This window comes from Parasteatoda tepidariorum, chromosome 3 (genome assembly GCF_982258835.1).
Source record: "Parasteatoda tepidariorum strain Cologne lab strain chromosome 3, Ptep-v5.0, whole genome shotgun sequence".
Classification (NCBI taxonomy): Eukaryota; Metazoa; Arthropoda; class Arachnida; order Araneae; family Theridiidae; genus Parasteatoda; species Parasteatoda tepidariorum.
The window spans coordinates 105945009-106089187 of record NC_141757.1 but is presented as its reverse complement, the minus strand read 5'-3'; the positions used below and the strand labels follow the sequence as shown (position 1 = coordinate 106089187).

Genomic DNA, 144179 nt, shown 5'->3' with positions numbered 1-144179 from the left:
TACAAGATTATGTCCTCGAACAAAAAAAAATTGAGACTCAAGACGTAAACTATTTACGTATTAGATTGAAAGTTATTTAAGACGAGTAATTTTGTTTCGCACTATATATAAATATGAAGTCGAATCAATAGATAAACTACATTCAAGTTCCGAAAATTTTGTGGTAGAAGCAATCCATCAATTAGCACAATCGATCACGTTATCTTCCATGTTGAACCCGAACTATCGCCTAATACAAACTGAACCAGGGTGTCCTAGTACCGGTCACAAAAATTTTAATGGCAATTATTCGAAACTTGACAGTATTCGACGATTTTTGATCAATTATAGAAATCAAATTTCTCAAATGAATTCCAATTCCAAAATGAATCACAATTATTCCTATAAGCAATCAATTCTACTTATGGTGATTAGAAAACGAATAAAACGTGTGTTAGAGATTGTAATATGTTTTTATAGTTGGTGTCACGTGACTCTGACTGCTGCTGCTGCTGCTGCTTTCATTTAATTTTTATTCTTTAACTTTGGTTTTTATGTTGGCAACCTTCTTGAAGTGTTTTGTGTTGATTATTTAGTGTTCGAATAAGTTAGGTTTTGAAAATATCACTAAATGGAGATTGCTTTAGAATTAATAAATGTTTGTTAAGTTTTAATTTGTATCTGTTTATTCATCTGTAGAACTAGTAGTTCATTTGAATAACATTAAAAAGGCGTCCGTGAAATTTATTTGTTTGCTGCAATTTACATTTTCTGGCGTCCGCGACAGGACATTTTTTCCGATTCGAAACAATGTTTCAAGCAGCAAAAGGATTTAAAAAAGAAGATTTGTTGTTCGTCGCTGAAGAAATTGGCGCAACATTACCTCAAAAGGTCACGATAGCGGAACTAAAAGAAGCAATTTTGAAAAGTAAGCAGTATTCCGAAGATCCACAGTTTGTTGAAGATATTTTGGTAACAACTGTTAGTGACCGGAAGCATAAAGAATTGGCGGAGGCGGATCAAAAACAATTAGAATATGAAGAACGGGAAAGAATAAGATTACATGAACTGGAGTTGGCGCGAATTCAAGTAAACCCGCCAGTGGCAATAGCAGGTGAGTCCGAAAATTCTATGATTACTAGTGCTAGGAGGAAATTTAATTTACCCAAATTAGAGTTTCGACAATTCAGTGGAGATATCAAGGAATGGTTACCTTTTTGGAGCCAATTCCAACAGATTCATCAAGATGTAGATATTGCTCCCGAAAATAAATTTCAGTACCTTATTCAAGCTACTGTAAGCGGATCTAGAGCGCGAGAAGTTGTAGAGAGCTTTCCGCCAACCGGAGCTAACTACGCCAAGGTAATTGATAGTCTAAAAGCTCGGTTTGGAAGAGATGAACTTTTGGTAGAAGTTTATGTTCGCGAACTATTAAGATTAATAATTTCGGTTCAGAAAAATGAGAAAATTTTAATGACTTCTCTCTATGATAAACTTGAATCGTACCTTAGAGCATTAGAGACACTAGGAGTAACAACTGATAAATGTGCTTCAATACTTTATCCAATGGTTGAATCTTGTTTTCAAGAAGAGTTCCTGAAAGCATGGAACAGAAGTCCTTCTTACGCAGCTTCAACTGATGCTAAAGAACGACTGAACAATTTGATGAATTTCCTGAAAACCGAAACTGAAGGAGAGGAAAGAATAAATTTAGCCATGGCTGGGTTTGGTTTGGGTTCAAGTGAAAATCGCCAAACTTTTAGGAAAAAAAGAAAGCCTTTGATTTCAGGTAGAGTGCCTACAGCTGCTAATTTACTTACTGCGGCTTCAAAAGAGGTAAAGAAATTATGTGTTTTTTGTTCTGGAAAGCACTCCAGCTCAGACTGTTTCACCGCTCAAAGGATGAGTTTAGCCGAGAGACAAAATATTGTAAGAAAAAACCAGTGTTGTTTTGCGTGCTTGAATCCTGGTCATCCAGTACGTAAGTGCAAAATGTTTATCAAATGTATTGTATGCGGTAAAAGACATGTGCCACTTATGTGTGAGAAGCTAGATACCCGAGGTAAAGAATCAGGAGAAAGTGGTGAGAAATGTGAAAGTTCTGAGATTAACATGTCTAACATTACTTATGGTCCCAAAGTGTTTCTTCAGACATTAAAAATCAAACTGGTTTCAGATAACAAGGAAATTCTAGTGAGAGCTGTATTGGATTCCGGATCCCAAAAAACGTATATTTTGAAAAGTCTCGTGGAACAAATGGGATATACTCCGGTAAGAAAAGAAACACTTATACATTCTTTATTTGGTGGTATTAACTCTGATAAGTATGAACATATATGTTATAGAATCCGATTAAGAAATCCTAAAAACAGCATAACTTGTAACATGGAAGCTTTGGATCAGTCTTCTATATGTGATAACATTACACCTGTAACTGCAGGTCCATGGATCAAGGAGCTTCAGGAAATGAAGATAACTTTATCAGATATTGGTAATGAATTGCAACCTGTACAAGTACTTCTTGGAGCTGACGTGATAGGGAAGCTTATGACAGGTCAGCGTAAAGTATTAACTTGTGGACTTGTCGCCATAGAAACTTTACTTGGTTGGACTTTGTCGGGAAAAGTGCCTGAAAGCGATACATCTTTATGCAATTCTATGTTGGTAACTTCTCTTTTAGTGAAAGAAATGGATATATCAGATATGTGGACATTGGATACCATAGGGATACAGGATCCATCAGAACAGGAGACTAAAGAAGAACTTTATAACGCTTCGGTAGATCATTTCTTAAAGACTGTTAAAGTTGAAGATCAACGTTTCCTTGTTAGTCTACCTTGGCTTGACGTACATTTGCCTTTGCCCGACAATTTTAATTTAGCACTAAAAGGATTGCAAGTAACGACTCGGAAGCTTAAAGCAGAAAATTTGTTTGAGGAATACGGAAATGTTCTCAAAGAATGGGAACGAGAAGGCATCATCGAAGAGGTTCCTGTAGAAGAATTGAAATTGACTTGTCACTATATGCCACATCGTCACGTAGTGAAGGAGAACAGTACAACAAAGATTAGGCCGGTGTTTAATGCTTCGTCTAAACAAAAGGGACATCCCAGTCTTAATGACTGTGTTGAAAAGGGCCTAAATTTGATCGAATTAATTCCTTCCATAATGACAAGGTTTCGCCTCCATAAGTTTGGCATAACAGCAGATATACGCAAAGCTTTTTTGCAAATAGGTCTCCATAAGCCAGATAGAGATTTTCTACGTTTTCTATGGCACGACGAACAAGGTGAGCTCAAACATTACCGTCATCGAAGAGTTGTCTTCGGTGTTTCTTGTAGTCCATTTTTGCTAGCGTCAACCATACGATACCACTTAGAAAACAAACTAGATGAAGCCACACAAGGAAATGGAAGATATCCTGAAGGCATTATCCGCCAACTACTACTCAGTTTTTATGTGGATAATTGTTTAGTTAGTGTTGAAACTGAGCAAGAGTTAAAGGAGTTTATTGAAGTTGCCACAGAAATTATGGCTGAAAGAAAATTTGATTTAAGAGGGTGGGAGTTCACTAATCCCGCTGAATCCACTGTAAGGTCAACAAACATTCTAGGAATGATATGGGACAGACAAAGTGATACTCTTTCCATAAATATTCCTGATGTTAATGAAACAAAGAATGAAGTGATCACAAAGCGAAATATTTTATCAGCTTCACACAAAGTTTTTGATCCCATAGGGATAACCAGTCCAGTGATGATGCGTCCAAAACTTTTGTTACAAAATTTGTGGAAGTCTAAAATTGGTTGGGACGCTGAAGTGGATATAAAAACGAGCGAAGAATTTCTAAAATGGTTAAATGAGCTTGAATATTTGAAGAATGTGAGGGTGGCAAGATTAGAACTTCTTGGTGCCACAATATCTGCTCGTCTATCCACTGAGGTCCGAAAAGAGTTTAAAACCCACAATGTGTATTTTTGGACAGACTCCACCACAGTGTTAGCTTGGTTGAAAAGAGAAGAAACGTGGGGTGTATTCGTACAGAACCGTGTTCAAGAAATTAGAAAACTGACACCAGTTCATGCATGGAGACATGTACCTGAATCCTTGAATCCCGCGGATCGGCCAAGTAGAGGTTGTTCAGCTAAGCAATTGTGCCAGTCAAAATGGTGGGAGGGTCCCTGTTGGTTGTACCTTCCATCCCGTGAATGACCAACTAACGACTCAGAGGAAGATGTTAATGAAGAAGAAGTGATTAGAGAAAAAAGAAGAACGATCGTATCTTCAATTGTAAATATTGAAGTTACAGAAATGTGGAGCGATCATTTTTCCTCTTACAGTAGAAACATCAGAGTGGTGTCATGGATTCTTCGTTTCATACATAACACATCACATGAAAATAAATTAAAAGGTAACTTGAGCTATGAAGAATTCAAAGAAGCAGAAACTCAAGTGCTTAAATCCATGCAATTAAAAGTGTTTCACGATGAGAAGTTTCTTAACAAAATGCAAGCATTTAGAGATGAAAAGGGATTACTGCGAATAAGAACCAAACTTGTAAATAGTGATGAAACTGAAGATTTTAAATTTCCCATTCTTTTACCTGGTAATACTTTCGCTATGAAGTTAATACGAGAAGAGCATGAGAAATCAATGCATGCTGGTTCTTCTATCGTACTTGCCAGACTTAGGGAGAAGTTTTGGATTCTTAAGGCTAAAAAGTTAGTAAAAGAAGTCATTTCTAAATGCGTGACATGCAAGCGTTTCAAATCTAAACCAGTTGAAGTTCCCTTCGCTCCGCTGCCTAGAGAAAGAGTTACCTTGACAAAAGTCTTCGAGGTAAGTGGTGTAGATTATGCTGGTCCTCTCTACTTGAAGTCAAAAGGAAAAGCTTGGATCGTTTTATTTACGTGCGCCGTTTACCGAGCGGTCCATTTTGAACTGGTACAATCACTCACCACAGATGCTTATATCCAAGCCCTCAGACGATTCATTGCCAGACGAGGCCGGATTTCAATCCTTTATTCCGACAACGGCGCAAATTTTGTGGGAGCCAACAGAGCATTGAAAACATTAGATTGGAACAAGATAGCCGCATACTCAACCGCTCAGAGAATCACTTGGAAATTTATTCCACCTACCGCAGCATGGTGGGGTGGGTGGTGGGAGCGAATGGTCAGAATGCTCAAAGAACTGCTACGTCGAGTTCTAGGGAAATCTACCATCGATTACGAGGAACTCTACACGATATTGTGTGACTGTGAGTCAGTAATAAATTCAAGGCCACTCACTTACATACAAGATAATCCAAATGAATTAGTACCGTTGACACCCGAAATGTTTATTCACGGTGGCGGTAACAGCGAAACACCAGATCTAGATAATGTAGACCGATCTTGCCTCATTAAACGAATAAAGTATTTACAGAAGCTACGTGAAAATCTCAGACAAAGATTTCGAAATGAATACCTTGCTTTTTTAGTCCACAAAGGGGTAAGAAGAAATAACGTTTTGGACGTTGGTGATGTTGTGTTAATAGGACATGACAATGTCCGTCGTATCGATTGGCCACTTGGAGTTATTTCAGAAATTTTTCCTGGTAAAGATGGTATTCCTAGAGTTGCAAGACTGAGGACCAGTAAGGGTGAAAGGATCCGTCCATTTCAAAGGCTTTACCCATTAGAAGTGTCTTCCAAAACAGATATTGAGGTTTTAAAAGCTGCTAGAAGGACTGACGATTTTGTAGAAAACAATGAAGCTTTAGAGGTGAATTATTTTCCTAAAACTAAGTCGGGAAGAATCATCAAAGTTCCTGTTCGGTTGGGCTTGTGAGCATTCTTTTTATTTTTAGCTCCAGTTAGTTTAAAGTTCCAACTTTCGGTTGCAAAGTTCAATAAGCCTAACTTTGCAAGGTGGGAGTATGTTAGAGATTGTAATATGTTTTTATAGTTGGTGTCACGTGACTCTGACTGCTGCTGCTGCTGCTTTCATTTAATTTTTATTCTTTAACTTTGGTTTTTATGTTGGCAACCTACTTGAAGTGTTTTGTGTTGATTATTTAGTGTTCGAATAAGTTAGGTTTTGAAAATATCACTAAATGGAGATTGCTTTAGAATTAATAAATGTTTGTTAAGTTTTAATTTGTATCTGTTTATTCATCTGTAGAACTAGTAGTTCATTTGAATAACATTAAAAAGGCGTCCGTGAAATTTATTTGTTTGCTGCAATTTACAACATGTATTATCCTGTCTTGAAATTAAAAGTGCTTAAGCTAATCGGAAAGTTACCGAAATTACAAATACAATCTTCTAGCTATGGATACACTCGAAAGTGGGTTAAGAAAATATTATAAATGCTACGTTTGGAAAATATCAGATTCAAATTATAGTAATACTCAGCTTCTATTTTAAAATCCTGATAAGTAGTCTGGAACCTCATAAAACTTTTTAATGTGGATAAATCTTCAATTTCTGAAATATTATTTTTATTTGTTGGGCTATATTTTGGTATTAATGTAAATCTAACTAACGTTAGTGCTAAGTTCCATTTTTTATAATAACTATAAATGTATTGTAAATGCTATTTACTTGAATCTATCGGCAACTCATAAATAAAAAATAAAAAAATTAAGGTAAAATAGCAATAACAGTAATAAATGAAAGTATTGATAATTAAATTTAAATTATAGTTTCAGTGTTTACTTGAAACTTACTGAAATTAAGAAGGGAGCATAATAACCATTTAATATCCTTTGGATAAGGCCGTTCCAAGCATAAATTTAAGTTTTAAATTCTTAAGTTAATATTAATTATTGATAATCTTAAAAAAACAAATAGCAATGTGTAGATTAAATACTTAATAAGGCAAATGAAATGCAATTAAACAGTGTACCTACTTTTTATATCAACTAAAGGGAAACATCTTAAACTTGGAAGAATGAAACAGAATATCATTAAGAAACTTCAATTTTAAACTTAAATCAAGCAAGTAAACTCCAAGATTGTAAATGATCAGTAGCCGTAATATTAGTGCAAATTTGCGCATGACGTAAGCAGCAGTTTTTAAGACAGCATTTTGAGAGTGAGAAGAATCAGGGGTTTGCAATAATTCTCAAGAGTTAAATTTAGTGAGATTATTTTTTTTCATTTTCTTTTATTTTTCTTTTATTTCATTTTCTTTTATTTACTATTTTTAATTGAATAAGGATATTGAAGTTTGAACATTAAGCATTGCCTCAAAGTTTCGGTACAATAAGGCTAATGGAAGTTTTTCTAGTTTTTAAAAGAGCTTCGCTTAAAATTTTATTTATTGCTTTTCCATTTTAATTTTATGTATTTTAGACGTATATTTGTTTGATAATTCAAGTAAGACGTTAAAAGAAAGAGAATAGATTTAAAATAATATCTTCCGATTTTTTGAACGACTTAATTAAAATGTAATTAAACAGATTTTTAGCCCCCCCCCCTTTAGAAAGACTTATTTTTCTTTATATTAGTCCCTTTTACATTTTTTTTTATTTTAAGTTTTTATTTTCAACAGTGTTTTGCCGATAATGTATAGAAAAAATTCTTGACACGAAAAAACTGCTGCAAAATTTCAGGAATGGTTGAATATTTACATACCTGCTTACTTATAAACTTTTTCGAGAAAATCTTTTACAGCAGTGTCAAAATTTAAGTTAAGAGGCATAAAAATTTCTACATCCTTTTAAAATATGTAATTTCACCTGACACAATGCAAAATTTGAGCATAATCGGTTGAATAGTTTCTGAGAAACCGAATTTTAAATATATACAGGAACAATTCGATAGATTTAGCTCGATTTTGTATTTTGCCATGTCAAATTACATACATTAAAATTGTATAAAAAGTTGTATGCCTTATAATTCAAAAATTTCCAGCATTTATTTAATAACGTAATAAAAAGTAATAAATATCTACCAAAGTTTATTTTCTGCATGCAATTATCTTTGGATAAACGAATTTTAAAATTATGTTCAAAATTTTTTTAACTCGCTTAGAAAGGCCTCTATATAAGGCGAAATATGCAAAATATAAAATTAAGATAGAGGCATCCAAACTTTGGATCACCCTCATGATCAAACTATAGGGACAATATTCCCCAGATTGTGGCTACCCCCTATATTTTGGGGGTTCAAAATCTGAATCCGTCTGAAAAAAGGTATGTTTCAGGTATGAAAGGTATTCAGAGAAAACACATTTTTGTGTTTAATTTCGTAACTTAAATAATCGCTTGCGCTAATTAATGAGATTACCCCTTCGAAAAATTAAGATTGAGTTATAAAACGTGAAAATTCAATCATTAGATCAAAATCTATTCAGTGTGGTCTGTCTTTTAATTTGCACACTATACATCGAGTTCTGTGAACAAAATGTTCTTAAATTCACTCCAAAGATATGATGAAAAAAACTGTGGGTCTAGGTTTTGAATCCACCCAGTTTTAGAGCGGGTACCAGCTTGTCAGGGAAATAAAGGCGGTAGGTGCACAATGCTGATTTTATTTTCACCATCACTCCTCGTTAGTCATAAATCGTAGAGTCTTAATATCGATGACCCTCTAGCTCACAATAGACAGTTGGGCGAATTTTTTCTGTATATAAATATTTTAAATAAAATTTCTCTTCGCGGATATGTTATTGCTATACCATAACTAGGTTTGAAATAAGGTCAAATGAACGAGAGAAGGCCAGACATTTTAAAGGAACCGTAAAACATGGGACCCATAATGCCAAATTCGAGAAAAAAGTAAAATTTGTAAAAAAATATTGAAGAGTTAATTTTAAACTCCAGATTAAATTTTTTTTTAAATTTTATTTATTTTTCAATGAGATTGTTTGAATGAAAAGTTTCTAAAAAAGAACTATTACTTATACTTGTGTCGAGAAACCTTTAAAAGAAAGTTCTCGTATTGTATTTTCGCAGACCTTAAAAAACAATCCAAAAACATGGTCTTATGCTCGGTTATTTGCTTTCCCTTAAATGAGGTCCTTTGCAAAATATTTTCTAATTATTTATTAATATTTTCGCTGAAAAGGTTAATATTTGCTTTATTTCGTTTCCTTTGAAAAAGGTTTTCGCTTAATATTTCTGCTAATCTAATCATGACAGCAAGCAAAAATGCGAAAAATAGGGTTTACAATTTGCTTGTTTTTTAACCCAAATAACAATATTTTTTAAGAAAGATTTAAAAATCGTTTACTTTTCCTTTAAGGAGGAAAGGTAGGAAATTGCAATATTTTTACGTCATTGAAAAAAGGTTTTTACTGCAAACCTTTTCGTGACAATGAACATAAAGTTAAAACACAAGGTTGTCGTAAGGTTACATGCTTTCTGGGACTGTCTGGCTCCGGTTTTGCTTCACCAAGCGAAACAATCTCCGGCGACCTCTTTCTTTGATAGCGTGTGAAAGTCCAACACCATGTCGTCTACTGCTGGTTTCACCGTCATTCATCCACTTTGCATAAGCACTAACAACTGTAGATCGCGAACAACCCACGAGTCATGCAGTTTCGGAAATACTTGTTCCGAGCCTTCGAGCCCTTACAATCTGCTCTCTATCAAAGTCGCTTAGATCCGCAGCCTTTCCTATCACACACAGAAGTAAGTGAAGTAAGAAGACCAACACCATGTCGTCTACTGCTGGTTTCACCGTCATTCATCCACTTACCACTCTCTATCAAAGTCGCTTAGATCCACAGCCTTTCCTATCACACACAGAAGTAAGTGAAAGAATGATTCTTCAAACTCTCCAGCAACAGTTAAATACCACTTCCACCTGATCACGTACCTTCCACGTCATCCAGGAGAATTCGTTGCAAAATGTAGGGGTGGTCATAATGTTTTGGCTCTTGAGTGTATAAAAAATAAACTTCTCCAGAAATCTTGATAATTTTAAATAATTTTTTTATTATTTTATGTATTTCTTTAATAAATTATATATTAATGTCTTGTCTACAACCAATCATTTCTTGTTTACATAGCCTCTAAGATGATTTAAGGAGAAATTTAAGACAAAACAATAATAAAAGGATGGATACGAACAAAATTGATAAATTGGTTGCATATAAAACTATCCTCATTTGTCCTGATATTTAGTTTTCAGTCATCTCTTCAGAAGATCTTTATTGATAGAAAATATCAATTCAAAGATTTTGTAAAAATCGATTTGAAGAATCGAAAGATTTAGAATTTTGATCTAACATCTTTTTATTCGCGTAATAGTGCTAGTAAAAATAGCAAAATCTAATAAATCAAACTTGAGGACCGCGCGCTGTGTATATACAAAGTTAATTTAAGCTCTGTGATTTTAACCAGTTTATAACATCTCAAATTTAAAATCCGCTATTAATATTTAATAGAATAAATGTATCCTAAATTTAAACATTATACTATAACTTAATAGTAAAGTAGAAAATTTCTTAATTCAAAATTTTTTTTCTTTCTCCCTTTAAGTAGCACTAAAACTTAATTAACTTTATTTCAGATTCATTGCGTATAAAAAAAGTATTATTCATGCCGTGTAAGATGCATATACAAATCTTACTTAACACTAGATTGCCTAAGAAAGTCATTTTGACTGCTTTTTCATTTTCAAAAATTGTAAGAATAATAATGCATAAATTTTTTTCCCAAGTGAAGTAATTTTTATTCCCTTAATATTTATTATTAGCTTGTTATATAACTGTAGATAATATAAAAAATTATAAAAATTACATAAATTAATTTTTTACACATTAGCCATTCTTTCAGAATGCAATCATTTTGACTGCTTTTGGGCAATATAGGTATATAGGTAAAAATAATATAGGTAAAAGGGCAGTATGGGTAAAAATTACATAAATTAATTTTTTTACGCATTAGTTACTCCTTCAGAATGCATACTAATACTTTTTCAGAATGCAATATAGGTAATACTAAGTTTCAGTCTTTCTAGTATTAATTAAAAATGTAGTAAAATTTTTGTGATATAACTTTACAAAAAGGTTTTCATGTCTCCTTTTCAGCAGTGTTACTGAAGACCGTAAACTCTTAAATTACCGGTATAGGAATATTTAGAGTATGTATTTTTTATTGTTCCTTGTACTGCGCTAAAAATTTTAGGAGTTACTCGGGGTTTTTTTTTTTTTAAATCCTGAAATGTACCTCAAGAACGATTGCAAAATTCACTTTTTATTTATACCATATGAGCAGAATACCTGTTCTTCGTATGGACTGAAAAAAGCAAACAATGAATTAATCAGTGCTTAACCACATTGTGGAATATGCACAAGACAGAAAGACATAACATGTTAATTTATATCAATTTATTTTAGAAGTTAAAACCCAATTTTTAAGCTGAAATAGTTTATCTACGTAAATATCTAATTTTAGAAAGAAATTTTCTATCCTTATAAGTTTTTTTTTTAATATCCAAATTTAATTTGTTAAAATCAATTATATATTGTTTATCTAATCTCTTCTGCCTTGATCTTATTTTCTTAAAAAAAATAGTTTTATTTTTAAAATTCAGTGATTTTTTTACGAAAAAAAAAGAGGCAGTTATTGTTTAGAGAATATAACTATGATGAAGTTAAATTTATTCCTGTTCTGTTTTCTGCTCTAAATGAACTATTAATTATCAAATCGTATACTGTTTATTAACTTTACTAAATGAATATAACAACAGTTATTAATTAGTTATTTGTAGAAAAAAATATTAAAGGAGTAAATATTAAAGGAGTTATCAAATACCTGAGCAAAATTAATATAAAATTTTTAAAAAGCTTGTTTTATACATCTGAGAATGCATCCAAAGATTTTTTTATCGCTAAATAGTGTCAATTTGAATAAAAAAAATTTCAAAATTTCAGGAAATTGACTTGGATAACGAATAAAAGAAATTGAATAAATTTGCAATACATCGTAGTAAACATGACATTTAGTGATAATCGATATATGTACTTATATTTATTTCATTTAATGCCCAGACCAATCATATAAAAAATCATTATTATTGATAAAGGTTCAATTCTAAAAAAAGGACGCATAAGTCATCTCTGCTAGAGTTAGCTAATTAGAAAAAAAAATTCAAGTAAAGAAGAGTTAATCACTATATAGAATATATCATACAGTTATATTCTATATGAGTTTTACAATATTTCATTCATGTCAACAGGGTGCTCTACAAATGGGGATCTGAAATTTGCAAGTAAAACAAACACTATATTCTTAGAAGAATAAATAACTGGTGTTCATTTAGCATATGATACGAACATACATGAGTAGTGCCTCTTAATGTAGTTTCTAGAGAGTTACGGGTGCGTGTGGAACACTTGAAAAAAATGCTAGTTATTGAATTGACTGCTAAACGTCAGTCCTGAGATACAGTTGCAGATACATAAATTATAGTTTTGAAACAAATATTTATCACTCAAAGCACAAACCAGCAGGAAAACTTCATGAAATATTACATTCTCACGTGCTTATGTAAAAACTGAGATATGATTTTATCCTGACATTATATGTAATTAAATTAAATAAGTGGCAATGAATGATTTAAAAAAACAAACGTAACACATTATTAAAAAAAGAAGGAAAAAAAACCAAAGCATTTACGCATGATATTGATTACTTTTTTTTTCAAACCTCTTCTTAACGTACTTTATGAATATTCAACTAATCATCTAAATAACAATTTTCTAAGAAAAATTACGATCGCAACAGAATTACATAATTGGGTATAAAATATTATACAGCTAAATTTCCGAAAGCAAATATAGAAGGAAAAAAAATCTATGCACAGAAATCAATACAAGTATATGTACCTTTGTACTATGTTAGCACTTTGTTGTAAAATACCTTGATAAGTATGAATATTCTTTAATTCGTTAGAATCCGGAAGAAAAAGAGAGTACATATAGTATATTTATTTGATTTGAATTAACTCGCATGAGTCTGGAAAAAAAATACGCTTGCAAACCTTTCTTGCAACGATTTTTAAAAATAATTATTAGACGATTTCACCACTAATTTAAAAAACATATCATCAAAGAAAGCTCTTATTTTATTAAGCATTCAGTTAATCCCTTCTCCTCAGTTAAGTTCCTTGACAGTTAGATTTTTATTGGATGTCATTGATACGTGACACCGATATAGTTGACACTGAGATATGATCACACACAAAAGTATCAAATTTAAATTAAATAACTGCCATTTTTGAAGAAGATAATTCAGTTGTTCTCTAATCCGGGCAGTTAATATATATTTTACGAATCCTTATAAGTAGTGGAATAAAAAACGTGTGTAGGGATCAAATTAATATTTAGGAGAGAAAGAACGCACACGCTGCTGAACTTTGATCAAAAGTATGATTTAAAGAGGTTAATAAGAGATGAAGGATTAAAATCATCTGAAATTATTTTTTTCGAGAACAAAGTTTTAAGGCGTTTGTGATAGAAAGTATATTTCAAAAAAATCAACAGGTATTTTTTCTCTCTTCCTGACTCATTTGGTTAGAAATTTTTTTTTCTCCAGATATATCAGATATTTCAATATACGTATATCAGATATTTCAAAATACATATATCAGATATTTCAATATAACATATATCAGATATTTCAATATAACATACTAGAATAAGTTATTAGTAAAATAATAAAATCATAAGAACCCGAGTACTTAAGTTTTTTAATTTTAACACTGTAAAAAAAGTTCATGTTTATTTTATCATTTGGATATTTTCGCCATTACAAATACAATACTATTTGCTCGAATTTTATTCAGATGTTGACAAAAGACAACCAGATGAACCGTCAAATTTTCTAACAGTTATGTAGAAGAATCATTTTTCACTTAAAAAAAAAATAATGGTAAGAAGGGAAGCAGAAAATAAATCAGTTTATTGAATCAAAATATACAGGCAAGTTCATCATAATTCCAAATTCTGGACGTATCAGTTTTATAATAAAGCATTTACTCTGGTTTTTGGAGTGGTTAATAATGGTATAAATATTTTTCTTCCTTGCTTGAATAAAAATTTGAGAAAACAATCATATTTTGCATTATACGTGAAGGGAAACCACGAAAATATCTTTCAGATGGCTTGATTCCATTTCGAAGTTCAGTAATCGCAATGAATTTTTTTTTATAATGAATCATTTTTCAGCATCTTTGAGAGACTTCTTTGTGACTATAACAAGATGTTCTTCAAATTTTTGTAGTTTTTAACCGAAAATCAAAGTAACTCGCTATTTTAGTATCGGAATAAAACCATATTTACGTTATAAAAATAATTATGTTTATAAAAATAATTAAATTATAAATAAATTAAAGTTAAGTAAAAATAATTAAGTTAATTAATTATTTTAATTAATTAATTATAAATTAAGTTAAAATAATTAAGTTAATAAATAATTAAGTTATAAAAATAATTAATTATAATCAAGATTAAATTGAAATTAAAATTATCAAATTTCGCGTTACACGCTATGAAAAACAGACAAAAATGTTTCTCAGATTGCTGTTATTGGTATATAAAATAAAATAATTTGCAATTTAAGTATCGGAGTAAAATTATAAATAAACATTTTTTCATTATTATTATCCTTAATAGATAGGGTACCATCTTTCTGAACAGAACGAAAAGCTCTTCTTATTAACTCTACCCAGAAATCAAAGTGTGAGCTTTTTTATTTTGTGAATGTAATGAAACACCCTTATTATGCTTAATTCAATTCAGAGATCAAAGTAATTAACAATTTAAGTATCAGAATACAATCATATTCATGAAAGTTATAAGAATAATTTATTTTAATGAAGATTAAATTAAAGTAATCAAATTTGTGTTACATGCGAAGGAAAACCACGAAAAAGTCTTTTAAATTGCTTAATAGTAATAGGTTTCCAGCTTAATGTTGATTATCGCAATAAAATTATTTTTTAATAATCAATAATTTTTTTTTATCATCTTTGATAAATAGTAAATGCTGTGAAATGCTCTAAATTTTTTTTGCACTTTTTTGAATTTTTGTAGGCAACCCAGATATCAAAGTTGCTTGTAATTTAAATACAGGAATGAAATTATATTTTGAAAGACTTTTTGAATGAAAATAATTAGAATTTAGATTACGCACAAATGAAAACCATGAAAAAGTTTTAATAACTAACTAACTGAACGCTAACAGGCAATTATGAGAACAAAAATGCTAAAAACGCCATTCTAGTAAACCTGACAAAACGATTAAGCGATAACGATGAAAACGATGAAGTAATCGACTAATCAAATGCCTTTATTTATTGAAAAGGCGGTCAGCCAAGCAACAGCCTTCTCTATTCTTAATTCTCTAAATTTCCTCGTTGGATCAGTCTGCGTAGGGACCGAGGGTGTGCGGTATTGGTCCTTGTTAAACTGTGCTACCGTAAAGTGCTCGACTTCGCACGCAGGTCGTCGGGCTACCGAAGCGGGGGTGCCGTCCCTTCCGCAGAGGATCAAAATTGGGATGGCATGTCTTCGGATCATCCTCCGGGATGTTTCCCAGACCGTCGCCAATAGCCCATTGTGCAGCTCTAGTGCGACGTAAAGTAACAACAACAACTAAATTTCCTCGGCATACAAACTGAAATATTTTAACAAATTTATTTAATAAAAGTTTTTTCAATTATGTTTACACTTTTTTCTTATGCTTTGGTTGAACAATTAGGATGGTTTACTTAAGCATGACTAATTTAAGGAATTGAGTTTAGATCTAGATATAGTTAAAATAGACAGCTGGAAACGTTTTCATAAATTTTCTGCTAAAAAAAGTCAGGCAGTGAAACCGGCGCAACAAGTTTATGAGCATTTATAATTAGTATTTGTTTACGTGTAGTGAAATGTATGTAGGGTAGCACAAATAAGCTTGCAAATTAAAAAAAAAAGACAGACTGTCTTAATTTATAAGTTTTTAGCTGAGTTTGATGATCCAGGGTCAGTATCTTTGCATAACATGCTTCTAAATTGTTGATTTATCAGAATTGAAATCTCGATCATCTACTGAGGTCAGACGTAAACATGTAATCATCAAATCTTCATAAAATAATTATACGCTGGTCGTTAGATTTGTGCAAGATAATTACTAAAAAGATGGATTAAGAGAAAAAATAATTAATCTATTTACAATTAATGTTTTTTATATATTTCTTATTTACTTTAAAAGTTTTTATAATTTAACTTAAGAATGGAGATTCCTCCATCTGAATCGGCATACAAAAAACTCAAAACTGAGAATGGATCATTAAAGGTATATTTCATTTTATACATAATTTTCAAGCATTCAGTTCACCTTAAAATAACCTCTAAATTATTCAATTATAGATAAAGTTACAAGATCAAGAAAATGGAAATAGCATTGAAAAAATCCGTGTTGGGTCGAGAAAAAGCCAAGTATGCCTATTAATTATATATTAATTTTTTTCCTTTGATCTGTTAACATTAAGAAAGAAAATTGGGGAGATTTCCGTATCATGATCTGTGGCAGAATAATCGCCAAATCTCGGCAACTTCTAGGCAGCAGCCTGCGAGAAACTAAGAAAAAACTGGATAGAAAAGGACTAAGTATCACTTGTAGCTACTTCCGGGCAAGCATCTACTTGTTTTTGTTTTTTTTTTTTTCAAAAAATTTGCAAGCTTAAAATCTATTTCGCGATTGTAGTTGTTGCAACGGATCACAATATGGAAATATTGCCTTGGCAATGGCCCACAAGAAATTAAGAAAACATTACAGAAAGAAACCAACTCAAAATGTATAACTCGTTGCCAATTAAGGGCAAACATTTACATGTTTTGTTTGTTTTTTTTTTAAGAAAAAAATCTGTGAGCTTAAAATCTATTTGTCACTATGGCGATTGTAGTTTGTGCAGCAGATCGCAATACAGTAATATCCTCCAAAATTTTAATATGTATCAATAAGTAAGATTTCCTTTTTAGAAAGACCTGTATATTGTTTAGCTTAGAGAGTAGTAAAAAGTGATACTTTTCGGTTAGCCAGGCACAATCAACTACTTTTTTTTTAATTTATTTTATTTTTATATGTTTATAAGGTCATATTTTTTGTCTTCTTTTTGCTTATGTCCCGTTAATTGAAAAGCAATTAAAAAGTTTGTTAGTTTAGTACAAAACTCGTTTAACTGCTTGAAGGATTAAATATTTTGAAATAAAATTCTTTTACAATACATTTCTGATATAAGCAATAAATATTGCACTATTCATGCAATTCAATTTCATAGTTGTCAACAAAAAGAATGAAGAAATTTTTTTTTTTTTTTTGTCAGATCCTGCCTCAAAATGGTAAATTTGACCCTCTTAATTACATGGAAATAGTTTTAAATTAAGTGGATAGGTTTTGACTGGCCTAGAAAGCAAGTAAAAAAAAAACACTTTTCATTACCTTTTTTTTAATTGAAATTATATTATGTTACCTTATATCCATATTCAACATCATAGCAATTGTTAAAGTGAAGGGAATTTTAACATCTAACCTTTGAGAGCCTGGACTGGCCCAGCTGAATTTAATAAAATTGTAACTGAACTTTTCTGTTCCTATATTTGTTTATAACAGCAGGCTAGATTTCACAGTTATTGTGATGATTCTTTTAAAGCATTGTAAAAGCTATCCAAATATCGTTAGTCGTGCAGAATTTCTTTGAAAAATTATCAATAAAAGTGGGAACATAAATTAGTATTATTAATAACACTTTAAATATCACTCATAATTTTTGATGTTCTATTTAATTCTATACGGTAACTAACAAAAGTTCTAAGATGCCTGTAAGCCAGGCTCGGCAATTTTTTGACAGGTTTATACATGGATCAAATCAAACATCTAAAAGAAGTTTTTATGTTGTGAAAATACTATTTTTCTTAGTTTAAAGAGCAAACTGCAGGTAATATTTAAGACCATAAATTAAATACTAGTTTTCTTATATATTTTTTTATGTGTTATGCATTATTAAAAATATTTTTGAAAAAAAAGAAAACCTTCAAATATTAAAAAAATAACTTTAAACATTTTCCCTATACCAGGGATGGGCAAACTACTCCCCGCGGCCAACTGTGGTCCGCCGGAAGGTTTTATCCGGCCCGCGGATAGAATTTTAATTTGCCGATCAGTGGCAAATATAAACAATATACATCCATTTTCTTGTCAACTATTTAAAATTATTTCTGTTTTTTCTTTTTTAACAAAGTACTGATGACCTTTTTACTTTCTCTATTTTTGTTCTACAAAATATAAATTGATGGAAATAGTTAGCACAGGAAGCTTCAATTGCTAAGATGTAGAAAGGAGAAGTTCTTTATAGAATTGCCTTAGATTGGCTCTAACTAGCGTTTGTGTTTCTCTAGGAACCTAATATACCATATATTCCGGCGTATAACGCGCACTTTTAATACAAAAAATAACATTGGAATTTACGGGTGCGCGGTATACACCGAATATAAAAAATTATAGATTGAAAAAATTTACATATAGAAAAATACTATTATTTTAAAGAAATAACATACCTTTACCTATATACTTTATTGATTTTCGTTATTACATAAATAGTTCATTATATTCGTCTTCTGTTATTTCTTCAGGCACATCATCACAATCTGTTTCGTCTTCATCATTTGTGTTATCCTCATCCATAAATAAACAGTAATCTTCTGATCCGTCCAGATTATTTGAAATGCTGCATTTTTTGAATGATTTTCTAACCATCTCAGGCTTAATTTCATCCCATACTTTTAATATCCATTCGCACACTGTTTCCAAACTTGCATGACGCATATGTCCTCCTTTCTTAAAGGTTTTCTCGCCCTCCAACATCCAAGTGTTCCACTGTTTTTTTAAATTGGCTTTAAATGGTTTGTTTAAGCAGACGTCCAATGGCTGAACTAATGGTGTCAATCCGCCCGAAATAACTGCCATATCGGTGTTACATTCTTTCAACAATTTTTTTGTATTATCTGTAAGGCGGGACTTAAGCATGTCCCACACTAAAAGGCTTTCTGGTTTTCTATTGATACTAGACGAGATATTGCACATGTGCAATCCAAATTTTCGTGCGCGTTATACGAAGAGTATATCTTAAAATTGAAAAAAAGTTATTAGAAATTACGGGTGCGTGTTATACGGCGGGGCGCGTTATGCGCCGGAATATACGGTAAGTAAATTGTACTTCACATTTGGCAGACTGCGCATTTTAAGTTCCAACGAGTGGACAATCTAACAATCATCTGAAGCAGTTGTTTCTAAATATGCCGAAGTTTTACAAATCATTACCAAAAGCTAGTTTCGAAAATTTAATATTTCATGCCCAGAAAATCAGCTCTATGTTTGCATAATCTTATATATTTGAACAAGAGTTTTCAGCTATGAACCTTAGAAAAAATTCATTTCAGAAGTAGACTAACAGAAATGCATTTAGCCTTGTTCCTTAAAATAAGCACATCTTACTTCGAACCTTAATATAAGGAACTTTTAAAAATAAAATCGCAATTTCATTCATCTGACTAAATATTTAAATTAACATTTGTATATTGCTTTTTTTTTTTTTAAATTTTGAAAGTTTTACTTGGCCCACCAAACATTTTTTTTCTCGATTTTTGGCCCTCGACCAAAAAAGTTTGCCCATCCCTGCCCTATACCCTCAGTGATTTTCACTTACATAAATATACCAAGTAGTGTGAAACTTTGAAATGTATAAGTTAAACTACTACTAGATGTGCAGATTCCTCAGAATTGTTTCTTATTTTATTATACAATGAAACTTCAATTGCTCAAAACATCATCAGATTGCAAAAATATTTTTTGTTATCAAAAACTGAATACGTTTTAGTTTTAATCTTGTAAGTTTTTTCTTTTTTTTTGTTACCTCTTGGTCTGTAGACTAAAGTTTTGATAGAATGAAGACCAGCTTGATGAGTTGCAAATTTGAGTCAGTTTAGTATGAGCTGGATTGATAATGAATAATGTCATGAATTATTCATTATCAATCCAGCTCATACTGAAATGACTCAATATTTCTTTATTCATGATGAAATTTGTGCTCAAGTTTTGATAGCCATTCTTTCAAATTGAACTCATCATCCTCATTGTTAAGCTTTAGTTAAGTTTTAAATCAGTACCAAATTTACACTGTTGCTCGAAACCTATATGGAACTGAAACAGAAACCAAAATTAAAATGATGCAACAGCATGTGGTCAAAAATTACTTATAACAATCTTTTAATGTCCAGAACTCTGTGCACTCTTTCTCATATTTCAAATAAAAAAGTGAGAATGAACGTGAAATGCTACAACTTATCAGCCTGAAGTAAAAATTGGAATTGCATGTTACCACCCAGGGAGGAGAAAGCAGAATGAAATCAGTCACTACAAGCTATTGCAATAGTATTACAAATCCTTTTGCATTTTTATCTTTAGAATTTGTAAAGTGTAGCAATAGGAAAACCATGATTTAACCCATTTATTTGATTGATTTGTTAAACTTAAGAGTAATGAAAAAACAATTCTATGTTAAAACTATAATTTTCACCAGGATTTTGAAAATATTTTGAACCATTTAAACTTCGAGCTATGGAAGTTTAACTGCGTTAGTATTATTTTTAATTATTTTTTACTATGTTTTCTTTTTTCTGACAATTTTATTTATAAAATTCAATCCACTTGTATAATTGAGATTTTATGCTATTGTAAAACTTTTTTAAAAAAAACTTGCAAATTATGTCTATGAAGCAAAAAAATTCAATTTTAATAATTTGAAAACTATAAGTAATTGTTATGTTATATTTTTAATTTAATTAAGTTCTCTATTTATAAGAAGATAAGAACTGTTATTTAAAATAAAGCAATGAAAGAAAATATGAATATAAAGAAATAATTTTTTTTTTCTCGAAATTATAATTTTTGTTTTAATATAATTGTTAATTCTGTTTTTATATAACTGCATATAATCATGTGTGAATATAAATACTTGTGTACTGTTTAAATTACGCTATAAAAAATGCAAAAGACAGGCATTTACATTTATTTTGAAATTTAATTGGTAAAATTAAATTTTAAAATTTGTTCAATACTTTTTGATTTATAGCACAATTTTTACTGCCCAAGTTTTTTTCATTTTGTGCCATAATTTTTAATTATTTTTTGTGTTGTAATTTGATTTACTCATTAAAACTTATTTTGATCTATGTCAAATTTTTCTTAGCATTTTTAATGTTGGATTTATTTGAGGTAAAAATATCCGACCTAGATTTTTGAGAAAAAATCAAAATGATGATACAAAGTATACAATTCAATAAATATATTTGTCGTCTTATTTCAGCTTGCTCTTTTCCAGTCAAATTTTGTAGTAGACTTATTAAGAAAGCATTATAAAAATATAGCTTATGATATAGTTCCTATGAGTACAACTGGTGACAAAATATTGAATGTAGCCCTCTCCAAAGTAAGTAATAATTAGTTTTTCAATTTTTTCTAACTTGACTTATTATAGAAAAAAAAGTTATTTTTAATATCATAACATAAATTACATTTTAATTGGTTATGGTTGGCCCGAGAGTTCAGAAATAATATTGCTCGTCATATCCAGCAAAAATTCCATGTAAAAATTGGCACTTGTACTTACTCTGTTTATATGCCCAATTGAGTGTGTAAATATTTGATCAGAAATGCCTTAAAATGCTGTTTAAGTGTTCTGTCAAACTTTGATTATAAATGAAAATTTATTAAGCGAAGTTAGCTTATCCCATTTTTTTATTTTCCCAATCATGCTTATTTTTATTTAAAAAAAGTTATATTTTGATAACTCTAGCTTAACATGTTTCGAATCTTTAAAGAAATTTGACACTCTAAGGTGCTTTTTGTGTGTGTAAAATTTATTTAAAATTATTTCATCTTACTTAATATTCATGTTTTCTTTTACTATGTAACATTAAATTTCATAATTCTTAAATTTCATATATGAACCTAAATTTTATGAAATTGAAATTTAACTAAGGGTAGAGTGATATTATTTTAATAACTTTAGCTTAATATCTTCAACCTTTTAAAGAAATTTGACTATAAGAGGTATTTTCTTAATATGTAAATATTCTTTAAAATTAAAGTTTAATTAAAATTGGTTCTTACTTAATATTCATGCTTTTTTTTTTACTATTTTGTCTTTCTAATCAGTGAGGAGGATTATGTAGTCATTAAATTCTTCAAACTAATACTTTAGGTGTATTTATATGTTTGCAGTAATTTATATTTGAAAAAGATGTTGGAGCATGTTAAAATTTAAAAATTTTTGAAGAGTTATTTGGTGCCATATTTTGGCATTTAAATGCACTGGAAAAACTCTTCCATTAGGAGTTATATTTGCTGCTTCTGAAAAGTTATTGTAAAAAGTGCCAATTTTAATTTTAAAAGCACAGGCACACTCATTGGAAGGAAAAATATAAATCCATATTTTAAGCTTCTTTTTATGTAGTATAAATATAATTATTCTAAGATAAAAAAAATTTTATTTTCAAGAAAATGAATTTTAATTTTTTTCTCAAATGATTACTGATCTAACGCTTCATTAATATTATAACATCTAAGAGTCATATTTTGTTTTTCATAAAATATTTTAATAACGAACATTATCTAGTGCTGGCTTTAGTTTGTGGAGTTAAAAAGTGTTGCCCTTGAGAGTCTGCAATTATGAAAGAAATATTATAAAACTCGCAAAGTAAAGAATTTAATGAATTTGACAAATTCTTTACTCATTTAATTTAAATTTAGCTCATATAATTATTATCATGAGAAAAATAATTCTATTGAGACTGCTGATAAAGTCATTTATGTTAAGAAGTGTTAATTAGTTAAGTTAATTAGTTAATTATGTTAAGAAGATAATATTATATATATATATATATATATATATATATTTATTTAAAAGGGTTTTTTTATCACTTAACCAATGCCAAAAAAAAAAAAAAAATCTCCATATTTCTATTATACTACAATAATTTAAACTTAATGATATATTTTATTGTATAATTCTGTAATTCTAAGAAAAACCTTTATTTAATAATGAAAATCTATTTTGTTTGCTATATAATGCTGAGTATTCTTTCTTGATTTACCTTATATATGAATTTTTACTAATAAATCTTAACATTTAAATACCAAATTCAAAATAAATGACATTGAAAAACATTGTTTGCATTTTTGAGTTTTTACTGCATTCAGGAATTTTAAGATTTTATTTTTAGTATTCTATATTATATATTTTTATTTTTAAAATTTCTTGGAGATCGAGACCTAAATATTCCACATTTGTGTTGAACATTTTCTGTTTTTTTTCTTCTTAATAGTAAATAAAGGATACCAGTAAGCTATTATATAATTTGTCTGATAAGAAGACAGTTTCAAATTATCTTTTGGTTAAACTACATGTTTTACATAAGTAACTCAAATATAATACTAATCCATTCCTCAATGTTATGATGTTCCGAATACAATTCTTAATAAATGATGTTGAACTCAACTGAAGAAAGAAGTGCATTCCTTTATGCATGCTTATACTTAAAAATGCATAGCTTATTTCTTTTAGTTTTTAAGTAATTATTTCACAGGCATTAATATTGATAAAAATTAAAAATGCAATAAGTATTTAATTTAAATTTGAACTCTCTTTCCTAGATTGGAGAGAAAAGTTTGTTTACTAAAGAATTAGAGATTGCTTTGGAAAAACGAGAAGTAGATGTTGTTGTGCATTCCCTCAAAGATCTTCCTACTACTTTACCACCAGGAATGGTAATTGGAGCAATATGTCAGTATGTATTTCAATTGCTTAAATTTCTCTTGTAGTATCAAATATTTTATGTAATTTCATATACCTATATATTTTATTCTGTTCTCTGGAAAAGATTATCACAAAAAATTTAAAATTTAAGAAGCATGCTGTTTGTATAGTCTCTATATTTTCAAGTGTGTTTTCCCTTTTAACAAAGAGAGATTCAACTTCCTTCACGTGACCTTCTGTGAATTATATGAAAGTGGTTTTTTTATGCATTTAGCAACTAATTAATATTTTTGATTGTTCTGTTGTACCTCTGTATTAAACTTTATTGTTCAAAGTTTTTAATAAAACTTGAACTTTGAAAATTTTTTAAAAATGTGCACTATCTTAAAATTAGAGAAAATACATGAAAACAGTTAAGTCCTTTTTATATGGGATGGTAACATTTAATAGCTTTTAAACTACCGCATCTTCCTACCAGAATACATAAGAATGTGTAGGTTATAAATGTATGAATAATAGGATGATGCCCTTTGAGATCTACTAGGTGCCACAGTGTTGCTCATGTACTCAGATAGGATGTAAAAAAATTGTTGACGACAATCATGTAAAAAGTAATGCTCAAAAAAGGACTTTTTTTTCTATACTAATACCCATTTATGCTCTAAAGATGTATTGCAGTTAATTGTTTGAATAATGTCTGAGCATTTTTTTTTCTTTCTGAATATTTATGAAGAAAAAAAAATTTTTTTTTTCCTTCACCTCTCTGCTGTTCAAATGTATTTTTCACAAGCAAAAAGTCAACCAAAAAAAGTCTTTTAAGCATGATTTTCATTTTTCTCTCACTGTGACCTCTGCTAACATCTATTTTTATACTTAGTATTGATTTAGTCTATTGAATTAAGTAAAAATAATCTTAGTTCTACTCATTTCTCTTATAGTTTCGAATTAAAAAAAATTAAAAAAAATGTATACATTGCAATTTTGTAGGAGAGAAAATCCATTCGATGTAGTTGTGTTTAGTCCTGATTGCAAATGTTCTCACTTAAAAGACTTGCCTAAAGGAAGGTAATGTTTGATTAATTATCTATTAAAAATTATTTTCATTTGAAAAATTTGCCTTTTAATGTTCTATTATGTATTTTTTATTTTTTCCATATAAAAATTATTTGCATTTAAATCATTTATTAGACATTTTTTACCTTTTAATGCTCTGTTATGTATTTTTTTTTCTCCCAAATTCTATTACTTCATGCAAATTCATTTATTTATAACAATTTTTTTTCCTATGCTCACCCGATTGACACTCGTCATTCAGGCATCATTTGTGGAGCAGATTTGTTGACCACTCTTTCAGAGGCACCATAGTAAATAGGCCAATATTACACCACAATAAAGACACATAGTACAGAGAATGAAGGAACATCCATGCCTTGTCCGGGATTTGAATCCAGGACCTCTCTGATGTGAGGTCAGCCCCCTGACCACTACACCGTCCCGTCGGTCTTTTTATAGCAATAAAAACTTGGAAAATAATCATCTTGCAATTTATTATTTTGATAATTTTATTGAAATTATTTCGATAAAAAAATCTTAACAAACATTGTTTTTATCCCCCCCCCCCCTATTTTTTTTTCTCCTGCAAGCTCAGTTTTTAAATTTAAAATAATAATTATCTGTGAAAGTTTTCTTTTGGTAATTCCTAATAATTTATTATAGCATTTTCCATTTCATACTTATTCTTTTACCATTCTCTGTGAGTTTTTCTATCCATAAAATTTTATTGCATTTAACATTTTTAAAAATTTTAAAGGTATTTTCTTAAGAAAATAATAAGCTTTGAAGACATACATTTTATAATTTAAGATGTATTTTTCATCTTGAATTTAATAGAATACTTAATAATAAAAAAAGCATTTGTTTTAAAAAATGTCTATGTCAAAAACTTAGAAGGGAAAAAAAAACTAAAATTGAAAATTTCATGAAAGAAAAATAGTTAATGTTTTATTCACAAATAAAATTTAAATCTTATTTTATTACTTCTTATCTTATTATCGTATTATAAATATATTGTAGTATTAATTTGTGTTTTTATAGTTATAACAATTTATGAGAAAATCCACGTATCAAAAATAAATAAAGAAAAATATTTATTTTTGATATGTGAACTTATCGATTAAGTGATAACAAAAACTGTTATCAGAAATAAAAAAAATTCAGTAAAACTCAAATTTGTAACTTATTTACCCAGTGCTTGAATGGCTTTTATTCAATACTCTTTATTATTTAAAAAAAAAAAAACTTGATTTTTTGTGCCCTGTTTTGATTATTTTTTTAGTTAAATTTTATTTATCTGTCGACACAACACAAAACAATTACAGAAATTTATCTCCGTCGATTTAATAAATTGTGCAAGCAAAATCATTGTTTAATATTGCATTTTTTAAAGATAATTTTTGAAGAAAAAAATATTGCTTTTTATTTTAATTTTTTCTAACAAAGTCTATAATTTTTTTTTTTTTAAAAAAAAAGCTCTTCTGAAAGGTAAGAAAATGGTCAAATGTCTCAAGAATTATTAATTGGATCAAAAATCAAAAAATACGCACTTTAAATATGTTCAATCGATGCATTTGGTGGTACCAAACTTTACTGCTTAACTCACTTATGGGCAAAGGCAGAGAACAGCTTTAAAATTTTAATTTGGAACTCCCTTTTATTATTTGAATTCATCAGAAATAAGTACCACAGTTTTTCCTAGATGTTTCTACATTTTGGTTTACAGACAATGCTGTAATCTCAATATGAAATTGGGTACAAATTGTTTAAGCGCTTAAAGCTCTTTCTTGGCTTGGTAAGTTCAGGTTGTAAGTCAAATTTGATGTCATTAGATAGGTTTTTCACAATATAATCTAATTGGGTTTTTTTATTTACTTATTTATTTATTTACTTGTTAATTTTCTTATTTATTTTTTGATGTTGCATCTATTTTTTGAGTTATTTTATTCAAAAATTTGTACCTGTGAACCAAAATACAAAAACTTAAGTCAAATTTGAGTACTTTTTTCTGGAAAATCAAAATCTGCTATTAAAAAGAGGGTTCCTATATAATATTTTAAAGCTGCTCCCATCACATCCCCAGGGGTAGCATTGGTAGGCCGAGTTTGGTATCATTGATTGCATCTAGAAAATATTTCACATGTGTATTTTAAGAGTATTGATCCAATTCATACTTTTCAAGATATTTAACAGTATTCATACTTTTCAGACACCCTGTATTAAAATTTGTTCTTTGTACAAATTGTTTATTTTGAAAAAATTTTATAGACTCTTGTTTGTTTTGTTAATTTTTGCTCTAAAATTTTTTTAGCATAGTTGGAACCAGTTCTTTGAGAAGAATTGCTCAGTTAGGAAGAGTATTCCCACAACTGACTTTTGAAAGCATTGTATCCTTTTATAAGTTTCTAAATAGATAAATATTCTTAAAATACTTTTTACTTAACATTCTTCACAAAATATACCATCTGTGCATTGTATTTGTTTAAATCAAATTTGGTGTCAGATGTTATCAAATACAAATAATTACACCCATTTGCTTGAAATATTAAAAAAAAAAAAAGTTCTTAAAAATTTAGCTATTTTTTTTTACCCATTATCTTTAATTATAAAAAATAAGTAAAAAAATATGTAGACTAGAACTAAGAGAGATAGTGGAAATTTACGTAAACAAAATCCACTATATAAATTGAAAACATTATTTATTTTAATTTATTACTTTTTTGAGTTAAGTACAAATACTTTCTTTTAAAATTAGTGTGGCATTGCCTAATAACTATTTGAATGCTTACAGAAATCATCTCTACTAATTAATAAGGAGCTGTAAAAAATTATTGTTAATGTGTAAAAGAATTAACAAATTGCAAATTGTTGATTGCATACTGAAATTGTTTATCCATTTCTTTTTTTTTTTTTAACCATATGTATTGTTTATCTATTTCATTGAAAAAAAGTTAAAATGTAAATAAAATGTAATTTGAATATTAGACTCAGAAAACTTGATGAAGACAAAAATTACTCTGTTTTAATTATAACTGCTGCACGCCTCATTAGATTAGATTTGGGGCACAGAATAGGATTACATTTTTCTGAATGCTAAAATAAACATGAGGGGAAAAAATTCAAAATGAAAAAGGTTGCATTTTTTAATTTTTATTTTTCTGAAACCATCCAATTTAGTGTTAAGATTCAAATTTTATCATTTAATAAAGTGGTACATTGTTAAAAAGAAAGCAACAATTTTTATACCTTGCAAATATGCAATGATGCTACCTCTTGGATTGTTTATGAACATTTTTGTTTGTTATTGTCTTAACTTTAATTCAGCGTGGAAATCTGAATACTAGACTCAGAAAACTTGATGAAGACAAAAATTACTCTGCTTTAATTATAGCTGCTGCAGGCCTTATTAGATTAGATTTGGAGCACAGAATAGGAATGGTTTATATATTTTATTTAATATATATCTTAAAAGGAATTATAAAAAAGGAGATAAAATTTAGATAAAAAAATAGCATAATTGAAGATTTAATGTCTATTTTGACTGTGCAACTGGATTTAGATCCAAACACCTGTCCACATGCAGTCAAACCTGGTAACAGCTGCATTTCTGTGTTAATTGTGTATTTTTTCTTTTACAAATTTTCAAGCTTTATACCACATTGTTTTTCAAAAACCTCTAATCTTCTTTTCATCTTGAATTATTTCATTGTTGAGTATTGTTATTCTTTAATAGCATACCTGTTACATACATTTTAATTGTGAATGTTTCTTGACAAAAATTTCTTATTAATCGAGAAAAATAAATTATTTATCCTTAGAGATGGTTATAAACCTGCTATTATTTAATATTTTAGAATACAAAGTGTGCTAAATTAAAATGTTTTTCAAATAAAATGTATTAGGCCTTTATTTTTTATAATTATTATCTATAATTTGCAGAACTTAATCTTTCAATGTTAAAGACTAATCGATATTCTAATTACTCTAATAATAATAATTTATTATTAGATTATTGTTAGATCATTTATTATTATAACTCTAATTTTATTTAGTTTTAATTATTGATAATAATGTTGTTATCTATTGATATAAAAACTAAATCTATTGCACCCTTCAGAGGCTAAAAATAGGCTTTCCTTCCAATCTCCTTAAAAAAAAGTGTGTACCTCTACTAAAGATAAAAATCAACTCCTTTCCAATAATTCACACTTTCGTCAGTTTGCCAAAAAGTAGTTAAGTTATTTATGAGTTGTTATCTTTGTTTGTGTCATAAAGCTTTCTTTTTATTTGTTTGCATTTGATAAGTCTGAAGTATTTATATAAGTATTTTTTTTATCTCTTTTTGTTCTACAGATTCTTAAACCTGAAGAATGCATGTATGCTGTGGGTCAAGGGGCACTGGCAATTGAATGTCGAGAATCTGATGTGCAAACAATTGAGCTTTTATCGCAAATAAGTGATAAAAATACTACCTTGCGTTGCATAGCTGAAAGATCCTTTATGAAGTCTTTAGAAGGGGGCTGCAGTGTACCAATTGCAGTCAACTCATCCATTGATAAAAATGAAAAAGTAAATCTCTTATATACCTTTTTTTTTTAAAGGAACAAAGAAAAATTATTTTAAATGTGTTTTCAAATAGTGGAGGTATTTTATGAAATAATTTTTTTTAATGTGTGGAAAAAAATATTTTTTACTTTTTTATTAATTTTTTCTAATATTTCTCTTCCATTGATTACTCATACATTAATAATAATGAAAAAAAAGTACTTTTGTTTTAAAAAAATAAATATTAATTTTATTTGATTGTAAAAAAAATTTAAAAAATAGTTGAGGTATTTTATGAATTAAATTTTCCTATTTTGAGAAAAACTTGATTAATTTTTTACACATAATATTTTTTGAAATGTAAAATTTATCAGAAATAATTTATAATTAGTGATCCATATGTAGCTCCATAATAAAATTTAAAATATATTTATTTTCATCTCTGTTTTCAGAATAATTTAAAAATAAAATCCAGCAACTAAAAAAAAAATTACTCACTTTTTAAACAGTTATAGACAGGGTGTAAATGATTTTAATCAAATGATTAAAATCATGATTTAAATCAAATGATTTTTTTAAAAAAATCACTGATTTTAATCAAAAAAAAAAACAATTTTGTGTATAGTCTTGAACATTTTTTGTATATTTTTCTAAGTTTCAAACATAAACAAGTAAGTAGACTGTTCTATATATTTCTCAGATCTCACTCATATAATTCAACATTTCTACTTTCAATGTGACTCATTTGCTTTTAAAAACAGTTTGAAAACAGTTGGAATGGTGGAAATCAATTGCGCTTCTAAAGAACTGTGTAGGTCAAAAAGAGTTTGATGCAATACAGTTGTTATGTACTGCAAAAGGAACAACTGCAGGGATAGAGAGGATGTTTTCCACTTTTGGACTTGTACATACTAAACTACGGAATCAATTGGGTGTAGAAAAGGCAGCTAAATTAGTCCTTATGTTTAAATCTTTAAATAAAACTAATTAAATGATTGTTTAAATAATTTGATATTGTAGATGTAGAATTAATAATTATCACATATTGTTTGATAAACAATTTCTTTCTTGATTTGTAGTTTGAAATCACTTTGTTATTGTTTATTTCTTATTTCACCTTTTGCTTTTAAATTATTAAGAAATATTTTGTTGATAATGGTTAGTAATGTTTATTTCCAATGTATACCATAAGTAACAATAGTAATACAATACAACTTTAAATCTATGGTACACAAAATTGATTATATTCCATAGAATTGAAATTATAAAAAAATCATGATTAAAATCAAAAAAATCTGATTTTTTTGATTTTTTAAAAAAAATCATGATTTTTATACACCCTGGTTATAGATAAATTACACAATATTTTCTTTTTTTGTAAAATAAATTTTAAAACTATTTTAATAGTTTATGAGCTTTAGAACTAACTATTTTAATAGTTTATGTAGTTAATAAACTATGAACTGACTAGTTATAATTCTCATTTGTTTATTCTTAAATATAAATTAATGTGTGCATACTTCCAATGCAATATATAAATGTTTCATACATTTTTATTTTAACAACAGTAAGATATTATAATTAGGAATCGGAGTTGAATGAAAATGGGAGCTATTTGAATTTGACATTTAATGAAATTATATTGTCTAGTTTATAATAACAAAAACATTAATTTTAATGATCTTGGGTAATATTTGCTATACACTTTCTCATATGTGTGCTAAAAAGACGATGCTGTCTTATTTTTCCTAATAGTGCAGAGCAAAAATGGATTTTTGGTTCAAATATATGAAGTAATGGTTAAACAGTCTTTGATAGGGTCTTTTTTTTAAATATAGTTGACAGACTAAAGTCTTTTAAGGTGTAATTTCTTTTTTTTTGGGGGGGGGATGGGGGAAAAAGATAAACAGGAGTAAAATTACTTCTTTTAATCCATTGTAAGTTTTAGGTTGAAAAGGTGGCTAGTAGCGAATAGTGGTAACTTATCACCTTTGGTTAACTATAAAATGCCATATACCGCATAGGTAGCAGCAACTGTTCAAAGCACAGCAGTGAGAGAGACTTGATGCAAAAAGTAGAGTTTCTCATTGCTTTGTATCTTATTGTATGGATTTGCTATTAATTAGCTATATTATCAGGGTGGCCACCCACCTGGAAAACCTGGAATTATCAGGGAATTTTTTTATACTGGAAAAAACCTGGAAATATCAGGGAAATTTAAATAAAAACCTGGAAAAATCAAGGAATTTTAAAGAAGACTTGGAAATTTTTTCTTTGATAATTTTTTTAATTTCACTAATTTAAATTATTTCATCCCTTTTTTTAAACGGAAATGTATTGCCAAACAGTTGAAATATCATCAACTTAGTAATACTTTGCTTGCATCAAAATTTGCTCCATTACAGCTCTGTTAAATTAGAATGCCACATAAAATTCTCCCAATGTTGCTAAACGAATATAGAAACCTTTGACCGCTATGGGACTGTGCAATTTAGGAAAGATTCTGGTGGAGGTGGAAAAAGGGATTAGGATATTAGCTTCTGTTTTTAAATTCTGTCCTTGGGCTTCAGCCCAATTATGGCTCCATTTATTTCTCAAGTTTGTTCTGATGCTTTAGTGGTAATTTTGATAAAATGTTTTTGTATTTTCAACTTTATAAATTCTCCAAAAGTTATTTGGTTATAATTTAATAATAATATATTTTATATTGCACTCTTTTTCTGAAAGCTTTTCTACTCCCATTCAAAGAAATCTGTGAATTATTTTTTCTCAGCAAACCAACCCATCGCACATTTTTTTACAATCGCTAACAACAGCAATGTTTGTCGACAAATCGTTACAATTGTTGCAGTAATGCTAATTTTTTTTTCTTCATTTTAACCTTTTATAACATATTTTAATTTAAGAACCAATTATATATTAATATTTAATTTTACTCTTTTGTTGGTCAATATATGATATTTGATTCAAAATTTTGTGCCAAAACATTAAAAAATCTTGTCAAAAATTATTTTTTTCAAAATGATATGCTAAAAAAAATAACATTGTGAATAAAATATTTTATAATATAGACACTTTTCTTGTACACATCCTAGACTTTATAAGAAAAAAGAAACAAAAACCTGGAAAAATCAGGGAAATTTGAAACCTGATTTGAGTGGTCACCCTGATTATCTCATTTAAAATGTCAGAAAATCTGGGTCACACTTCTCTGAAATAGTTTGATCTCCCATCAAGTAAACATTAACATTAAAAAAAAGGTAGAAAAGTGTGTGTTCTTAAATTTATTTAAATTTCAATATTTTTTCTAGCCTGATGTTATTTGTTATTTATTTAGCTGACGTTGTGTGGCGGAGTTTTTAGTCTTGATGGTTCCAAAAGCATCATTGAAGAGCTTAGTGTTGATCTTAAACCAACAAAACCATTTCAGTTTCAAGTAAAAAAGGTATAGTTCCCTTTGTTAAATTGCTCAAGTTTCTTGGCCTTGTGAAATTAGCTGCAATTTTACCAATTATTATATTTGTTTTATAGCATTATGCTGCCATTGTAGCACCTCATCTATCACACAATATTTTAAGTAAGGCTGAATCTTTAGGAAAGGATCTTGCTGATTTATTCCTGGAAAAAGGAGCTGAAGCTATCCTAAAAGAAGCTAGAGGAACAACTGCTTAAGTTTTTTTTCTTCCAATTGATTATATTTGAGAGATTCCATGAAAGGCAATATTTTTTTTAATATATTGTTGTAATTTTAAGAAATAATTGTTGAATCATATGTTTATATATTTTAATAAAATAAATTATGAAAATATTGTTCATATTTTTTTAATTAAACAATAAGCAAAATTTATAACATACTATTGATGCAAACCAAACATACTTTTATAAATGTACAGCATCAAAACACCAAGGAAAATAATCTGGTTTTTCCTAAATGAATATATAAAACTTTAGTCCATTTGAAATGTTAAACAATTTCATATTTCTCTGCAACAAATGAGGATTCTGAGAAATATTTAACTGGTTCATTATCCAGAGTAACAACATCAGCAACCTGTATAATAGAAATTAAAAATTAATTTACTGAATAAAACACAACAGAAGGAATGCACTGAAACTGGGCAGCTTCTATTATGACAAACAATAAAAACACTAAAGCCATGCAATAGAACATACAAAGACTAAAAACAATGAAGCAACTCAACATGAATACTTCATTCATATAAAAAAAAATTTAAAATATCCTTTTATTACTTCATTGGAGATTAGAGAAAATATAAGTGCAATAATACCAGAGAGAGCATAAGCTAGGCAGAAGAGAGTAGTCTTTGTCGATAGATCTCTATTTTAGTATTTTGTCGAAAGCGCTTTTTTTTTACGAATTTAAATATTACGAAAATATTTGACGATTTTTTATTTATATAACGAATTTATTTGTTTTACTAGAATTCATTTGTTTATGCAGGTTTTTCCATTGCAATTCACTCATTTCAATTTTTAATAGACTTAATTATAGCCAAAATTTTAACCCTTTTAAAGAGATATCAGTTTTAGAAATTTTATCTTAAGATTTGATTTTATACTATAGCGCATTTCTAATAGGTTTAACAAATTACATGTCATTTATTTGAATTCAAATTTATTTTAATGATTTAGTATTTACTAAAAAGATGTAATTTTTTTTTTTAAAAAAAGTTGTTATATGGATTTGAATGATTGTTTTGAATTCTTAGAATTTTGTGCATTTGCAATGTACCTAAGTTAGTAGCGAACAAAGCGAGCTTGGTTTGCGAAGCAAACCATATAAGATTGCATAGCAATTTTTGGGGGTTAGCGAGCAGGGGGCGCAGCCCACTAGCACCTATTATAATTAATAATTTATTTTTGATTCTTTCATAGAACATGGTCATAATAATACTTTTAACGGTTTTGTTATTTCTTAAATAATTCATGGCAATCCCTTTTAGAATGTGTTCTTTGCCTCTGCAAAGTACAATGCACCAAAAATGAAACTGGTCCTTCAGAGTTCCCACTCTTTTGACAAAGCAAAAATTAAACACTTTTAAGGACTTTTTATTGAAAAAATTGAGCACTTTTTTGATAAATTAAGGACTTATGCAACCAGTGACAGTACCAATTATTTACCTTACTACAGGGATGAGATTTTTCCGCTTTTTAGCTGATTTCCGCTTTTTTCACTTTTATCTCTTGAATTTCAGCTTCTTTATCAAAAATTCAGATTTTTCTAAAAATTTCACTTTTTTTATAAGTATTCCGCTTTTTCAGAAAATTCACCCATTTTCAAAGAGAAACAGAAAACTCAAACTACATAGCTACCAATCCTTTCTCATTTTTACTTATTTTAACTATTTTCTCCCCTTTTACTCGTAGCAGGTAATATTTTCCAAATTTTTTTTCCCGCCCTCCAGATAGATCCGATTTTTGTAGTTCAAACGACGCTGTTTCTGACAAGCCTTTTAGAGGTCCCAAGCCTGGAATCTGCTAATATCTTGATTCTTATTCACACGATTTTAATATCAAGCATAGCTTTTCATATTTGCGTGTTGAGATTCTTATTCACGCAATTTGAATATTGTACGTTGTGATTCGTATTTACGCCTTTTTAAAAAACTATGAAGCGATTCATATTCACACAAGCTTAAAATTCAATGTCTTGATTTGCTCATGCTGTTTATAATATCAAACGTTGATTTTCGTATTTATACATGATTTTAAAATAAGGCATTGTGATTCACATTCTAAAAATTATGCATCATAATTCTTATTTATGCAATCTAAAAATTACGCATCATGATTCATATTTACGCGATCTAAAAATTATGAATCGTGATTTGTATTTACGTGTTTTAAAAATTCTATATCCCAGTTTGTATTTTCTAATTTTCAAAATCGTATATCTAGTTTCATATTCATGAGATTTCAAAATCCATAATTGTTATTCATATTTATGCAATTTTAAGATCAACTATCGCGATTCTTGTAAGAAGTAAATTTTTTTAAAAAATTAGTTACTATAAAAGTGACTGTTTTTCTAACGACGATTATTAGTATATGTAAGTGTTACAACATCAGAGAAACTGGAAGGGAATATATTCAAAACTTACATTCTGTGCTTGCAAGGAAGAAAAAATAGGATTTGTCACAAGATGTTTGAAAATGGACTAACGACTAAATATAGCAAACATAAAAGATATAGGAAATAAAAGCAATAACTTAAAAAGGGATTCAATTTATTTATTTTTTTGTTGGAAAAAGAGTTAATTAATTCATCATCAAAATTTTATTTATAATTGCTGTTATTTATGCTATAAAATGCAAAATTCTTATCAAATAAAAAACAATTATCTAAACAGTTGCTGATTGTCATGTAATTTTTCAAACTAAAATACCAATTTTTGTATGTTAAGGAGTTACTATATATTTCTACTTCTCTGTTATTGATGTGTTTCAAAGGGCTCTAGTTAGATTAGACTATAACATGAACATAATGATTTGGTCCATTGTTAAAGTTTTTTTCCCCAATATAATTTAAAAAGTAATATTACTGATATATTTGCTATAAATCACATAACAGTATTTATTAAAAGAAATGAAATATTAATGTATATTCTCAGTAGTTTTAATTTGCTAAACCAGGTAGTTTTTCAAGTAATAATTGTCTCTTATGTGAACTGAGGAAAAATATAATTTCCAGCTTTATTTTTTCAATTGATAATTTTTATTTTCACTAAATGTTAAGTATCAATGTAATCGTTTTTATAATAATAGATTTAGTATGCAATTGTATGTCAACACATTATTTATTACCTTAAACTGTCTGGAATTTATTATTAAAGGGCTGCGCTTGCGTAAAATTTATTATTGTGGAAATTCAGCTTTTTTGCCTTTTGGCTAATCTCATCCCTGTTTCTAAAAACATCAATAAAAAAACAATAATAATTAATTTTATTATAATGTACGCACTGATATAATTGCAATAATTAACAGGGCTTGGCAAAGAAGTACCAGGCTTTTTTTGCAAACACGGGTAGGGTTTTTTTAAAGAGAAATGCATTAGAATGTGTTTAGTTTATAATGCGCTCTGAAAATAAAATGCACCACGAATGAAGTAGAACCTGTCCCTATATAGATTTGGTCTCCCAATCATTGGCAAATGTTAAAACTGTTAGGGAACTTAGAAGTAAATCATTTTTGCAAATTTTTTTTTTTTTTCCCAATGGCAGGCGCTGAATTTGAATCTTTGCCTATACTATGCCAGAATTGTTGCTCATTTCGCGCAACCCAGTGGGCACCTGTGAACCAAAGTCACGGAGGAGAGCAACATTGCCCACGCCACACTGCCACAAACCCGTTTTTGGCAATAGATACTGATATCTTTGCAAATAGATACTGATATCTTTGTGTGCCATCAATGTTTTTTAAAAATTATTATAATAAGAATATTACCTTAATGTACAAAAAAAAATTTTAAAAATCTATTTTTGTTACAATAAAATTATTCTAAAAAGTGATAATCTAACTAAGGATTCAGAGGTAGAATACAATTATTCTTATGTGACTTAATTTATTTTAGAGTTGACTTCAGTAAGAACCTAACTTTATTATTGCAAAAGTGATGAAAAAGATAAATATGAAAATTTATATTGTAATAAAATCATCAAGAATTTTACTAAACCATATTTGTAAGAAGAATGAATATTATTGTTTTAAAGAGTAGTTATTTAACCTTTCGGGTAGATTATATTAATAAAAATATTACCTTGATATTACAAAAGGATGAAAAAGAGTCAAACTCTACTGTTACAGGGAAAAAATCTGAAGGTTTTCCGCTACATGTGAATTCCATAGAACCTGATTTGTTGTTAGAATCAATAACTGGGAGTTTCCAAACAAGCCTATTTTTTCGACTCTCATGCTCATACATTCCTTCACATTCAGTCACAACTGGCGTGCTCCTAAAAAATTGGAAAAATTTTTGAGAGAGGAAAAAAAACTATTTTTGCAAGTTAAGTTTTAGTAGTCTTACACCAAACAAAAGTCCAAAATAACATGTATAAGCATCTTAAATTATAATAATAACTGACACTGGATTACTCAATTTTGAATAAAAATAATTTTGAAAATTATTGAATTTTTCTTTTTAACTTGACAATAAAAAAAAATGTATCTCTAAAAAAACAATTTAGGCTGATTTCAAGTTAAAATAAATAATCAAATAAAAATAAATGTTTGGAAAACATCAAATGAAAGAAGAAGTTTTCCATTGCATGGTGGGAGATAATAAAAAAATTACAGAAAATATATTGTGTCATTTTAGGACAAAATCTTTAATTTAAAATAATAATAAATCATATAATGTTTTGAAATTGAACTCTTATTTAATATGAATTCTAAATAGATTGAAGAGTTTTAAAATATTGTATTGTCCTTAGAGTATGATGTAAATTGTCCTTACGGCACAGGAATTTGAATTTCAACATCATTTAACTCTAATGCTTCATTCTGCAATTCATACTCAATATTTACATCACATCCACCATTGCCATTCTCAGAAGGCCAGCAATTAACTAAAATGGAAAAATGAAATTAGTTTTCTTTCAGTTTTATATAAAAGTATAACTTCAATAATAACAATCAAAAATACCAATTTTGAGTAGTTTTGGTTTTCAATTAAAACAAATAAAATAATATTTATAATAAAATTAAATTATCAACTCAATAACTTATCAAAATCAACTTATTTTTCAGTACATTCCCAAGAAAAAACTTTGCCATACAACTTAGTAAAACTGGCTTCAAAAAAAGAACTTGGAGCTTTTCTTAAATAAATCTAGACATAAATATAAGTTATATTTAATATTGTTTAGTTATATTTCCACATAATTTATAAAACAAGCTGTGCAAAGAGTTAAAACCAGTTTTTCAAAATAAATTGTTTAACCATTTACTGGTTAAATTTAAAAACCATTATATATCTGGAATTATTCTAAAAAAAAAAAATTCTTTCGGTAATTATAAACCTTTTTGGTTTTAAAAAAAAGTTAAACTGATTTTGATTGTCAATTTAGAAAAATGGGAAGATATTTTTTATTGTAATCACTTAAAATATAACATCTAAAAAAAGATAAACCGGTTTTGAAACAATATGCTTATTTCAGATATGAAAAAAAACTATGTAATTTTATAATTAATTTATTTCAAGCAAAGAACAATTCAAAAAAAATATATATATATTTCAAGTGAACTAATCAATATCATTAGATAAGTTGATAAATATGTAGCAATGCAGATTTTATAATTTATTTTCGTAGGTCCCATCAACTTGATCAAATATTAAAAACTACTTTAAAACATATTAATAATTATAAAGACTGTGATTTCCCCCACTTAAATGTTATGCTTTCTTTACAAGCATTTCTAGGGAAAGGAATGAAGAAATCCAACTGTTTTTTTTTAAACTTTAAATGTAGCGGATAATTAACTGTATGCTTTCCTTAAATAAATAGATGCATACTAAAATGTGTATTTGATAAACACTGTTTTCACCAAATAATATTGTGTATAAAAAAAATTCAGCTCTTTTGGGTGATCACAGGGGTTCAAGTGTTATTCTTCTATGATTATTTTTTCAGGAACATTTTATCAAGCAACTTATATACAAAACAAATCCAATGAGATACAGCACAAAAAATTAATAAAAAATCACTTGATTTCCTTATTCTTTTAATTATGTAATTTAAACATACATAAAATAGGCTCCTAACTTTTACAGTTTTGTGAAGGACGTTATTACAACACTCTTAACGTTTTCAAAAATCACAAATGTTAAATTTATCTTTCATCTACATTTTAATAAAATGGAAGAGTATTTCTATCACATGATATTAATTATTTAGACATAAATGTAAAAGTAAAGACATTTAAAACTAATCCCATTTTTAGTTTGCAGTGTATGTTGAAATCTAAAGAGTAACACTGATTTAATTTTTAGAGGACTGAACCGAAATTGCATTTTATTTCAATTTTTTTAAATTTCCTGTTAATATTTAGACTAATAAATATCTTCCTTAGACACTCTGTATTTGAAAAACAAACCATATTTTTAAGCAAGAGATACATCATTTAAAGAATAAATAAAGCATCATATTCAACAATTAACAATCAGATTTTTAGAGGCAGAAGCTATATTATTTAATTTTAAATAAAGAATGCTAGATCTTCTTTCTTTTTTCAAATCATTAAATAACCTTTTCTTTTTTTATTTCACATGTTTTAAATATTTACACCATATTCTGTTTACATATTCACAAGGCACATACTAAGAATTTCAAATTATCAGCCAGTAAATTAGCCAAATATCAGAAACATTCTCAAATTTTTGAAAATCTTAGCCAAATGCAAACCTTAACAATTTTTAATGATTAGTTTTTTTCTATACAAAACTATTTTATCATTGTTTGTTTCAGGCTTATATTATTTGGACCCAATTCTAATTGGTTATGCGGCGCATCTGAAGAAAATTGCCTAATTAAATAAAGAATACTGTTTTGTTTATAAAAATTTATTTTGATGAAATTTCGAGGATCGAGTTAAATATATATTTTTCGTTGCAGAGAAAAATCATTCGCCAATACTTTCTCCAAAACACAATTTCATTCGCCAAATGTACAATTTTATCGCATTTGGCGAGGTGGCGAATGGTTAGAGAGGGCCCTGTATACATACAACAAACCTCATATTGCACATTGGTTTAACCTAAGTACAGAACAGAATTTTTTTTGTGTACATTAGAAAGGTTTAGGTACAAAGTAATCTTATGATTTCCAGTAACAGAGCAGTTACAAAAACTACTTTCAAAGCTCTGGTTTATCATTAAACAATAATAATAATAATAAAAACTTACTAAATAGAGGGATGTGGCTCTCATCCTGTGTTTGAAAACGCCATTTCAAAACTCCAACATCCACATTGACCGGGAATGGTTTAGCAGAATTTTTCATTCCAATGACTTGCGAGCTCTTAAATAATTCCTTATCAATGTTAGGATGAGTCTAAAATAAACGAAAAAATATATATATAATGACTTAAACAAAAAACCAAACGCTATTAACATAAACATAAAACAAACAACTATTTATCAAAATAAGGAATATTAAAATGATAGATTTTAATGACAAACATGTTAAAAGATAAATCGTTAGCAGATGAAGTTTAAGTCAGATACAAAAAAAAAAAAAAAAGTAGAAGTTTAAGGAAAATACAAAAAAAAAATATTCTACCTATACAAAGAACCATATAAGTCCAATATCAATATAATTACTTCTCTAGCTACTATGCATTTTTTTGTATTCCATAAAATAAAAAAAAATTTAATTGAATTATCTAAACATTTCCATACAATTAGAAACTATTTATTTACTTACCATACAGTTTGAATGATACATTTTTAAAAAAATGAAAAAATTCATTTCCTTAAAAATCAAAGAGTTCAAATTAAACATCATTTTACTAAAATTAAAAATTCATTTAATTCAAAAGAAAATTGATCTAAGCAGAATTTACCTTGCAATAAATCTGTTTATTTTCAATGTGCATTGAAATATTTTAATGTTAGAACCTTTTAAATAAGTTTCTTGGTATCATTTTTGCATATTATTATTTTTAATAATTTATTTTCTTTTAATATAAAAATCATGTTTTTATATACAAAGTTAATATATTCAAAGCTCACCTAGAATTTGTTAACTACTGATGACCAATAGTAAATTGTTTATAACTAAACAATTATAACTGAATTTTTAATAAACTTGAAAAGAGGGGGCAGGAGAAACCTTATAAAACAAAAAAACTCCACAGCAGGAAAAATCATTCTATATACACTGATTTTAGAAAGAAAGAATGTTATATCAATTAATTGTCTATTGCAGACAACAGGAAAATGTACAACGGGGTCAATTAATCACAGACGTCCAAAAATATCATACCTGATGCTCAATATTTTAGTAAACTTTAACATAAAAAGCTGTTACTTTTTATTCTAAGACATATTAGCTCTTAAAAAAATGCTCATGACAGTAAGAAATTTTGCCCTTTTGTAGGCCTCTGTCTGATACTTATAAACAAATGCGCTAATAAACGAGTTTAAAGAAAATGTGCTGTTTATGTAAACATGGAAAATAAAATTTAAAATGCTTATCAAAAACATTTTTAATAATAATTAAATAATGAATCCTATAATCTCAAAGAAGAAAAATAATTTTCAAAAAATGGTAAAGTGAAATTTTAAGGTGAAAAAAGAATAAAATAAAAGGTAAAAATGCCTATTTATTAGTAACATTTTTACACATTTCAAAAGATGCAATAAGAATTTTATGATATACTTTTATAACAGCTACATTTTTCCATACTTCAGAAATCACAAAAAAAAGACATAATTTGAGATTTGACATTATAATTTGAGAAAGCATTTAATTAAGGTTTATGTCATTATTAAATGAGATTTAAATAATATTTTTATAATAGATCTTAATTACTTTGAAAATCATTTTGAAAAAAAAAAATGTTTAAATTTAAATAAAGCACATAATTCAATAATGTTCATGCTAGATTTAAAAAAGGTTTAACTTAAACTAGTTTAAGCAGTGATTTTTTTTTTTCTTTTAAAAATTCTGAAGCAGCCTTTAATATAAAATTAGTTGAAATAACTGCAAATAAATCCACTCACAAAAAATTTATAAGCATGTGGATAAGGAACAAATGAATCAACATTAATATAAACTTACCTGACTCTGAGCACCTTTATCATCCTGGTTATCTATTTTGACACGAATCAGCCCAACCTTTTCATCACTAATATTAAGGATAACAATACCATGGACTTCTAAATTGTCAAGGCCGCCATCTCTTTTACCAACAAGAGTTATCTTTTCCTCACAACGTAAATGAACACTGAAATTAAATTTCGTGTCTAAGACAAGAAGGATAAACAGATAAACAATAAACTTGATTCAAGGAAAGTACACTCTTAAAAGTGCAATAAAAAAATATAAACACTAAAAAAACATTGTATAAATGTTAAGTTATTTGGTAGCCATGAAATTAATACTTAGTGGAAAAAAATTATTTCCAAGAAACATTTTATTCATCCAACATGCAACTAACTCATCCAAACTGGATCTAGTCATGATTAATGCTAATTATAAAAATTTCATTTCTTACTTTTCAAATCAAAATAATAATAATTTTACACTATGCGGCAGAAATTAAAATTAATCAAGACAATAATATATATTGTAAATCTATTCCAATCTAAACAATTATGCAGATCAGGACAAGTTCTTAATCTGGATAGCTAGGTTTTTATTGTATATTGCTCTTTGGCACATAAAACCTAATTCTCCCTGCAACCCCCCCCCCCCCAGTCTTTAGCTTGAGATCTGGCGATCTTTAATTTTGTTCTTTTAAAATCCACCTACATTTGTATCTGACAAGTCTTGGTCTTCCCTTTTTTTCCAGCCATTAGGGGCCCAAGATAGAGCAACATTTGCATGTTTTAGTGCAAACTCCATTCACTTCCCCCTAATCTTATTGATTTCATCTTCTAATGTACTTAGGTTTGCTTTATCTAATATTGTTTTGGTTTTAATTTTTACAGACTAAATGATTTTAAAAAAATTTCTGAGACAATTAATTTAACATATCTCAAGACTTTGCAAGTCTGACTAAGACACTATGTTAGAAAACCATATAATAAAATAACTTTGACTATTTTTTATAGATCTTTTTATATTGCATTGAATGTTTGTTGGTCAAAGACAGAACTGAGATACGTGAATTCAACTACATTGTCAAATTCACCTTCACCAATTTTTAATTTACTTACTGCTATATGAGTTAAAATGGATAAAGATGAGATATATTGCATCATGGCTAACATTATTCCAATATGACTGATTAACAAGTTCGGATTTGGTCCATACTAATTTTCATTGTTAGAGTTTTACAGTACATGTTTTTCTATATCTTTTTAATATAAGATACTTTTAGCTACAGAATGTATAATGAATTGATAACATTAAATATATGGCAAAAGGGCAAACATTAACCTTTCAGTGTGAACTTGAGTAGGAGACTTTGCCCCAACTGGTGACTTAGCACTAGAAGGATCAACTAGACCTGGAAATAAAATAAACAAATGTGAATTGGAATAAATTAATATATAAAACGAAAGAAAAATAAATAAATAAAAATAGAAACAAAATACTTAGTTCCTGTTGCAAAGATAACAAGAATGTACTGATTATTTACAAAATCATTTGTAAGGTAAACAGGTTAAAAATATCAATAAAACAATTTTAAAAATGTAAAGCTGGTTAAAAATTAAAAATCCATTTTAATAGCACTACAATAGTTAGACCATGAATAGTAAAATTTAAGTTCAAGTTGAAAAATACATTTTTTCTTTTAAGAAATTTCAGCAAAAAATTAATGATGATCTAATTACAAGACTAAAATATAGAACGTTAATTACAAGCATTACAGTAATTTAAAATTACAAACTTAGCCATAAAAGTGCTTTAAAAATCAAATTAATAAACCACAGAGATGGTTATTTTAAATTTTATAAAAATTCACAGAAAATATTAACAAGATAAAGTTTTTTACAATTTTCTCTTTAAAGCATTGAAGTAATTATATTTTTAAAGAAAAAAAGCAAATTACAAAATTTAAAGATGAATATTAGGCAGAAATACTGTCACAATAAATCATTATTTATAAAAAGATACTTACTTTCACCTTCAGATTTCAACATATCAACAAATAAATCAATATCCTTATTTTTGTTTCCGAGTTTCATAGCTTTACCAGTAGCAGTTGGACGAGTACTGCAAATTAATATTATTTTAAGTATACTACTGAAAGACAAATTTATATAAAGCACACAATTCTGGCTTCATAATATAGTATCATCTACAGTATTAAAAAAACAAATATCTATTAGTCAATCAGTATTAATTTTTTCTCCTCATCTTTGCCTAAGTTAAAATAAAAGCAAAGAAAAAAATTAAACACTGGATGTTAATCTTCTAATTAGTTTTCAATTGCATACTGGCTCTCTGGTAAGGCTGGTTATTTACTGCTTTAAAGAAAAAAACTCACAATTTTCAATTAAAAAATATTTTAAATTGTTATTTCTTTGAAGTTAACTTATGAACTTTGATAAAGAAAATTATGAATTATAACTTAAGGTTTCTAAACTTATAATGACTTGAAATTTTATGTTACAGTAAGACCTCGATTATCCGAGCTAATTGGGACCGCTAGTACCTCGGATATCGAAAATCTCGGTTAATAGAAACCATGCATAAAAACCTTCCGTGCTTGCGAATTTAACTACTTTTAAAGTAAAAAACAATAGAACGTTTTTTAAATGATGAATTAAGCATATATGACTTATGTTTCACAGCTAAAAAGATTTAAAAAGGAAATCAACTTTAGTAGTAAATTTAAAAAAGTAAAATGGAATTTTTTTTAACTATACGTAGTTAAATATCAAAAGACGCATTCTCAAAAATAGCACAAATCTCAAGAAAATTTTGTATTTTTAAAATTTAATATACATTAATTTGTTAAATTCACATTCTTTTAAAAAAGTCTGTTACCTTTCGTCGAAAAAGTCCAGAATTTTTATCATGGGCTGCCCTATAGCGCCAATTTTTGAGCAACAGGAGATCCATCGGTGTAGCATCGTTTAAAAAAAAAAAGAAGAAAAAAAACTTAGGCTTCGTTATTGCCTCGGTTAACAGAAACCTCGGTTAATCGAAGCTCGGATGATCGAGGTTCTACTGTATATAATTTTAAAAAATCCAATCATAAAAAATAAACAATTAATATTATTTTGTTTTTGTAGGAAACAGTTTAAAATTATTACATTTCATAATTATCTAGGCAGAATAATTTTGATTTACAATTTTTTTCATAAATCTTGGGAAATAAGCACAAAACAAAAATTACACGAAGGACACAACAGTGTTTAATTATTGTCCTAATTATTATGACCATATTTTACAGATTACAGCTACTCATCAAATCTTAAGGATTGAAAATCCAAACCAATGGGGGAAACCAACATGTTTATTAAGAGAAAATGCATGATTTCACACCTAATAAATAGCACAGAATTAATAAACAGCATATTTAAGGAATGAAAACATTGGAGTTCCGTTTTGACATGTCAATGTAATTTTAATGAAACTTTCAATGTAAATTCATTTTTTCTAATTTGACTATACACAAATATAAATACAGGATAGCCACTAACATGAAGAGAAAAAAAATTTAATTTATCGAATTTCCCTGATTTTTATAACCAGTGGCATAAACTTAATTATTAATTTTCAGTTAAGTTTTAGAATTCTTAATGAGGCATAAATGAACAAGTAAAAAGGATTTTGTAATATATTTTATATATAAAATATAAAACATGTATAACCTGATATTAAGTTTGAAAATAACCAATTATTTTTGCTAAGCAAATTAGAACAAGATTAACTTTTAAAAAAATTGAACTTCCAGGTACTTTAAACACAAATGAACTTATTTCTCCTGATTTTTTAGGTATTTTTATTATATACCCTGACATTTCCAGATTGACAAAATTCCCTAATTTTCTTAATTATCTTATACTGTGGTCACTCTGAAATATTTCAGAAAGATGCTAAGGAGAACAAATTAAGTCCTTAATTACGCAAATATTTCCCAGGCTATAAATTGCAACCCTGTGTATGTACATTTTTGGTAGAAATATAATGAAGTAATATTTCATATTACATTAGAATATTTTATAAATTTGTCAATACAAATAAACAAAATATATAAACAAAGGAAATGATAAGATAAATTATGAATATATTAATTGACATCTAATATTAACTAACAATTAATTTTAAACTTCTTAAATACCTACAGATCCTAATAATCTCATTCATAACAAGATTTTTTTTTATATAGAATAGTTATTTAAAGTTATTCTATTTACAGTTCATATTTTTATGGAAAATTAGTAGTTTATCATTGGAAAAAATCAGTGCACTGTCATTGAAATGGTTCACTAATGATTTAGTTTCTAAGAAATAAGTAAAGTAACAATCAAAACAATGTAGGTAGGTACTTTATTTACGTCACACTAGAGCAGCACTATGAACTATTGGTGACAGTCTGGAAAACATCCCTGAGGATGATCCAAAGACATGCCATCACAATTTCGTTCTTCTGTAGAGGACATACAAAACAATGTAGACTTTATTTAGTTTTATTTTTTATAATTTTTTTATATAAAATCTACATTGCAAACAATGTAGACTTTACATCAAAAAAATATCCTTGTTTGTAACTATGGAGATAAGCAAAGATGAGAAAATTGTACCTTGGAGTTACATATGGCTGTTTAGTAGGTGCTTCAGGAGAAATAGGAGCTGCGTCTCCTACAACAGGTGATGGTGGATAATTCATACTACTGGATGAATACGATGGGTTGCGTCCCTTTTTCATGGCTTCCTGTTTTGCCTTTTGCAATTCACGAGCCTTTTCTTTCATCTTCTGCTTAGCCTCCTTCTCTTGAGTCTGTAAATATCAAAATTTCATGTAGGGGTGCTCAACCTGCGGCCCGCGGGCCAAATGCGGCCCGCCAACCCTCGATGTGCGGCCCGCGGCCGCAATCTGAACAAAATGAAAAAAAAAATTAAATATTTGTTTTTGAAGAATAATAAAAAAAATTCTGTAATTTAAATTTACACTTTTAAGTTTTTGACGCACCCAATCTCAATCAATGTAGTTTTTCGATGGTTAACACTACGGATTTCAGCATAGTTTTAAAAATCCCAATATTTTTAATACATCATTATTACGATTTACGAATTTTAATTACCACTTTTGACGCTTTTCGTATGTGCCGATTCCAATGACTTTTCGGTAGTTATTGCTACCCATTTTCAAGTAGTTTCTGAAATAACGATTTTTGAAAGTTATAAAACGCTTTATTTGTGCAAACTTCATGGAAAGTCTAAATGACTTTAGATCCTTTCTTCAATAGTTATTGCTGCACATTTGCGCCCGGTTTTTAAAACTTCGATATTTTAGCACGATATTATTACGAATCGCGAGTAAAGAATCGCTCATTTAGATAACCATTTTTTGACGTGGCTTATTCGTAACGATTTTATCGCAAATCAAATTATTTTTCAATCGTTATTTTAGAAATTATTGCTACACATTTATACAAGGTTTTGAAACTACCGATATTTTTTATACGCTATTGCGACATTTTAATTTCAAATCCCGCATTTAAATTACATAAAATTTTGATGGACTTTATTTACTCCAATTTCATCTAAAATATAAAAGTATTTTGGTTATTGTTTTAGTAGTTATTACGTTTTCCCCGTGATTTAAAAAGATTATGATATTTTTAAAACTATGGTTTGACAGCAAGCGAGTTTTGAATTGCGCATTAAAATAATTATTTTTTACGTGCTCTGTTTGTGCCGATTTTATCATCAGCGTTGTACCGATTTTAACACGCATTTTTTAAGAGGTTTTTCGAACGTGTTTTTTCTTCTTTCCCGTTATTGCTGTATTTTTATTTGTGATTTAGAATATACCTGATATTTTCACATATTACAACTCGTGAAATTCGATTCAGTTTTAATTTTTTTTCGTAACTTAAAAAGTAATTACGTATCTTAGCCAAATCAACACCTTCCCAGGAAAAAAAAACGAGATGTGTTTATATTAAACGCGGTCCGTTTTGCAAAAAAAATTATTCAAAACACGGCATAATTCTTTAGTCCCATGAACACGTGCAAGTTTAACAACACACATCGAACCTATTCTTTTTGTTGTCACAGGTAATTTAAAAGTCATACATCGTAATTTGTATTTACGCTATCTGAAAATTGCGCATCGCATTTCGTATTAACATTAACTAAATTTAAAAATAATCCATCGCGTTTCGTATTTACGGGATTTAAAATCACATATCGCGATTCGTGTTCTGGCGTTTAAAATATCATCCGTTGCTACTTTTCTCGCAATTCATATGCACGCGTCTTAAAAAACATAGATCGCGATTCATATTCATGCATTTTAAAAATCAAGTGTTGTGAGTAGTCCTTTCGCAATTTAAAAGCCACACGATTCGTATTCACGCGATTTGAAAAACAAGCATCGAGTTTTTTATTTACGCAATTTAGAAATCACACATGGCAATTCGTATTCAAGCAATTAAAAAATAACACATAGCAATTCGTATATAAGCAATTAAAATATAACACATCGCTATTTGTATTTCCGCGATTTAAAAACCCAGAAAGGAAGAACACCATCTAGGACAAATTCCAAAACTGATTATGTTATTTGCTCTAAGTTTAATACTACCCACAACAACAGCTTCTGTCGAAAGACTGTTTTCCAGAATGAATTTGGCCTGTTCAAAATTACAGAGTAGTCTTTAAATACAATCATTACATTTTCATTTAATGGCTCAAAAAATGTCACATGATCAAGTAGATATTCAAAAATTTTGCAAATTACAGTATAACCATTTAGAAATTTTTTAAACCATTTTCTACCTTCTTGGAGCATTTTATATCATTTATGATTATATGCTGGGAAATGATTTGTATATCATTAAATTTTAACTGTATAAAAAATTTAATCAAGATAAGTTTCGTAAAGTAATGTAAATTTTATTGATTGTTAATTGATTGTAAATAGTAAGTGTGATATTAAAAATATATTCGTCATGAAAAGTTGTAAACAAGTATCTTAATAGATTTTTATTATTAAAGAATATAGTTCCTTAAAATTTAATGTGTTTTCTTTCTTTCTTTTTCTTCCCTCTCTCAGCCTCTTATTATTAATTTAAAATAAAAATGTCTGAAAGTTAAAGTACATTCCCTAATAAATGCTAAATCTTATTTTCCACTTAAGGGGTTTTGTTTTAGTTTTAATCATTTTTAACCCTATAAACTTTCTGTAAATCAAAGTATTTAACTTGAATTTATATTAATAACTAGAATATTTATTTATTTGAAATTTAATTCTATGAAAAAAAAATTTAACGTTAAAATTTATGTTTAAATGGACTTTTGTATTTTGTAATGTGATAAAAAAAATTTCAATTTTTCCATAGTTTTTTAATTATTTCAATTTATCTAAATTTTTTCTGATAAATTGATTCTGATTTTAAAATTCTGTTTTCCTTCTTAAGTAATCAGTTTTGCATTTTCTAATTTTAAACGTTTTAAAGTATTGTATATTCTGCAAAGAGATTACAAGGTTAACCGACAAAAAGAATTTAGTGTTATATAAACAATAATGTTTATATAACAATCACCACCAACAATTGCTTTCAATATGTCGGTCTAAACACTTTGGCATGCGGCCCTTCATTGGTCAATCTGCTGTGCATGTGGCCCTTCACTGAAAAAGGTTGTGCACCCCTAATTTAATGAATAAAATAAGAATAAAAAGTAAATAGGTTTCATTATAATAAAGAAAAATAAACATTAAAATAAGTCCTAAAAGAAACTTATTATCTCTTGAACATCATGTTTCATGATAATTTACACTTGAAAGATATATAAATTGAATACTACAACAAACAACTTTCAGGTTCAAACAAATGAAATCACATATAAAATCAATCCTATTTAATCTTCATTACCTATTTAATCGAAATGATGATAACTATGAAATAACACATTTAACATCATTTAGATTGAACAGGACTAGAAAAAATACTTTAGTTTCAAGACAGTTGTAAGGTTAGTCAGAGGTTGTTCAATAAAACGTTAATCTTAATTTACAATAACTCGTAAATGCAATTAATATTCACAGTTATAGGTTCTCTTGTTCTAATACAGAGTGCTTAATAAATACCATTACATTTAATGTGATACAGAATAATTTTAGCAATTTAGTAAATCTTTTATTTCTATTTATTTAAACAAAAGCTTAAATAAAGCAGATTTTTTTTTAATGATAGTAACATAGAAAAGAATAAAACTAAAAGACTGACCTATATAGAAAAATTATTACTGAACAGATTTTTTAAAAATGCATCCCAAAAGAAATTTTATTTCTTCTAGAACGTGATGTTCAATTTTAATTTAAATGTGTAAAGGATTAAGAAACAGATAAAATAAAAAAAACTGTCTTCGAGTTTTAAAATAACCAAAGTAAGCCTTTGTGATAAAATTGAATTTGATAGAAAGAAAAAAAAATTTTAAAAAATCACAGATGGAATCTTTAGTAAAACCTACAAGTGTTTCAATGTAACATTGGTGCAACTTCATCAGAAAAACAAATAGTTAAGCAGATATTTTGTAATTCCACAGGAGTAACAATAAAGAAATAAATATTCAGATTAAAAAAAGGCAACATTAAATTGGCAGTAAAAATCGACAAAATTAATGCTTTCCAAAAATATGGTCTAGTAATAAGGTCATTAATAAGAGTTTTTAATGAAGTGGAAAATTGTGCAGATAATCAGGCTAATATATAATATACATTTTTATTTTTGATTTGCTTATTCAAACGTAAAACTAAAAAAAAAATTTATAGTTTCTTTGCTTAAAAATAAAAGTATTTTGTTTCTTTTTTTTTTACTTTCAACTAAATTTCAAAATCACAAATATAAGGATACTAAGATGTCATTAATTGAATTACCTTTACAATTCTATAAAACCTTAATCTATATTTATGCTAACTTATTTTAATTTAGATTTCCAATAACAAGTTCACTTATTTGAATAAAAAGGGATCAAAGTTTGAACAGAGCCTGTTTGGAGAAAAGGGATTAAAATCACTAAAGTTTTATGCTTTAATAAAAAGTTTATTCAGACAGTTATAAATTGACTAAGGAATTTTAATGATGATAGATGTTGAGCTAAATCTGATCATTTATGTTCTGTTGATCTATAAGCCAACTATAGAATGTTGACTGTTAACATGAATCGGGCCTAGGCGTTCTCAATAACATTAACAAACCAAAAGGATAATATCACAAAATATACATAATGATAAATAGTGAATGTTATTATGGGTGTTGATAAACTTTGTTTAGGTATCAATTATACTAAACAATAAAAAAAATATAAATAAGTCAAATTAAAAAAAATATATAACAATATTGTTAAATATCAATACTTTTTTACAACACATCTCAATCTTAAAATTCGAAACTATTGATTACAGTAATCGAAATTTGAGTCGGCGATGACTTGGAAAAGCAGTCTCTAGCACATGATCCCTATTATCAATAAGTTAACCTTAATATTAACCTTTATTTAAATGAAGAAATGAAATCGATATCTTGTAAATAAGTAAATTCGTAAACTACATACTTGGCGCACTGCTTGGAAAACTTTTTCTTCGTGTGAATCCATTTCCACAAAGGTTCTTATCTGAGCTAAGTTCACATTTTCCCTATATCCAAGAGCAACAATTTCATCAAAAGCAAATATCAAATTATATGCATTATTCACCACATCCGTTTCATCCATAAATTTGCAGTATTCAGGAATCTAAAACATTCAGATCTTGAAGTAAACTTTTTTTCATCAATTCCTTTATTTAATCACAAAATCCTAACAATATTTCACTAAGATTGCTTTTTTTTGTGATGTTAAAAAACAAACATAAACAATATTATACCAAACATATTTTCTAAGTATTTCCTTTTAAAATTGTAATCTGAAATTAAAAATTTACAAAGCAATTACAGGCATACCCACACAAACCTTCTCTAAAACCAAAAATTCTGAATGGTTTTTACTCACACTATGGTTATTTCCCGATCGCAATGGTTTTATTTCAGATTTTCCCCCTTTTCTTAAATATACTTAAAATTAATACAGAACCACGATGGCTCAACAGTTGGGAACTCATTGTGAAATATTGAGGTTCAATCCACGGTGGCAGCTTGATGCAAACCCAGTTACAGATTGATAGGCACAGGCTGGTCCTGCAAAATAAAAATAGCCAGTGCTCACAGCAAACTGTCCAAAATTGTGACCCCCTGACCCACAACAAACAGTTGCAAAAATGCTTTACATTTTTATTATATTTGATATATGAGCTTTTTGAAAAATAGTTGAATAGTTAGTTTTGGTTACAATGTGTAGCAGTTTCAAGACTGGGTTGGGTATAAAGCTAGTTACTTTATATTGTAAAATATTATTGACGATTCAAACCAAAAGCACATCAATCAAAATTCTCTTATGGGAAGTAACATAAGAGAACTAAAGTAATAAGGAAATACAAGACAATTAATATTTATTAATGGATCATAAACTTGATTTTTATGAATACTGTATAAAAACAGAATTACAATTCAAATCATAAAAATTTGTGTCGCATTTCCCTGTTATTGCAAAACAGAAAAGTAATGATCATGATTTGCCTTGCCATACTATCTCTTATAGGAGAATTTCAAAACAATGGCTAAGTTTAATTTTTTTTCATAACTTTTTTTCCTCTTATTTTATACTACAGTAGGGAACCGATTATCCGGAACGGTCGGGACCATCGCTATTCCGGATAACTGATTTTTCCGGTTTTCTGAATCGCTACAAAAAGCCGTTTTTTTTATTGTTAAACCCTACTAAAAAAAAAAAAATTGGAAATAATCTTAAAAATAAGAAAAAACGATGAAGTAATACACTAATGATTATTTCCAAAATGATGGTAAGGTAAAAATCTTTAAAAAAAGAGAGAAAAATCGTAAATCTTATGAGGAAAAAACTTTTTTTTAAAAAAATGGTGAGAAAATTTATCGAATTTCGTTCCGGTTTTTTGGTTTTCCGGTTTTCTGATTTCCGGATAACGGGTTCTTTACTGTATATATATACAATATAATTAAAATTAAAAAAAGCTTGAGTTAATTTCCAAAATACACTAATTATAAATTCTGATATGCTATTTCACATTTAAAATTCGTTTCAGGCAAATAAGCTTTTATGGCAATAAAATACATTGCTACATTTGTTAAATATTTTGAGGTGCTATAACATGAAAAATATAAATAAAAAGCATATATTATAATTGTAAAAAACAAGAGCATATACACTTTAACTAAATTTTATAATAGGAAATAGAATTTTTAAAATTTAACATACATTGAATTTCAAAATTGAACATTATTGACTAATCATAATATATTGAAATTAAACATGGAGGGGAAAAAAAAGTAAATTGATAATTTATTGCCACCTGACAACTAAAAACATTTTTCTGTAAAAGGTTGCGCAATCCTACTTTAAACTAATAATAAAAACCATCAAAGCATATTTAATTAGCAAAATAGTATTTAAGAAATAAAGTTGTATTAAAATTAAACATAAAAGCTTTTATTTACCACTCTAGTGAAGAGTCTTAAAGTTTCTAAATCTTCCAAAATGTTACTAGCTTTGGTAGTAATCAACAAGGTATAGAGCTTCTCCATAGGCTGATAAACATAACGTACACTTTCTGTCTCAACAAATGTGTGCTGCCGACTGCCAGTTAATAGCTTAGGAAAGGCAGCCAGTAGACCCTCAATCCTAGCTCGAGTCATCTCCACAAATTGACGAGACACAATTGCTATTCAAAGAAGCGTAATATTCAGATTAATAATTTATCACAATTAAGCTATAAATACTGCTGCTACATGTTTAGGCAAAAAGAATTAGGTTTTCGAACATGTCACATTTGAGCGAGACTATAAAACCACATAACATGTTTTCCAAATTAGCAAAGAATATCTACATTTCCTTGGTTTTCATCAGCATAAAATTAGCAAACAATGTATCTAGGCATTTTGTGTTAACTAATTATTCCTTATATACCTATATTTTCTGGTAGTATTTATATCAATTTTGAATATTATTTAAAATTAAAGGCTTAAAACAAAAAGGAGTATTCTGGTGCTTTTAACTTATTACACAACATTTTATGATAAACATAGTTAAGATGGTTTAACACTTATTAGCCATTTTACAATTATAAATCAATAAATAAGTTATATTAACTTTGATTATGCTCATGTGAAAGCACATGTGAAACAGTTTTCATTTAACATATGTAATTAAAATAATGAATACCAAATTCTAAATATTATTCGGAATGAGCTTTCTGCATTCCATTAAATAACACACTTGATGAAAAATATTTATCAAGTTATTATATTAACCAAGAATTAAGTGGAAACTTAAAAAACAAAATAGTAAATAAAGTTGCAATGGTAACCAAAAAAATTAATTAAATTTATATTTCATCCCAAAAGATTTGGGTACAATATTTGTGTGGATACAATAAAAGCTTTGATTAATGAAACGTTAATTACTACTTACTATCTATTATTAAGAAGAAAAAAATTGTGAGTCACAATCAAAAACCATTTAAAAAAATTAATGCATTGCAACAAAACATGCACTTTTAAATAAGATATAGGTTTTTTCTTGCAATGTCATAAAAAAAACTAATAAAAATATTAAACTATAACATGAAATTAGGAATAAAAATTTAAAATTTCGAAAAAAAATTTTGATAAAACACCTGATAAGTAAGTTTTTTCTTTTTTTTTTAAAAAAAAAAAACCAGCTCTGTGAAATTTTTGAAAAATTGAATAACAGATAAAATAAATGAAAAAAAATATCAATCAACAATTCTTTTTAAAAAAAAAAATGTAGTAGAATTAGAATTTTGGATTAACTGAAGTAAAACTTTTTGAAGACATTTTTTCTACTACTTTTACATTTAATTAAGAATTGTATTTATGCATATTATTTTATTAAATTTTATAGTTCATTTCTTCATTACAACAGCAGTATTTTAATTACAACAGTGTATACAAGTAAGTAAATCCAAAATCATATATTTTTTCTATTCTCTGCATTATCTTCCAACTTTCCTTCTATTTTTAAGAAAAAGAAAAAAAACTATCCTTTTAAGAAAATTGAAGAACAAAATTAATGAAAAAAAAACTAATCAAAGTCACCTTTTCCAGACTTTGTAGTAACACTTGCCGCAAGGAGAACCTAAATCATGAATAAAAAATAACTTGTAATTTATGGTACAAATAAGCTTATTATATTTAATAAACATAAATTTATATTTTTAATTTTTGATTATTCTCATAAAATGAAAATAAATGGCATAAGTTAAAATAAAGAGACTTATATGTATGGGTAATTTTCTTGTTAACTTTTGCAACCTTAAGCAATATAAACATTAAAATATTTATTCTCACTATTCAATGGTAAGTTTTGCTCAAGATACTCACAAGAAAAAGATTTATGCACCAGACACATTTTGTATTATCCCCATTACTGACCCTTATCCCCAACACACATATCTAAACTTAAGTAATTTACTAGATAATGAAAGTGTTATAGTGGCAAATGCATGTACTTGAATGTACAATCAATATTATTAGAATAATTTGTACATTTTGTCCTAGGCATAAGTTTGCATGTTCTTCTAAAACGTAACGTAAAAACACAGAAGTAAAAGTACTTCTGTGTAATTACTATCGCAAGTATGAAACGCGCCAATAAAACACTATAGATGGCTCTATATCAATAAAATATAACTTACAGGTTTCAAAGTACACTCTTTTCTACAAAATAGTCAAGTTCAATAGTAGAACCATTTCATTTAGGATCAATAAACTTTATTTCACCTTTAAAAATCAATGGATGACTTTATTGAATGTAATTACTGCCCCTCTAATTTTCTTCTAAGAAATTGCCAGCAAGTAAAAAAAAATTTATTTGTACAAAATGTAAAAGTTTACTTTAAAAAATATGGATAGTTTAATTAAAGAAATAAACAAGTTTTTCATCTATTTGGCAAAAACTACTGTTTTGCAATTACTGTCCCCACCTAAAATAAACTTAAAGGGGACAATAATTACTCATGGGTCTATGATTACTTTACTTTTGAAAAACTATTTTGCCTGATTTGTTGGGTTACATTATCACATATTAATTTTAAATTACCCTCCCTTTCTCTATTCCTAGGGAGAACTCTGTATAAACAATACAAAGTTCAAAATTCTAGTTATAATTCCTTTTCTTAAAAAATATTAATAAAATTTTAAATTAGATATTATTATAAAAAAATTTCTATTCTTACTAATTCATAGAAAAAAAAATGAATATTTTCTTCATGTGTTTCTTAAAGCGTCTAAGTGAAATAATTATAATTTTCTTCGTAATTACAAAAAGTGTCAAAATTTTTTAAAAAAGTTTTTTGATTGCTGGTCATTGATTAGTATACTTAAATGTATGGTCTATTATCAACCTTAAATTAATTAAGAGATGAATTTTACCAAATTGTCTTCGGTAAAAGTTAACATTTTTAGAAAATTAGTACCCTTTTACAATATCTTAAACAAAAAATGATAAAATAAATACATAAATATCTCAATTGAAGTAAAAGTATACAATGTGAAATTTTTATTTTCTAAAAAAATTGAAATTTTTTATTGAGAAATTGAAAAAATTAGAACAGTTTTATGTTTAAAAATAAGTAAAACTCTAAAATTAATTCTAAACAATATGGAAAGTTATGTAATGAGCAGTTTGCTCACCCATCATTATCTTCAAATGCAGTAACAACTAATTTATGTTATTAATAAATACGATGGTATATATATGAATAAATATTGGGGATATTTCCATATCAACGCCTGTTTCTTTGTGCCAACTACCAAAGCTAAGATGCAAAAGGTTTTTTATATTTGCCAAATTTAAAAAAAATATAAGTTGCTATTTCCAGAAGATCCTTTCTGAGATCTTTTTGGTGCAGGTATTGCTATAAAACTCTTCTTTTTACTTTATATTAATACTTTTGTATAAATTAAAAAAGAACTGGATGAATTTTAAGTTTGATTGTATTAACTATGCTTAAATTTTTACCACTTACAGGATGGCTACAATTGCTCAGAAAAAAAAATTCCTCTACTTTTCCTGAGTAATTTTATAGAATTTCTCTGAATTTAGTAATTGATGACATAAATTTTATTATTAATTTTTGCTATACTTGCTATTAGAATCTTATTAATTTTAAAAAAATATTTGAAGATTATTTTCTTGTAAGATTCTTGGACTTTAATGTACCTTGAACTAAAAGAACTCTTTTTCCCTGACTTTATTATTTTAATTCATTTACCTAGCTTTTCAGAATCAGTAAAAATCTCTGAGTTTTCTGTGGCTACTCTGCATTTACCTCTATAATTTATGCTTCATAGTTATGTTATGTAGAAAACATAGAATACGTGCAAGTATTACATTTGCTGACTAACATTGCAAAACTACAATCTTAAGTGATAATTTTAAATCTTATAAAGATGCTGCATGTTAAAAAAGTTTCATTTCTCACTGTGTGATATTTTAATTTATTTATTTCCAGTTTATCTCTTGCCACTACGGAGTCGTCGACAAAACTTGGCACCAATACAAAAATTTGATTGAAATCATTTAATAAAATAAAATTGAATCATTAGAACAAATCCCAAGCTAAGCATTGACCAGCTCCGCAAATACGTTAAAATCTAAAATACTACTAAAATACTTGTGTTTTGGCAAAAGTATTCACGAATTATTTTTTAGACCAAAAAATATATATATACTCCCCTCAATTCTACTTTTTATTCAATTACAGTATTTTCAGTTAGATACACGTTGCATAACCAATTAAAATTATATTTATGTAAGCTTAGAAGCATTAGACAAACTACTGTAAAATACAGAATATCACGGTCATTGTCGGATCATGCAACATTACGAGACGAAATATTTTCCTACAGTTTGCATCAATAAAACAGATTACGAGACGAAATATTTTCCTACAGTTTGCGTCAATAAAACAGATTAAGTGGTAACAAGATGAATATTATCATCTAATTATTTATGCAGAATTATGCTTTCATATGACAATAATATAATCTTGCCAAAGGTGTAACCTTATAATACTGCTCTAGTATAAAAAGTTAACCCTTGATCAAAAATTAACCCATTCCTATTTCTTTTCCCATATGATGATAAAGCAATACCTAACTTTTTTCATCCTCTTTCCCATTCATTGCTCCTTTACTGCTCTTCAAGTTCTCCTTTTGATTCTTGATTTGAATTTTAAAAAATTTTAAACTCTTCTTGATTTGAATTTTATAAATAATTAATTTTATAGTAAATTTGTATTTTGATTTAGAGATTTACATGTGAAAAAGCAATAAAAAAAAATTAAGATTTGCCTTTAGCTCAGAATTTTGAAATTTGCTAATACTTTTGATACTTGGCTAATAATTTAAAGTTCTCAGTGTGGGCCCTGTGGAAGATACGTCAAAATTTATTAATTCCTGTTTCTCATAAATTAACGTGCTAACTATTACACAAAACCTTTAAATATGAGCAGCAGGCGCTTTTAAACTCATTTTTAACTTGAACTTAACATGATAAAAATATAATATTCTCAAAAATAGACTAAATATTTAAAAAATTAAATTAATAAAAGACAAAAATTGTTTAGGATACCATTTTAGTATTTATAAAATCCTTGCTATTTTTCAAATTTTACAAGGCACTTCTCAATTTTAAATTCCTGAAGACCAAGTAATTTGGTTTCCTGAAAAGAAAAGAAAAAATCTATTACAAGACTGATAATTAATAGAACCAAATCAAGATGGATTGTAAAGAATACAATTATTTCACAAACATAAACAATGCAGGATTCAGGAATATATACTAGAAGTTTGCTCTTTCAAAGTTAAATGATATTAAAAACTTGGATATTTTCGAAAAAACGATTTTCATTTAGCACAAATTACACACCTTATTGAGAAAAACTGTACAATATTCAAAATATCAACATAAACATCAATTACGTCTGCTACCGGAGGATAGCACTAGTGACAACTCAGATCTATCATTAAACATATTGCCAATTTAAGGTTTAAAATTTTTCTACATCATTTCCGTTCGCGAAACTCAACCACATTAATCAATGAAAACTGAGATAAATCTATTAAAAATTTCAATAAAACCATTTAAAGTTTTATTTTAAAATTAATTCGAAAGGAAATCTCACGATATTTGATAAGTTGTCATTAAAGGATTATTTTCACTGCATTTGCGTATGGAGCCGCATGTCTGGTTGTGGATTTGTGCGAGCGATTGAATTGGCGATCACAACGGGTCTCTCCCCAGATGGCGAATACGCCATCTGGGGAGAGACCCGTTGTCCTTCTCCCTTCCCTCTCCCTAAACTTGCAGCCTTCGAACACGGACGGGGACGTCACTATTCCCCTGAGTCTATTCTATACCTCCTTTCGATAGTAAAACAAAATCCTAACCTCGCAACCCCCGGGGGGAGCGGTGAGGGGAACCCAAGCCCTCGAAAAAAAGTTTGGACCCTCCCACTAAGAAGTGACGTTTTGTATCGATATTAAGAAGAAAGAGACCAATGGCTTTTGTTTATCCTTTAATCGTTCTCCCTCTGCTTGGGGGTCGTGACCTCTTTCGAAACAACGATGTGTGAGTTCACAGAGTTGTTTATCTTTGATCTTTCTTCAAGAATTTAATATGTAGTATTTGTTTTAAACTTGTTTGCATTATTGTATTTATTATTAGAGAATCGATTCACTTATAACTATATTTACTAACAGTTTGCGAAAAAAAGAAATATTCTTATAATAAAAAATAGCATCAGATTACAAATCAAATACATCTTTATTACTTTTTCTAAAAATCATACTTTGAATGTTTTTTAAAATAAATGTAATTGATTCATTCAGAAATTTCATTACTAGATTATGAAACTTTAAATTTTTTAACTTTCTATTTTTACTTATTTTATTATTTAAATTTTTTTTATTATATTTATGATTATTTTATTACCTTCTATTATTTATAATTATTTTTTTTATATTTGCAATTGATAAAATGCGTAGCTTTATACCACTAAAATCTTTTAGTTTTAAAGTTACATTAAGTATCAAAATAACGCGCAATAAATAAGTTTTAATAAATAGGTAGAATGCATGAAATAAACTTCAAATTAGCATTTTTTAAATAATTGTTAGTTTAAATAATCAGAAAAAAATTTGCATTACAATTTTAAAAAAAACTGCCTTTTCAATTTTTCACTTTCTTTTTTGTTATGACTCTTCTTTTTTTCGAAATTGCAAACTTATTCATTTAATAAACGAAATTGCGCGTTAGTTTTTCAAAAAACATTATTTTCTTCTCTTTTATAATATTTTTTATAATAAATTACAATTCGCAACACAAACAGTGCAATATTATTTTTCAAATTTAATAATTTATCACTTTTTGGAAAATTGCATTTTCAATCGTTGTGTCATATTGAACTAGGTTTGGAAAAAAATTCTTTGCTATTAATTTTTTTGCCCTTCATTACCCTCTTACATTAAACCCAACTCAGAAGACAAGGATACCAAGTAGTCACACTTTATTTAAGAATTTCATGTTAGAGTTTTTAGTAACACAATTTCACTGTTGTCGTTCTAACCATATGGGTATTTCTTGATTTTTTTTATACCACAAATTCGTGTTTGAAGTTTAACTCGTTACAAATATTTTTAATACTTTCAATTAAACACATTTTCAAATATAAAATATCCTCAATTGTTTCTATATTTGATGCGGAATTTTATTTTTTCGCCTTATCATTTACCATAGTGTATGTAAATAAATTACGAAAAAGTCATTCGGAAAAATATTTGTTTTAAGTGACACATAAATTTGTAAAAGACTTTTTGAATTAGCATAATTGCATCAATCAAGATAACTTGAAATATTATTTGAATAAAACCAATAAAGCACTAGTATAATAATGACCAATGAGTAAAACAGAATATGCTAGTTAATATTTAAAAATTAAAAATACTAAGCTAATTATTAATACTTAGCTAATATTTTTAAAAAATCTCAAAACAGAGAAAAAAATTAAACTTGATTTTTTTCTCTCCCTAAAATTTGTAATACCAAGAGTAAGTATTTTCAAAAGTTCAAATGTCAAACAACAGTTTAAGAAATAACTAAAAAGTTTTCTTTAGTCAAGCATTTTTTTAGTACAATTTTTAAGCAAAATTTTTAAAACAACGCGATTTTAGAAATTTTTTAATATTTATTTTAACAAATTTTTTTCTTAAAATATTACATAATTTTTAAAAAACAAATTTTCGAGCATATTTCGTTATTATAGTTATAAAACTAGAAATATAAGTAATTTTCTCTTGGAATATTTAGAACAGGAAAATTAAGGAAATAAATAATAAAAAAAAAGTTTCCTAAATCTGAATCTGCATCTAAATTTATCAGCAACTTTATAATAATTCAAAAACAATTTTATTTAAAAAGTTTCCTTTCTTTGTATTCCGGTCTTATATTGCCTCCATCTTAGAAGACAAGGATGCCGAGCCGTAAGAACTTTGTTAGAACTTTTGGAAGATGAAACTTTTAGTTATACAATTTCATTGCTGTCGGTCTAGCCATATTATTCGCGATTTTATTTTATTACAAATTCATGTTAGTAGTTTAACACGATGCAAATATCAATTAGTTTTCATTGCACGCCTTTTTAATAAAAAAAATCTCGCAATTGTTTTTCTGATTGAAGCAAGATATTTTTTTCTTACGATTTACCATTCTGTATGCAAATGAAGTATGCGAAAGTAATTCAAAAGAAATTCTCTTTTTTAATACGTCGCATAAATTCGTTAAAAACTTTTGAAGATAATTAATCGCATACATTAAGATGATCTAAAGTATTATTTGAATAAAAACAAATTACGCTAATAATAACAAATGAATATAAGTGAATATCTTTAGAATAACTTAGCTGATATTTAATAGAGAATCTCAAAACAGAAAAGAAAATTATGCTTAAGTTTTTTTTCACCCTAAAATTTGTTATTTACCATTTTATTAAAGAGTAAGTATTTTAAAAAGGTCAAACAGAAGATTTAGAAATAACTCTAAAACGTTTTCTTATTTAATTACTTTTTTTAATGCTATTTCTAACAAATTTTTTTTTAAAAATGTGTTTTTAGAAATTTTTTAATCTTAATCTTAACAAATTGCCGACCGGCCTATGTAGGGGGCAGGGAACTGTCCTTGCATCAGAAAGGTTCTGGGTTCGAATCCCGGGAAAGGCATGAATGTTTCTTTCTCTCTATATGTGTTCTATGTCCTTTCTCCTTTGTGTGTGAATGTGACCCGCCCTATAAACGGGTTGTGGTAGTGTGACGTGAGCGACGCTGCTCCACCGCCGTGGCTTCGCCACAGGTGGCCACTGGGTAACGAAAAGAGAGTTAGCAGTTCTGGCACTTTCTGTGGCCAATGGACAATAGTTCCAAGTGCCCGTCATTAAGAAAAAAAATCTTAACAAATTTTATTCCTAAAATAATACATAATTTTTCAAAAAATATATTGTCGAATATATTTTGGTATTATAGATATAAGAGTAAAAATATCGTTTTGTCTTAAACAATAAAAGGGGAAATTTTCGCATTTTCAAAGATGAACAGAAAAATAAAAAAATAATAAAACAGTTTCTTAATTATGCATCTAAATTTATTTGAACTTTATTCGCGATCGCAACGAACTTTAGGGGGCGTTGTTGTATGAGACGAATACCTGCGATTTCTCTATGAACGATGCGATTTCTCTATGAGTCATTCAGTTACTCTGGAGGCGTCTTTAATGCAGCGTGTAGCATTGTAACGTTCTTTCTTTATTGTGGCTTATTAAATTTAAAAAAGAAAAATGTTTGATATCCTTTCTTATGCAACCGAAAACAAGATGGTATCTCTTTTTTTAAAAGAAGGAACATCCGAAACACATCTGAAAAATATTTGCAAATAAACAGAAAAAAATATGTGTCTTCTTATTAGAGTTAAAACCTAATGCCTGAGAAATAGTTTTACGAAATTTAATGATATAACCTGAAAGGCCTATTTAAACTTTACATTGCATAGTTTTAAGAATCATATTACCTCAAACATTAAAATAAGCAAAAAGTATACATAAACTTCAAAATTTTATATAATTTAATTTTGTAAAGAAAGTTTTTTGACAACAAACTTTATCAAAAAATTTTAAGTTTCAATAAAAATCATTATTTAGAAACTAAAAAACGCAAAATAAAGAATGCTTACGATACAAAACAAAAAAGAAAAAACCAATTCTAAAAATTCCTTACATTAAAATAAACAACTTTCATGTTTTTTTCTTTTTTGATTCATAATCGGACGTAGAAAACCATTCGATAGAAAACTGTATCATCAAATAAGAAAAAAAATTTTTAAAAGAAAAATTTTTTATTTTATAAAAATTAACACTTACCAGCTTTATAAATCAGAAGAATTCCAAAATGATTTGTTCTTCGATTTTTGTTACCATTTTTTAGTGCTACGAAAATGCGTCTTTGGGATTTTCCAAAAATAGAACAAGATGCAATTTTATTTTTTCAGGAGCGAAATATTTTGCCCATTGTCCACTGAAATCCGATAAACTATTTGATTTTAAATAAAGTGTTTTATTTTATGATTTGCCGCAAAAATTTTAGGTGTAGATTGGTGACACTTAAAAACCGCCAAATCTGAAGTTGCGGTGGCATTAATACGTAAGTACCGAATTTTTATTCTATACTTTTTTGAATCATATTATTTCAAACATTAGACTATACAAGAATTATACATCAACACGTAATGTTATACCATTTAATTTTTCAAAACAATTATTTTAACAACAATTTTATCAAAAAATTATAAACTAAAAAACGGTAAATAAAGGATTCTTAGGATAAAAAAACGATTTTAAAAACTCCTCATATTGAAATAAGAAACTTCCATATTGTTTCTCTTTTTATTCTTATAGTTCTTAATCAGACGTAAAAAACCATTCTGCAGAGAACTATCATCAAATGAGAAAAAAAAATATTTAAAAGCAAATTTTTTATTTTAAAAATGATTACACTTGCCTGATTTATAAATCCGTAGAATTTCGAAATGATATGTTCTTTGCTGGAAAACTTTATTCTCCAATAATAGATACATAGTTTAACCCTTCATTACTTTTAGATAACATACTACACAGCAAAATTTTATAATTGTAAGATCTTGATATGAATTTGAATATGTAGCTAAAAACAGAATAGCTGAATTCTAGTTGAAATTAATTCTTTCAAAACTAAAAAATACTTACCAGGAAACGATGAAAATAAGTATACAATTTATAGTAATTCTTATTTTTATTATATACGATTTAGTTACAGTAATCTTATTTATTTATTTTGTATTAATCTCAGTCATAACTCACCAATTTTTTTAAAGAAAAAATTGGAAAGTTTTACTAAAAAACCAGTTTTCCTTTAAACTATGATGCATTTTTTTCATCGAATATTTTGAAAATATTACAAGGTAGTTATAATAAAAGTTAATAAAAGCACGGTAATAATTATACTAAGCATATTATGGCGAAGAATACGCAAAAATTTGGAACAAAAAAATTTTCACGTTTTATTTAAAGTTGTGCAAGATTATTGTAGATTTTACAATAAGTTCTTCAAGAAACTAATTATTTAAGATTTATTATATGAAATAATAAATTTGTGAGAGAAAAAAAGATGCCTGAAATATATTCATAAAATATCTAAGTAAATGCTTGTAAAAAATCCTAAAATACGTGGGTATAAATTATCTTTGAAATCAAAAATCTAATTTAATCCCAGCGTTAAATGCATCCTATTCGAATCGCTTTCACCAGCAAATTGTTAGGTGAAAGACATCCGATAGATGGGAGGAAAAATGAAGATCGCAGCCCGTTAGCAAAATCCGTTCGAAAGCGCGAGGTTGCAGGTTTTCGCTAGAAGTAGAAACGTGACGCAAAAATGACGTCATTTTTCTATCCCTAGCTCGTTCAATGGTTGCGAGTTTAGAGCTCTTTTCAGTTGTATAGGAATGTACTACGATATTTTCCCTTTTTATTCAATAATTTTTTAATTTTGTTGATTTACGTCGCACTAGAGCTGCACAATGGGCTATTGGCGACGGTCTGGGAAACATCCCTGAGGATGATCCGAAGACATGCCATCACAATTTTGATCCTCTGCAGAGGGGATGGCACCCCCGCTTCGGTAGCCCAACGACCTGCGCGCGAAGTCGAGCACTTTACGGTAGCACAGTTTAACGAGGACCAATACCGCACATCCTCGGTCCCTACGCAGACTGATCCAAGTGGGTCACTCACCCGCACACTGACCGCAGCCAGTGATGCTTGACTTCGGTGATCTGATGAGAACCGTGTCTTAACGATCAGTCGCCTGCGGGACTTTTATTCAATAAAAATATTTTTTAAAATTTCCGTGATACTTTTCTTTAGAACTATGTTTAATGCAGTTTTCAGTTCCATATAGTTTTTCAATTTAAAAGATCTTAATATATATATGAAAATCAAGAGAGAGACTAATGTACTTCCTTTCTCTATGACTTTCCACATGCTAATGGGGAAAGCATGTGAAGTGTTGCCATAGGTAGAGAGTTCTGCTCGACGCCACCTGCAGCCCATTTCGATCGCCAATGGTTGCGTGAATCGCACATTGCTTTTTTCCTTTTGACGCACATCAATAAACAATTTTAATCATGGGGGTGATTGACATGCGCAAATGTGTTTCAAAACCTCTGTTTAGGCCCGTTTAGGCTGTAAACAAGATGGCGAGTTGTGTTATAGGATTTGCTAGTTAGTTTTATAAAAAATACTACATGATGACTTTAAAAACTATAAATAAGTAAAATATGTCTGATTCACCTCCTCCCCTGGTTGATAAACGATTGGCTGATTATTTTGTTATATGTGGACTTGATTTGTGTTCTGGCCTGGAGCCAGATCAGTTAGCAGGTATTATTTTGTTAAAACGGGATAAAAATTAATCAACTTAGTTATAAAAACAATAATTCATTTCTAACGAATCTGTGGCCCAATATTTATTGGTATTTATGAATATCATGCAAATCCTTGATTTGCTTAGTGTTGCTCTGAATGAAGATTACGGTCAATGTTAAAAATTTATATGTTTTTGTTTCTGTTTCATGTATATATTTTTTTTATCATTTTATAAATAGCTTGCAATTGTCCTTATATTAGAATAAAAATAGTAGTACTTAGTTTTTATGGTGCTTATATTGTGCAGCTTAGAATATAAATAATATTTCGATGTGCCAGTTTTATCTCTTGAGAAACAATACTAAGAATTCTGCAGTTTTATCGTAAAACAAATCGTTATAGGGTTCCTCTATTATCTTATCGTTTTAATGTGTTTAAATATCATTTTCTCTTATTAAAACTTTTCTTTGAACAACTTTCCTCATTTGTTGATTTGTCTGCTTTCTTCCCCATCAAAATATTTTTGCATTGTTGTTTTTTTTAACGAGATACATAATTTTTTTTACAATACATAATTTAACATAAATTTTTTTAACGAGATTAAGTTCCAATAGAATACGGGGTCCAAATTTTAAAATTTTTTTTTAACCAGCTGTAAAATTTCACTAATCTGTCTACATTTATTTTGGTCCATTCTCCTCATTCCTCTCTCAAATTAAAAAAAAAAAGAAAAATGAAATTTAATATTAAAATTACATTGATAGCTTATTCATAAATCAAATGTTAAAAAAAAATATTAAAGGCAAATTATCTTAATAAGTAAAGAGAACCTTTAATAATTATAATGAAGTATGTTTCAAAAGCACAGATTAAAAAATCAATTCTATCTCATGTTTTTTTTTTTTTTTGCCAAACCACTGATAATTTTTTTTGTGTTGTTCGAACCAGATTTTAGTGGTCTAAACCTCTGTTAATTTCGTGTCCAGCAATGTATGGTTGAAGCTAAGAAAAGCACTAAAAGTACCGCATGAGAAGAAATACTATAGTCAGAGCGTAAAATTTATAATTAAAAAATTTTGAAGTAGGGCAAAATGCAATAGTTTCGGACTTTAAGAGAGATATTAGTTAAATATGTAAAGATGTGCATCACAAAAAAACTGCAATTTATGTCACCAGATGTGTTAACACCTCTGCATGTTTTGGCACCTTTGAAAACCTTGGATTGGCCTTCTAAAGAAAAAATTGTTGAATATCAAAAGGCATTGGTATACAAATATGAAGTGTTAAAATTACAAGAAAATTTCTGATGTCTTAATTTTTCTAACATTCTTTATCTATTAATCATTTTTAATAATATGTCGATAACATTCGAACTGTTAACATCTTTTTTTTTTAAAACTGATATCTGTGATTTTCAGCTGTTTCTCGTTTTTATATTCTTCTATGGTTTTAATGAACAAAAAGTTGGGGATATTTCCGTATTTAAACTTGTAAATTTTTTTTGAAAAAAAAAAACATACCAATATTTTCCCAGGGATGGTTACCAGTTACTCCTTTTGAATTGGTCCCTTTCTGTGATGTTTTTTATTTTCTCGCTGGCTGCTGCCCGGAAGTTGCCATGGCTTGGCAATTATTCTGCCGTAGATCACAATATGGAAATCTCCCCAAAAAGTTTTTCGTACTGCCTTTGTTAAAATTTTGAAAATTGTTTATAAATTTTCATGAAAATAGTAGGAGCAAAAATTTTAGTCTGGCTAGTACTTTAAGAATGATATTTCATGCTCTGCTATAATTTTGGTTCTATAATGACGAATCAATGTCCAAACACAGAACTAGTTTTAGACTATGTTTGGACACTGATTGAAGGCCCTCCTGATCTGAAACTATTGTATCTAATCGTATTGGTAAGTTTTGGACACATGATAATTTTTTTGCCATATTTTTTACTATCAGGGTATTGTGTAAAACCTTTTCGTCAAAGACCTCAAAAACCCTCACCTTTGGTGACGTTGGATTTTCATGTTAGTTCAATTATTTAAAATTTAGAAGAAAAAATAAATTTTAAAGCATAAAATTTTAATTTTTATTTAAAAGTTGTAAAAAATATTTGACAAAAATGACTTACAATTATTAGACAAAATATGATAATGGATTTTTATAACTAAGTAACTAAAACAGTGCTGAACTGGTCACTTGCTCCTGCATGCGACCCTGTGACACAGTGACCCTGATTACTAAAAATGCCGTCTTATGTATAATTGTGTTTTGCATTAATGTGAGTTTTCAATTAAATGAAAGCTAAAATTCAACAGGATAACAGTGGTTGTTTAATTAGTTCATTGTTAATTAAAAATTTTAGATAAATATTTCAAGTTATATACAAAAGTATTGTAAAAAATATCAATGCTGTATGGATATATCAGCAACAAAATAAAATCTTTAAAATCCTTTATTTTTATAAACTTATTTTTTATCATTTCTATTTAATAACATATTAAAATAAATATGTAACTATATGTGTTCTTAATAGCAATCATAATGTTCTAAATTTTCTTAAAAAATTTATTGTTCGATGTACCATAAGAAAAAAAGTAGGTTATTGAAAGTTTTTCCTCTGGCATGTTATAAACTTAACCTTGTATATAATTCATTTTTTTATTTGTTTTTAGGTGAAAGTTTGCACTGTACTCCATTGGATAGACCTTATCGGTCAAAAGTTTTATCACATTATCCTGAAAATGTGCCATGGAATCCTTTTGACAAAAGTGCAGTGGGCATGGTAAGCAAACATATTTATCTAATTAACATCAACATTAATAATGTGTGAGTGCACTATACTTTAGGACGACTCTCTATTTTTTTAGATTTTTTCAAAACAGGGTTTCCCAACAAAAAGCAGGGCCTAAGGCAAAATTTATTTTTAGAGATGTATATGTACATGCGTGTGTGTAATAATTATTATAATAGACTGCTAATCCTAGGTTATCAGTGGATCTGTACATCACGAGATAATGCAAACTAATGCAGAAGCTGCATCAATTCTTTAAAATAATTATTAATTCATAACATTTTTATTTTTGAGAGATAGATTTCGTACTTTTTTTTCAGTCTGCATCAGAATTCTTAACATTTATTCAATTCAATAAAACATTTAAAAAAAAAGTTAATTTGCCATTAAAGTTATTTGCTACAGTAGTTTTTCGCAAAATATTCTGACACAAAAACAAAATATTACACAAAATTAAATTAAAAGCAAAATTTCCGCAAAATATTATAGCAATGTTACTATACAGTGTTATAATGTAATTTATAAGAGTGTAATGCATTAAATTCATGTTCTAAATTTTTTAAACATTATTTTTTTTTGCGACCGACATGGGGATATCTAACCTTCATTATTACTATTACCTTGCACTTTACAATTTTTCTATCTTTCTTTCACATCAAAATTACATTTTCAAAATCTTCAAAGGAATCCGTAATGCAAATAGACACAATCATCTTTATTAATTTCAGAACACATATTTTTTCAACAATGTGAGGTAGTATTTCCAAATTCATAAATTATTTGTATAACTTTTGATTATCTTTTGATTGTATGTCTCTGTAAGTAAATTTTTAATTAAGTTGTGTGCAATCTGGGAAAATTATAATTATGCTCTATATCAAAATAGCGTTTAGTTAAAGAAATAGTGCCAATAACTTCAAGAGCCAATAGTGCCATATCTGAGTTAATTAATGTACATCATTTTCTAAAGTCCCATCTATTGGCAATATCATTAACATCAACCATTTTTTTTTATCTTCATCTCTATCGTTCCTTTTGAGAATTTAAATAACATAAATAATGTTGAATTTAAACAAAAAGTGTGTTGAATAATTATTGATTATTTAGGGACTATGAAGCCAAATTGGTCAACTCGTAGAAACATTGTCAGATTCTAGCTGACCCTGACGATCAATAATACATATAGATATATAAAACATGGCAAAATTGCTAGCATCAATGAAAAACCATAATTAGGAAATACAATTAAATCTTTATCAATAGTATAACATATCAAAAATATAATATTGAGAATACATACAATAATTATTGAATATGGCATTATTAACCCTTTCGCGACGCAAAGCGCGAAAGCCCGCTTACCGCTGAGGCCGGCAGTCTCTCTAGCGTGTGTCTCCCCAGGGCCGGAGGGTTTTTCGATGTTAAGCCTAATTCCATGAAATTACCGAAATATCAGCGAGTTGTTTAATATTGTTCTGTAGAGTATTTAAGTGACATATGCTTTATATATATTTCTATGGATACTTTATTTACTTAAGTTATTTCTTGTTTAAATGTAATATAAATATTAATAAGTTTAAATATTTCGCATAATTTCCTCTATTTCCAGCTCAGTTAAAAATTTTCGACGCTTCGACATTCTAACGGTAAAAAGAAAAAAAATTCAAGCCTACAAGATCTAATTATCCACTAAAAACTAATCCGAAAATCGAAAGTAGCGAGAGATAAAAAAAACTCCCTTACTTACTGTAAATAAATATCACGTGCTAATTTAAAGAGCCCTCATAAAACATTCCCCCCTCCTCTCCTTCCCCTAAAAACCACGTGAATGTACTTTCATCTTGAGTAGAAGGTCAAATCTACATGTATCTGAAACCATAAGGACATACAATGCCATCTTTTGGAAGAAATTTCATTTTTTAAAACGTTCCGAAACGCTGGCACAAATATGTGACGGTCGGGGGTGAACGAGAAAACTCTCTGACACGCGGGTGTGTCGGCCGGGAAGTGAGCGCGTTTCTTGCTGTCACATATATGTGACAGTCGGCTCGAAAGGGTTAAGAGTGTTGATAAATTTTATTTGGGTAACAAAATTCCTTGTGTAAAAATAATAAATTTGAGAAATATAGCTTTATATTTATAAATATTGACAATTTGGCAATGCATGTCAATTTTCAAGTTCAGAATATGGAAACTAGTGCTGAGTTGGAGACAACTTGGAAAACTAATGCTAAAACATGATTTCTATATTTATAACCAATAAGTATTGTGAGTCCCATATTTGTACTATTAGTGTATGACTAAAACAAATATTAGTGCTTTACTTTTTTTCTATTGTTTTTTAGCTGTGCTTGCCAAAAGGGCTTACATTTCGCTCGCAAAAACACAAACGTGCTCCATATTTCCATTCTTTCATTATAACTAAGGAAGATGGCTCCCGAACATATGGTCAATGCTTTACTTTCTATGAAGAGGTCAATGATAGGAAAATATGTGATGCCATGCATACTCTTCAGGTATTATATTTTTGAAAAATCTCACAAAAAATACATATCATTAAAGTTGTATAAAAATTTTAAAATGTTTAATTTTTCTTTAATTCTTTTATCAAGAATTAATTTCTGTATATTGTTTACAGGTTCAAATTAAATAATGCTGCTACAAATCCCCCATTTATAAATCATATTTCAAAAAATATTCTTTAAAAACATATAACTCAGTTAAAAAAATTCAAGCAGTTCTAATAATTTTGTGAAACTAAAAGTTTTTCAAACTTATTAAAAGTTAAATTATTAAAAGTTATAGTAAGTGTAAATCCCACTAAGACGTATTTTCTTAAAAATGACTAGAACTGCTTGATTTTTTTTAACTGAGTTATTTGCTGCTGAGTTACAAGCCTGCGAATGCGACATTCCTACATGGTGGTTATTAAACACTGTGACACTAAAAAAAATAGGAATTAATTTTAATCGTTTAGTGAAACAATTTTTCTCTCCCAATTCTTGTGTGTGGCACTTTCTATAAGTGCAGACGAACAGCTTTTTGATCGCATATTTTCTGCAGTGGAATCTTCAAGCAATTAAAATCTCTTATGTTTAATAAAACATTTATATATAGAACTATAAATCGATTATTAGACACTTATAGCTGTTAAGATCGATCCAGATCTGGTCGTCCGCGTTCAGTTTACAAAAGAGCGCATTAAAACAATTCAAGAAGAGATACGAAGGAATCCACAATGCTCTGTTAATAAAATGGCTGCTGAAGAGAACATGAGTCAGAGAACTCTGCAAGTTATATTAAAGGAAGACCTGGGTTTTTGCCCTAATCGCAAAAGAAAAGTTCAAGGTTTGACAATTGCAGAAAAATTAAAAAGGTTACAAAAATGTAAGAAATTGCCTTACCAGCCCGGTAACAAAAGTGTTGACAGAATAATCTTTTCTGATGAGAAAATATTTTCCACCGAGCAAAGTTATAATGCTAAAAATAATATTGTATATTGCAACACCCTTTGATGATATACCTGAAAGTGTACAAACTGTGTAATGCTTTCAGAACAAAAATTCTGTAAGGGTTTGGGCTATAGTGTTGTAGTGACAGAGTGTATCACAAAATCAAGTGGATATTTCACCAAAGTTCTACTCAGTAACACCGAGCCAAAACAACACAGGCATGGCGCCATATCAATTGTTCGAAATTTATTAAGCAAGACGAGTGGCCCTCTTCTTCATCGGATCTAAATCTTTTAGACTACTGTGTTAGGGGGACTCTGTCTATAGTTAATGCTAAGCAGCGCAGAGGTTTAGACACTCACAGAGCTTCTTGATTGCATGAATGGGACAAATTTCCTCTTAATGTGATTCGTGCTGTTATCAGACAATGGCTTAAGATATTATTTTTTTAGTAATCGTTGATAATGGTGGTCAATTCAAATAAATATTTTTAAGATAAACTTCCATTTATAGTGTTCATCATAGTTTGTAATTTATCATTTTCTATTTAATATCTGTACAATAAAATGATTCTTTGTAACAGCATTTTGTAACCACCCTGTAAATGGAGTGTTGCCCCCAAGATTGTATAAATTTCATTCTTTTTAGTTAATTTTAGCTGTTTTGCTTCTATCTTAATATTTGTGCTGACACATATAATGTGAATGACTCTTTCATGTTGTCGTTTTTTCCTATGAATTTGATGCAAATTTGTCAAATAATATTTTCTATTGTTAATATAAAGCATTCTATATTTGTTTGTATTTTAGAATTGGCATTTGTATGATCAAGTTTCAGTTTTATCTGCTGCAATGAACTTGCTGAGTGTGTTATAACAAAAAATAACAGATTTATTCACTTGTAATGAGCTAAGGCAATGACATCTTTTTATGTTAAAACTCCATTAAACAGCAGGGGCACAGAAATTTTTTGAAGATCTACTATTTCTCCCTTAGCAAATTTTGTTTATTTGAAATTTCTCCCAAAATTATAGTGCTTTTTATAGTTTCTATAACTTTTAAAAATATTTTTAGAAAGTAAAGTTTGTATATTCTTAAAATTCTTTGATAATGACTTTTTATTTTACAAAAAAAAGAAAAAATAATAATAATTTTTTTTACAAAATTCTTGAATAAAATAGCATTTGTGTAAAAAATAATAGAAATCAAAATATATTGAAATAGGGTATATATTGATATATATAATAATTCATAAAACTAAATTTGTAGTCTTATTCATAAGCTTAAGAAATTCAAACTAACATGTAAAGAAATTGAGGTATTCCATTATTTATGCTTTATTAAACTTACCAAAAAATATTATTTTTCTTTTTAGACAGTAAGTTGATTTGGCATGAGGAATTGTGTGTTAAAATAAAAACTAAAAATGTATATTTTGATATATAAATGATAACTTTTCCATATTTATTATGCCTTATTTAACGAAATATTGTTCCAATTTTTTTTTTTAAATTAAGCATTTTTATTACATTAAAAGATTAGCCTCATTTTTATAGAAAAAATGACCAAAAATTTCCTCCTGAGTAGACTGAATTTGTCCCGAACCTTATTTGTGCAATCGGACATAATCTGCACCCCTGTTGAAGAGTAATAATAATTCAATTTAGAAATTAATTTTTTTTTATAGATAATTTGTGTAGAATCCTATTAAAATGTAATGATATTTCTGTGTTATTAAAACAAAAGTCTTTTAATTTATTTTCACTTTTTTGTTTTGTTAATCTCTGTTCTTAATAAAAAAAAATGCTTTTTATTCTTTACACAGATCAAATTTTAAATTTTATAATAGCAAAGTATCTAAAATAGCCTGCCAATTTTAATTATAAAGATAATGGCAATCTGATGACTAATAATAAAATATTTACAAAGTATTTTGCTGTATATTTTCTTCCTTTTTTTTACTTATATATTCTTTAATATTAGTCATAGATTGCAATACATCATTAAATGAATACTTATCTATTTGAATAAAAAAGTAATGATAACAAAAAGTGATCACTCACTTTTTTCATTATTTGCTAAGAATTTATAAAACCCATATGATCCACTTTAAATGTAATCTTCTTTACATTTTAAGACTTAAATTATGTTATTAATTCAACTTTATTTGCATGTTTTGGTGTATTTCTTTTAACATGCTTTCAATTCAATAGCTATTTATATAAAAACTTTATATAAACACTTATTTTTTATCTGTTATAGTGTAATTAGTGCTTAACTTTTAATTGTATTTTAGGCTATGCACTTAACTGAATTAAGCAGTAGTAAAGTACCAGGTGTCCATGGCATTGCTGATGTTGGCAGTACTCGCTCACTTCCTCGCTCTTTTAAGCTTAATAATCGTCAATCATCACATAACCATTCCGGTGCATTGTTTGATTTGTCAAGGGATATTTTGTTTGTTACAAAATGTATTTGTTTAATAACGCAACTTCCTGTGGTTGTGACTTGCCGAAAGTTTCTTGAAGGTCTTCATAACCAGGTGATGACCAGGGATCTACCTGCCATGAGGTATACTCTATTATTATATTACTTTTTTTCTAAGTATTTTATTTTAATGTTTAACATGTACAAAGTCTTGTTTAAAAAAGCTAAATAAAATCTATGAATTTATAAATGATTTATATTTTTTTGTATGAAATGCCTCCTTAGATTCTTTTGTATTTAAATTTCGAAGTATAAGTCCATAGGTTGACTTATATGTTATTACTGATCTTTAACCTCTACAATGTATCTTCACAGGATATATTAAAATAATCCAAAATGAAAAATGTATTTATGTGAAACGGTGATAATTTAATAAATTTTTTTATGAACTATGATAAAATCATAATTTACTTCAAAGGACGGGGAAAAAATATCTTCTACTAAATATAGCTTTTTACATGTTCTTCATAATAACTGCTTTTAAACTCAAAATTCTAATTATTCTTTTTATGTATTGATTATTTTTATCTTTTGCTTCATTCAATTTTAGATTTGTATTGTAATTAAAAAATTCTTATTAGAGTTAAGAGTAAAACTTTGTTTGAATTTTACATAAAAATTTTTTTAAAACTTTTCACAAGTCATTACACAGTGTCCTCCCTTAGTGTTTTTAGAAGGACAGCCCTTCCATGGTGTGTAGCGTTTTTAAAAAGTGCTTAAAGGTGCTTATTTTCATTTTTTAAAAGCCCTTAAAGGTGCTTTTTTCATTGGATGTTTCAAAAAAGTTCTTAATTTTCCCTTTTCCAAAATTAAATTTTTTTCTTGACCATATCGATTTTCGCCTCATATTATTCAAAAACGTGCTTTTCACATTGTTCTATTCAACGTTTTCACAGTTCATTTAACCACAATCTATTTCGACGTCCCGTTGGTCCATATCGTATGAAAGCACCAATCCCTTAATATTTTTGATGAAATACTTGTGGCTCCGCAATGTATATACTGAGCTGGGTTCGGTGAGATTCTTGCATTCTCATGCATTTTGTAAGATATTCTCAACTTCGGGCATCATTTTCCACCCTCTGATATCGAACTGAAAAACCTCTTGACCTTTTTATAATGGCTAATATAACCAAGCAAAGAGTTCTTTGTCAGAAACTGGTTATTTTATGTTAAGCATGTAAAGTCTGAAAATTAATTTGCATTTTGTGTACAGTGCTTAAAAATATTTTTTGAGTGCTTAAAAAGTACTTAAAAGGTGCTTATTTTTTGTTGAAAAATTTGGTTACGTACCCTACCCTCCTTCCTGCCTTTTCTGTGCCTTTTTCTGCGAGGAAGCGCCTTGCATGAATGAATTAATTAAAACATGAATTATTTTAAAAGTTTAATTGTATGTAAAAGGTTGATTCTTTAAGAAAAGATGCCGGAGCAAGCAGGCATGCCGAAGTCGGCTAACTTTCTCTTGTTTGCAGTTAAGCTAAGTAAAATCAATATAAAGATATCAATTAAGAATTTAAATGCCAATATGGTAAAAATGAATAAATCTGAGAAAAATAAATTAATGTGAGCTAGTAAGTTTATTACTCTAATGAAAACTATGAAACTAAGTTAATAAAGTTATGCTGTTGAAATTTTGATGCAAGTGTGATGCGGCAACATTACAGTGGTCCCCTGGGTGTGTGAAAGGGAAACTAAGGTAATCAAGTTATGCTGTTGAAATTTTAATGCAAGCGTGATGCAACAACATTACAGTGGTCCTCTGGGCCAGTTATCATTGTGAATGGATGATACAGTGTTTTGATTTACAGTTTCATGTTTTGATCTGTGTTTCTTTCTACGAAAAAGCATATTTTATAATAATTAGGACATTGCACATTCTCCGTATTATAAATTCACATTGTTACTTTCGTTAGAAAAAAAACAATTTTAATATAGAATGTGTATGGAGTAGTAATATCTTTTCGTTACTGGTCTTTAGGACCAGTGAAATTTTTTAATTTCTACCCCTGTAGATACTAACATTGTATTAAAATATAGATATAAAATGTCTCTTTTAATAGTTTATTATACAAAAAAATTGATTAAAAGTTCATATTAAAATTAAATAAAATGTACAATAAATTAAAAAATAATTATCTTGATTTTCAAAGTTTCTTCATAAATGTAAATTATTATGATATACTGTTATAATCTGAAGATTTTGCTTATCTAAAATAAATTCGGTCTCAATTATTTCAAGTAATCAAGGTTCTACCATGTTTATATTTGCGTCATATTATAAATTAATTCGTAAGAATATGTTACAAAAAAAATTCTTAAGATATAAAATTAGGATTTCTGTTGATAATGCAGCAGTGTTAAATCATTACAGTTTTTTTTCTTGTTTAATGCTTCATAATTCTTAAACTTAACTTTATAAATTGCATCGCACAATGCTAACGTAGCTTGTTATTGAGTAAAACTGGATAAAAATTATGTGATTAATAAGAATGTGTTAAAAAATTTTGTTCATTTTTTTCATAAAATATTTTTTATGCTTAATATAATGTTTATTTTCTTTTTCAATTTTTGATGCATAGTTTGGAATCTTATGTGTACAACATTTTATTTGAGGTGCCTCTTCCTCCTCCTAATCGAAGTTTAAAATTTACTTGTTTTGGTCAGCAAGTTTTGTGCCAAAGACCAGGTAATTATTTATATTTTGAAAGTCCTTACAATATTTTAACTGTTGTTGAAATTCAAATGATTCAAAAATTTATACTCGTAAAATAAAGCATTCCATTTCTAATATCCCAAATTGGCATCTTTTTTTTATTACCTTATTATTGATGCGACAAACTTTTCTATATAAATTGGTAACTTGTTTTGTTCATTTTACATTGTGTATCTCTAATTTCTGAAAGTAAAGGATTTTGTTTATTGTGCAAAGCTGCACTGATGATCTTGATGATCAAATAAAGCTCTTTTCTTGACACTGTTTACCAATCTTTCAAATGCACCTTCTGGTAGCAAGATGCTTAACTAACATTTTTTTCTTGCAAAATTTTTTATTATGCCTTTATTAAGGTTATCAACAAATTTATTGACATCTGGTCCTGACTGTAGACTATTTCGATTAAAGACTTTTTATCTTTTGAAGTTTCTAGGCAGTTAGTTATTTTAATATATTTATAATATTTGTAAGTATTTTGAATACATTTATTATGTTTAAAATATTCATATGGTATGAATTGAAATTATATAGGTATATTATGTCTTAAAGTACTATGTGATTATTTCACAATTTAAAAGTATCAAAATTATTTTTTTAGGTCCATGTGAACTTCCGTTTTTTGAGTACTCTTATCAAACTCTTTTTTCCACATTGGGAGTTGATAACGTCATATTATTATATACCAGTGTTCTTTTAGAAAATCAAGTTCTCCTTTTTTCTGCAGGTAAATAATGTATATTATTTTCCTTTTATCTTTTATTTAGACATTAAATTCTGTTAAAATTCTAATTGTTATAAGTATATTAATATTTTTTAAAGAATTTATTTATGCTTCATGTTATGGTTTTCATTTTTTAAAAATACTTTTCAAAAAAATTAAAAGTTTGATATAAACTAAAATTAGATAGCGATTTGAGAAAAATATCAATAGCATTAGATAACTGTAAGCAAAGCCGGTTTTGTTTTATAATACAACTTATAAGTTGCATGAACATGAAATTTTTAAATATTGGATGCACATGTACATCTTCCAATATTTTTTCCTGAATTTGTTTTAAAGGTTTTGTTTTACTAACTAACATAGCTCATTAGTAATAGATGTTTTTGAAAAATTCTGGGTACTAATATTTTATTATAAATTTTAGTTATTTATTAATTTTTTTATATATCTACAGATTATGATAAGTTGATGATTGTTGCTGAATGTATTGTGATGTTATTATTTCCTTTCACTTGGCAACATGTATACGTCCCAATATTGCCTGCATCTTTACATCACTTCCTTGATGCACCTGTCCCATACATTATGGGACTGTGTTGCGGCATGGAAGAACGAGCTCAATTATCCATCCCATGCGAAGTAAGAGAATCTATTTTTCTTAATAGGTGAAAGTTTTACTTTCAAAAGAAAGCATTTTTGTACACTTTACATTAATCAATTTTCTAATGATTGATTAGCTTATCTAGGGAATTTTTTTTTCGAGCAATGTTATGATAGAATATTTTTTGGTCTGAGTTTGATTTTGAAAATTTATTTTGCTTATTACCTAAAAATTGAATTATTATACAGTACAGAACCCGTTATCCGGAAATCAGAAAACCGGAAAACCAAATAACCGGAACGAAATTCGATAAATTTTCCCGCCATTTTTGAAAAAACAAATGTTTTTCTCCTCATAAGATTTCAAGATTTTTCCTTCTTTTTTGAAAGATGTTAACCTTACCATCATTTTGGAAACAATCATTAGTGTATTACTTCATCGTTTTTTTTCTTCTTTTAAAGATTATTTCCAAATATATTTTTTTAGTTGAATTTGACAATAAAAAAAACGGCTTTTTGTAGCGATTCAGAAAACCAGAAAAATCAGTTATCCGGAATAGCGATGGTCCCGATCGTTCCGGATAATCGGTTCCCTACTGTATTATAATTAATTATATAATTAAAATTATTGTTTACTTATTATATTGTTATAATTATTATATCTATTATATTTTTATTAATATTTGTCAAATAAAGTCTAAAAATTATTTTAAGATCCTCTTTTTTTTATTTTAAAGATGGGTGGGATTTTTAAAATTTTATGTACTCTAAAGAACTGGCCATAAGCTTAAACTTCTGTAATTATAAAAAACCAAATTTATAAATTCTCTGTTCAAATGAACTCGATGAAAAATGATGAAATGAATGAATACATAAAACTCAAGAAAAAATAGGTCCCCAGTATTGACCTCTCTCTCCTTGACCCAGGCTAGCCTTCACCATAACCCATATTTATGCAAACAACTGGTATTTTTAAAAATATTTTTTAATGTTATTAGCAGATGGGCACAATGCATATACTTCTCACAACCTTATAAAGGAATTATTTATTATAAAGGAATAAATTTTAATGTATTTTTTATCTTTCTGTGCCTTGTCATTAGCTCAACTATTAAAATATATTATGGTTTGTACATCGCTTCCAACTCTACTGGATTTACTAATAGACTACTGGATTTTGCCAGTTTCTCCTGGTCTACTGGTTTAATAAAAAAATTTTGTTTTTGCATATTTTAGAAAATTTCCTAAAACTTAATAAGTTTCCTTAAAAAAATCCCTATTGAAATAGAATTTTTACACAATTTATTGCTTGTTTAAATATTTGAATAAGTATTACTAATACATAATGAAGCAGGCCTCATTTATAGTAATTATTTTAAAGTTCATTTAATTAATTTATTTATTTTTTGTTCTAAAAGTTTTTTTTCTTTTAAAACACCCTTTTTTAACTAATAAAAAAATATTTCAACTATCAGTAATAAATTACTTGCCTATTAGTATTAAAAATTATGAGTTAGCTTAAAAAAAACAGTTCAAGTTTTATAAAAGTTTTTGTATTTTGATGACAACAAAAATCCATAAAATTCCCTTTATGTAAAATATTTAGTATATTATGGAACAGTTATCATGAAATTTATATTATTTTGTAAAATCTACTGTATTTTTTCCTATCCATGTTAGCAGCTATGTATGTATTTCATAGTTTGAAATTATACTTCCTGTGTTTTAATTGCTGTGGTTATTTTGTTTGATACAGGCCAACCTATGTTGTGTTGACATTGATAATCAGGTGGTCGAAATTCCAGAAGACATTCCAAGATTTCCATCCAGAAATGAATTAGTATTAGAATTAGTTGATACAATGAAAATGTTTGGTGTATCCTCCTCTGGGAAGGGTCTAGATCGCAATTCAAATGAGAGATCTTCAAGAAATCATCTTCGAAAACTCTCCTGGACTTTTGATAGTGGGGATTCGGGTGTAAGCAGTTCTGACAGCAGTGCCAGAAGCTCCTATAGTAGTCTTGCCAGTACACATAGTCATGTTTTGCAACAAAGTGAAGCCTTACAAAAAGTTGCAGCTCTTGCCAAAAAGACAGGTTAAATTTTTTTTCTTTCTATTATGTTTTTCAGTTACCCTAGCAGCAAAATAACTTGGTCCCTCATTGGACCAATATTCAGAAATCTTGGCTCAATGAACTTTCAAAGGGTCATTATTTTCCGACATTAGCCTTATATAGAATTTGCTGATTTGCCTGATATTTTACAGACACTTTACAACCAATATCAGCCCTATATAGAGTTGTCAAATTCTTCCGATGTTTTATATTCATTATTCAGCCCATATAGGTTCTATATTGACCATATATAGGCCAATATTGGCCCTATTTAGAACCAATATTAAAAAATCTAGACATCCCAATATTGATCTCTTGGTGCATGTTCATATAGGACCCATATTGAGCCAATTTTAGGCCATACTGGGTCCAAGATAAAATTAATGCTAGGGCGGTTCGTACTTAAAATAAGAATGTTTAAGCTCTACATTTTTACCATAGATAATTATTCTTCTGTATGATGTTTTAAATAAGAATATTTTAAGAATCAGGAAGAAAGAGTTTAGCTCTAAATATAATAAGCAGAGCCTTTTTTTTTAGGAATTTAAAACCAGTTTTATGAATTAAGGGGAGACTAGTAAGGCTAAAATTATCCTTTATATATTTATTTCAAATTTTTTGCAATCCAATAAAAGATTTATTTTAAACTCTTCAATTTTACCATTGCAAACTTTTCTATATGATGTCAAGGGGAGAAAAAAAACATTTTAAGAATCCAGAAGAGATAAAGAACCAAGTGTAAAAAATATGAACTTTTTAAGGAGCTTTAAAAACAGGTTTATGAATAAATAGGGCACATTGGTTTTGAAAGGTATAAACAGGGATGAGATTTTTCCGCTTTTTAGCGGATTTCTGCTTTTTTCATTTTTATCTCTTGTATTTCAGCTTTTTTTATCAAAAATTCAGATTTTTTTAAAAATTTCACTTTTTTTTAATAAGTATTCCACTTTTTCTGAAAATTCACCGATTTTCAAAGAGTAACAGAAAATTCAAACTACATAGCTACCAATCCTTTCTCATTTTTACTTATTTTAGCTATTTTCTCCCCTTTTACTCGCAGCAGATAAGATTTTCCGAATATTTTACCCGCCCTCCAGATAGATCCGATTTTTGTGTCAAGCCCTTTAGGGGTCCCAAGCCTGGAATCTGCTAATATCTCGATTCTTATTCACACGATTTTAATATCAAATATAGCTTTTCATATTTGCGTGTTGCGATTCTTATTCACGCGATTTGAATATTGTACGCTGCGATTCTTATTTACGAGATTTAAGAATCGATATTGTGATTTGTATTCACGCAAGTTTAAAATTCAAGGTCTTGATTTGCTCATGCGGTTTATAATATCAAACATTGATTTTCGTATTTATACGTGATTTTAAAAAAAGCCGTTGGGATTCGCATTCACGCATTCTAAAAATTATGCATCATAATTCTTATTTATGCAATCTAAAAATTACGCAGTATGATTCGTATTTACGCAATCTAAAAATTATGAATCGTGATTTGTATTTACGCGTTTTAAAAATTCTATATCCCAGTTTGTATTTTCTCATTTTCAAAATCGTATATCTAGTTTCATATCCATGTGAGTTCAAAATCCATAATTGTTATTCATATTCACGCAATTTTAAGATCAACTATCGCGATTCTAGTAAGAAGTAAATTTTTTTAAAATTAGTTACTATAAAGGTGACTGCTTTTCTAACGACGATTATTAGTATATGTAAGTGTTAAAACATCAGAGAACGTGGAAGGGAATATATTCAAAACTTGCATTGTGTGCTTGCAAAGAAGAAAAAATAGGATTTGTCACAAGATGTTTGAAGATGGACTAACGACTAAATATAGCAAACATAAAAGATATAGTAAACAAAAGCAATCACTTAAAAAGGGATTTAATTTAATTATTTTTTTTTGTGGAAAAAGAGTTAAATTCATCAAAATTTTATTTATAATTGCAGTTATTTATACTATAAAATGCAAAATTCTTATCAAATAAAAAGCAATTATCTAAACAGTTGCTGATAGTCATGTAATTTTTCAAACTAAAATAGCAATTTTTGTATGTTAAGGAGTTACTATATATTTCTACTTCACTGTTATTGATATGTTTCAAAGGCTCTAGTTAGATTAGACTATAATATGAACATAATAATTTGGTCCATTGTTAAAGTTTTTTTTCCCAATATAATTTAAAAAGTAATATTATTGACATATTTGCTATAAATCACATAAGAGCATTTGTTAAAAGAAATGAAATATTAATGTATATTCACAGTAGTTTTAATTTGCTAAACCAGGTAGTTTTTTAAGTAATAATTTTCTCTTATGTGAACTGAGGAAAAATATAATTTCCAGCTTTATTTTTTCAATTGATAATTTTTATTTTCACTAAATGTTAAGTATCAATGTAATCATTTATATAATGATAGATTACTATACAATTATATGTCAACACATTATTTATTACCTTAAACTGTCTGGAATTTATTATTAAAGGGTTGCGCTTGCGTAAAATTTACTATCGTGTAAATTCAGCTTTTTTGCCTTTTGGCTAATCTCATCCCTGTGTAAAAAAATTATAAATTTTTTGATATAAGAAAGAGTTATTTTATTCAAAGTTCACATGAAAAGACAACATTTCAACACTATTTTGTAATATTTTCTCTTAAAATTAGCCGTTCAAGCTGGTTTTCGGAGATCTCGTAGGAAAAAGAAACCTTACAGTAGTCTGGATAACTCATTGGTGCCCATCCCATTGCTATATTGTGGCATGGTGAAGTTTTAAATGTGGCATAGAAAATTTATTTAAAAATTATAATCTTCCTTTCAAAAACTTGTCAAAGTTGATAAAATCCTACTCATAATCTTTCTCAATAAAAACTAAAAATCCTGCTCATATACTACTCAAAATTATTGTGCAGAAAAGCAGCACTATTTTTTTTAACATCTATCTAAACAGAGTGATTTAATAGCATTGGGGCCGTTGTGTCTTGTAATGGTTATTTGTTCTAAAGGGAGCATGGCATGTGATATTTCAAAAATAAATAAATAAAGCATTTAAACAGAATAACTTCACAAATAACAAATTTTATGTTATAAAAAATCCAGCAGAAAAAAAACAATAATAAAATTTTTTAAAGAAAGTAAAACTGAAATCTTGTATTAAAATTAGCATTTTAATTATTTACTGTGTCATTGCTTGGGTGTTATAAACACCTTTAGGTAAGCAATATTTCTGAGGAAAAAAATAATAATAAAGCATTTAAACGAAATGACTTCACAAATAAAAATTTTTATGTTACAACAAATCAAAAAAAAAAAAAAGAGAAAGAAACTTAATGTTTCAATAATATAATTTTTTTAAGGAAAATTAAATTAAAATCTTATATTGTATCATTGCTTAGGTGTTATAAACACCCTTAGTGATCTTGAGAAGCCAAAGAAGACAGATAACGAGAGCAGAAGTCGAAGTCGTGGTAAAGAAGAAATCCGAGGATACATCGACATGTTAAAGCTGAATAATGCTGTGAGGGAAATTTTCTTAAGCCGATTCATTCATATGTTCAGGTCTTACGAAAGTTTCGTCATTCAGCCGAATCAGGTTTGTTGTTACACTTTTTATTTTTAAAACTTTATTTTGAAAGTATGTATTATCTTATTGTATATATTAGAATATGTTACCTATGCTGGAATTTGTCTAAAAAATAAGTTCTTAATGTCTCTAACAAGAGCAAAATTCTTTTTAAAACTGATATTTCTGCTGTAGTTTTTAGAATCCTTAACCTTTTTGAAAGAAATATAAGTAGCATTCATACTTTTCCCACCTATAAAACCATTTTGATGCTAAGATAAATGAAGAGCTGTGAAAATTATAATTTTTAAATAACTCATTTTCGTTACTTTGCTCAATCTCTGTATTTTTATTATATTTGTGAAGGTGCAACACTCAAAATGTTTTGTGTGTATAATTTCATGACCAAGAAAAAGCTGTATAAAAAATAAATTCAGTTTGATTTGGGAATTACAACTTCAAATGGAATAGTTTGATGGGTGAAACTAACCTTGTAAGTCGGAAATATTTGCTTCGGACTTATTCCTCCTTAGAGCCAGTTTACTGTATAAATTATGCTAATAATTTTTCTTAATTTGCATTTTTTATGCTTTTTATTTTACAATGTTCAAGTTATTGATAACTGAGTTGAATATTTTAATCATTAATATTATTTTCAAATTGTTATTATTAAAATTTCAGCATGACATGGAACAGTGGTTGAGTACGAGAGAAACGATGCAAAATTTTGATAAAACTTCTTTTTTATCGGATCAGCCTGAACCTTATCTGCCCTTCCTGTCTAGATTCATTGAAACTCAAATGTTTGCCACCTTCATAGACAACAAAATTGTGTCATTATGGGAAGACCCTGATCCTTATTTAAAGGTAACTATATACAGGGTTTTACATAATGGGGGTTGTATCTCATCCTTTTTGTCGAGGTTGTCATCTTGAGAAGACTTTATAACATATACTTTGTGATTGTGAGGTCTATTCTGCCCAAAGATTTGAACATATAGAGCAACATTGAATTAAGGCCTAGAAATTGCAAGATATCCATGTCAGGTGTTTGCTGAGCTTTATTTCAGCTATGAAGCTTTCTTGGTAATCATGATTTAGGGTTTGGGTACAATAGACGTTTCGTCGATGTGCCCTGCTCTTTGGAGCTGCTCAACCTCTAAGTCTATACAGGGTTGAGATTTAAATCATTTGACTTTTTTTTAATCATTGATTTAATTCAAAAATATATTTTTTACTGTCTGATTTCATTGATTGGTATTGAAGGTTTTGTTTTAATGAGGGAAATAATGCCTAAAATATTATTTGATGGTTAAAATTGAATAATAAATAGGAAAAGAGACCAACGCATTTTCCATGTAAAAATTTTTTGTTTAATATTAATTTAATTTTTTATTATAACCGTTTAGTTTTATGTTAAATACTAGAACTTTTAAAATTTATTTAATATGTAGTTTGTATACACACAAAAATAAGGAAGGAAGACTTGTTGAGCCAAGAATAATTTCAATTTTTTTTCTCAATCTATTCAATTTTTCTTTCTATTTCAATCATTTTAGTTTGAAATATACTTTAGTTTTAATATTGTTTTCAGATAATTAAAATGTTTCCATTAATACATTTAATCTGAGTTTCGATTGGTCAATGTGAAACAGTTTTTTTTTATTTATTTAAAAAAAATCATGATTGGTCAATGTAAAAAAAGCGTTTTTTTTTAATTTAAATTATTTAAAAAGAAAAATCATGTTTTTTGCAAACTATGATTGCATGCCATGTGTAACATAACTTCAAAAATACAGTCTTTACACCATACTCTTGACATTTGCCAATAGCAGTTCTTACTTTCATGTGTATTAATAAATTCATCTGCAATTGTAACTGAATGAAATGTGTACTTATTTCTGCAGCTATTTGATGCTAGAATGCGTCTACTGCAGGGTGAACATTGTGGAGATGGGGTGAGAGTAACAACATATGAAAGATGTACAACTTATCAAGAAACAGGTAAATTAAAATAATATAATAATCATAATTTTGTCTTAAGTTTTGAATGTAATACTAATGTTTAAATTATGCATGTTATAAATTATATATTTTATGCCAAAAAGCAAAATAAAGTGATCCTCCATTTAGAATGGTTTATAAAACTTAACTTTATATTGGAAACACAGTTCTTAACATTTTTTTAAAGGCATTTAAAATAAATATAAATTAAAATATTCATGAAAAATAAAAAAAAAATAGAATACAGAAATTTTTTTTGTATTGTATTGAAATGTTATAACTCAATATATTTCTATCAAAATTTTTTTTAAATAATATATGAGTTAATGCTTTTAAAAATCTATTCCAATTCAACCAAATAATGGCAGTTTGCGATTAATTTTTGAGCAACAGTTTTTCATCTCGTTAAAATATTCAAACTAAATATGTTTCTTAAAAAAGGTGTCAAAAACTCAGTAAAATTTTAAATATAGGGTAAGAAATAACTTGAGTTGTTTATTTATTTGTGTCTAATTTATTACATCTGACAATAAGTATTCCCTTTCTTCTAAACAAAAACTTACATTTACTTTCAATGAAAGAACTTTGTTTTTAAAGATTTAAAAAAAAATTTTGTCATTTATCTTCATAGCGATCGATTTTTATGTGAAAATGTGTTTTAATTAATTTCAGTTGCTATTGTAAAATAATGCTGATATTCTGATGCATGATAATATAATATTGCATCTATGGAATAGAAAACGAACTTTTTAATGAAAAAATGGGTAAATTTAAAGAGTGTAGACGGCATACAACTTTTCATTAAAATTAATAATCTTTTTTTTATCTTTATTTCTCATGTTTTATCTATGTTTTCTTACCATGTTGAAAATGTGTCATCCTGTCTGGTACAATTTGCTAGTTCAAGATAATCACCCAATAGTTTGTTAAACTAATGATCCTTATTAAAGTATTTTATTTATTGTTTCTCAAGTTATACAATATCAGTGTTGCAAGCGTGCTTATTTCTATCCGGTTCTACATGTTCATTCACTGTACTTACCTAATATTTAAATTTTAAAATAACAAATCTAATTTAGGAACTATTTTTGTAAGCTTGTCTAAAGAATATCTCTTTGGTTGCAGAGAGCCAGATTGAAAGGAGGATTAGTAAGGTAGACATTGTTGCCCCTTTACCAAAACCTATTGAAGGAACAACTGATGTCTCTATTAAAAAAAGATACATTCCTAGTCATTTTCCTTTGCTGAACAGTGAACTTCTGAATGAAGAACCTGCTGCCCATAGGTAAAGTAGTATTTATTATTCTGTTATGGAAGAAAATAATTTCTCTCTGTAAGTTACATTTTGGGAAGTAAATTTTTCTTGAATTAAAAGAAATTGTAGAAAAAAATAAAGCTGTATAAAAAATATCATCCCAAAGCAGAATGAACATTTTTATTTATTAACATATTATTCTGTATTACAACATGGCCCTATATCTCCCCTTAATATTGACTCATAATATTTAAACTAGACTACATATTATATTTCCAGGTACTAGTGTACACTACCAGAGGAAATAATTATAGGCCTAATAGGGGGCCCACAATTTGACACTATCGGTTACTATATAAGTATATATATAATAGTGTGTTGAATAGCGTTAAAATGAAGAAATTCAAAGTCAATATTTTGTATTACAACATGGCCCTATATCCCCCCTTAATATTGACCTTATATCAAGCTAGACCACATATTATATTATCGGGTTATTATATGTTATATAGTATAATATCTTTATAATACATTCATTGAACCATCAGGCTTTGTGTTACATTGAATTTTCTGTTGTTTAAATAATTTCACATATCATAAAACTTACCTTCTCTACAAAGCAATATATATCTAGAATAAATCAATATTAATATTTTCAAGTAATTTTTGAATGAAAATACTTTAAAATACAAAAATATGCACTGAAGTATTTATTATTTACAGAAAAAAAGTTTTATTACCAAGAGCATTAGAAATAGAATCCAGCAAATTTATCTGTTTTTGTTAGCGTTTGAAACAGTCAAGTTAATGCTGTTTATAGAGAATTTGTAGAGCTGTATACAGCTATTGAATAGAGCTGTATACAGTTATTGAATAGAGCTGTTTACAGTTTATTGAATGGCATTATATAGATCTTCTGTTGTCTATTTCAAGCCTGGATTTGACACGTAATTGCCTATTTCAAGCCTGGATTTGACACGTAATTGCATCAAAAAAATAAAGCTTTTTATTTTAAAACGATGCTTTCCATTTTTTTTAACAGAACTTAAGTTTAATTTGTAATTGAAAACTGTCTTTTTTCATTATATCTCTATACAAAAAATTCAAATTGCAGGAAAGATTTTTATTTTAAATTACTAGAAAAATAGTACTATGATATTATTTTTCATCAGAAACAGACAATTATTAAATTACAGTAATGGCTTTCCAGTTTAGCTACAAAATGTTGTAACATGAAAACTATAGATTCACAAAACTTGAAACTTCAAGAGAAACTTCACATTTTCAAATATTTATATTTCTAATACCTCTGCTGTGAATTGATTAAATATTGTCTGTTTTAATTATTTCTGTAGTATGGACAAAAATTAATGGGAATTAAACGTATATGATGGTTATTATGTTATATCTTTGTCAGATCGAGGAGAAGAATAAGTAGCGCACAGTGGAAACGTCAAGGTCGTAGACATCAGCAATCAGAACATTTGCAAATAAATGCTCGCCAAAGAGAAGTAAGAGCTGAGTATTTTAAATGTATATTTAATTTTTTGTGATTTCCCCCTCTTTTTTTTAAATTTATATTTTTTTTTACAGTGAACATTCTGTTTTTTTAAAATATTTTTTAATGTCTGTTTACATCATTTTTATTTGTTAAGTTATTTAATTGTAAAACAAATTATGAGAGTTTGGAAACAAATATGGTTAAAGCTTGCATTGACAAATTAAGCCTGTGTTTTCCTTTCTGTTTTGTAACATTTCTGTATGTAACTAACATGTTAATTCTGCTTTGTTTTAACCTTTTTTTTGAGCTATTCTTGTTGCATGCTTATATTCTTGGGCTATTTGTGCATGACATTAATGTATTACTATTTGTTTCGTCTGTTAGTTTGAACTTGCTGAAAAACATGCTGGGCTTTGGAAAGTAAGTATTGGCTGTGCATGTCATTTTGCTTTTTAACAAAGAGTTCTTTAACTAACAATTATAAACAAAAGGACGACTTTGTGGCAGTGTATTGTAAGGTAGCAAAATATAAATAAGTTGTGCCGTCTTGAGGTATTGTCTACATTTTTAAAACTTACAGCAAACTACAGTAGTAAACATGGAATGAATACCAAAATTGTCTTGGTATCAAAATTAAACTTAAATATCTAAATTTAGTTAAATATTCACCGAAAAATTACTTAACATTTTTATTAAAATACAAAGACATGAATATATTTTACTGTCTGTGTAATTCATTTATTTTAAACTCTTGTTCAACATTTTCTTATAAATATTATTTTATATGAATCCTAACAAGATAAAACTTTTCAACTTGACAAGGAGGAATAAATAAAATGTAATATTGTTTAGTTTGTTAAATTCAAGTAAATCTCATTGCCATATTTTTGTTTGGTAACACATTAATTTTCTTTTAAGAAGCTCTTTTGCCAGAAACAATAAAAAAAAAAATGCCACAGTCTAAATACCTTACACTTGAAGAAGAGATTTGATTTTATGCTATATCCGAGAGTTCTTACTGTATTGTTAAAAATCGTTTTATCATCAGGAGACTAATATTTAAATATATATATATTAAGTGTATTACACCTCTATAGAAGAAAATTATTAAAATCTGTGATTAATTTGTACGTTTTTTATCTATCCAAAAACTGCAGAGAGTTAATCTATCGAAATATTTAAAAATTAGATCACAAATGTTTTTTTTTTCTCACTTAGTCTTGATTTTTCTTCATAATGATATTTTACATCGCTTTCATAATTAGCATTAAAGGTGTGGACTAAATATGATCTAAGCGTAACTTAACAATCATAAATAACTGTGAAAAACCAGCAACAGCTTTAAAAATAAAATATTATTTGAAGCATTAATTCCTGTGATGACAGTTAACAGGTTTTGAAACTTTGCTTTGGATTAAAAATTTATTAAGTTGCATATAAATAACGTAATGCTCCCTCCCACCCCCTTATTTATTAATATTTGTATTGCATTAGAACTACAAAATCATATTTACTCTCATGTTGAACATATGAGAAATATTAGTGTTTGTAGATATAAATAAAGTTTAAAATATAAAGTAAAAAGTTTGCAGCTATTTTTTGTCTTAACCAAACCTCAAAAAAAGTAGAACTCACCAATTACTTGAAGACGTGTAAAAATTTAAAAAAATCTGTTTAATATTTTGTTTACATTTTTCAAGGAAGAACATCGATTTTGTTTTTTAATTTTGTTGCCTTAAGTACTTCTACTGTAATTTTATTAGCCTTTAGCATTTTTTGTTATTGTGAAACTCATTCCGACAAATATTTTTAACTTCAACTTACATTAAAAAAAAAGAAAAAAAATCTGTAGGATTTGCACATAATTTCAAGAATTATGCTAATTATTTGTAATTGCTTCTTTACTCCTGTTATATTGATTTTCTGGTACTAAAATAAGGCAATAAGACTAAAAAGCAGAAACCACTACATACTGTGTTAAAGTTTTAACATTTTTTTGTGGGGATACTGCAATGCTTATTTTTTTTTAAAAAAGGGTAAAGTAATTAAAAGTACCTAAAGAATTTTTACAAACAAGATGGAAAAAAATTAAATTTTGTCAATTTGCAGCAATTGCCAGTTAAAAGCTTCCAATCTCCTAGTATTATTTCTGCAGCTTGCAAAAAAAGAAAAAAAAAAGAATAGGTTTTTTTCTATCTTTAAGTTGGTTAATTTCCAGAAACAAATATTGGTCTCTCACCTTGCCACTCAATGAAAAGGTAGTATTAGACAGTAAAATATTCTTTCAAATTTGGAAGGAGTTATTATATGACACATCGAATTGTTAAGATCAATGTGAGCGTTTCCATAAAAGTTCTAAATTTTTGTAAAAAGTTCATAATATTTAACTTTCTTATCATCCTAAATACATTAGAGAAAACATAATAGATAAAATCTTTTAGAAATATATCCAAGAGGCCAGGACTAAAACTATTAGGAATCAAAAACATTATGATGTTTCTCCAGCATCTATATCACAGACGTACTGGAAATTTGTTGTTGCTCTTCTGAAGGAGGCTAAAATGAGGGTACGAAACTTCTCTATTTCTTTATATTTATGTGTGTGTGTTTATTTATGTATATATATTTAATGTATATGTGTAATAATTATAATGTACTACAGTGAAATTATATCTAGTAATTAGAAGTTATGGTTTTTTTCTGTTCTAGGAGAGGAAGTGCTTCACATTGTAATGGTATTTTTGTTTTTTAAACATCTGTGTAACAGATCTGTCAAACAAAGAGCCTATTGAAGGGGCTGGGCGAATTTATATTTCTGGTGTACATTTTGTTTTCTGTTGTTAATTTACAAAATATATTAAGGGAATTATATTTTAATTTAATGATAGAAATACTTTTTAATGAGAAATTGTTGTTTGAGTACTTACTTGGGAAAATAATTTACACTATTTTTTGCTATATTACTCCTAAAGGCAAACCTAAGAATTTCTCAAAGCATAGTAATATGATAAAGAAGCTAATAACATTTAATAATCATTATTCTGAATTAACCAATTGTGATAAAATTAATGTTTGAAATATTTTCATATTGTCATGAACTGCCATCTCTCCAAATGCTGTTAATTGAGTTGCAGTGCAACCATGAAATGAACCAAATTTTTGTGGCAATGCAATAAATGAAGATAATTTGCACAACAACTGTTAAGTGCTTTTAAATCCACATCTGTTTGTAAACATGAAATTTATGTGAGTTATTAACTGAGGCTAATTTAGAAAACCGTCTAAGCTTTGAAACATATATCATAAAACAAAGATTTACAAAAATGAAGTGAAAGAAAGAATAAATGAATATTTCATTAAGACTCAAAAGTTCATTATGTTTTAAATCATTGTAAAGCAATAATAAAGTTTTATTTTTCAATTTGTACTTTTATTATAATTTTTATAAGCATGTTTACCTAATGGGCAGGTGGTTGTAACATTCAACACCATCAAAGTGGCTAATTGAACCATTTGGGTTGGTCAGGCTTACATCATATTTTATAAAATTTCACTCTTGTGAATAAAATGTAACAATTATCTGAATATGAGTGGTAAAATTATGTACTATATTATAAAAAAATAGTAAATTAGTTTCAGTTTAAATAGTGATCCAATACTCTATTTCTACAATTGTTTTTTAATTTAAAATTTTTAATTCTTGGTAAGGTAGGTTTACATACTTTTTTCACTTATGTTATAAAATTATTATAAAATTATTTTTATGTTATAAAATTGAAAAATCAACAATTTAATTAAGCACTGTCAAGCGACATGGGTCACTCATAAGTCTTCAAATTTGTGACTAAATTCCTCCAATGCAACCTCCCTAGACATGTGGCTATGACCAATTTTAGGCTTGTGACAAAGCATAACTTTTTCATGACTACCACCAGTTTTCAGATAAGAGCTAGTTTGGCATTTAGTCTGGAAGAAACGAAGACAAAATGGAAAAAACGAGAAATTACCTTTACTATTGCTTATCAATATTAAGCTTAAATTACTAAATATAGCTTAAATTTAAACAAATTTAATATAATGCCAAAATTTTTTTTTTTAAATTCATATTTTTTTCCATATTTAAGAATTAAGCATCAGTTTAGAGTATTCATACTTATCAGTATCTGATTATAAAAATTGGTACCCTATTTGTAATTATTTCCACAATTACAAATAGCATCTCTCTGTCAATGTGCAATTTATTCTATGTGTCTATGTTTAATATGTAATTTGTTAATCTAGAAGCATTTATAAAATTTGATTATACTATTTTAACAGTTCTTTATATAATTATAAAATTGTAAACTAAACAGTTATTTTAGAGGAACCATACAGTTATTTTAATTTCTTAAATTAATTGCCTTTGCCTATTTTTCCAAATGTTGTTTATTTTTTACTTGTTTTAATATTTGATATTTGTTTTTGAAAAAGGGTTAACGATGTAACGGAATTTTATAATCATTAACTGTATTTTAAAGATATTCTCTTCTTGGGAAACATTTTTTTTTAACGAAGGAAATCAGTGCTGAGCTGCTAAAAGAAAACTCAGGTTTTTAAACTCCTAGGTCCAAAGGAAAGCAACTTGTTACCGAACCAATTTTTATTTGATGAATAATAGATAAAATTGGGATGTTCATGAAAAAACTTTAAGAAATACGGGGTTTGCAAAATATTTTTTTTATTTAGCTATTTAAAAAAAATCTGTTCTAGATAGTGATTGTTTTTTCTATACTTAGACAAAGCGAATGCTTGTAGAGAAAATGGGTCAAGAAGCTGTTGACTTGGGTCACAATGAAATCAGCATTACTGGAGTTGAAGAAAACACTTTGATTGCTAGTTTATGTGATCTATTGGAAAGAGTCTGGGCCCATGGTTTACAAGCTAAGCAAGTATGTTTACTTTAATAACTTATTCTTCCCATTGATTATAGTCTTATTACTCACATTTGCCTTACATGAAAAGGGAAACTTAAACTGTTGGTGCGAGGCGAGTGCGGAATTTGTATCAACCAGCCATGGCTGGGATTCGAACCCGATTCGCCTCATTGGAAGCCGAACACTCTATTCCCTGAGCCACCAGAGCTTATATTTATGCATTAAAAGTCAATTATGATTTCAGTTTCATATCTTATAATAATGTCAGTTTTGTCATATATCTTGTAAAAATAAAGCTATCTTGTAACGCGTTGCTGTTAACCAAGGGGGTCATGGGTAAGGCTAAATAATTTTGAGACCAACAAGATAATAGCAATGTGACCAACATAGTGCAGTGTCCACCTTTTCGAAACAAGTTAATACCCATCTATCTGAAGCTATGCTGGTTTTCGAGCTGCTACAGGGAATAGAATCCTAATATTTACAATGACTGCTCAACCACTGTAAAACTATATCTCTAGAATACTCATTGGCTTAATATTAAATAATAAAAATATGCTATTGTTAAAAAAAGAATGAAAAAACATGTCTTAGCTTTTTACATTTGTATTATATTACAATTCATTGAAGTGCTCATATTTTAGCAATTATTTACAATAATTTTTTAGTAATATGCATTGACAGAATTGCAAATTTTTTTACTTGTAGCTTTCCAACTAGTATTTTTCTCTCAATAATGATTTTGATAGTGTTTAAAGTGTCATAAAAATATCATAATAATTTTCCTTTAGTGAAATGTAAAATACGGCTAAAATACAAATTCTGAATATTTGCTGTTAAAGAAGATGAAGATTTACAAAATGACATTAGTAATCCTCAACTTTACCAAAATTGTGGGGAGCCACTAGAGGGCAAGTTGTATCATGCACCTAATTAAAAATATATGAAGAAGATTGAAAATTCAGAGAGGCTGGGGCATAGAAGGAAGCTGGGATTTTTTTCTGTTGTGTAATATATTTGAAATATTTCGTCAATTTAAGCTGCTGAAAGCCATTATAATAAAATTTGCGTTTCTTCTGATCATCAAATAATTAGATTACTTTCAAAGCTAGTATCTGTTGTCACAAGCATCTTAGTACCTTTAATTGTGCTATTAATATGTTTTAATTTCCTTAATAAATTATTAGAAATCTAACACAAACTATTTCCCAGGGTAAATCTGCCTTATGGTCCCATCTGGTCAGTTACCTGGAAGTTGAAGAATGTAAATCATCTGGTAAACCTATTGATCCTAATTTTTTAACTCCTGGTGAGTAATTGACCATTTTCTGATTACTTTTCATTTTTTCTTATTACTTTGAAATTAAATTGAATTTTAAAGTTTTCCATTAAAATTATTGGAAAAATACTATTTTTTCCTTCGTATGAACAATTTATAAACATTTTGTATATAGAGTAGTGTTTTTTTTTTTTTTTTTTTTTTTTTTTTTAAGTTTATGTTTTTTGAGCTCTATTACTGAAAAATAGTACACAATCCAGTAATCAATTATGCCATTTATTTTGTTGTTGAAAAACAAACTTTATTTTTATAATTTTTTAAAAAATATTTAATTTTTTCATAAAAATTTAATATTCTAATTGCTTTTAAGCTGTAATTATTGTTTTGGGTGCAGTCTGACCAGCAAATTTATGTGCTTCCATAGCATTTGTCATTCTAAAGTTATTGAACTTGTTATTTATATTGCTTTCTCCAATTACTTTCAAGCTGTTTTTAGCTATCAAAACAAATTAAGCTATTAAAATTATTTTTATGCTATTAAAACAAATGAAAGAGTTAACCATTTCATTATAAAATTTTATTTTTATCTGCAAAATGACTTGGATAGGATAATTGTCATGCTAAAAACAACTATTTGTATTATACTTAAACTTTTTATATCTTATTTGACTTATATCGTTTAAATTAGTAACTGTACCAATCATATTTTAAGTTTTATTTAAAAGCACTCATAATCTATTATTAAAACAACTCATGTTATTTTTAAAAAAATTACTCGTGTTATTGCATTATTAACTTTAATAATCCTTTTAATTTTGTGATATTGTTAGTATTAATATCATGAAATATAAATTTATAATGATCACATTTATGTATATGCTCAACTTTCTATATTTTCCACTCAATGTTTTCCGGCTATAAAATTTTTTTCTAATTCTATTCTTTCAAGTCTTATTACTAATTTTAATGTTGTTACATAACCCTTCTAATTTCAATGCACTATTTTTCAATCCTTACTGCAGCTCTGGCATGGTGTGTTCTTAGGAAAAGAATTGATTGTAGGTGAACTAATATTTTGCTTACTAATTATTTCATTAACATAAATTTTAGATTATGAAAATCAGATATTTGTTTTCATTTCAACAAATGTTTCACCTAATTTTGCACTAGCTCACAACTTTCTTCCTCGCAATTAGTCTTATTTATTAGTTTAACTAAGACTAATAACATATTAGTTTCAATTGTAATATTCATTAATATTAGTCAATATTTAATTGTTTTTTATGACCCTCTGATAGCTTCATTTTAAACTACTAAATACTTAAAGTTTCATGTCACTTTTTTATTCATGACTCTTTTTTAAATAAAATTTTAAAAATCCTTATTTTCATTCTTTTTTTTTTTTACTTGCTTAAGTTTATCACCATAATTTCGTGAAGATATGCCCCCCTGGGATCCACCCGCAAAATTTGAATAAAAATAAAAAGTTTTTTATCAGGAATACTGTACCACCGGATACACTGTGCAAACTTTTACTGCTTACTAGATCGCAAAGTTAACGCATCTGTTAAATAATAAGTTATTTTAATTATTAAATGTTTAAAGATCATTAAAATAATTATTAAATATATGATAAATTAATATATGCGATCTTACTTTGAATAAAAAATTATGTATTTCAATAATTTTTGTAACTCATTCAAATGTACGCAAAATTGTACCATGTACAATTGTGTGCATTATGTTAATAAATTCCAATTTAATGTATTCAAATTTTATGTAAACCAAGTAATTAAGAACCTGAATGTACTAAAAATAAGTTATCGAAATACAATAAGTTTATGAAAAGAATCTTACTAGGCTCAAAATTGTACCATGTAGAACAATTGTGATTGCATACTGTCCCGTTATCTTAACTTGATTTGAAATACCTAAATATTATTAAATCAAATGGTTTAACGGCTAAAAATCCTTACAATAATGCAAAGAAGAAAAAAAAACATTAATAATGATTGAATAAAATTGAATAAAATCTTGTTTTGTGCAGGATTACACTACACAAAACAATAATGAATGCTTTCAATTCTTTTTACTAATTTTAAGAGTAAAAGTAGAGCGTCTGTTGTGCTATTGTTATATTCATTCTTGCAAACTGTTTACCACCTGCATTGCTAATTTTTTAAATTATTATTGGTCGTATATTATAAAAATAAATTGCTGCAAAAGATAAATGGATGAAGAGTAATAATGAAATTTTAGAGAACCATTTCAGCAAAATAGAATTTTCAAGCTCAAATAGTAAAGAAAAAAAAGCACCCAATAGGTTGTTCTATTAGATACGCTGCACATATCATGTTTTAAATCATAAATGCTGTCGTCTCCTCAAAACCGAGGTATTTTTTATTTTAAAAACTTATTATTTCTTCTTTTTGTGTTTTTTTCTTGCTTTTTTTCTGTTAACATTTTTATGCTTCTATTCTTTGCGTTACTTTTATTTTTGGTTCTTTTTTTATCTTTAAATCTTTTTTTTTCTTCATGTATTATGTTTATTTTGTTATAATTTCATTTTGTTTTCCCTTCTCTTCATTTTATGTTTTTGTTTAGCTCGTACTGAGCCTTTTTGGAACATTGGCTTACTTCTAGTCAAAACTGGTGCTCTGAGCACTCTTGTTAGTCACCTAACAAATATTGGTAAGTGTTTAGTGTCCCAGTGTACATTTTTCTCCGTACTTCTATACATTTAACAAAGTTATAAGCTTTTATGTTAGCATCATAATTTTTTAAAAAAAGTGACTTATCACAATTTTAGAAAACAATAAATAAAACTTATTTTAAAAAAAAGCCAGTAAAAAATTTATTATGTGTTATAGTTTTGCATTGTATTTGTGTTGTGAAACAACAAAAATTAACTTGCCATTTCTTGCTGAGCAGTATCTTTCTCCCCCTCCCCTTTTACCCTTCCTTTTCATCTCATAATACAGGGTTATCCTAAATTATTCATCAGGTTTCAAAGGACTTTATTTACACTTATATGACTCACAAAGACAAGCCATGTATGTCCTCCAACCATGGTTGAGCACCTTGTCCAGTTTTTTAGAGCTTTACCTTTTAATGGCCATATTAGGAATTCCATGTAATTTGCCATGCTTTGGACTGCTCCTTAATATAATGTATCACTCTCTCCAAACTACTGTACTATCATCAATGGAAGAACTTTCAGCCACAACAGATTTAACATGCACCTTGTTGCTCATACACGTGTTTAGTCGACTTCCAGAATCCAACTCACGACCCGTAGCTCTGCACTAGTGCAGTGAACGACGCCTTCACCAGAGTGCTATAAACGAGTGATGCATAAAAAAATACCTGCACTCTCCAAGTTTCTGGTACATACCACACAGATTTAATGTATGACCCTTGGATACAGGGCAAATATCTTGACAGCAATCCATTTCTGTCTATATAACATGTATTTCTCATTGTTCGTCAGAGCAGCTGCCGTGCTGCACACGCCAAACTCGAATAGGATGAGGTCTGGCAATCTAAAAGTTCATGGCAGAAAATTTGGAAAAATGTTCCTCCTATTCTAAACATGCAAAAACTCTTCTGCATTGCTGATATCCTATAAATTGCAGTCGCTTGCCAGCCATTTGGGCTTAGATCTCAATATATTGTATTTTAAAACCTGTTGAATCATTTAAACTGACTCTGTTGCGCTTTAACAGCCATTCAATACTTTTGCTATTGTTTTTATTATAATTTAGTTTATATAAATCAAACTACTTTTTGATATATGAGAAAACTACTATTTGAAAGTACAACATATTATACTCTTTGATATGTTGTGCTTTAACAGCCATTTATAACTTTTGCTATTGTTTACTTTTAATGTCATTTACTTTGTAAGAATAAAACTACTATTTAAGTCCATGTTTATATTAATACATTTCAATTTTACTTAAAGTTGAAAAATTCACCATTATTATGTCTGGAAGAAGTGTTTCGAAATTATGTTTTATGAAATGTTTTATATTATAAATAAGTTATGACTTTATTTTTTTAAACTATTTGCTCTCATGTGCATTTGCCATTTCACAATTTATTTTTCATTTAAATGGCAAATCTTTATTGTTAAAATTTATTAACTACCACATATTATTTCAACAATTATTCTAAAACTGATGTATTATTTTCTTCCTAATTTTTTTTATTATTTTGAAAAATTCAAATTTTTTTGAAATTTGGAAGGAAAAAAAAATTTCTTTTTGAAAATTGTTGAGAGTACTGTCATAAAACCAAGCTCATATAATTCTCTCAACCGAATCAAATACCTTTATAAATTTGACAGATGTGTTGTAAAATCAAGTTACAAAAATAAAAAAAATAAAAGAATTTGCATCTATTAATCTAAAACTGGTGTATTTAATAATACAAAGTATTTAAATTGTTATTTTTATGACATATCTTTCAAAATAGTAACAAGCCTCTGTCTTTGGAAATGTTTTACCCTTAGGAAGGATTAAATAACTTAGTTAAAAATATATTATAACTATTTTTGAAGATTAACAAGAAAACCCATGAAAAATTATGATTTTAAATAAATGAAGATAAAAATATAATTTTTTTTCCTATCATATTTTTTTCCTGATGATCTAGTTATAAAACTTTAACTGAATATCTAGTTAAAAAATTTTTTTTATAATCTTTGCTATGTGAGATATGATTGAATTGTGAACTTTTCTTAAATATTGTAATATTATTTTGAAAGAAAGTTTTGAGAAAAAAAAAATTATATTTTTCAAAGAATTGTAGTAAGTAAAAACTAGTTTAAAGTAACATGAACTAGTAAGTTAAAGTAACATTAACTAGTTTAGCTTTTAAACTTAATTTCGTGTAAACTAGAAGAAAAAAATCATTTATAATCTTCACTTTTTAGGGTATATCAAATTCTAACAATCTCTTGAGTACTAGAGCTGATCTAGGTTTCACCTTACTCTTTTTTTGACAAATTTTGTTTATAACCTTTACTTTGTGAGATGTGCTTCAATTATCTTGAGATTCTCATGGATATTTAAGAATTTTATGCAAAACCTGGTCATAAAAATTATAAAATAATTAAGTTCTGGGAAATTTGCAACATTTTGTTATTTATTTTGTATTGTACTAAATTTTCTAGATACAGGGTTGCCACTCTACAGGGAATTTAAAAATCACCTAAAATAACAGGGAATTTTGAGTTATTTCTTACAAACTGAAAAAATACAGGGAATTTTATTTCTTATTTACGTCTTTTAAAAGTGCATGGTGTCCACTCAAAGCGCAATCTAAGGGGGAAATATTTAAGGATCATATTTCATCCGTACTAAACTATTTAATTTACTACAGCATTATATGTTTTAGGTATGTTAAGCTGTTCCTTATTTCTTTGAATTTTTCCAGTAATTAAAACTAGTATAGTTAGCATAATATAGCTCACTCAAGATTGTGTGTCTTCTATTAATATATTGTGTATAATTTGTACAGAGAATATATTTTTTTTTCAGATTTAAGTGGCAACCCTGAGATACCTTTGTTAAAAAAAATTTTGGATTTTATTAATTGATTCTGTAATTTTTCTAGATATTTCAAATCTAAGTCTAGAGGAGGACCCTGTATCTCCTTACAGAGAAAATAATAAAGAAAGAAAGAAACCTAAAACTCCTGATATGCCCTCATTAAAGTCACTTCCTATATCTCTTGTATATGACACAAAGTAAGCCTCTGTCAACATTGATTGTTTAAAATTCTAAACCCAGTCGGATGTTCCAATTTTAAAGTAAATTATTATGCATTTTAAATGAGAGGCATATTATTAGTTCTATTAGTGCTAAAGCAACAACAGGGTGCATAGCGTATTTGAAAAGTGCCTAAAGGTGCTTATTTTTGATTTTCTTTTTTAAAAAACCTTTAAAGGTGCATTTTTCATTGGGTGTTTTTAAAAAGTGCTTAATTTTCCCTTTTCGGTGAGATTTTTTTTCTTTACCGTCTTGATTTTCGTCACGTATTATGCAAAAGCATAGTTTTCACATTGTTCTATTCAACGTTTCCACAATTCATTCAACCACAATCCATTTCGGCGTGCCTTCGGTCCGAACTGTATGATAGCTCCAATCATGTTACGTGTTTGATGATATACTTGCAGGTCCACAATGCATATACTGAGCTGGGTTCGGTGAGATTCTTGCATTCTCATTCATTTTGTAAGATATTATCAATTTCAGGCTTCATTTTCCACCCTCTGAAATTGAACCGAAAAATATCTCGATCTTTTTATGGTGGCTAATATAATAAAAAAAAGAGGTTTTTATCAGAAACTATTTATTATATCCTGATCATGAAGTCTTTGAAAATTATTTTGCATTTTGTTAATGTATATATTGCTTAAAAATATTTTTTGAGTGTTTAAAAAGTACTCTAAAGGTGCTTATTTTTTGTTGAGAGATTTGGCTACGCACCCTGAACAAGACGCATTTTACTCCCCTCGGTGATGTGGGGAAAAAATGTTTTTATAAAATGCATATTAATCAAATTATTTTAGACTTTATATGACGTTTTTTTTTTACAATGAAATCTAAATCATGCTTTCATTATTAATTTAATTTAGATGAGCGTAACTAGAAATCCTACTGTTTTATCATTATTTCTGAAATAAAGAAAAAGTCAGCATTTTTTTTCTCTCATTACTCCCATTGAGTTTTTAATTGCTTAAATTTCAAAAAATAATTTTTTCCCTTTTTTATGGTTCAGTTAAAGAAATTTTTTTTTAAAATTCTTGATGTTGCTAAATTTAAAACATTTACAGCTTTTGTTTGCAAATAGATACATTTTATGTTGAAAAGAAAATAATTTTAAACACAAAACTGCTACTTACTGAAATATACTGTCATGGAAAAAAGCAAAATATGCCAAAACCATGGTAAGGGAGAGAGGGAAAATTGTGAAAATAAAGAAATTGCATAAGTTTAAGACATCTATTCTATTTACAAAGAGGGGTGATTTTAATGCTTTAGTTGGGAACTTATATTTCATTTTGTTGTGTTATTATGTAATTGAATTAATATGTCTTAATTAAAAAGTAATGTTTTAATTTTTAAATATTAATAATTTTTGTGAAACTTTTATATACAGAAACATCCAAGCCATGTCCGAAATTAAAACAGACATAGGATATGCAAGAGCTTGGGTTAGGCTCGCTCTTGAAAAGAAATTACTGCATAAGCATTTGCAGAAATTGCTTTCAAACCAAGACTTATTAAGGTAAGCAAATAATCACTATTGAATTTATTTGACAGTGTCTTATATTTCAAAGCAAATACTATCTAGAGTGTTTAAATACTAACAGTAGTTTGCCGGTTAAACTTTATTCGATATTTCTCTGTCAACCGGCATGCTATATTTCATACTATCTCCTAAACATGGTTAAGTCTTATACTGAACTAAATGCATGCAGATGTACTATCCAGTCTTGATACTTATATTTTCCTAGAAGAAATATTTCCCCTTTGAATGTTTCAACATTACATGTTCATTATAGAATTGCTTCTTAAAAGTTTATTATGCTTAACTTGGACCTTGAAACTGGGTATATGCTTTAGCTGAGATGGGTCTAAGTGAACACCACAATATTTCCTCTATTCCTTCAACATATGAAAAGTTTTCACTCCTGCCCACCTCAACTAGTGATCCTGGACTATTGGAACACTCAACTTTCTCATGCACTTTTAGATTGCAGCACTACAAAAATCCAGACATCACAGAAAAATATAGTATTTCCCACCTACCAGGCCAAATGGCACCACTAAATTATCTAATTCAACCGCAGTTCACCCCCTGCAGCAGAATTTTTTAAAACTTTCTGTAACAATTCTCTCTAGTACTAATACCTTTCTGAGGGACATTTTTAATAGTAGCAATTATATATGTTACTAATGTAAGGTAACAGAAACACTTTCTGTTTAGAAAAAAAGCCTTCATGTATAGAACATTATATATATATTTTTAATTATCAATGTAAGAATTTTTTTTTTAAATCTAAGTATAAAAGAATACATATTCTAATATTTTTGGCGATATTCTTCTGTTCTAAAAAATATTTGTATAGTTAACCTTTTTTAAATTTTTGCTATTTGGAAATGACTTTTTCTAATATCAATCTGAAATTCTACCTAACGCCAATCATTGCAGAATTTTTTTATTCTCAAAAGAAAGAAGAAAAAAGAATAAAGAGCGTTTTTTTCCATCTCTGATATACGAGAAAGGCATTTTTTGAATATAATTCTGCAGAAAGGGGGAAAAAATGTTTCAAAAAATTCTGCAGATGAAAAAACCCAAACCTCTTTGCCTCCCAAATAAAAAATATTTCTACAAGAACTCTGTAATGTTCTGCGACAATGTCGCCGTGTTGCCACGATTCTGCCACAGGGAGTTCACCTGACTATGAACACAAGTCAACAGCAACTTAACTCCATTGTCAAGTCACTGACCTGCACTGGCAGCCACAAAACTTGACTAACTCAACATTTACTTAACTCTCTAGAATGGGAACATTGTGGTGAACACAACGTAGGAAACCACATAGCTCCTTGGCGTATACTTTCGTCAAGAAGGCTAAATTGTCACTCTTCTGATCGACTCCTATTGTGAGAACCACAATTTTTCCTCGATTCCTTTAACACATGAGGAGTGTGCACTCTCTTTAAACCCTTCTCAAAATTCTTCCTTTAAAACACCAAAGTCAATATTTATTCATAAGTTTTAAAAGTTTATCCCCTTGAAAGTCATGATTTTTTTTCCTCACAAAAACAGCATCTTATTTTGACACATTTGCAAATACTAGTCACTGGGAGAAAGAGTTCCATTTTATGCTTATTTTGAAATCAGAGAATGGGCTGATTTTTCAGACCACTCTTGTTTTTCTTCATAAATTTTCACAAGGTTTTCGGGTCCCTACTTTCACAAAATTGTTGATACAGTTTTCATAGTTTCAAAATGACAAGACCTTTTCATAAAAAGTCTGGATCAACCCGTGCTGTGAAAGTGTATTGTATTGATAGTTTGCACCAATTTTTACCTAAATACTGTACTAACTCTTTCATTATATTACAAATGGTAAATTTCTAATGATCAATATTTTAATGCTCCCTCAATTTACTGAAAATACTGATAAAAAAATTCTATATGTTTCAGGAGTTCCTATAAAAGGTATGCTTTCCTTCGATCTGATGATGAAAAAGAACAATTCTTGTACCATTTACTAACATTAAATGCTGTAGACTATTTGTGCTTCACAAATACTTTTACTTCAACAAGTAAGTTATTTGCCTTTGAACAGTATTTTGTCCTCCATATGGACACAGATAGTAAATGTTGCTTATATTTCTGTTGCAACTTAGTTTTAATTTATTATTATTTATGTTGTTATTGTAAAGTATTATGCATGTTGTGAACATATTTGTGTTTTAATTTATATACTCATTTATTCAAATATTTAATTAAAATCCCTTCTAAGAAACTATTTTATTCTAATAATTTATGTAAATGCAAATAGTGCTTGTATTTATGTTGCAACTAGACATTGGTAAATTATTATTATACTTGTTATAAAATTTTATGCATAGTGTAAACAGGTTTGTCTTTTATTTAGTTAGTCATTTTGTAATATTTAATTAAAATTTCTTCTAGAAAACTGTCTTATTTTTTAAAAAAAATCTTTAAGATTAAAACTTTTTATAAAGAAATAGCAAGCTCATGAAACTTTTTTGAATAGTTTAAGTGTTAGCAATATTTAGTACTAAAAAATATTTTAATTAAAATTATTTAACCCAAAACTTGTTCCTCTATAACGTTTTTTAAAATTTTTTACATAAAATTCTTCTTTATTTTGTTTTTGATGTGTTAATTTCTTAATTATGCACAAAGATGCTTAAGTTAGACTGACAATTTATAAAACTTAGTTGTAGATGAGTAGTTGACATTTCAAAAAAAATTATCTTTAAACAGCAAATTCGTATGATAAGGCATTGATATTTCATCCCAAAGCTCCTGTTTTTGATTCTAAATTTTTCAACAGCTGCAAGAAGCAAACGTTTAAATTATTTAAAAAAAAAAAAACTAAAAATCACATCTCATTTTTTCGAAATCTTCAGTGAATGAAAATCGCATCGCAATATTTGTGCACTATCTGCCATGAGTATGTTAAAAACTGAGAAAGAAATTTTCATATCTCTAAATACAACAAAAAAGCAGTGGATGGGACATAATCTACTATCAGATTTTTTTAAATTAAAACCCTTGGTTTAATTAAAACCCTTTAATTAAACTCCAAAAGAAATTTAAATGTAAAATTTTATTTTAACTTATGTTATAAAAAAATCAAGTGGTTTAAATCTTGTCAGCTCTGTTTTCTGTTAAAAATTTTATTTAAAAAACTATCAGTCTAAGTTGCACCCTATAGTATACAAGTCAGTATACAACAATTTATTATTTAGTAGTTTTAAACATTTGTATGTATATTTAAAAAAAAAATCCAAATTCTAAATTTATTAGATTCCAGAAAATTTAAAGTTTATTTTTTTATTTTTAAAAAAAAAAAAAAAAAAACCTTGACATTAAAAATATGCATAATTATTTGATATTCAGTAATAATAATAGTCAATAATATTCAATAATGGTGAGAAATTCTTTTCTAGGTATACCATATAGAGTTGTTGTTTTTCCTAGTCGCAAATTAAGTGCGTCCACAACATCTGCTAATGCCTGGATTATTATGGCTGGAAATTTAGGAGAGACCAAGCTTATACCTCTACCACGGCAAACATTAGAAATAGTTTTTCAAGTAATTTATTTTCTATTTATAAGTTAATTATTAAAAGTGACTTCAAAATGTTATATGTCGGCTTACTTATCAGTATAACTTTTCAGAGTTTGCAGGGTTCGTAGTTGTTTTGATATTTGTGATATAAAGTATTCTGAGCTTATTTGTCATGGTATTCTTTCTTTTATTTTTTTAGAGCATACTATTTTGAGGAACATATGATTTCAAAATAATCATGTAGATCTTTTGTTTTCTTTTTAAATGTCTTTCACTAGAAAAGAAGTAAGAAAAACTAGGCATTGCCAAAACTTGTGTTTTTATTAAAAAAGGGAAGTGCCAAATTTGTTTCGTATGAAGAAGTAAGCATGAAAAACAGAACCTTTTCTTTACCTTCTTCTTTTCCTTAGAGGAAAGAATTATTGCTGAATCAGTCTTGAAATAAATTTTGTTTTAACCACACCCTTTTCACAGAATCATTTTCTATTTTTGTCACTTTACACCTCTTTTCACCATAAGACAGTAACAGTCACTTGACCCCCAAGGTCATACTTAGCAGATATCTCAAATATAGGCTAGTGAAGCAGAGATAATTTTGAAAAGAAATAAAACCTTTCTTCATCTTTACAATTTAATTTTTATTTATTTATTTTCATTTTATTTATTTTTTTTAAATTCAGGAATGCACCATGCACTTTCTGAATTCTGAAATATACTGGATGTGTAAGTTAAATACTGCCTTACCTTATTATAGAAAATATACTTAAATACCTTATTATAGAAAATATTGTAAATTTATTTATTGCATTATAAATTTATTGTGTGTTTAAAATTAACTATGTTTTTTTTTCTTAAAATAGTTTGTGATTATCTTGAAGTTGCCTAAGAGGCTTGATATTGTCTGTCATTTTGGTGTATTTTACAGGCATTTTCTTGTGATATTTTATTTATTGTAACAGACACTGTCTTTTTTTAAAATTGATTTCTTCTACGAGAGGTTGCAGTGGTATTGTGCAGTCTGACTGATTAAATTTTCTCCCCTTAATGCCTTTAATTTTGCACAATTATTGTTTAAAATAAAAATTCATTATCTAAAAATATGATTTGTAATTACTCTGATTTTAATTTAAGTATATTTAGATTTCTGATTATTTCAATGCTTTTTAGAAATTACTTTGCATTTTTTTTAACTATAAATGTTTAATTAAGAACTTGACTTCTAATTTATAACTTTTCTTATTTCTGTAAATATTTATAGCCAGATTAATTGGTTTTTCTTTATCTTTTTCTCTTTAGCATAAAAATTTAGGAATTTTGACAACTTTAAGAATTGGCCATGACAATACTGGTATTTCACCTAAATGGATGGTTGAACATGTGCTAGTCCGAAACGAGATTTCTGGCCACACTTATAAGTATGAAACCTCATATTTGTGATGTTCTATAATTTATTTAATATGTAAGCCCCCTATCAGTTAAAACGACGGAAACTTATTAAATGATATTTTTGTTCACAGTAAAATTTATTAGATTCTTCCTATTACTCTGCAACTGAGATGAGTTTTTCATGTTCAAAATTGGTATGAAAGCTGCCAACTTCTTAAGTTTTTTTTGAAGAGGATTTTCCCCACAGCTGCAAATTTTGTTCTTTAATGTTTGGATTTCAATTTGGGGGCAGTTCATAATTTTCACTCTTTTTTTTTTCTTCAATATTTTTTGCTCTTTTTTTCCCCCTGTGATGATTTAAAAACCTCTGTGCTCCTTCTGACATGTCACAATAAAAATATATTACAGTTCACAGAAATGCATGTTAGAGATTACATTTCAAATTTCTTCTTTGTGTTTTAATGGTATTTGTAAGTATAATTGTAATAATGATTGCCAGTGTTCTTATATTGATAAAAAAAATATATATAAGCACTGAAGAAATTTTAATTTGTTGATTTAAATATTTTTATTTTAATTAAAATGTGAGTTGTTACACTTCTTGTTACTTTTCCTTCAAAATATTACCATGTAATATATTTTTGATAGTGTTAAACATTTTTAAATTTCGATGTTAACAAAACCTAATTTTTGTTGTAAACGTAGCAGAAGATGTGTCAGAATAATACATACACTTTAGTACATAACTGTTATGTGTTTCAAGAAAATCCCAGATATTGAAATTAAATATTCAATAATTAAATATAAATTATATTATATAATATTAAACAATTAAATCTTGTTTATGTATTAACTATACTAAATTGCTGCTGAAAGCTGTTAGAAAATGCATAGGAGAAAAAGAAGTGCATATACTTTGGTAGTTAATATATTCTAAGTAATTCTAAACAATGGTAATTTATTTTTATAGAGTTCCGATTGATTTGTTTTAGGTTTCCATGTGGTAGATGGCTAGGGAAAGGTGTTGATGACGGAAGTACAGAACGTTTACTTGTCGGCGAAATGGTCCCCAGGGATTATGATGCTGATGGTAATTTTCATATATGTTCGAATCATAATAATCATTATCATGAGTTTATCATTTCGTTGTGTAATTGAATCTTTACATCTGCTATTGATCATAATTGTATGTTTCTAAATTTTTTGTAGGGCTAGAGAACTTAATCAGATTTGTTATTGTATACAACTTTCACGCCAGAAAAATCATTTCTGAATCTTTACATCTGCTATTAATCATGATTGCATGTTTTTAAATAGGGATAAAAAACTTTATCAGACTCTTTATTGTACACAACTTTCACGCCAGAAAAAGCATTTCTGTTCATTCTTGGATAAAGTTTCAATGTAATTTTTTTTGTTGAAATTTTCTGTTGAATACATAAATTAATTTCGTAAATAATTCAATAATTTGAATATCATGAATTAACATTCAATTTTAAATAAAGTTACATAGTTCAATTATTGCTTTAAGCATGCTATTATTGAGTTACTTTGAACTTTATTATGCATTTTAGTTGTATTCTAAATGGTTTTTTTTTAAAGTTATTTTTTATAGTTGTGCATGACTTAACACACTTACCTGACCAAATTTTTTCCAAATTATTGGTCCAGATTGGGATAATTTTTTGATTGAAAAAAAAAATTTAAATTTTTACCTATTATACTCTAAACTGTTTTATTTCTACTAAAATTATATATAATTGTTATTAAGAAATAAATTTAAACTTGGCTTAAAGAATCGTGTGTTATTCAGTTAAAAAAAACACACACAAAAGAAGAATTTTTAATGATTATCAAGTAATCTCGAAACTTATTTATCATCCTTTCAACTTAGAAATATTGAGAGTATACTATATATTTTTATATTATTGGTGTATATTAAGAGATCACTGCTGAACTTATAGCATCTGTATTTATTTTCTCAGAACTAATGGAGGCTTGTAGAACCCCGCCAAGGTGTCGATCTCCGAGTGTTCCTAGAAGACCAAGCGAACCAAGTATGTTTCAATACTCTTCATTACTTTATTTAACAATACAATTTTATAAGTTGACTTAGATATATAAAAACACCACTAATAGTAAAAAATTCATGACAATATATATATATGCACAGTACACACACACAATAAAACCTTGATTAAGGGGACACTTGGGACCAAAAAAAATTTGATTTACTGGAGTTGTCCATTTAGGGGAAGGGCACACTAATGACAAAAGCACATGCCATAAATTGTATTTAATTAATTGCAGTGATCAAGAAATAATTAAATAATCTATAATAATTATTTACACTGATATTTATTTAAACTTTAGGAAATAATAATATTTACCTAACAAAGAGTAGAGGAATAAATTAGATACATGCCTTTGCTTTATATTTATCCCGGTGAAAAGAAAGATGTGATCGAGGTTTGTTTTAAGTGACTGCAACTGATCACAACTTCATAGTAAATTTTTTAATCATTTCACATTCTTACACTAATTTTATAATTTTTGGATTGATAAAAAATATCTCAGTTTTTCAATACAAGTTAACTTATAGTTTTCAATTTTGATTTGTTTTCAGAAAGCATCAATTGTATATCAGTTTCTCCATTTTCACTCTTGGCGTCATTATTCATCACCATTTCAAAAAAAAAACAAAAAAAAATTTCTGTATTTAAATCATTCTTTTGACATTCAATATTCTCGTCAATGTTTACGAATCATCACCGTTGATAACACTTTCTCCAGTCAGGGGAATCAAATTTGTTCATTCATAAACAGGATCATTAAATTTTGTGTCATCTCTGACTTATGCAAAAATATTATTTTCTGTTGTATTCTTTTTGAAGTTTTTTTTTTTTATCCATAAAGAAGCTTGTAGGACATGAATGTTTAGGATTTCTTTATTTGCCCAATCGAAGCTCGTAATCAAGTGTTTTAAAATTAGTAGCCAATTTGAAGTTTTTGATAACGGATTTGTCATTTCAACTTGTGGTGTCTCAAGACTGAGTAAGTGGGGTCTCATTATTCAAGTGTGGGGTCTACTGGATCATCCAGATGAAAAGACCGAAAGATGCTCAGTTCGAAGTGTTTCACGTGAACAGTATTATTTTCTCTTTTTTCTTGGCAATGATAAGGAAAGATGACAAGAGAATAATTTATTCTTTTGGCTTTACAATTAGCTTAAAAATTTTTTTATATATGAATAAGGGAATGTAGTTTAAAAATTTTTTTTAGTTATGAATAAGGGAAAAATTTACGTGCTTTTAAAAATGGTAAAAATATGCATTTTTTTAAACTGAAATAATTGTTTTTCTTCTTATTTTGAAAAAGTGGTTTCTGATTTGAAGTGTTTCAAAGGAATATTTTACGGCGTAAGTGACTGCTTGCGCACAGTTACGAGAGTGGCAACTTTGTGGAGAGGTCACATAATGGTTTTCGCATAGTAGAGTTACAGGGAATTAAAAACGAATATCCATAATTTGGAGGCGTTTGTTACCATAACATGAGGTTTCATCGTGTGTGTGTGTATATATGTTTGTAAAAAAATTTCAGTATAATAATAATTTAAAAACTTATACAGAACTTTTCATTTACTAATCAAATTAACTAAGTTTTTTTCTTCTTCTTTATAATAAAATTTGCTCATATATTTTTTCTCTAACTTAATATTACTTTTTATTTCAAAATAATGTATAATTGAAAGAAATTTAATTTGTGAACATGTTTAATCATTTAATGTTGGCCTTTTTGAGAGAAAATAACAGACTTTAATGTAGTCTAAAGTTGGATCATTATTTGTAAATTTTCATGTAATTCCGGAGTTAACAAAAATATGTGAATCCCTTCCCTGTGTGTATGTATAAAAAATATGTGAATGCCAAAATATGTGAATTTTACGGTATGTATTGTAAAAGCTTACATAATTTTTATTTAAATTAATTAATGAATAACTTCAGTTTTTTATTGAGATTTTAATGCAATCTGTTTATTTTTAGAGCTCACCATTTCAGAAATACAGCAACTATTGGGAGATGCAGTAAATAACATTGTTAAATACTACTATAAATCTGAAAAAGAGGTTTGTATGGTTTCAATATTTTTATTAAGGTGTAATACTGTATAAAATAATATCATAATTTTTTTTATTATTATTATTTTTAATGAGTTTTGTTTTTTGCAATCAGATAAGTGATCTTGCAATGAAAAATTTAGATAATAACAATCAATCAAGTTCTGCATAAATCTCTTTCTTTCAGTTATTTAATATCAGTTTGATGTCTTTGTAATTTTATCTATTCAGGGCCAAGAAACAGGATAAAATCAGGGAATTTCATCAATTTGTGAAAATCAGAGAAATGTCATGGAATTTAATTAAAATACTTAAAGAGTGATGGAATAGAGTTTGTGAAGTATCTAAAAGTTAAATTTTTTTTTATTTTATGAAAATTGTCCTTGTAATAATTGTTTTTTAAAAAAATTATTTTTAACTTTTAAGGCAAGAGTAAGGATTTTGCAATATATTTTAACTATAAGAATAAGACATAATATTAGTAATGAAATTCATACCAATGGCTTCAAAAATTAAAGAAATTCTATAAAATCATTCTGAAAAAAAAAAAAAAAAAAAAAAAAAAACAGGAAATTTTTCTGAGGGTTTCTGATAATTCTGTTATTCAATGTTTTCAATCTTTTTTTTAGTTATTTTATTTAATAAGGAGTTTTAACTTAATTTGTTATTTTAACAGAGAGGAAGCCTAACCATATTATTGTGTGGTGAACTTGGTCTTGTATACTGCCTTGAACAAGTTTTCAACTATGGATTTAAAGCAAAGCGCTTTTTTAGGCACATGTATCTGTGGGACTTCTTTGGTAAGATTTTAATTTAACTCTTTTATTTTATTTATTTATTTTATGAACAAATATCTTTTTTGTATGGTAGCTCTCACATTGAAAAACTAATTTTAAAAACTTCGTAGTTGCATTAGAATTTTTTCAATCATATTCCCTAATAGAAAATCTGCAGCATAAAAACGAAATAAAATTTGGGAGAGTGCTAAAGCAGCATGTGCCCAAAATTCTTAAGGATTTAAAGCAAAATGCGTTTTTAGGCTCGTTTATCTGTGAGACTTCTTTGGTAAGATTTTAATTTAACTCTTTTTTTTCTTCTTCTAGATGTAGATTGCAAAGAAATCTTATTTCTTATCTTTTAACATATTTCTGGAATATTGCTGTTGTTTAATATCATGGATTGTTGAAAGCTTGCAATCTGATCTTCTGCAAATTTTAATTTGAGGCCAGATTGCTTAAAATTAAAAAATAACAATAATATTTTTTTTATTATCATTTTCCTAGATTTTCTGCACAATTTTTTTGTGCTATCAAATTACATTATCTGTGTTAAAAAGTAATTTTATTTTAAAATAATTAAAATAAATAATATTCATTTATTAATGACAACAATTAGATTATGTCATAGTTTAATCTGCAATCTTATTACAGCTGACATATTTCCTTCTGTAATATTGTTTATATTGATCTTACAGTTCTATTTTTTTTCTTTATGTAGATATTCCATAATTATGTAACATAGATAGTTAAATAACATAGGTGGTTAGATAATATTAATGGTTAAATCACTCAAACACTTATGTAGAGTAGAAACCATTTTTGGAGAAACAAATCGTGTATTGTTACTCAGTAGTAATATTGGAAATATATACTCTCATAGAAATGTTGTTTTATGATCGCCAAATAGTGAGTAAAAACCTCTATTGGTGAAACAAATTGTTACAATTTACTCTGAGATGATATTGAAAATGTGCTCTCATAGAACTTTTCCTTTATAATCACTGAACAGTGTGTTATTATCATAAAAATACCTGAGTTCTAAATTAAATAAGCTGCCTGTGATTCATTAAAAAAAATTTTTTTTGTGCCGTTCTATTTTCAGTCAAAGTTGGAGGCTATTTTGAAGATATTTTGCAGGAAGATGAAAGCAATTCCACTCCAAGACAAACGTTAGAACATGTGATGGTTATGCGCTCATACTGCAACTTGGTTGAAAAAATTGACAATGCATCATCTTCAGTTGGAAAAGATGGAAAATTCCAATTGTTCATATGCTTTGCTGCCAGGTGCGTTTTATTGTTTCTTATAATTTATAATTCAAATTGTGTTCAACTCATAAGCATTTTAGTAAATGCTGCATCACCATGTGTACAAAAGTATAGAAATTGTATTGTAGATACTAGACTTTTCTCATTGATTTTCTAATACAAAAAAAAAATTAAACAGATTTTAAATTCATAAGCACTAGACGTAATTAAAAAAGTAATTAGTTGCAGTTTTATATCGTAAATTAATATCTATTTATTTTATACATCTTAATCATCATTACAATGAAGATAGAAATGAAAAAAGAAATATTTTCTGGGGATGCACTGTATTGTCAATTCATGAATTTTACTGACATTGTCAATGTATTTTACTGGCATTATTGTCAATTAATGAATTTTACTGACATTGTTGTCAGTTTATGAATTTTACTGATATTATTATCAATTAATGTATTTTACTGACATTGTCTATTAATGAATTTTACTGACATTATTGTCAGTTAATGAATTTCAATTGACATTATTGTCAATTGATGAATTTTACTGATATTGTTGCTTAATGAAATTTACTGACAATATATCGCCATTACATTTACTGACATATTTTACTGACATTATATCATGTTTTAATGAATTTTACTATTACCATTAAATCTGTTAAAATAAAGAATAAGTTTCATATGTTCAGAAATGTTTTGAGAAAAAGGAAGAAAACAGGTACCACAGGGGGGCACATTTTATAGATTATGAGACACACACCCTTCTAAGATTACATAATTAATTTTTCACTCCATATTTGTGTAAGGAAATTTGCAATAAAAAAAATAGCTAATAGTATTGGTTCAGAATTTTAACAATAAATAAATAAAAGCCTCTATTTCAAGCGAGCTTTAACATTTCCTTGGTGAAAACTGCTGCCAAATTATCCCTTACTCTTCCCTCCCTCAAGCGTCCCTATTGCTGACCAATGAGAGGATTCTTGGTTTTAAATCTGAACTGAATATTAAATTTAAAAAAAAAGTGAAACAGAATAGATAGAAAAAAAAACACAGTTAAATGAGAGAGGGCGAGATAAATAATTTACAGGTACTTAGACTTAGAAATTGGGCAGCTCCAGAGAGCAGGGCACATCGACCAGAGGTCTATTGTACCCAAACCCTAAATCATGATCAGCGTGAAAACGCTATAGCTGAAATAAAATTCAGCAAACACGTCCAGGTTTTAATGCAATGCTGCCCCTAATGCTTAAATCTTTGAGCAGAATAGACCTCACAATCACAAAGTATATGTTCTGATGTCTCTTCTTCAAGATGACAACCTCAACAAAGAGAATTAGATTCAATTCCCATTATGTATAGGTGTCTCTTGAGGATGCAGTGTCCAGTAAGAAGACCAATGATCTTCCTCAAACTGTTTCGATTAAGCTTTAACATCTCTTTTTGACGTACACTAGGACAGTCACGATTCAGCTCCTTAGCTTGTCTCTGACCGCCAGCGATGCGCCATTGCTCATGGGCAATTTTGCCATAGAGCTTGAATATAGATGCCCTGAAGGAGGTGGGAGAAATTCCCAATGTAGGTTCAGGGCCCCAGATAATTGCACTAGTACCAGCCCATGCTGCTTTATCAGCTAGCTCATTTCCGAGAATACCCATATGTCCAGGTACCCAATGCAGGTATACCCTGTTATGAGTAGATAGGTCACAGAGGACCGAAAAGCATTCCCACACTAGCAAAATTTACAGGTACACTATTTATTATTTTTAATTTTAAAACAATTTGAATGTTAAGTTAAAATTGCAAAGTTAAATTCTTGATTGCCATTTAGTAAGGTTAGGTTCAGATAATTTGGACTGATGCTAATATATATGTATGACCAAAAATGTAGTGGATCACAAGAAAAATTTTGGCCGATAGAGAATTCACTTAGCTATTTCAAAGTTATTTTACGAAGAAAATTTCAAAATATTTTTGTTTCTTAAGAAATAATTGTAAAACAGAACTCTGACTGTAGTTAGTTGAAATGACTTTTATCAGAACTCTATAGAAAGTAGTTATTATTTTTTATTAATTTTGCTTCCAGGGACCATCTTTTACATCGCATGCTTCTTCACATAGCATCAACACCTGTCACTGCCAGCATGTATGAAGAACAGTCATTTCTTCGTGATCCAAATCTTGTCACCTTTTTAGTACAAATCTTGGAATCCCTGTCCGAATTTACCATCACATTAGAAGCTTCGCTCACCAAAGGAATCGAGAGCTGAGTTTTGCCCACAGACTTTGATAACCCAGAATTTTTCTGAATACATTTGCTCATACTGTAAATCATGGCTCATACTCCAGGTTAATTACATATATATAGTAGAAGAATGTTTATGTGTGGCGAGTGCAAAAGTAATTTAATATCCAGACAGTGCTGCATTTAAGTTTTTTTTTTTACCTGTTAAGATAAGTTGAGGTTTTAATAGAGTGTTTATTTCATCAGTCATTTTTTCCCCTTCTAATTTTTACCTAATAAAGATGTCTTGGTTAATGCCAGGGGGTGTATTAGAAGGAGCGAATACGGAGGAATAATCGGGCGAAGCAGCGTACTCCAGTAATTTTTTTCATAAAATTTCTTTTTATTTGCAATTTTGCGGTTTTTATTTATTGTAAAATGTGTTTATTTCTTCAACTTTTTATGTACTGTAACTTTTTTTCCATTTAACAAACGTCCTTCATATTGTTGAAGTATACTGAGAATCAATAATTACATATGTATGGTGTTTGTATTTAGTAATAGTTCTTTTGTTTATTTAGCGTTAAAATAAATAATAAATTTTAATAAGATGTGTAAAAACCATTTGCAATTACAAACAAAGGTTTCCATCACCCTGCATATTATTTTCAGGAAATTTTTTTTTTACTGTTTGAATAGTTTTAAAAAGAATGGTTTTTAAGTTTTCTGTGAAATTTCGAAATTAGTTCATGTTTATATTTTATGGTATAAATGTTTTTTTTATACGGGTATATTGTTAGAACTGAGATTTTTCCGTTATATCATTCTTTTTTTGTTTTTGTAATTAAATTAACAATGTTTTACACTTTGAATACCATATTGCTTCATTCAAATCAAAAATTAATTTGCATGGGTATCATTTATCCATGTTTGTGTTAAACTTGATAGTTAATTTTGCTTACATGTATTCCCTGAAATAGTTAGCAAAATTCACAGCTGCTGCTTGTACTAGGTAATCATAAAATGATTTAGGCAACATAAAACCCTCTTGTGAGTATACTGAGAATATAATATTCTGGTAAGCATGCCAAGATTATAACAATTTAATCAGCTTGGCCCTTTTTGTTTTCTTTTTCTTTTAGCCTGGAAGTTAGAGTTAAAAATTTTATTTTTTAAATTAGGTGTTGTTTTTAATACGCAAATAAGAACTAAGATCAATTTATTCTTCTTTTTTTCTCCATTTTTTAAATTTTTTTTCCAACTTAATTTGTTTGTATAAATTAATGTTGATGCAGACATTGCTATTTGATGTAAAATTTGGTATTTAAAAATTCAAAGCATAAACAGGGCATTCTGTTTGTTTTTTCCCCCACTCATATTACAACAATTCACTTATTTATCAGGTTAATATGCATGTTTAACATTTATGTTTTTCATCTTCTAAAACACATGAATTTTTCTTTTTTACAATTCAACTACATTGTCACAACTATTTTGTTTATTTTAAAATTTTAATAGTTAATATATTAAGCTTTATATTTAAAGTTGGGCATACAATTAAAAAATACTTTATGTGCTACTGTAGATTCTGTTCAAAAGAATTTATTACCATACCCAAAAATAGCTTCTTCTAGAAATAAATCTTCTTAAAACTGTGTTGTAAAGTGGCTCATTGTATACCCAATTGAATATTATATATATTCAATTGAGTATTCGTATATTCAATTAATATTTATAAATTAAATATTTCCAATTGCATACTCATATATTGAATTACATATGTATTCAATATGTTCAATTCTTTTACCTTTCTTTTTTTTTCCCAATATTAAATGCAGCAATCTTGTCAAAAATTTGTCGTTACTGTGTTTTATTAAAGAAATTATTCAGAAAAAAATTTATCTAATTCAGAATGCATGGATTATGAGCAGAAACTTAATTGTTGAAGAGTGCTTTATTCATATGTATATATTTGTACATACTTGTTAAGTTTTTGATTTTGGTTTAGTTTTATCTAAGGAGATCTGTTTGAGTTCAACCTTTGAATTTTTAACAATAAATCTTTGAATTTTATTTATTTATAAGGAAGGAAGATCTGGTTTATCTAATAATTTAAATTTGTTTTTATATTTTGCTGCATTTTATTCATTTACCTGTTGATAAGAGTATATTTTAAATTACTCTACTGGGGTGATTGTATTCCTAGTTTTTGTATCATTCTTGTGGATCTAAAAACTAAAGGCATGAGATTTTTCTGCAAAAATCACATTGATTCTCGAGATCATTGGTTTACGGACTTCCGCGATTCAAAGACTTAAAATCCGATAAAATTTTGAAATTTATGCTAAATCCTGTTAACAAGACGTTTATATAAATGTGATTCTTTCGGCAATTTAATTTTTTTGGTTTGACAAATTTTCGCCATTTTGAATATTTGGAACTATTCCGGAACCCTAATATTATGATTTGTACTCACTTGATTTTAATATCAAATAGAAATTTTCATATTTACCTGATTAAACAGTTCTATGTTGCGATTCGTATAAGCTCAATTTAAAAATCATTCACCGCGATTCATATTCTCTCGATTTAAAAATCCCATAGAATGATTTGTATTTGCACGTTTTTAAAACATTCATTATCGTGACTTAATGTTCACGCGAGTTTAAAATCAAATGTTGTGATTTGTATTCACGCATTTTTAAAGTATAATGTTGCCGTTTGTATTCACGCTTTTTTAAAATCGAATATTGCGCTTCATGTTCACGCGGTTGTAATATTAAACATTGATTTTCATATTTATATGTGATTTGAAAATCCAATATCGCAATTTGTATATCCGTGTTTTTCAGTCTAATATCTCGATTCATATTCACACGATTTTAAATTCTGATATCGCGATTCTTGTAAGAAGTCAATTTTTTTAGATAATTATAAATATTAGCTCAAAAAGTTATGTTAAATATGAAACTTGTATGGTATATAAATTATCTTGATATCGTTTTTTTTTGCATGTAAAATTTTCAGTTTTTCACTTTGTGTCGCAATCACCCTTGACTCGAGACATTCAAATTTCCTTTGGGCTTGATTGATATTTTGCTGATTGATATTTGCTGATTAATAGTTGTCTTGCTTAACTTGTTCATTGTTAAAAAATGATAATGCTTTTAAAATATTTTGAATATCTTATAGGATTAATGCATAGAATCTTCGTAATTTGACTTTTCATAATTTTTTTTTAAAAATGGCAAATTAAGTAACAATTTGCATTACAGGAGAAAATTAAAATCCAACTAAACAATTGAAGATTTAAGTTAGTTTAATAACTTGTAATGTTATCATATGAATATAGAAGTAAAGCAATTTAAATTCAGTTTTTCGTTCATATTATTGAAAACATTCTGACACAAAAACCATTAGTTTATTTCATAGAAACTATATACTCTTTATATAGTTTTATAAGGATATTTTCCAGGAAGGTTATCAAAACAAAAATGAGTAACACAACAATCTCAAAGCATTTGTTTTAAACTTAAGGTATAAACTATAAATAATGTGATTAGTTCAAAACAGCGTATTTAAGTTGACTTATATTTACTTCTGAATAAAGAGATAAATTTAAGAAATGTCTTTAATTTTTACTTTTGGCTGTTCTTCCTGATTGTTATTAGTCTGCATTCATATCTTCTGTTTTGTGACAATCCCATTTAGGGTTTAGGGAAAGCAATAAAATACAGCAATTAAATTACTGATCTGCCTTGGTAATAAGTGTTTTTATTTCCTGATTAAGTGATGTAATTATTTTCTAAATTTCTTCACAATAATTTGGTGCCATTTATTTTTACTTATTTTTCTACAATTACAGAACTAATGTTGTTAGGTTGTTTTAACTTATGTTTTGTCATTTCTATACTCTTCAGCAATTGAGTTTCTTGATTTACTATGTGTAAAAGCCTTAGATGGACTCTATTGTGATATGTAATTTTTGTGTAAATGGATTTCATGTTTCAAATGTAATATATTGCATTGGAAATCATGTATAAATGAAAAATCTACTTAAATAGGCTTTTATTATTAATTAAAGAAATGTAAATAAAGATTGTTTTTTTTTATTTCTTTGAAGTTATTTTATTTTTATGTATATAAACTAATTCACTTTATCTAACAAATAAACTATTTATATAAACCATTTATTTACCCTATGACAGTGGTCGACAAAGTGCGGCTCCAGAGTCGCATGTGGCTCTTTGGCTCCTTAAGTGCGGCTCTGGCACAAATATCCACGGAAGGCACAATAATATTTTAATTTTAAAAAAACTTGAAAACAGCAGAGCAACTTTAGCATTTGTCAAAAATCTTCTTAATGCTACGATAACCAAGTTGAAATTTTCCCTTTTTGAAATTGACATTGGTAACTTTAAATACAATTGCTGGATTTAAAAAACAAGGAGATATGGCGCTCGAAATTCGAACGTCTTTGTTCTGAATTGGAAATATTGTGTTGAATATAATTGGAAATAGTTCGGGGGGTCCAGGGTACGAACCTTGGTTATAGTCAGTACTTAAAAAAATAGGGTTTTTTTAAATTTGTTTTACAATATTTTAACGCAAATAAAATATTCCTTTTCTTTAAATGATTATTTTTACCTCTTATAAGTGCATTAAAAAGCCTTAAAATAAGAAATTGTTGCTTATATACTGTATAACTGTACATATAAATGACTCCTTATCTGCTCTTAATAGCTAAGGGGTCATTTATATGTACAGTATTTGAGCAACAATTTCTTCATTTGTAAACTATTAATCGCAATTTTAAAAAAAAGAAAAATAATAATTTAAACAAAAGGAATATTTTATTGAAATATAATTTTAAAATATTCACCATTACCGGAGTTCGAACCCCCGAACCTAGGGGACCCGGACACTCAGAGCTAGCAATTTCTAGTTTCCTATCACTTAACCTTAACGATCCCGCCACGCCTGGTTCCGTATTGGGTCACGCTTCCTAGTTTGTGACTGTGCCACATTGTGGGCAAAATAATTTATGTATAATTAATTCTTTTGGTATGGTAACCTGAATTATAACAAGCTTTAAGTGCTTACCCGCATTTTTTCTTTGGAACCATCTTATGCCACATTGTGGCCCCATTATTTTGTCTTAAATTATTTACTTTGTTAGATATTATAATATAATAGATATTATAATATAATATCTGGTTGATTTTGAAAATTATAGATTAATATTAACGGAAGCTATATGGCCATTTATATGTACAGTATATGAGCAACAATTTCTCCATTTATAAGCTATCATTCGCACTAAAGGAGAAATAATATTTTTGAGAAAAGGAAATATTTTATTTACGTTACAATATTGTAAAATAAATTTAAAAAAAAATTGTCTTTATGAAATACGATTTTAAAATAATGACATTAACGGGGTCAGAACTCCGTATTCTCGGAACCAGCAAATTGTTGAATCCTAATATTTAACCCTAACGGCAACACCACGCCTGGTTGCCCGAATTTAAAACAAGCTTTAAGCACTTTCCCTCTCTTTTTCAATGGAACCCTATTGTAAAAACATCGTGGGCCCCTTAATTTGTCTTTTATTATTCCTTTGGTACCGTAGTATAGTATACTATAATAATATCTGTTGAAAATTATTGAGTTTGAAAATTATTGGTCAATATTAAGGGGAGAAATGTGGCCATTTATATGTACAGTATACGAGCACCAATTTCTCCATTTTTAAGTTATTATTCGCCCTTAGAAACGAGAAAAATAATAAATTTAAATGGTAAAATACAAAACAAAACATTTATTTTATTAAATATAATTTTTAAGTATTGACCATCACGGGGTTTGAACCCCGGATCCTCAGGACAAGCAATTTCTCGCTTAATTTCGCGTAGCCATAACAGCCACAACATACCTGGCTGTCTGGCTTATAAAAAGCTTTTATTTACCACGTTGTTTCTATGGAAGCGAATTGTGCTACATTAAGGGCCCCTAAATTTTACTATATAATTATTTCCCTCGGTATGGTAAATAAGTATATTATAATATGATAACTGACCGAGTTTGAATATTATACATTAATATTAAAGGGAGTTATGGGACCTTATATATGTATCTATGCAGTACGTAAACAATGAACCACATAGGGTCATGACCTCTAATTTGTAATTGTGCCACGTTGTGGGCTCTCTAATTTTTGTATAATTAATTCGTATGGTAGTATAGTACATAATAATATAGTATCAGACAGAGTTTGAATATTATAGGTTTGTATTAAGGGGGTGTATGGGGCCATTTATGTGTGCAGTATATGAGCAACAATTTCACCATTTTAAGCTATTATTCGCACTCGCATTTTATTTACGTAACATTATTGTAAAATAATTAAATATTTTATTTTTATTAAATGTACTTTTTAAAGCTTAATATAAGCGGAAAAAACCGTGTGCGGCGTGGCCATTAGTGTTGCGGGATAGGAGGCAGCACATTGCTGGACACGAAAGTCCGGGGTTCGAACACCGTTACGGGTAAATAGTTTAGAAATTATATTATTATTTTTCTTTATTATAAGAGTGAATAATAGCTTAAAAATGGAAAAAGTTTTGCTCATTTGCTATGCATGTAAATGACCCCATATATAATATTAAATTAAATTAATATTTTTCTTTACGTTAATTACCTTAAATTATTATTTTTCTTTTTCATAAGAGCGAATAACAGCTTAAAAATGGAGAAATTTTTGCTCATTTGCTATGCATATAAATGACCCCATATCTCCCCTTAATATTAACCTGTAATTTTCAAATTAGACCATATATTATATTTTAGTATACTAATCAATCGTAGCAAAGGACATAATTATAGACTAATTAGGGGCCCCAGGAAGGGACAAAATATGGTTTCATTGAAAAAGAGCGGGAAAGCCCTTAAAGCTTAATATAAGTGGCAAAGCCATGTGTGGCGTGCCTATTAGTGTTACTTAATAGAAAGTAACGAATTGCTGCACTCTTGGGTCGGAGGTTCGAACTCCGTTAAGGTTCAAAATTTTAAAATTTTCATTTCATAATTTTTATTTTTTTTCCAATATTGTAACATTAATAAAGTTTTTTTTCCCCTTAAATTATTATTTTTCTTTTTTACAAAAGCAAACAATTGCTTAAAAAATAAGAAAATTTTTGCTCGTATAGTATGCATATAAATGACCCCATACCCCCCACCTCATGTTAACTTATAATTTCCAAATTAGAGCAGATATTATAATTTAATATACTATACAATCGTACCAAAGGAAATAATTTTAGACAAATTAGGGGCCCCAGGTTTGGACAAAATATGGTTCAATTAAAAAAAGCGCAGGAAAGCACATAAAGCTTCATGTAAGTTGCAAAGCCGTGTGTGACGTGGCCATTAGTGTTATACGTGATAAGAAGTAGCGAATTGTTGGACCCGAGAGTCCGGGGTTTCGATTCCAGTTTAGAGTCAATATTTTACAATTAGAGTCAATAAATTGGAGTCAAATAAATTAGAGTCAATATTTTATATGTTGTAAAATAGTTTATTTATCGAAAAAACAAAAAGATTAATTCTTCCAAAATGTAATGGAAAACAATGAATATCTAACTGACGTAATTAAATTCTAAAATCGTGGAGTTCATTACATGTTATAATTAAAAATTTCCTTGTTAACTAAATTTATATTTTTACCTTGTGTTAATCCAATGTAGGTAAATTCGTGGCTAAATATCTTCTAGTATTCAAGTAGGATTTTTTTTTATAAAGCGTAAAGCCAATTTCTAAATTTATTTATTAATTTGATATTTAAAATCAACATTTATTATTAACATTTATATTATTATCTAATTAATTCATTAAATGTAAAAATTTCTCTAAAATGTTCAATATAAAAAAAAATATAATTAAATTTCAACCTCATTAATATTAAATTTGATAATAAAAATTCAGCCTTATTAATTCTATAACCGTCGTTGAACAGTCAATTATGGGCTTACGACTACTAATGTTGAACTCTATAGCTTTGTAATTTGGAACCCTACCCAGAAGACAATGGAACTCCTGGATCAAGTATTGGAAGAGAAATTTTGCCTTCGTTAAGGACTTTTTGATGGAACTAACCAGCATTTGCGTTACATGGCAAGGAAAACCATGAAAATCTCCCACGGTTAGCCCGACGGCAAGGGGGCTCTAACCCATGATCCGTCTACCACTGAGGATACTTACGACAGCACTGTGGTCCGTGCGAGACGGGTGCGGAATTCGTATTAACCAGCTATCGCTGGGATTCAACCCGTTCACCTCATTGGAAGGTGAGAGCTCTATCTCCTGAACCACCACGGCTCCAGCCTCATTAATCTTATTTTATAACAGTCGTGGTACAACCGACTACTAATGTTTAACTCCGTAACCTTGTAATTTTGAACCCAATCCAGAAGACAAGGGAACTCCATGATCAAGTATTGGGAGAAATTCGCTTGCATAGAGGACTTTTTGATGGAACTAATCCGCATTTACGGTACACGAAGAAGAAAAGCACGAAAATCTCCCGCTTTGAATTATCCAGTATAATATTTTTACCTTGTTCACATCCAGATTCGGGCCAATCAAAGGTAACTAACAAATCAAACGTGCATCTGTACTTCAGTAAGAACCCGCCATAAATTAATTTCATCATCCTCCATCAACGCTTCTATTTTCATATTTTGTAATCTGGCAAACGTGTGACGAAAATATTTTAAATCCTTTTTTAAAAATGCCGCTAAGTGTAAGTACATTTGAATTCGCTACTCGCTTTATATGTTGCATTTTGAGTTTTATTCTGTATTTTCTTGATTTCTTGTTTCCTATTTTTTGCTTGATTGTTTTATTTTGCCTTTTTTTTTCTATTTCTCATTTTTTCCTATATTTAAGTTATATTTTTGTTTCTATTTTTTTGGTGCTCCCCCCACACTATTGTATTGATATATTTTGCTCTGTCTATATAAATAAAATATTAGAAAGCACATTTTTTTTCCATATATAACAGTGTAAGCTGATGTTGTTTTAGAAGTTATTTTTCCAATGGAAGCAAAGATAGTCTATACATATTTCAATGAATTAGAATTGAAAAGAACTTTTTTTTTCAATATTTACTTATAAATATTTTGAACAATACATTGAAGGTCAGATATAGAAATGGACATGCTGCAAAATTCTTTATCAAGATCTTACAAAAATTCTTTTTGTTTTTAAAATTTTGGCTTTAGTTTGCTGTCACTGATACACGTATCTCAAGCAAAACTCAAGTGTAGAAGGATTATGCAATAAGTTCCAAATATACTAATGTAAGCATCCAGTATTGGTGATTATTAAAACTGCAATAATACTAATCTGTCCAAAATGGAAATAAGAGTCACACGGCTCCTTGAAAGATATATGTACCGGAGAAAATTACTTGATAGCTGTAAATTTTGACTAACATGAGTTGGTCGCGAGCAACACCATCACGCCAAGTAATAATAAATACAGTTTATTCTATTCTGATGGATGAGCTACAAAAAAAAATGTTTTGCTTAATATAATAACGTAAAGTCACCGGGAAATTCAAGGAATAATAATAAATTTAAAAAAAAACTATTTTAGCTTTATTATTTGAAGAACTTAGACGAAAAACCAGGCAAGTGACATTTTCAGAGAGGCTATAATCCGGGTAAGAAGAAAAAGGTGATCTCCGTTACGACTGTTTTATGACCGATTTATTGGAAGGCGGGACTAATAATTCTATACCATTTACCACTGCCTAATTTGAAAATAAAAATCGTGCAAGCATATTAAAATCTAATGTGGATTAGTTATGTTATGATCTAAATGAAAGGAAAAGCAATTCTGTAACATTAAACATACCCATATTGATGCAATTAGCAATTATTTTCACTGATTCATAAATACCCCTAAAAATGTCACGTACTTGGTTCTTCTTCTAAGCTCTTCAATTGTGTCGGTATATGTATTTCAGTATTGCATATGATTTTGTAGTATTGTTTAGTTACTGCAGTAGTACTGAATAATTATTTTATTCACCTCATTCGAAACGGGTATTCAGTAAGTATTATATATACAAACCTCCGTTAGGCGGACCTTCTTTCTTGGGACCGAAAAAATTGTCCGTTTATGAGCTTACAGGAAGAGTACCCTAATAACGAAGTTTAACACTGTTAATTGTTATTAGAATATTTTCAAAGATGTTCAAAAAATTTACAATAGCTATCTGCAAGGGTATTTATTTAAACTTTAAGAAAGATAAAAAAGAATATATAAAGAAGTTTGATATAAATATATAATTTTAGATGCAGCTACAGATTAATGAATATAATTTTCCTATTAGCATGGATACTCAAGTCAGACATATGATACCGAATAGGAGCTTTCAGTCCTCAGTTGGTTTCACTTATTAGGTTTACATCCCCTTATGTACCTGTCATTTGATAAGGAACATGGTTAATACCTTCTTGAAAGTAAACCTCTCAGGATTCACAGTCAAGTCAATTAGGACCTATGGAGTTGATTATTCACAATTGATCAGCTATCAAGTGACTGAATTAGTGTTTCATTTATATGAATACATCAAAGATTACATTTCTGTTCGCTTTCTTACCCCAGCTGTGTTAAATACAGCCTTCAAATTGATAAGAAAATTAAAGAAATTTTTAATGGGGAAAAAGCATTAGAGCATTTAAGATGTAATTTCAACTTGAGGGGTCTCATAGCCTGTAAGGTCCAGATGAAAAGATCAAAAGATGCCGCTGTCTGAATTATTTCAGGAGAGCAGTGCCATTTTCTCTCCTTTCTTTACAACCATAAGGCAAGGTGACAGGAAAAAGATTGATTCTTCAATAGTGAAATAGCGTATCAATATTTTTAGTTATGGATAAGGCAAAAAATTTACATGCTTTAATGAAGGCGAAAAGTTGCATTTTTTCCCCTTGCAATTTAAAGCAGAAATAGTTTTTTTTCCTTCAAATTTAGAATAAGTAGTGTCCGGTTTGAAGAGATAGAAAATAACGTTTCAGGGCCAAAATGACTGTCCGCTTCCGGTTACGGGAGTGTCCGCTTTGCGGAGAATGTACATAATGGTTTATTCATAGAAGATTCCCGGGGAATTAAAAATATGTCCGTAGTGAGAGGCGTCCGTTTTGCAGGAGTGTCCATAACAGGAGATTTCACTGTATATATATATTCTGTACTGTACTACCATTCGACTGATGTCAATGTTCCGTTTTCCGGTACAGACCTGGCCATTCTACTGATATAGACCAATACACTGATACAATACAATGATATAAACTTACTCTATTGATATCAACATCTCTTGACTAGTCCATTGTATTGATCTACTCTCTGAAATCAGTGTTCCATTTCCCAGTATAAATCAATAATTTTTTTTATTGATTTCGATTGATCATTTTTTGCAGAGTATGCTATACATTAACTTTAATTATGCTACTTATATTTTTTTTTTACTTATTTATCATTATATATATATAATTTAGTATTAAAGTGGTATCCGTCAGAAAAGTATAATAAAGATGAAATATATATTTATTAAAATTACGAATATAAATTTTAATCTTTTCTTTTTGAAATCAGTCATATTTTCTATTGTCACAAAGAAGCCATGATATTTTTATATGGAAACGCCTGATTTGCAAATAAAATATCATACCAGCGAATTATACAAATAATGCATGGAATAAGAAACGGCCATAAATTTATATGCATGCATTCAGTTTTACTATTGCAAATCGAACGTAAGCGACCAAGCTTTTTCTTGAGCCGAAATATATTATTCTAACATTTGCAAGTGGAGAAGGAGTCCTAAAAAGAAGATAGAAAGCATAATTTTCTTTTTAGTTGGATGGGCTGTCATTTAAACGTCAGCTTGCATTTCTCGATTTCGTCTCAACAAGAAATACACAGAACTGTAAAAAAAGTAATGAAAATGCGTTTGTGCTATGCTCAATGGGATTATACTACTGCCATCTATCGGCGTATATTTAGCTAAAGGGAGTATTGTGAGAGAAATAAAAATGGTATTGTGTATTGGACGTTTTCATTTCTAGGACTTTTTTTTTTCTATAAATGAGACGGTTTTTTCCTTTTCTTTTTTTACATGATAAGCAAATTAACTTAAATTCAAACCTTTGACTGGAATTTCTATGGTGGAAGGTTCAATCTAATTTAAATGCCGTGATAAAAAAAAACCGTATTTTTGAAATAAAATGATATAATTTTATTTTAAGTATAAATTCATTAAGGATTGAAAACAAATTCATTCGTTTTACTTTTAAACGGAGGCATAATAGAGAGATGTATACCAAAAATAAATTATAAGTGAGAAATTATATACAAAACTTGAAAATGTTCTTTTCACACATCTAATTTGTAATCAACCTTGAAAATTGACATGCTGTAATGAGGCCAAATAGCACTATCCGTGATTTGGTTTGGCAGATAAATTTCGAATTTTTAACTTTAGCCGAAAACGAGAAACTTTAATTATAATAGGGGCCAAATGTTCGTTGGAAATGCTTGTTTGAATTCAGTGCTCGGAAAAACTGCATTATTTTTGAAGTTTACTACATTTACAACTACTTTGTTACAGATGTAGTTAACTGCAATGACTTTTTTTAAATATAGTGACTACAAACTATTTTGGACTTGTAATGAATACTTTGTTACTTCAGGGAACCGAATTTTGTTAGAGAAATTAATTTGCGCCTGTATAATTTTCTCTTTATGTTCGAAATGGTTTTGAGCAAAAAATAGGCTTAGATCAAACATGAAGAATTAATTAGAAATATTTATTCACGTTTACATGAGCCAGTTTGCTACTCTAAAACATTTTTTTTTCGAATTTGTTTAATTAGTCATCAACTTTTTATGTCTTTATTTACAGCAAATATTTAATTTAAGAAATGCTAGGAAATTATTAAATACTTGCAATTTCGTTAAGTGTTTAACGTTCTTTTATTTCCTCTAAGAAATTAAGTACTTCGAAACTGTAATTTCTTCCTTTGAAAAAACATCACTGTTTTACGAGTGTAAATTCGCGTGTGAAAGTGTGACCAAAAGTGATAAATTATCTATTATTCATAATGGCTAGCTTAAATATAAGTTATACGTCACTCTAAATACTTAGTTCTTGTTAACTCACAGTCTCAGGGGCATTTAAAATTGCGTCCTTTGACAGACAGCGAAAATTTGTACCCATCAAATTCGAAAAATTCGCTGTGTTAGAACCCTGCTCATATACTAAACTAACGTAAAAAGTAGTTGCTAGGAACCGCTACAAACTAATATCTTTTTTGTTTTGTTTCGTACCACTCACAAAAAAAAAAAAAAAGAAATAGCACACAGCACCACAAACTACGAAAGAAGTAGTTTCACTATTGTAGTGCTCTACTTTCGACCACTGGTTGAATTAGTTAAAATGAAACTTGCAAAAGGGAACGGCAAGGTCTTATTCAAATAAAATGTAGGCATGCCAGATATTAGTTTAATTTAAAATATCTTTTAATTCACAGTGAGTTAAATGAATAAATATTACGATGCCTCCTTGTCTGGCATTTGTGTACAATCCATTTTTTAATCATTATTTTTTCCTTTACTCTGTGCTTCTATAACTTTTTTTAAAATCACAGTCACAATTCACATTTGATTAATAGTCGATTGCGTCTAGATTATTAGATTTGCGTCTATCAGCGTTCAGCTCCTTAGCCTTGCAGTTTTGAACTCAACCCAGGAAACAAGGAGATTCCGGAGCTCCCCGGCTCCCTTCCAGTCCATACTCTCTCTAAAGTCAAATCTATACAAAAGAATCCTTTTTCTCACCAGAAAAAGCCCTTTGCTTCACTATACTCCACCCCCACTCTCCTGACAATACCTTTTTGATTAAATAACTATAAATCATCAATAAATCTTACCATTTAAAGCTTTTCGCTCACAATGAGCTCATTTTGTGTACGTTACTATTTTATTGTTTCGAATGAAGAAGAAAGATGTTACTACCATTAGTAGATGTTTCTTGAGGGGAGATTTTGATCATATCAGTGGCCACACACACACACACACATATATATATATATATATATATATATATATATATATATATATATATATATATATATATATATATATATATATATATATATATATTAGTATTAGTATTAACCGGGTCCGAATTATCTGAACTTCAATCGCAATCTGAACTGGCAATCACGATTTTGAACCAGCCATTTCATTTTCATCGTTCGAACTGTTTTAAAATAAAATTAATGTAAGTAATTGTTTACCTGTCAATTATTTATCTCTCATTTAACATTATTGATTTTATTCTGTTTCGCTGTTTTTATTTCTTTAAATTTTTATTCTGTTTACTGCGACATTTAAAACCAAGAATTTTCCCATCGGACAGCAATTGGAACATATATTTCCTCTGAGGGGGGGGGGGATGAGTAAGAGATGATTTGGTAGAAGCATTCACCATAAAAATGTTAAATCTCGCTAGAAAAAGAATATATTTTTTTTTTTAGAATTCAGAAGCTAAAAAATTATGTTTTTCTTAATTGTAAATTTAATCACATACATATTAAGTGAAAATTGTAATTCTAGAAGGGGCTGTGTTCCTTCATTTATTAAATGTGAAGGAGCTGAAGCCCCCTCTGCCTCTCCCCCGGTTCCACGATCCCTGGATCACACATTTATTTTTGAGAAACGCTGATCATATGAAGCAATCCTAGTGATTAGTGAGTAACCTTCCTTCTAAGTAAAAAAAAAAAATTAAATACAATTTTTATTTAATGAAGGATCAATAAATCTACAATTTTTTTAAATCTTAGAAGTGATCCCAGTAAAAATTATATCTTATTGGGTCTACATTAAACGTTTCGTTCCATAGTGTAGATTCGTTCATAAAAACGGCTCTTATTTGCTGTATTACGTATCATTTAATTATTTTTCAAATTTTATTTGGAAAATTTATTTAACAGCTTGTTATTTTCTTAAATAATCTTTATTCAATTTGTTATTAAATCCATGGTAGAGTTTTACTTCACTATTCTTACGGGGACAGGTTGTTCGCCTTATGTTGGCGAATATTCTTCCATTTAAAACGATCTTTATTTACCGTGTAATCCTGCTGAGAAAAGCTTTTCATTTGAATAAATTGGCTAGGAGAAAACATTATAAATACTTCGAATAAAATACATCTGCCTGTCAGAGAAGACTATATTTTACACATTCTGAGATTTTTCTTTTCTTTATTTATATTCGAGTCTTTCATTTAAACTTATCTCAATGAAAAGAAGGGATTTTCTGGAAAAGTTCCATTGAAGTTCGGAGTTACAATTTTAATCTCGATTTCATCTCCAAAGGCTTTTGTGACGTTAACAACAAAGCGTAGGATTTTCGTCTAATCAATGATCACAAGATTGTGTAACTAAAAGACTCTTTTCTATTGCTTTACAGAAAAGGATAAATTAAATTCAAAGGCATTCTTTAAAGTTCTCTGTTTACTTGGAGATGAAAATGTTTCATTTTGGAAAAAACAGCTATTTTTCAATCTCTTTGAATTGGGAAAATTTTTAACCGTTATTTATTTATTATTTTTATTTCGCGTTAAAGAACTCAAAGCAAGAGGGAAATGCGAATTCTCAAACAGACCATTTGTTTTAAAATAAAGATTATGTCAATTTCATTTTTAAAATTTTTTTTAAGGGCAACACTGCGTATTTGTGTCTTGTTCCTTACGCTAAGTCTATGGGGAAAATACATATTCCTCCATCGATAGATCTGGTTGTCCTGTAGCATAGACCTAGCTAAAATATGATATCCAGTTGTCATTTAGCGACAAGGAAGGTGAAGTAATAATGGTGGTTGGAGAGCGGAGCCTCATAGTAAGTAAAATTAAGTAGGCATTGTTTTTAGTTAAGGAATAATTAATAGATTTCGTAGAGAAATATAGAAAATCAAAAACTTTTTAATATTATCTTTGGAGTGTTCTCTATAATAATTACAACTTCTTAAGTACAAATCAGACCTTTCGATAAGAAGTTATTGTGGAGGTAAAGCATTTATTTTAAAATAAACTGCTCTTTCTTGTTTTCCTATCATTTGATTGTATTTTTTTTTAATTTTAATTTTCGGATTTATTTACTAGATGTCTTTTTGAAGTAGGAATACGTTAAAGTTTATTGTTATTATTTTGTTTGTAAGGGCACTATACCGTTCATTTCGAATTTTGTCAATAGGGAAGGACATAATAACCGTCTTTGAACAGCAGACCTAAACTGGAGTTTCCAATTTTTAACTCCGTAGTCTTGAACCCATTTTGAACCCAATTCAGAAGACAAGGGAGCTCCTGGATCAAATAGTGGAAGAAGTTTTACCTTCGTCGAGGAGATTTTGATGGAATTAACCAACATTTGCCTTACATGGAGAGGAAAACTAGGAAAACCTCCCACGGTTAGCCTGGCGGCAAGGGGACTTTAATCCATAATCCGTCTACCACTGAGGATATTTAATGTCAGCACTGTGGTCGGTGCAAGCCAGATGCGGAATTCGTATCGACCAGCCATCGCTAGGATTCGAACCCGGTTCGAATGCTCTATTCCTTTAACCACCACGGCTCAAGAGGAAGGATACGACATGCGCCAATATGCCTCTAAGGGCATAACTAATTTGAAAAGTGATGCAATTTTTTTTTAAATGGAATATCTCCAGAATGGAGCTAATAAGCGATAAACGAATCTTCACGATCGACAATTTCGCTATGACCGGTTCAGACTGTACTTCGAGCTACGAACACCTGTGATTCGAATGAAAATGAATACTCTAAATTGGAAATTAAGATTTTTAAATTAGGAATATGTTACTGCCATTTTGCGTCATATCGTTAAAGCGTATACGAAGGCTTCTGCTTATAGATCTTGTTGTAGATTTTTATTTATTTTCCTTTTCTTTTGTTTTTCTCTATAGGAGAGACATGGTATGTTTAAAATGTCGCTAATGATGTTAGTTTCTAGGAAAATAAAATATAAATTCTTGTCCTAGGCCTAGGTCCAACTTGATCTAGCTAGAAATTAAAATTTAACTGCTTTTTGTAATAAAAATATGCTAATGTTTTTTATTAAGAAAAAAAAACATTAAAAAACATAAATTCGTCTGCTAATGCTAAGTCTATAGTTGTGGTGAGGAGGTATCACTGGTTTCTAGAACAATTTTCTAGAATTTTCTCCATAATTTAGAAAAAAAAAAAAATCATTAGTTGATTTTATGAGTTTGTTTGTATTTAAAAAAGGAAATATAATCTTGCAATGTGTGATTTTAATCTGTCTAAGAGAAAAAAATTAAGAATTTTTAAATTTCTAAAGTCAAGATTGCGATAAAGATAATTAATATTTTTTAGACAAATTGGATTTGCAAGATTTTATTTTTATTTCCTCGAGTACAAAAGACGGCATTAAAATCGATTCGCAACTTTTTCAGTCATAGCTTTCTTTACCTTTTCTTAGATTATAATCCTTTACACTTATAGTTAGTCGATCTGCTTCGAAATTCTATTCTATTGTTTCCTTTTCTAAAATTCTAGTAGCGCCTAATAGATGGCGCTACTTTGTTAACGAAGAGGACCAAGCTTTGAGGCTTCCAATTAAATAATTATGTTGCCGTAAAATAATGTTGCAAGCATCAAATGGGTCTGGATTACTTTGCGTTTGTTACTGAACATCAATATTTCAACAAGCTTTGGGTCTCTATTATTTTGAATTTTGGAAAAACCAATTTCGATTTTTGGAATTTTTTGATTTTTATTCATGTTTGAAATAAAAATGTTTGATATTGAAGTACTTAAAGGCGCTTTATTAAATGTAACAGTAACTCAAAACATTTAACTTTCACTTAGAAAAAAAACTCTTATAAAATTACGTAGGTAAAAATTGTTAAATAAATTAAGAATGTAAGAGACTTGAATGTATGAGATATTAATTGTTTCAGCCATAAGTAAGCAGGTTTAGAAAATATTAAATATAGCCCTGCTTCATTACAATTCCTTTTTCGGAACACTTAAATTTTTACCAAGCTTTTCCAAAATGCTCTTTAATGAAAGAACTATAAAATAAAAGGAAAAGGGAGGCAAAGAATAAAAGGAAAAGTTATAAATTTTCGAAATGTTCAAGATTATTTTTAAAAGAGTTTCAAGCCCAAAATATTTACGATCTTTTCAGTTTGGCAATAAAAGTTTCTGTGTATAGATAGGGCTGTTATTGAGAGAAAATCAGAAAAATTACGCATAGAATCTATTTGGAAATAGACAACGCAAAAAATAGACACAACGCAAAAAATATCAACTTTGAAAAAAAGTGTCTCTTATCATTTACAAAAATAATTTTTTGTTAAAAGAACAGATAATTCCGATTACCTCATTAATTTAGAGTTATTATCTTAAATATTAATTTTAAATATTATATCTTAATAAGCATTCCATGGTTTTAAAATTAACCATCGGAAAGTTGTGCGAAAAACAACATTCAAATTACACTATTTAAGAATTTTTAAAAAGTAGGGGAGAGTGGGGTCAATTGTAACAAGGTACGATTGTAACAGAGCAAAAAATTCGAGTGTTGGATTCTAGATTTGGTTCCTAGGTGGTGCACAAGGTGTATTTAATAAATCTACATGTACACCCCTCCTGGCAACCATTTTTATGTACTTTTGAAAGAGTTACATCGCAAAAGATATTTTCACGCTACGTAAGTACTTTTTTTGGTATTAGAATATTATATTGTAACAAAGTAATTTTGTTTAAACAAATAAAAATTATTAACCGAATATGTAAGTGGACACCTTAATTAACATTTTAATTAACATTTTAATTAAAAAACAATTAGTTTTGTTAATTAACTAGCATTGCTTTTAACAAATGAAGCTGAAATGGCGTCTTGGGGACGATTGTAACACTAAGTAAAGGGACGATTGTAGCAGCTGAAAATAAATAATCTTATGTTTACAAACCATTACTTAACTCTTCAATAGTCACCAATAGTTTCCTACATCATTTATGCTATGTTGCATGTGCATTATTTTATTTGTCACCTTTCACAGCATAAATTAAAATTTTTAACCCCTTAAAGTTAAAAGTTTATCCCTTTAGGTCTCTGCTCATTATTATTTTTACTCCTAAAATATCACTATTATTTTGATCAATAAAAAATATATCACAATTATGATAATATGCATAATTAACTATGTTTTAGTTGAATTTATGAACTGTTACAATTGACCCCGTAAGTGGGGACAATTGTAACAAGTGCACGACTGTAAAAAATTGTTAATAACTAATATAATAACATTTAAAATAAGGTATTTATTTTTTTTTCTAGTAAAGGATAGTCTACTTTACTCGTCTGTCAATTAATACTAATAATATATTGGATTTTTTGTTAGTTGAAAATAGTTAAGTAAAAAATGTTACAATTGACCCCACTCTCCCCCACTATATAAAATAATTTTTTTTCCAACTTTAATAATTTATTATATTAAAGAATAGTTGATGTTAAAATATAAAGTTATTCTCTCTCTGTATTTTTTTTATGTGGAGATTTATGTGTGAAAAATTAAGAAACTGAAGTAATGGTGATAAGTAGAAAAGAAAAACTGAAGTAACGAAAATAACCTGAACACATCGAACAACCCGTACTCCTTTTAATGAGCGCTGTACCACAGGGACAAATCGATTCTTTCCTGACGACGTCAGCATTTAATACTTTAACGAAACAATTAAACTTTTCGCTTGCAGCTTTCTTACATATTTTTCTTTCTTATACATACATCACCCCTAAAGTGAAAATAAAAAGCTTTGTTTGAAGTTAGATTAATTTTAAAATAAACATGGATGAATTGAGATTAATTTCGATAGAACAAAAACAAGTTATTTTATATATCCTTAATGTAAAATAAAAATACTATTTATTTGATATTGTTTTAACTGAAAAACATAAATCATTCGGATTTTTTTTTAATTGAAAAGAAAAAAAAATTACTTATCTCTATAAAAAATAAGTTTTTTTTTGTTGCTTAGTTTACAAAGATTGTGTGAAAACATTTAATTTAAAAGGAAAACAAGCTTAGTTTGAGAGTATTAATCTTAAAAGGAAAACAAAGATTGTTTGAAAGTACTTTGATTTAAAGTACTGAAATGTATGCTTTTTTGAGATTCTACATTCAAGAAAATAATTTATTTGATAAAATTTGAAAAGAAAAACAAAGATTATTACAGATTTATTTCAAATATAAACAAATATTATTTGAGAGAGCTTCATTAAAAAAAAAATTCTAATGTATTTTAAGTTAAAAGAAAACAATAAATTCTTTATCTAATTTTTTTTTGGGGGGGGGGGGTGAGATTGAAAACTCTTTTTTCCTTATGACTGTATTAATTGTTTTATTAGTTTTTACCTTTCTTTATTAGTTTTTAATAAAACATTGCATACAAAATTTAATATTTATTCTAAGTTTTGAAATTTTATCTTAAACGAAAATTATATTATGTGAATAATTTTCAAGCCAGTAATGATAGTTGAAGGCTAAGAACAACGCAAGTTTAATAATAAATAAATCAATAATCAATCAATTAATCAATAATAATTCAATCTAGTGCTTTTTAAGAAATGCGTATTTTGAAATCACACATATAAAAAAAGGATCAAACACAGTCCAAGAAAGAACACCTTCAACAACGGGACGAATTTTCAAGAGTTGGTTAGAAATGATATTTCGTTTGCTACGGCCACATAAATTAGTTAATAAATCAATCTACTAACAATATATTATTGAAAATTGCACATTTAAAAAAAAATAGCAAACGAATTTAGAACTATATCACGTAACCTGCTTGGAGTATTTTTACAATCGTAAAAAATGGCACTTTGAAAATTAAAAAAAAAAAAAAAATATAGAGTTCAATCACATGATGATCAATCAAAAGAGGTTAAATTGCATGTAATAAGAAACACAAAACACAATATTTTTTTTAAATTATGCCCCAAAAATTATTTATTCGATAAATACATTTATTACATTTATATTTGCAAATAAATGTATTGGATCTTTCGTATTAATATTTTACAGGATTCAGAAGAAGAATGTGACTTGACATTTTATAAAACAAAAATTTGAAGAAGAAAAAAAAATTCTGTAAGTAAGAATCTCAAAATGGACTTTTATATCATTTCTAATTTTGTAAAATAAAATTGAACGAAATAAATATCATTTTTTTACTCGTGTTATTTTGCACAAAATACTTACTTTCTCCGTATAAAAATATCCGTTTTATAAAATTTATTATTCTCGTTTTTTACTTTTTTTTATAAATGTGAGTTTTTTGATTATATTCTTAAATAAGTTTAAAAAAAGTACCGAGACCTTAAGGAAGAAACAAATTTTTTAAAAAAAAATATCGGAAATGTGTATTTTTATGGTTATTATTCCGCATAGTACCCACATTTGTATATTAAGTACTTATACAATAGCAGTAGTACAAATAACCATAATAATTAAGCAGCTTTGGTGTCAATAATAGTTAGGTGACTTTTCAATGACTCCCCAAAACGGAATAGTACCATTTGTTTTTAAAATTTAAAAGATTTTATGAAAGTTTATTGACAGAATAGACTTATTAAACATAACAGCAATATCAGTGCTTATTTTTCTTTCCCTTTAGAGTTTATTTTATACAGTTATTTAAAAATTATGCAAATGAATTCGGTGAATTCCTATACAAAACATTTTACTATAATTATTTGGTGAATTCAGTGTTTTGAAGAGAGACATTAAAAAAAATATTTAGAAATTAATCATATTGGGTAACAAATTCTTTTGTTGCTGTCATAGACATTCTTGATCTTGCCTAATTCAGATGTGGTGACTTCAAATCTGAAGTTAGTTTCGCTCCTAAAGCTACAGATTTTTTTAAATGACACTTTTAGCTTTTTAATAGAAAATTTTTGGCGAAATGTACAAGTTTAAAAATGTTATATATAACAGTGGGTGGCAAACATGTTGCCAAAAACTTTCAGAGGAGCTAGGGCACATCATCAGGATTAAAATTGCATTTCTACCCATGCCCACAAGCGTCATTGTACGCGGCTAGGAGCGCTTCTCTATTAAGATCTGTTCAGAAGTACACGAAGAAACATTACATAATAAGGAACGGTGTATGACGACATTTCGGGTATGGGTTTTAAATTTGTACATTTCGACAAAAAGTAAATATACTCAAAAAATAAAGTTAGTAAAAATACTCAAAAGATTAATCTTAACTAAATCTATGTTATATTAAAGATTATTTTTATACGTATAAAATGAATAATTTTTACGCAAAATATGTAAGTAGTTCTTTGTGTTTAAATTTTATGTTCTATAATGGAAATAGTTTGTAACAGTGCTTAATTTTTTAACAGCTCGTAGTTGTAGACATATTTATGGAACAGCAGCCGCAAGCGGGTACTTTGACCAGGGCCCCGCATTTTTAAGCCTCCAGGAAGTCCCGGTTAGAAAATATTTGATTTTTCTTTAAAAAAAGTGCAAAAACCCTCTATGATTTTAAATTTATTTTGGCATTGAAAGTTCGAAAATGTTGTTGGTTTAAATAATACCATATAGATGAAATGGAAAAGAGAGTGGTCAAATTTCTAGAGGCCTAAAAATTTCATATAGTCCACAGTTATAGAATGATTATGTAATATTTAATTATTTTTAGGTCAATATTTAATTTGTCGCCTGAAACGTGATTTTCTTCCTTTCTAAATGGTACTAATGCTGTATAGATAAAATACAGGTTCTGATATCATTTATATTTTTCGACTATTCGACTTCTATGTCAACATTCCTCAAAAAATAAAGTAGTCAAAAAGGCATTGTTTGAAACTGGAACAAAATTCCATAAAAGAACACTGGTGGACAAAATTAAGAGATGGAAGACATTTTCCCAAATATCTCAAAAAATACTTAACATAAATAAATGAAATTCGGTATGGATATAGCTTATTCCATGACAATAAAGTATGCATAATAGAAATGAAAGTACCATTCACTGGCAAGACCTATTGCCAATAAATCCAATGTAGTCTGAACTTAAGGATAAAAGATGACAATAAAAGTGAGGCTTGTACAGTGTGTGTTGCCTCTAGTATGGTGTATGGTCACCCCTGACAGACAGACAGCATGCACAACGAGTATGCATGCTGTTAATAAGGGAGTTAAGGAGCACTTGTGGAAGACCTTCCCATTCTTCCTCCAGAGCAGTTTTTAACTCCAGAATGGTTCTGGGGGGAGGTTAGCGCATCACAATAGCTCTCCCAAGAGCATCCCAAGCATGTTCAATAGGATTCAGGTCAGGAGATTTTGCTGGCCAATCCATTCGTTGAATTTCCTCGCTTCCCAGATACTCATCAACCATGAGAGCCCTATGTGATCGCGCATTGTCGTCCATAAAAATGAACTCAGGGCCAACAGCGCCCCTGAAAAGACGCACATAAGGCTCTAGGATCTCCTGCCTATACCTCTAGGCATTCACGGAACTATTGTCAAACACAAATAGCGGTGTGCGGGTATCTTGCATATGCGAATGAATGTGTGAAAATGTTTTCCATCTCTTAATTTTGTCCACCAGTGTATACATAGTATAAACTATATAATGTGAAAACTATTATTCATTCAGAATTGGGTACTTGCACTTCGAGAAGAAGAAGACAATCTATACCCACACATGTGACCTATGACATCAGCGCCAGCTGATCGTCAATAAACAAAATGGCGGGGCAAAGTTCAGCTAAGTTTTTTGCACATAAGTTAGAACGTTAATTAACGTGAAGTTAATTAAATACAACGTAGTATCGCACATGTTGAAATTTTAATTCGTTCTTAGATTTATCAATTGTTACAATAAAATACATGAACAATTTATCAATTGTTCATGTATTTTATTGTAACAATCGATATATTTTTGTTTTGTGAACCTGGCAACATCAATGCATAATTAGTTTGTTTATGTTCTACATGGGTTCGGGCCTATCTTTGTGTTAAGTAAGAAATGTGTGGTGGAAGAATTGAAATCATTGTGAAAGAGCATTTGTGAAGGATTATAACAGGTATCTCTTAAGAGAGTTGATACTTGACGGGGTAAGTTAACTCGAAATAAGATGAAAAGAACAGTTGGTAACATAAACAAAGCCACGTTTTTACAACCAATCAGGTTCGAAATACAAGTGACGTAGTGACAAGTACAAGTGACGGATACCTGCAAGTGACGTGCCTACGTCACTTGCAGGTATCCCATAAATACAATAAATTGCCAATTTTATTCATTTTCGTGTTGTTGAAAAATGAATAGTGCAATCAATAATTTAAAAAGAAAAAAAAGAAATCCTTTTAAAAAAATAGAGCAATTAAATTAAAAAGTTTTCTGTTTAAAGTCTGTCTTAAATAGTCTGAGTCTAACTTTTTTTTTATTACAATAATTTACCATTTTATTAGTTCGGTTGAAAGTGAGTCGAGAGATTAAATTCAAGACATAAAAATCTCCATCTACTTCATTAGGTATTGTTTTTTTCTTCAGTCTCACTTAATTGTTTTCCGTCTGATTTTTTTCTTAAAAGTTTTAATTGGGAAAAAATAACTTTTCATTTATATTCCTTCACTTCTCAGAATTAACAAGTTAAATTTCATGCAAGAATAACTTTAATTAATGTAAGACTTACTGAAACAAGAAGGATATGAATTAGTTTCATATTAATGGAGAACTGGACGCACTGTAATTATTTCTTTAAATTTACTATCCTAGAGTAATGTATTCATCTCATAATACGAGTAAATAAAAGTATATTTACTTATTTTCACACAGTAACTCATGTCTGAACTACATTTAATATATTTAATCATAATAATTGTTGTTGTTACTTATGTCACTTGCCAATACCAGCAAGCTTGGGTGTATTTCTCGTTTTTCAGTTGCTCCATCTATGGCAAAGAATACAACTTCAGCCAAACACACGTCACGATCCGTTTTACAGGGATGATCCATTTATATTTCATTCATTCATCCACAGATCGCAATTTTCACCTGAACCAGAGAAAGATCAATTTCCAATTCAGTGAGGTATTGATTTGTTATGGGATTTGGAGAACTTAGTGACTCCAACAGATTTAACTAGCACCAGTCAAAATTTAATACACGGGGATTCTTAAGCCGGTTGGATTCGAAATCAAGCTAGAAACTAAACGTAGCATTCCCTGGTGTGCAGGGGTATGTGAATGTCTGTGCATAAAACTTCGATCAGTGGTTAAAGGAAAGTAGGAAAGAAAAAAAATCAGAATTTATTTAAAAAGAAAAACATGTATTGGAAATGCATATAGATTTATAAAAATTTAAATTTTAAAATCAGTTTTATGTAAAGATAAGCAGAAATTCTTCTATGGTGAATTTTTTTTATTTTATAAAACACAATAATTTTTAATTTTTATTTCAAATGCAAAGAATATTAAATGTTAATGATCTGAAACTTCATTATTAGGTTTGTTTGAAAATCATTGTTTATTCCTGAAATATTTTGCTTTAGCCAAATATTTATTCGTAAACATATGTATATATCTTCACGTATATACGTATATATATATATATCTTCACGTATAATAAAATAATATAATATCTTCACGTATAATAAAATAACGAATTTGGATGTGTGTGTCGGTATACCAGATTACTGTACTCTACAACAATACAAAATTCAACATGAAGCTGAATGAGTACAATTGTAAACAAATGCCAAATCCCAATTTTTTAATTGGGAGATATTTTAAAAAATGAAATTTTTTTATTGACTCAGCGGAAGCCATTGTTTTAAAATAAATTATAAGCGATTCATTTTTTTTAAATAGTTTAAAGATAACATCAATAATGTTTGCTAACTTAAAGCTTTAATAAGAAAAAAGTTTCGAACAGGAAAGCAAAATGGGATACCTGCAAGTGACGTAGAGTGGGTACTTTTATCTTGATGGGTTGTTGAAACGAGGTATTTGTTTACGTTAGCAATTGTTCGTTCCATTCTATTTCGAGTAAGCCAAGCCCGTCAAGTATCAATTCTTTTGAGTGACACATTCTATATTCTTTCGCAAATATTCTATCGCAAAGATTTCAATTTTTTCACTTTATATTTCTCTTTTTACGCAAGGTGAGGTGTGAAGCTATGTGGAACATAAACAAACTAATTGGTTACTTGCACTTCAAGATTTTGCTTCGGTATTTGTTTCGGTTTTCGTCTTAAATTTTTGTGCACATACTTAAATTAATATATTTTGAATTCTTATATAGAATGATATATAAAAAAAAGTATGAGCATTAAGGGTTGCTGAATTATATTTAAGTGAAAACGAAAACACTATCGAAAATCTGATGAATCACTATTTAGGAAGACGGGACTGAAAATATCAGAATTTCATTCTAATAAACGTGTTTCAGCTTCTCATCTAATGGATTCGGATGCTTTAAATCTCGTTATTCGCCTAAATGATTCGCCAAATTTTGATACCGTTTTTTTCTCTTCTCATATAGATATTTATGTTCTTACTATCTTTTTGAAGAAATATTCTAAATATATACATATTTCATTATGTGGATTGGGAATTGCTTAGAATATTATGGCTGAAAGTGTCACTGTATGCCGCTAAGTATGCTTCACAATTTTAAACTGGCTGTTAGCATGCGTCTCCATTTGTACTTTTATTTATTTAAATTATCCTAATTATGTTAATCTTTATGTTTTCTAACAATTTTAAATGAAATTCGCATTGCATGCTCGTAAATAGTTTTTTTGATAGTAATTTACTTATTAAGCAACCAAATTGGCGATCTCTAGTCGCCAAATTAAGATGAACATCTAATTCTGAAATCTAGAAACAAAATTACGAGTAACAATTTCTAAAACACATTGTACTACATATAACATAAATATTATAAAACAACGTCTGACATTGTCTAAAATTTAAAAATATTTCACTTTGACGATAATTTAGTAATGGGATGTTCTCTAAAAGAAGAATTGTGTTCTATTAAAAATATTTTACATTCTCCTTCTGAAAAAAAATGGAATGTATTCTACGCTGAAATGATACATCCTAAATTGCCTATTTAAAGGGATCTGCTTGCTGTAAGCCTGCGTAGATCCATATCAATAGAAAGAATAGGTGGAAATCTCCCAACTTCAGGATAAAAAAAAGGGAGAGATTCTCTCTACCTTTTAAGAAACGGGATTCATTCCTTTAATCTAGCTCTATTTCCGATTCTTGTCACTTGCTTTGTTGACAACAAAGCGAAAAGCCGATTTTAATCAAAGATCAAGATCTCAAACATGATGGATTTTTTTGTTGTTCTTTAGAACAGGAAATACATTTAATAAAATAAAACGAAGAGATACTTTGAAGACAAAGAGAAACTAGATGTGTATTTAAAATATTCTTTTTTAATTCAAATTAGAAAAACCATTAAGAGGAATTTTAATTCAAATAAACTGGCCGCCAAATAAGCTACATATTAAGAAATGAAATATTTTGAATTGGTTATGGGACCATGTGTTGGCGACTGAATCGGTCCCTATAATCAATAATTACGAATTTTAATATCACGTTGTACAGGGTGTTTATAAAGTCCCAGACCCATTTTGATGTTTAATAACTCATAAAATAATAAAGATA

At 28.2% G+C, this 144179-nt stretch overlaps 5 protein-coding genes and 1 long non-coding RNA gene across 14 annotated transcripts; 5 read left to right on the top strand and 1 right to left on the bottom strand.

Annotated features, from left to right (window-relative positions):
- Positions 1 to 789: 789 nt before the first annotated feature.
- Positions 790 to 4191, top strand: LOC147814132 (uncharacterized). The gene has a single exon (XM_087160218.1). The coding sequence runs from the start codon at positions 790 to 792 to the stop codon at positions 4189 to 4191; it is 3402 nt and encodes a 1133-aa protein (XP_087016344.1).
- Positions 4192 to 4290: 99 nt separating this feature from the next.
- Positions 4291 to 5811, top strand: LOC147814131 (uncharacterized). Its single transcript, XM_087160217.1, has one exon. It carries the CDS (start codon positions 4291 to 4293, stop codon positions 5809 to 5811), a length of 1521 nt encoding a protein of 506 aa, XP_087016343.1.
- Positions 5812 to 15755: 9944 nt separating this feature from the next.
- Positions 15756 to 33181, top strand: Hmbs (porphobilinogen deaminase-like protein l(3)02640). Of its 2 annotated transcripts, XM_071184023.2 has the most exons (10): positions 15756 to 16258; positions 16333 to 16401; positions 21327 to 21449; positions 23675 to 23808; positions 24765 to 24842; positions 27142 to 27217; positions 28155 to 28268; positions 29184 to 29399; positions 32713 to 32820; positions 32907 to 33181. In XM_071184023.2, the coding sequence occupies exons 1-10, from the start codon at positions 16196 to 16198 to the stop codon at positions 33045 to 33047; spliced, it is 1122 nt and encodes a 373-aa protein (XP_071040124.2). In that variant the 5' UTR covers positions 15756 to 16195; the 3' UTR covers positions 33048 to 33181. The 2 variants fall into 2 exon arrangements, with proteins under 2 accessions (XP_071040124.2, XP_071040128.2); XM_071184027.2 differs by lacking the exon at positions 32907 to 33181 and having other exon boundaries at positions 15790 to 16258; positions 29184 to 29474.
- deltaCOP (coatomer subunit delta) lies at positions 33182 to 59602 on the bottom strand. Of its 3 annotated transcripts, none has more exons than XM_016054946.4 (13): positions 59267 to 59602; positions 58970 to 59060; positions 55432 to 55471; positions 53812 to 54035; positions 51800 to 51979; positions 46819 to 47015; positions 44184 to 44278; positions 43499 to 43568; positions 42176 to 42341; positions 40297 to 40444; positions 37849 to 37960; positions 37153 to 37348; positions 33182 to 33426 (listed from the first exon to the last, which is right to left on the bottom strand). In XM_016054946.4, the coding sequence occupies exons 2-13, from the start codon at positions 58970 to 58972 to the stop codon at positions 33340 to 33342; spliced, it is 1518 nt and encodes a 505-aa protein (XP_015910432.1). In that variant the 5' UTR covers positions 58973 to 59060; positions 59267 to 59602; the 3' UTR covers positions 33182 to 33339. The 3 variants fall into 3 exon arrangements, with proteins under 3 accessions (XP_015910432.1, XP_042908362.1, XP_042908361.1); XM_043052428.3 differs by having other exon boundaries at positions 44190 to 44278; positions 59267 to 59404; XM_043052427.3 differs by having other exon boundaries at positions 59151 to 59358.
- A 6451-nt stretch (positions 59603 to 66053) lies between these two features.
- pns (DENN domain containing pinstripe) lies at positions 66054 to 120475 on the top strand. Of its 6 annotated transcripts, XM_071184068.2 has the most exons (30): positions 66054 to 66355; positions 69010 to 69119; positions 71474 to 71644; positions 74876 to 75150; positions 77646 to 77752; positions 78378 to 78503; positions 78955 to 79139; positions 80857 to 81196; positions 84625 to 84821; positions 85473 to 85658; positions 86699 to 86795; positions 87921 to 88080; positions 89468 to 89561; positions 89936 to 89971; positions 91993 to 92118; positions 94327 to 94479; positions 95677 to 95773; positions 96766 to 96801; positions 98348 to 98434; positions 101363 to 101495; positions 102911 to 103039; positions 104969 to 105090; positions 106471 to 106616; positions 107889 to 108007; positions 108971 to 109068; positions 109964 to 110035; positions 112022 to 112104; positions 112772 to 112895; positions 113977 to 114160; positions 116226 to 120475. In XM_071184068.2, exons 1-30 carry the CDS (start codon positions 66253 to 66255, stop codon positions 116407 to 116409), a joined length of 4080 nt encoding a protein of 1359 aa, XP_071040169.1. In that variant the 5' UTR covers positions 66054 to 66252; the 3' UTR covers positions 116410 to 120475. The 6 variants fall into 6 exon arrangements, with proteins under 6 accessions (XP_071040169.1, XP_071040174.1, XP_015910435.1 ...); XM_071184073.2 differs by lacking the exon at positions 89936 to 89971; XM_016054949.4 differs by lacking the exon at positions 96766 to 96801.
- Positions 120476 to 131518: 11043 nt separating this feature from the next.
- On the top strand, positions 131519 to 137719 carry LOC139426205 (uncharacterized). The gene is made up of 2 exons (XR_011637409.1): positions 131519 to 132331; positions 137562 to 137719. It is a non-coding gene; the product is annotated as an uncharacterized LOC139426205 (long non-coding RNA).
- The last annotated feature ends 6460 nt before the right edge of the window (positions 137720 to 144179 follow it).

What these genes read in the sequence shown, in the direction of transcription:
- LOC147814132 (XM_087160218.1), top strand. Translation starts at nt 790, where the DNA reads ATGTTTCAAGCAGCAAAAGGATTTAAAAAAGAAGATTTGTTGTTCGTC.
- LOC147814131 (XM_087160217.1), top strand. Translation starts at nt 4,291, where the DNA reads ATGTGGAGCGATCATTTTTCCTCTTACAGTAGAAACATCAGAGTGGTG.
- Hmbs (XM_071184023.2), top strand. Translation starts at nt 16,196, where the DNA reads ATGGAGATTCCTCCATCTGAATCGGCATACAAAAAACTCAAAACTGAG. An exon ending in TGGAGCACAGAATAGGAATG is followed by an intron (nt 28,269 to 29,183) that starts GTTTATATATTT and finishes TTTGTTCTACAG; the next exon opens with ATTCTTAAACCTGAAGAATG. An exon ending in TTCAGTTTCAAGTAAAAAAG is followed by an intron (nt 32,821 to 32,906) that starts GTATAGTTCCCT and finishes TTTGTTTTATAG; the next exon opens with CATTATGCTGCCATTGTAGC.
- deltaCOP (XM_016054946.4), bottom strand. An exon ending in TAAGACTCTTCACTAGAGTG is followed by an intron (nt 51,980 to 53,811) that starts GTAAATAAAAGC and finishes TGAATGTTTTAG; the next exon opens with ATTCCTGAATACTGCAAATT. An exon ending in GTTGAAATCTGAAGGTGAAA is followed by an intron (nt 43,569 to 44,183) that starts GTAAGTATCTTT and finishes TTTTATTTCCAG; the next exon opens with GTCTAGTTGATCCTTCTAGT.
- pns (XM_071184068.2), top strand. Translation starts at nt 66,253, where the DNA reads ATGTCTGATTCACCTCCTCCCCTGGTTGATAAACGATTGGCTGATTAT. An exon ending in ATGCCATGCATACTCTTCAG is followed by an intron (nt 71,645 to 74,875) that starts GTATTATATTTT and finishes ATTGTATTTTAG; the next exon opens with GCTATGCACTTAACTGAATT. An exon ending in TTCATATGCTTTGCTGCCAG is followed by an intron (nt 114,161 to 116,225) that starts GTGCGTTTTATT and finishes TTTTGCTTCCAG; the next exon opens with GGACCATCTTTTACATCGCA.